This window comes from Pogoniulus pusillus, chromosome 33 (assembly GCF_015220805.1).
Source record: "Pogoniulus pusillus isolate bPogPus1 chromosome 33, bPogPus1.pri, whole genome shotgun sequence".
NCBI classification, from domain to species: Eukaryota; Metazoa; Chordata; class Aves; order Piciformes; family Lybiidae; genus Pogoniulus; species Pogoniulus pusillus.
In genome coordinates this window covers 3,789,606-3,892,500 of record NC_087296.1, presented here as the reverse complement: position 1 = coordinate 3,892,500, position 102,895 = coordinate 3,789,606, and the positions used below count along the sequence as shown (strand labels likewise).

Here is a 102,895-nt window from a genome sequence, read left to right as displayed (position 1 = left end):
AATTAGGACATAGCCTTCCCCTTCCCCGGCGCCTCCGGACATGCCCCGAGGCGGGCGACAGGCACCGGGGGCAGATGGAGTGTTGCTCCTGGCCCCCGCTTTCCGTGGAGAAAGCACTCGAATGGCTCGATCCTGGCCGGCCTCTCCCCAACCAAAGGAGCCAGAGACAGGGTGCAGGATCCGTCCCCATTTCCCGGATCCTCCAGACACACCCGCCAGGCACAAAAAGCCCCGCTGCCCGCCAGCGGTGACAGGGGATCAAAAACGAACCCGCAGCAGCCTAGATCGCCGTGGCCGAGACTTTCCCCCAGCCTCATCCGTGCAGTGCTAGCCGGGACCGAGCCCTGCTCTCCGCCGCCCCCGCTCCAACCCCCTCGGTCAGCACGGAAACCTCTTTTCTTGTCTGTCAGCAGCGATTAGCCACCCCCGGGTGACAGAGGGATGCACAGCACCGGCACTTTGTCTTGGGGGAAGCAACACCGGCTTTGCGCGCACAGACACGCACGGACACTGCCAATTTTACCTCTGTTTTTTTTTTTTCTTTGCCTTTTAAAATTTTTCTTTCTCCTTAACACTCCCCCCCCCTTTATCCCCCTTTATCCCCCCCCCCCCCCCCCCCCCCTTTATTCTCCTTTTTAACCCCCAGGAGCGGAACGGGGCGGGCCGAGCGGCTGTCCGTCGGTGCCGCTCCCCGGGCCCTGCGAAGGAATTCGGGCATTACCCAGTGGCTTCCCGCAACCGCTCCCGCTGTTCCGCCCCGCTTCGCTCCTTCCATCCGGGAGCCAGCTTGCTGTCAGTGCTGGAGATTTTAGCTAAACGGTTAGGTGGGTGCGAGGAGCGGTTTTTAGATGCAAATTTTCCAGGCTGCCGAAGAGAGAAGGATACATTTAGTTATCTGCATGAAAATGAAACCTCCCTTAAACGAATTTCTGGGGAAGAAGCACGTTGGCTGCAATAGCAGTGAGCTGGGGGCCGTCATTTCATGCCTCTAGGAGAGGCGAATTTCCCAGCATTTCCCAACCGCGGGGTTGGAGTTTCTTTCAAATCCCCTGATCTTTGCTATCACCCATGGCAGAAGCTCTCCCTATTTATTATTCCCTTTCCAAATCTTTAAACCTGTCCGTAGAATAACAACTCCTGCAGCAAATATTGTATTTTATTCTATTTTATCTCCCCCTCCAAGCAGTTTAATTACTTTTAATACTTTCACTATAAACCCGTGCTCGTCTCTCAGGGAGGCAATTAATCAGCGTAGAGAAACAGAAACAAAATCAAGATGACCTGGACGGCGAAAATAACGTTAGAAATCCACAAGGGACGAGATTATTTTCCCACCCTTTTATCGAACGCGCAGGGGTTTTATATATAGGGGCGACACACAGGCACATAAGATATGTAATTGGCGTATAATGGAGCAGCACACAGGGTAAGACTAACAAAGTAGTCGTAGGCATGAGAATTGAAGTTGTGCGCCACAAAGGCAGCCCCTTTCATGGGGGAAGGGCTGAACGTGGCAAAATCATGTAAAATCTCCCTTCTCAGTAGCATCTCGTTATTAGGAATGATGACTAAACCTCCAGGATTATTCTGGACTGTAAGTTATCAAGAGCCCACTAATTTCACATTAAAACCCATTGACTGCAACAGCGTGATTGAAGGGTTTTTAACAATTAACATAATCAGAAAATGAGCGGAGATAATTTTTATTCAACTCATTACTTTTTAATCATGTATTTCTTTTAATTAATATCTGCTCCGTGAAAATAACAAAAAGCCGAGTCCCAGAGAAGCCCCAGGCAGGGGAGGTGACCCCGACGCCCAGGCAGACCAAGCCTGGCTGGGGGGCCGTGGTGGGGGGAAGAGAGGGAGGGGGGCACATCTCCGGCATCGCTCCCAGAGCCACAGCCGGGGCTGCAAGCGCGGTCGCTCCTCAAACCCACTCCTTCCCCATGCCAAAGAAACCCACCATTACCCTCCCGCCAGCGCTGACCTGGTGGGACATAGCTTGTGTCCGGCTCTCAGCCCCCGAGTCTCTCCTAGCCCCTTCCCCAAGGGAAGTAGGACAGCTTGGGCACATCCAGTGCACCCAGAGAGCCTTCCCCAGCCTTTCTCTGCGGCCTTGCCTTGCCCAGGAGAAGGGAATGGCTTTTTTTTTGGGGGGGGAGGCTTGCCCTGGGAATGCTGCCTGGTGCAGCAGCATAGGTGCCAACAGGTTGCTGGTGCCTATTTTCTGGCCGCAGCCGCTCTGCCCTGCTCCTGGACCCGGGCAGCGCTCCCAGCTCCTGGCTCCCGGCTGTAGGATGCTCCGCGCTGCCCATCGGGTTTCACCACCTCCTCTTCTGAGTTGTTTAAATCTTTCTCTGGGGCAAGGTCAGGGCTTAGAGTCAGGGGGGCAACATCTGGCTTGGAAAAATCCCAAAGAACATCAAATCTGGTCTTCAGTTTTCTGTGCTCTGAGGTGAAAACCCAATCGCGACAGCTCCCCAGAGGTGTGCAGGGGAGTGAGGGCACACTTGAAATCTGCCCGCCCCTCTGTCTGGGCACTCACATACCCTCATCATCCTCACCTGCCTCCCATCTCGACTCCAGCTGAGGACTCCTCAGTCCTTCCTTTTAGCTTGCTTTTACCAGGAGTGAAGATGGGGAAAACCCTTTGGGAAATCCTCAGGATCACTTGTTCCTTGGGTTTGGCTTTGTTTTTTTTGGGGTGTGTGTTTTAATTTCTTTGCTTGTTGGGTTTTGTTGTTGTTGTTTTGTTTGTTTGGTTGGTTTTTTTTTTGTTCTTAGTTAGTTTTGAGGTGTGTTTTTTATTTTTGATTTTATATTTGTTGGATAAAGATTCACAGGTTTTGGATAGCTGGAAGATGGCAGGACATCTGTTCACATCAGGCAGTCCAAGACATTCATAAACCTGTTCCATTGCTACTGGGAAAGGTAAGAATTTAGAGGGTTGTTCTGAATGAGGAACTCCTCTCTTTCAAACACTCCACTTAATATAGTCTAGGAAGAGTAGGAAAATCCATTTTTGATAATTTTTCAGATTCTCAGATCTCTTAAAGGGATGATTTGCTTGGGGTCCTTCATGCCTGGAAGGAATCAGTGCAACTGTCCCCTTGAACGTGCAGCAGGGGAAAATCCTGCCAGCCACAGGTTGTGGGGCCATGCTGAAGCCAGGGCAGCTAAGTTGCCTGCTCTGTCTCTGCAGGTAGGCTCTCACTACTCCTCCCAACAAAGAAAGACCTAGCACCCAGCATCAGGTCAGTTTAAAGATGATACCACACCAGCACCAGAATTTGGCTTACTGGGTACTTCTGAGCATGGGCAGCCATCCACCCTTCAGTGAGCTAGGAAAAGAAGGTTTCTTTCATACAGTTTGTGTTGATCAAGAAGTTAGCTGTGGAAATTTGACTGTTATTCTCCTTTTAATGTTTCTGCTGTGCTTTAAACACCATTATCTTCAAAAGTAATATTTCCTCTCTTCTTACTTTCATTCTTTTGCTGTACATGAGCTGTCTCCTTGGTATGATCCTTTTTTTACTCTCATGAAGCATAGCCTAACAGCTCTTCTTTAATTTCCTAACACACAGCACAATTAAGACTTAATTAGATGCATATGAGTAAGGAAATGGCATGCCACCATCACCTTAAATGTGATATCATTCAGTTGCTCAAGTGCAACATCCTGAGAAAACCAAACCCAATCAAAACACACCACAATAAAACAACTTATCATAAGCTGTATCTTTTCAGACTGGTATGGTTCCTTACTGACAATTAATTGTTTTCTAGTCCTGATTCTAGAAAGACAATGTTTTCCTTTCCACAGCAAAAAATCTGACAGGTGCATGGAAAAGGCATTTCTCTGTGCTGTGGATTCATACAGAATATTGCATGCTGACGTTTAGGGTCTAGGCAAATATCATATGGCACTACCTCTGATTTCTCAAGCCCTATATATACTGCACTTACAGAAAATGAAAGCCTTCATATGGAGATATGGAGTTGCCTGCCCTCTTCACAATTGTGATGGAGCTAAGTAGGAAAGGAGGTTAGCTAATGGATAGCCTGTCCTGGTGTTGCCTCTGTATCTATCTGGAAGTGGGAAAATTACTTCTGGCTTTCTGGCTCACCATCACAGGTCACTTCAGTGCCTTCTGATACCTTAGCCTCAAGGCAAGATAGTCCCCAGGGCTCCTCTGCCCAGCTTGTTCTGAGTGAAGGTGGCCTGAGTGTCCACTGTGGCAGCCACAAGCTTCAGGAGCAGATAGCTATGGAAAAGACTTCAATATTCTTTGCTACTGTCGTGGTTTAATCACAGCTGGCAGCTAAGCCTCATACAGCTACTTGCTCACTCTCCTGCAGTGGGATGAGGGAGAGGATCAGAAGGGTGAAAGTGAGAAAACTCATGAGGTGAGGTAAAGACAGTTTAAGAGCTAAAGGTTTAAATGCTGTTCATGGTGTCATATGGTTTGGAATACCCCTCTGGTCAGATAGGATCACTTGTCCCAGTTATGTCCCCTCACAGCTTCTTGTGCATCCCCAGCCTACTCATTGGTGTGGGGTGTGAGAAGCAGCAGAGGCCTTGGCTCTGTGCAAGCACTGTTCATCAATAACCAAAACATCCTTGAGCTATCAACCCTATTTTCCACACAAATCCAAACCATAGCACCGTACCAGCTGCTACAACACAAAGTAACTCTCTCCCAGTCAAAACCAGCACAGCTATGCACACAGGAAAATAATGCTCCAGTGGGACACTGCTAACAAGCGTGGTAGCTCAGGCTGGGTCAGAAGCAGTTCAGCTAGACAAGAGTTTGTCTACCTGTTTTAAACAAAGCTCACAGTATCTTTTGGAAAGAATTGGCACACGAAGGCCCCAGCAGCTGCCTTGTGAATTAGCAGAGATATGAAGGTGTGCAATGGAGACGGGGAAGAAAATCTTCCTGTCACCAAAGGATGGCTGTGCAAGGAAGACATAAGACTCTCATGCTGAGCTTTGACACCTCTGCAATTAAATTAATCAAGATTAGTAAAAGAAGACCCCTGTTTCCACAATCCCAGAGGCACCTCTCTGTGGACACTTTCTTGCTTTTGCCAGTCACTCTTTCATATGAGGAGCAGTTTGCCTCCAGGGCAGCAGTTTTGGCTGTGGAGGCAGAGCTCTTCCTCTCTTTTCCTCCATCTCTCAAGCCACCGTTTGCCCTGCTCTCCCTTCCCAAGCACTCAGCCTCCCGGTCCTCCCTGACTCCTTCCCCTCTTTACTCCATATGTTGAGGTTGTCACTTAATATCCTGGCATTGTTTTATGGTCTGGCCTCACTTTTCTAGCTCTTTGGTGAAAAGGCTTGATCCAAGCCATCATTCTTTGAGGATAACAAGAAAACTTGAAAAAAAGCATCAGTTCTCAACTCACAGTGGCATGAAGCAGTAGAAAGAGCAGCAAAGGCAGCAGGGAGACAAAGCAAGGGGAAAAACAAGTTCACAGCTTCAAACTGCTCATTTCCCCTTGTTCACACTGCCAGCTCCACAGATCCAGTAGGATGGGATAGGAAATCAATATTCATTTGCTGTGTTCTGTTTCTACCCTGTTAAGGTGAGGCTCTTCCTCCTGCAGAATGACACACACTTTTTCCTGCAGCCAGGGTAGATTTTGAAGTACTTGGATGTGATTTTACGAATAATTTGGACTACATAACCAGGCAGGATTTCTAGTATCCTTACTTCTTTCTGAGATTTGGTGCTCAAGACCAAATCCTGCTTGCTTTAGTCATGAGTTCAAACCACTTTGATGTGGCTGAGCAGAAAGGCAGTGGCACCACTTGTAGAAGAGAACTAATCAGGTCTGCTTGGCAGCTGTGTTGTCAGTCAGGGTAAATGCCAGTTTCTGCCTGGTAACAAAATTCATCTAAGATCAGAGAAGTGTCTTATGCCTTCCCCAAGCCCCTTTTCTGAACCACAGATGAAAAATATCAGTGACTTTCTAATTTTGCTTCGTAATGTCACATTTATTACTGATAAAAAGGAGAATCACTTCATGATCTCATACCCTCCTTATGTGTCTGCAGCAATGCATTTATTAATGCCCCAAATGTTTATATTCCAGTTAAGGCTCAGAGATTTAACCTGAAACTCTTAAGCTTAAAAAAAACCCAAACAACCCGAAACAACAAAAAAACAAAACCAATTTTGTCCCTCTCTATTACTTTTAAAACTTTCCCCCCTCTCTTTCCCCCTCGAATCCCCTGCCCCACGACCAGTTTTCCACCAGTAAGAAGAACACGTTCTCCCGTAGAATATTTCAGTCGCTCAAGAGCTGGGAAAAGGCATCCCCCTGAGCCACGAAGAGGAACATGCAGCTCTGCCCCCCCTCAGCACGCCCTCCCCGGCGCTTGTGGAGACCCAAGTACGGGAGAGTCCCGGTAAGGACGGAGAGCAACTGGTCTGGTGCATCTTTCCATCGCTCCTCCCCGGGGATGCCGATGCTGTCGGGGTGCTGTGGGACGCCGAGGGTCTGCGGGAGCCCCCCGCCGCCTCTCGCTGGGGCGATGCGCGGGAGTGCTGCTGCCCTCTCCTGGGGGGATGCGGGCAGGCCGCCCACCCCTGCCCTCCTGCCTGCCCACCTGCTTGCCCTCCTGCCTGCCATCTTTCCTGCCTGTCCTCCTGCCTGCCTGTGCTCCTGCTTTCCCTCTCTCCTGCCTGCCTGCTTACCTGTCACCCCAACCACCGCTTGGCCCCGGGCTGCCCGGCCACCCTGTCCTCTGCACCAGCAAACCAGGCTGCCAGCTGGCTAAGGGAGGCTTAGGGGTGACAAGTGTCTCCCATCCCCAACTCAGGGTTGCAGCTGCTGGCTTGGTGTGGGCAGTGCCACTGCCCCAGGGTTTCTCGGTGCTTAGGATGCACTCCTGCTAGTGAATGAAGCAAGGAGGGGGCATTCCCTGGCTCTGGAGCTGTCTGCTAAGCAGTGTCAGGCTTTCAAATGTGGTGGCCTTGCCAGGCATGGTCCCCAGACCAGCTCCAGTCTGCAAGTACTGGCGATCTGGTACTTTATTCCCATGCAGTGTAATTTCTCTGTGCCATATCCATGGCATGGTTCTTGTTTGTTTCAATCCATTGCTTTGAAAGACTTTCCCTTAGAGCTGAGGTATTCAGTCCACTCAGAGAAAGATGCTCTCTACTACTATTAATAATGGCACCATTACCGTTATCTTTGCTGTCATATTTTTGCCTGACAGCACAAGTCCTGGACATTTCCCTGCTGTGACATTTCCTGCACAACTGGCACAAGTTAATATCAGGTGTGCCAGGTGACATGGAGTGCACAGTGAGCTAGTATAAGCTTGCAGTCAACTCCTGACAGCTGCCACAACTGTCACACCACCATCAGCCAACACTGTCTGCCATCACTGGTGCCATGTGTGCACTATTGAATCAGCTGCAAGAAATGGATGAGACCATTACTGCCCAGCTCTGTTATTTTCAGAAGGTGGCATGGAGTTGCAGGGCTCAGCTCCATCTTTAATGTGAATCTGACCTTCGAATCATAGAATCAGCCAGAGTTGGAAGGGACTGCAAGGATCATCTAGTTCCAATCCCCTGCCATGGGCAGGGACACCCTACCCTAGAGCAGGCTGCCCAGAGCCTCATCCAACCTGGCCTTAAACACCTCCAGGGATGGAGCCTCAACCACCTCCCTGGGCAGCCCATTCCAGGCTCTCAGCACTCTCATGGTGAAGAACTTCCTTCTTATGTCCAGTCTGAACCTCCCCATCTCCAGCTTTGCTCCATTCCCCCTAGTCCTGTCCACCTGCAGACTAGGACAAAAGCCCATTGAAACAGCTGGAAGGGGTTTTGGTCAGATGAAATGGGCATGGAAGGGGTCAAGGTTCTTCTAGGCAGCGGAGTTATGAGGTAACCTGGCACTGTAGCCCCTGGTGAGGGGGTTGCCTGCTGCTGCACTCACTCCTCTCTTGGAATTTTCCCTTAGATAACTGTGATTTCATTCAAAGTGGCCATGGGCCACCAACACAAGTATCCACTTGAGCCATAACTTGCAGAAAGTGCAGTCCCTCCCTCATGGACTTTTTTCTCTGGTTTGGGGAATATTTTGGATACGAGAAGAAACTTTTCAACTAAGATGGCTCTCAAACACAGGCACAGAACCAGCTCTGTGATACTGTGAAACACAAGGCACAGAAACTGCCCTCTCCGTAAAGCAGAAGGTATCTGGGGTCAAATAGACCCTCACACAAACCTGCCCACACCCGGCCCTGGGAGTGACATGGCCAAAGAGACTCGCCGAGCGCGGGCACTTGCCGTGCGCATGGGCACCTCCCGCTCTCGTTGTTGCACTCGGGCACCTCCCGCGCCCGTTCTTGCGCTCGGGCATCTCCTGCTCCCGTTTGTGCGCACGGGCATCTCCTGCTCTCGTTGTTGCACTCAGGCACTTCCCACACCCGTTCCAGCGCTTGGGCATCTCCTGCTCTCGTTGTTGCACTCAGGCACCTCCCGCACCCGTTCCAGCGCTTGGGCATCTCCCGCTCTCGTTGTTGCACTCAGGCACCTCCCGCACCCGTTCCAGCGCTTGGGCATCTCCCGCTCCCGTTGTTGCACTCAGGCACCTCCCGCACCCGTTCCAGCGCTTGGGCATCTCCCGCTCTCATTGTTGCACTCAGGTATCTCCCACACCCGTTCCAGCGCTCGGGCATCTCCTGCTCTCGTTGTTGCACTCAGGCACCTCCCACACCCGTTCCAGCGCTCGGGCATCTCCTGCTCTCGTTGTTGCACTCAGGCACCTCCCGCACCCGTTCCAGCGCTCGGGCATCTCCCGCTCTCGTTGTTGCACTCAGGCACCTCCCGCTCCCGTTCCAGCGCTCGGGCATCTCCCGCTCTCGTTGTTGCACTCAGGCACCTCCCGCTCCCGTTCCAGCGCTCGGGCATCTCCCGCTCCCGTTCCAGCGCTCGGGCATCTCCCGCTCTCGCTGTTGCACTCAGGCACCTCCCGAGCCCGTTTTTGCCTCACTCGCCCCCTGCCATCCTCTGCCCCGCCCCTTTCCCCGCCCCTCTCCCGGCGGTGGCCAATGAGCGGCGGCGCCCCGCGGCGTGGGAGGGTGGTTTGCCGGCGCGGCGCTTCCGGTTCCTCAGCGCGGCCGCGATGGCGCCGCTGCGCTGCTGCCTGCGGCTGCTCTGCGCTCTGGCGCTGACCCTCGGCCCCGCTGCCGGCGAGGTGCGCCGGCTCCTGGCGCTGGAGGCGCTGGGCGAGGCGGAGGAGCTGACGGAGGAGCTGTGGGGCGCGGGGCTGCCTGGCGACCTCCCCGAGCTGGAGCCCGAGTGCCGCCGCCTTCTCGTCGCCTTCGCGGAGCACAGCGCGGAGCTGACCGACTGCCTGGGCCGCCGCGCCCGCCCGGTGCGGCTCTGCCAGGCCTGCCACCGCTACTATCACCGTCTCCTCGCACAGTACGGCAACATCGCCCGTGCCGTCGGGGTGCGTCCGCGGGGCTGGGCGGGCGAGGGGGGCTGCGAGGCTGCCGGTGGGGGAGACCAGCGTGCGGCCCTTCGCGCAGCGGAGCAGGGTTCGGGGGCTGGGCTGCTCCCTTGAGGCTCTGAGCCATATAAGCTCAGTCTCAGAGTGCAGCCGCGCTGCGCGCAGGAGGATGTGGGTCACTGGGGAAGGCAGCCGAGACGCTGCTGTTTCACCTTCCCTGCGGCCTGACAGTCGCTGCCTAGCCCAGCTCTGCACCCTGGGCCGGCTCAGAGCCTGGACACAGCCTCTGGTGTGGTCTGTGACACTAATATGGTGAGTAGGGCACCCGTCTTCTGGATGAGCATATCTCCACCCTGTGAAGGTCAGTTTCCATGCACCCACCAGGTGCGTAAGGCAGATAAGCAGCGGCTGGGAGTGTGCTTGGGAAGCACCGCAGGTGGTGCTGGCTGCTGCGCGGTGGCATGGTCTGTGCAGGCAGCTCCCGGCATGGTTAAGGGCAAGCAGCTCCACCTGCAGAAAAAGGCTTTGCTCCTCTGTGCAAGTGGAAAAACTTGAGTTGCTCTTGCTGATGTTGCAATGGTTAAAGCAGTGCCCTGGCTTGCAGGTCGTTGTTTAGCACTAGTGAGGAACACTGCCAGAGCTCAGCTGCCAGGCACTTCTTGGAAAATTGGTGGTCTGTGTGACATGAGTGATGCACATCATCTGTGGGGAGCCATGTCACAGTGTTCTTGGCTTCAAAGCTGACGGGAGTGTGTGGCAACAAACTAGATGGCCTGAGTGCTGGCTGGAGTGACTAGACCCCACCTTGACCAAAGCAGGGCTTTCTGTTAACTTCCTCCAGACTCTTGGTCATCTTGGTTTTTTTTCATGTCTTAGTGTTGGAGGTGGTTCATGGCAAGTTTTGCTTGTTCTCATCCAGTTTATCCATTTGCAAAAGTTAGTTCCTGGGGTGCTTAGCCTGGAGAAGACTGAGAGTGTATCTTGTCAGTACTTCTGAAGTGTGAGTGTCGAGAGGATGAGCCCAGACTCTTCAGCAGTGTCCAGCAACAGGACAAGGGGCAATGTGCACAACAACACAGAAAGCTCTGTCTGAACATAAAGAAAAACTTCTTTACTTTGAGGTTGGTAGAGCACTGGACTAGGCTGCCTGGAGAGGTTGTGGAGTTGCCTCTGTTAAAGATAGCCAGAGCCCTCCTGGATGCAGTCCTGTGCAGCCTCCTGTACATTTACCAGGGTGGTTGGACTAAATGATCTACAGGTCCCTTTTCAACCCCCACCATTCTTTGGTTCTGTGAAACGTGTAGCCAGCAGTCTCTTGCTTTCATTTGCAAACCTGTAGTCTGTTTCTCATATGGAAGCTGTTTCATACCAGTGACTAGGTAAAGTGAAAGCAGGAGGCAGTGATTCTCTTTAGTACATCCAATGTGGTGTTTTGGCTAGGATTAGGTTGCCAACACATCCCAGTGCTTAGAGTAGGTGTGAACTCACTGCAACTGCTGTGCCTGAGTACTGGCAGCGTGGGAGGAGTATCCATTGTGTGGAGTGGGAGACATGTCTGTATTAGAGAGTCTTTGGCTTTGCTTCTGTGTGTGGATTAACTAACCAAATAAATAAAGGAAGTGACCTCTTGCAGCCTCAGTCCATGTATCAGGTCTTTTTATCTTTACAACAGTTCAAGTGCAGTCTGAAAGCAGCAGCTAAGTTTTGAACATGTCTGAAATGTAAAATCCTCCTCGTTGGGCTGATGAAAGAATAAATTAGGCAAACATACTTGTGGAATTATCTAGTTCTGCTTGATTCAGATTTGAATGTGAAGTGCTTTTTTCTCCCCACTTACAAGTCCAGCTGGTGGGGAAGTTGCACAGTTAAAAGGCCTTCATGAAGCAACCAGAGAGTTTCCTGGATCAATGGCTTTCTGTAACTCAGTAGAAGTGAAAGTGGGTGAATGCAGGAGTTGCCAGATGTGGCAATACTCAACTTCTGCAGTTGAGTCTCCAAGGGAAACTTATTAAAAAAACCCCAAAAACCCACCCCCAAAATCCTGCTCTAACAAAGAGAAGTGGAAACTGAATCTTTCATAAAGCTCTGCAAGGAACAAGTTTCTCGTTAAAGAGATTATTTTCTTGTGTGTCCCACATCACTTATCAAAGGGTTTTGGCAGCCTTTGCAACGTTGGGAAGTGCTTAAGTCAGTTTAGCAGCCAGAAACCAGGAGCTAGAAAACAGGAGTCAGCTGACTGGAGGTCATGGTTTCGTATCAGTGATTTGAGGGAGAAAATAAAGCTTGGAAGGAGAAAACCATGGCTCTGAATTCTGATAGGGATGCTTCCTGTTTATTCTGTAGCTGCTTTTAGGGCAGCTCTGCATTCTTTGGGAGCTTGGTCCAGAGAATAAGTTTCTGCAGGAGCTGTGCCAGTGCCTGCTTTAAGGATGGGATGTGTTGGGTGCCTGCTAAGACAGATCAACTTGGCAGCTAAGTCTAGAGAATACAAGAGCCCAGTCATGAGTTTGGAGGCAGCAGCCATGGGTGCTGCTTTGCTGTGGCTGCGTGGTGGGGGAAGTTTGCTGCTGATACAGTATGTTGGTACAGCTGTCTTGGAAGCTGTTTTCTATTGTTTGGGTTTGTTTTGAGGCCAGTCTGTTGATTCAACTCCTTCAGATATTCAGCCTAATGAGAGTGACCCTGTCCTCTCTGACTGCATTTGCCTTCAGCTGGTTCCTGGGGCAGCAGCCCAGAAGTGGATGAATATGAGGTACCTGACAGAGGAGGTCCTGTCTCCTTGCTCACTTTTATTCTTTGGCTGACTTGCATACAGCCCTAGTCCATCTTCCCAGGCCATGTGCAGTAGGATGTCTTCTTTGTAGTGTGAATTAGAGGATCAGAAGATTTTTGCTGTTCCATCAGTTCTGCTCTGCCTGTTCTAGAAGTACTGATGTGTTGTGTTGGTTCTTTATCTCTGCTTCCCTGAAATGCATTTCAGAGTGTTCCCTTTGCATTTTTAACAACTGATGGCAATTTTTTTGTTCTTGTTTTTGTTGTTTCCTTTTTTTTTCCCTTCCAGAATTCCTCTGAGAGCCACAACTGTGCCAAAAGCATCTTGACCTCAGACAGGCTGCAGATAGTTGTGACCCTTTCGGAGTTCTTTAATGAAACCTGGGAGACAGCCAACTGTGCAAGTATGTGACTCCCCCTGTAGCTTTTATGTTACTGCTGTAACTTATCTCCTCAAATTTGCACAGGTCAGGGCTGTGTGCATTTGTTTAAAGACAGTCAGGAGGTAGTACACAAATCCTAAACCAGAGCCACTCAAACAAAGGGTTCAAGAGCTTTTTATTCACTGAGGGATACTGCCAAAAATCTGAGGGCACTACTCTGTTGGAAAACTTGTTACATAAATACTTTTTTTCAGGCTGCTCTTTCAAAAGGTAGTCTTGCCAGTTTTCTTTGTGATCTACAGGCCTTGTTGAAGACTTCCCAGTGCTGTTTCTTCTGGTTTTCTCCTGTGTTCCTGTTGTTTTCTTTTAACTCACAACATTTTTTGTTTGTTAATAAAATCAGTAACTCTGGGATCCTTGCATGTTGAACAGTATCTGGCCCTACAGCCATGCTTCTGATTTTGTTTTGTGGGTGGAGGGTGTCCCAAGAGTGTTCCAGTGTCTCACTGGCCACGTGCTGATGGTGCTGTGCCATGCTTCCATCTGATACTACAGATTTTTGCCATGCCACTGGTGTGGGCAGTGGAAATGTACACTAGGAGATGCACTGGAAAGCTGAGGGAAGTAGAGAGTTGAGTGTTAAAGGTGCTGGGTTTGCTCCAGAGCTCCTTGACAGTCTATAAAGGTTTGCTCTCCTCTGTGAGTCTGGGCAGGTAAGGGCTGGAGAGGCAGCACAGCAGCTTTGTGCTCTGCAAGGTCCTGCTCTGCTTAGCTTGTGCCCTGTGTGCTGCCTACCCAGTATCCTGCTGAATGCTCACCCTCAGCACAGATGATGCTTCCTTTCAGGAGATTTTTCTAGACTGTTGGCTTACTCTCCTGGTGCTGTGCTTGAACATCTACATTCCTAAACCACTCTTGCCTTCAGGGGTCTGTCTGAAGTGGGGTGGATGGAAGCAGCAACGAGTTAGGGTTGAGGAAAGCACCAGAGCTCCCCTCAAGCTGATGAAATGGTCACCTCTTGATAATAACCTGCACTCCAAACCTGTTGTGGTCTAGATGTTCCCTGGATGCTTCCATTCCATCCCCAATGCCGTGCTGCTGCTTGCACGTGACGGCTGTTGTTGTGCAAAGCTAGATGTGCAGGGCAGAGAATAAAAGTGATGTCTTGTTTGATCTTAAAAGTCCAAAGATAATTCAGACCCCCTCTTCAGAAAGCTCTTGATGATAGTCTTCATCTTTCACTTAATCAAGGGCAATTAATTCTGAAATATGCTCTCGATGAAGAGTTGGGTCAGCGGGGCTGAGATATCAGTGGCAGGCAGCTAAGGAAATGGCAGCGTTGCCTAGACCTGTCTGTTAGAGTTGAGAGCTCTTTGTGGAGTGGAGTGTCTGGGGCTTGTTGGCTATGGAAATGTTAGAAATTAGAATATTCTGATTTTTTTTTTCTCTCTCTTTGACAGACTGTTTAAAGAACAGCAGTGAGGGATTATCAGATTCTACTGTAGAATTCCTGGATTTGTTCAATAAATCCCTGACGTGTTTTGAACATAACCTTCAGGTATTTATGCTGTGTATTTAAGCACTAAATCCTTTAATTGCTGCCAAAATCTTTCTTACACTGAATAAACTACAGATGCATGTTAGGCACATAAATGTCTGGTGAGCTGGTGAATTTTAGGCAGATTAAAAGAGTGATCTGCAAAGTGCAGATGTTGACAGGTGAAGAGATGAAGATTAGTTCTAATATTCACCTTGACTTCACTTGGTATATAATTGCAATGCTGCTTCACCCCAGAATATCTGAATCCACTGTAGTTGGTAATCCTGTAGTAAGAAACTTTCTATCTGCATGCTGTGTCTTTTTCTTCCTCTTTGGAGAAGTGTTGCCTTCTGCCTTAACAATTCCATCTTTAAATAGCCTTTTGATAGGACAGAATAGTTCAGACAGATCAGTACCTTGAATCACTCTAACAATTCCTCTCACTAGTGCACTACCCTGAATCACTCTAACGATTCCTCTCACTAGTGCAGTACCTTGAATCACTCTAACGATTCCTCTCACTAGTGTAGTACCTTGAATCACTCTAACAATTCTTTTCACTGGTGCAGTACCTTGAATCACTCTAACAATTCTTTTCACTGGTGCAGTACCTTGAATCACTCTAACAATTCTTTTCACTGGTGCAGTACCTTGAATCACTAACAATTCTTTTCACCAGTGAAGTTATAGGTGGGCAAAGTTTGCCCCTATCACAAAGGCAATATAATAGACTTGGTGAAGTAAATATCCTTGTCCTCAAAGAAAATACCCTAAATAGTTGAAGAAGCAGCTGGATGCATTCCATTTCAGTCAAACTGGCCAAGTTCTGGGGTCATTCAGTGGTAAAAATGAGAAGTGATGGGTGTGGGATAAACTCCTGAGGGAAGCGGTTTGGGATTTTTGGTTGTTGCTAGTGATTTCTAGGAAATGTGCATTTAGAGTCTTCACCAGGAGCAGTGTGGGCTGGCCCTACTGATCAGCTCAAGTGTCTGACCCAGAGGTTGGTGGGTAGCTGATACAACCATTCCTGGGCTCAAGTATCTCTAGAGATTCTAGTTTTGTTTTCAGGGGTGGTGAAGGCAAGGTCTGTCCCTGTCAGTACAGCTCTGCAGTAACCAGCAGTTACTTGTTGGGTATGGACAAATGAAAACCAAAACAAAGTCTGAAGGAGCCTGATCTCTGGCTGTAGAATAACGTTTAACAGCTAGGGGATTTTTTGTCTCCTTCTGGTAACTGGTACTTTTAAAATCAGCTTTAAAGAAAGAAAAGCTGCTAGTTCAGGCTACACTTAGAGATGCATAACGTGCAGGACATGGATCCTGTTCCTAGTGAATTAGAGCTGGTCACTTCTTGCACTCCCCTGCAAATTGTTTGGGCTTCTGCTCAATCTAAGATGCTAGAAATACAGATTTGGGTTCAAACTTCTTTCTAGTTCTTAAAGATAGATATATATATTAAAAAAGAATGCCTTAAAACTCTGTATAAATGCTCTTTTGTAACCCTAGGGACAGACTTCTTATCTGTCACCAAATAACTACACAGAGGTGTGTAGAAACTGCAACGAAACCTACAGGAAGTTGAATGATTTGTACAACAACTTGCAGAGGATGAACAGGCAAGGTGGTGAGTCTGGGCACTCTGCACACTTGTGTATCGACGTGGAAGATGCAGTAAGTATGGACTGACACTCAGCAGGGCAGGCTTTCATCTGAGCTATTTGTGCTTGCCTTGCTAGACATTGCCCTTTCCTGCTTGGTGTAGGTACAGGCAGCAGTGCCTTGGGCAGGTTGACATCTCGTGGGGAGCTTGCTAGGTCTTGCCTTCAGTCAGTGCAGCAGGAGTGTCACTGAAGCTCACCCAAATGCAGCCTGCTTTGTGTAGCTGCAGTTTAGTTTCTTGCAGTGGAGGGGCTGGATTTGAAAAATAATAATCTCTTAATCTTCTGGCTTTTAATGTGAAGCTTTACTGCTGTTGTTCCAGCCAGGGTAAGAACTGATTCCTTATTGCAGCAGTTGTTTCTAGGGGTCCTCAGCACTGGGGACATGTTTGGAAGAAGATTTGTTACCTTGTGTGGTTTTATGTGGTGCTTAAAGTGTGGAATTAGCCCTGTTCCTGCAGGCTGCCAGTGAGTTCTCTGGGAAAGAAGCATGTGGCAGAGTGCCTGAGTAGAGTCTAGTGTGAAGCTGATGGGAAATCTTGCCTCTGCTTAAGTTGTCTATTTAAATTGGAAGTGGTAGAAGCCCCATCCTTGGATGTCTTTAAGGCCAGGCTGGATGTGGCTTTGGGCAACCTGATCTAGTGGAAAGTAAGTGTCCCTGGCCATGGCAGGGGGGTTGGAACTCTATGATCCTTGAGATCCCTTCCAACCCTGCCGATTCTGTTTCTACATTTCCAGGGATTGGCTGCCTTTTGCAGGGAGATCTGTCAGAGTATTTGAACTCGATGGTCTTGATTGCTTTGCTGCACAGCAAAAAAGGCCTCTGCTTGCCTTGATGCCTGCTTGTGATTTTCTTGTAGATGAACATCACTCGGAAGCTTTGGAGCAGGACTTTCAACTGCTCCATGCCCTGCAGTGACACGGTCCCGGTGATTGCAGTCTCGTCCTTCATTCTTTTCCTACCTGTTGTTTTTTATCTCAGTAGCTTCCTTCACTCAAAGCAGAAGAAGAGGATACTCATTCTGCGTAAGTGCTGGTGCTGGCATTTCCCTGTTAGAGCTGGGTGGTGCCAGGGACTTGCTTGGCTCTGCTGGGAAACGGGGGCCCAGCCAGCTCTGCCTGCAGCTGTGCCGACAGCGCTAATAGCGACTATTAGTCTGCTGCCGTCCCCTGAAGAAGGGCAGAGAAGAGCTTCAGCCATATCTTTTCATTAAAGTTGCTGGACGTGAGCAGAAAGCTGTTTGCAAGTCTGTGTGGGATAAAGGGAGGGAGTGGAGAGACTACTTCTGTGGAATTCTTTGTGTTTAATTTTGATGTCATTTTTCCCTTCCCAGCCAAGCGCATCCAGTCAAATGCCAGTCTTGTGAACATCCAAGAAAAATACAGCTGAGCTGCAAAACAAAACCTGAGAGCTGCTGCTGCTGCTGTACAGTGGGTACAATTGTGCTGGAATGAGGCTGGCACAAAAGAGGAGTTAATTATGGTTTAGTGTAATGATATGGAGCAACACAAGTTAAACAAAATGCTGTCTGACTTCTAAGCGAGGATATTAACCAGGCAGGGCTGTGTGACACTGTATGGACTCTGTGGTTTCCTTCAGCCTTGGGCTGAACCTGGTGTTTTTCTCTTTCTAAGCTTTTGTACTTCTCACCAATAGCATAACTACACTTCTTGAGTGGTGTTTTTCCTTATTTATCATATTTGTTTCACAGAAGACTGAATTCCCAATCTTTTTGGAAGTGGTTTTCATAGGCAGGCAGAACTTGAAATGATAATTTGATGTCCTTGCCTGAAACAGTGTTTAATTCCAAAGAATATCCAGTCTTGCCAGAGTCAGAATTGACAGGAAACCTTAAAAAAAAGATAGAAGGAATAGCTTCTGGTTTTCTTATATTGGTCTGACCTCATGCTTCTGGTATCTGTTAAAGAAAAAGCAAGGCCATAAAACATGGAGAGAAGGTGGTAAACTACTGTGCCCAAAGCCAGCAACAGCACTGCCAATGCAGAGTGGTCTTTGACTGCAATGTTCAGCTGGCTCTGAAGCAGGCAACAGGTTTAGTCATTTGCACACTTTAACCACTAAAATAATCACTTGTCAAAGTGTTACATTTTCAGAGGCTTGTTTTGGATGGCTGCAGGGGAATGCTTCACTGTTTTTTCTGTTGTGTTATTTCCTTTTTTTAATTATAAAGGTGTTTGATGGGTTGGTTTGGTTGTGTTTGTTGTTGCTTTTGTGGAGAAGTGAGGTCAAATCACTGGAGATGCTCAATTCCCTGCTTTAGCATTTATGGCTTAATAAAGAGGAACTTGGCAGGGGAAAAGTTACCTTTTTATTTTAGCAATAAATGAACCAAAGGGTTCTCTAAAGCTGTCCTGAAAGACAATGAAGATACTCTGTTGAGGATTGCTGATTTCCCAGAACTAGTTTAAAATCATCTGGCTTGTGACATAGGTGATCATAAGCAAATCCAATCCAAGCTTGTAGGATTCCAAAGCTGATGGAGAAAATCCTGTAGGGCTGCTCAGCATTACTGACAGGCTGTGGGCTCCATTCAACCACTGCAGCAGTACCAGCAGTCCAGTTTGGTTGTGATAGTCCTGTTCTGGGAGAATAGTGGAGTTGAGATGATTTATAGCTATAACTGAGGTTAAGGAATGCCAAAGTCTTAGCTCTCATTTCAAATGTGTTGCCTGACTTTGAGGTGAAAATGCATGCCCACTACAGCTGAAAAATTACATTGATCTTAGAATCTCTGCCTGATGTCTGTCAAAACACCCCATGAAGTAGTCTGATGTTACTTGGACTGGCTTTGGAGCCTAGAATGTTATTTTCTTTCCCTTTGCACTAAGGCTCAAATGTATAACACTGTAAAAACAAAAAAACTAAACCCAGTCCTGAGGGTCTTCAACTCATTGTTTTTCTTGTTTGTTCTTTTTTTGTGGGTGGGTTGCTTTAAGTTAGGACAGAACTCAAAACTCGGATTTTAAAGCCAGCTTGAGAGTATGTTTAATATTACATAAAATGCTGTGTTAGTGATGGGTCCCACCCACAGGATTGCCTTTTTGTGCTTCATCAGTAAGAAGCATTTCCCTCCCTCTGTTCAACGTGTGAATTTCTAAGTCAGCAGTCAGCTTCCAGCAATAACATCAAACCTTTTGCTGATGACATAAAGTTACCTTCTCGTGGCTGGCAGAGGAAAAGGTTTCTTTTTTTTATATATATATATCTATTATTCTTAAACTTCAACTTTCTAGGACTTATTCAGCTGCCTGCTGCTAATAGCATTACATTGATTTGGGCCATCATATGATTGAGAGCTGCTGAAAGCAATCTTTCATTCGCGCCAGCTAAAGCCAGTTTGTATGTGCAGCCTTTCGGAGGGGAACAGCTTTTCTACTGTAAGCAGTGGCTTTTTGAGCACATTCATGTTAAGTAGGTCTGAAAGTCATTACTTTTGGATATGGTGGTTAAGCACTTTAAAAAAACCCCAACCCCAAACCCCAAGCAGATAATTGAAAAAGATCAGCTTTCCTTCTTTTCCTGGCTGCTGAGCCAAACGGAAATACTCATGTGACTTTAAAGCAGCAGTGAAGGTTTACACTTGAGGGTTTTTTAACTAGCTACTATTCTCTTTTCTTTTTCTTTCCTCTCCAACTTTGTACTACTAATTTTCCTTGCCATGAGTGTTATAGTTTTGGGAGGGTATTTAATATATAGATTGGAATTCTCTTTGTACTCTGGTTCCTAGAGAAATGTGGAGCGTGTGGATTATGTTGAAAGCAAACCTAGGATTCTTCTGGCTGCTGCTCTTTTCATCATGAGTTTCTCTTTCTTTTGGCCTTTTTTGTGTTTTTTATAGATATATTATATATATTTATATATATTATATATAATATATACACAACATATATATTATATATAATATATTTACATTATATATAATATATATTCTTATTAGTGATACTAAATAGGATGAACTTTGAAAGTAGTGGTTTGTATCTTTTTGTGCAAGTAAAAGTTTCTTACTGTGGGGGTAGCCTTTTGATTTGTATTTATACTTCCTAGGAAGCCTCTAAACATGGGAAGTCAGCTGGAATAAAGATTGTCAATAAACAAGGAGGTGTGTGGTTATTTAATTGCTTCATTTATAGCAGTTTAATGCTCCTGCTGTTCTGGGGTTGTGCTCAGGAGCACCTGCTTATTATTCCTCATTATGCCATTTGCTGGAGACCAGCATCAGAAAGATGTTTTCAAAGCGTGGCTGTGGTGAATTGCAGAACAAATGAAGTGCCAACTGCTGAGCAAGGGCTGGAGCTTCAGCTCAGCCGGAGCCTGCTCAAGTGCATGGAAAAGCTCCTGCTGCAACGGAGTTCCGTGGGTGGGTGGTGTGAGCGAGTAAGGCGAGTGGGTAGCACTTGCCGACTCTGGGGGGAGGCTTTTGGTTGCCTCCGCTGGCCACTTGCAGCTTTAGCGGGTGAGGTGTGGGACTGCTGTCGAGCTGGAAGGTTTAAAATGGCAGTGCAGTGCCTCACCATGGACAGAGCCTGGCATCTCACCGGCCGGCAGTAGCCTTGTGTGCTCCTGGTAGGGTATGGACACTCTCCAGCATTTCTAGCCTGATCTTTTAAGTTCGTGCAGGGTGCACCGTTTGTGATTTGCCAGCGTGAGAAAGCTACACCTTGGAAGAGCAGAAGCAATAAATCCTGCATTGCTTTCCCCAGCAGCGGGATCAGTGTCTTGCTGCTTGCAGGACTCAGGCAGAATGATTCACATGCAGCTACCAGCCCTGTGATGTGCCCAGATGTGGCTGTGTTCCTGTGTGACCTGAGATGGATTGTGTGGTCCTGCTCTGGCTGGGGGGTTGGACTGGATGATATCTTTGGGTCCCTTTCAACCCCTGTGTTCAGTTCTGGGCCCCCCAGTTTAGAAGGGATGTTGAGAAGCTTGAGCATGTCCAGAGAAGGGCGATGAGGCTGGTGAGAGGCCTTGAGCACAGCCCTATGAGGAGAGGCTGAGGGAGCTGGGATTGGTTAGCCTGGAGAAGAGGAGGCTCAGGGGTGACCTTATTGCTGTCTACAACTACCTGAGGGGAGGTTGTGGCCAGGAGGAGGCTGCTCTCTTCTCTCAGGTGGCCAGCACCAGAACGAGAGGACACAGCCTCAGGCTGCACCAGGGGAGATTTAGGCTGGAGGTGAGGAGAAAGTTCTTCCCTGAGAGAGTCATTGGACACTGGAATGGGCTGCCCGGGGAGGTGGTGGAGTCGCTGTCCCTGGAGCTGTTCAAGGCAGGACTGGACGTGGCACTTGGTGCCATGGTCTGGCCTTGAGCTCTGTGGTAAAGGGTTGGACTTGATGATCTGTGAGGTCTCTTCCAACCTTGGTGATACTGTGATACTGTGACACTGTGATACTGTGATCCCTTCTAAGCCAAACCGTTCCCTGAATCTTCCTCTGCTCCCATCCGAGGTGAAACTATTGGCAAGCTCTTGGAAATACTTAGTGTGAGAGAGACTGGCTGCTAGCTGGGTGGAACTGTTAACTTTCAACACTGAAAATCCCCCTCTGGTGTCAGCACTGTAAGTATCATGGACTGCTGCAATTAAACCAGTGCCTTAAGTTATTCATAATACTCTTTCTGGGCACCATTCCCACCTGCTTAATCTGTGCTCTGGAAGCGTTTATTAGAACTGACTGTTGAGAGATGCCAAACTAAACCAGACACTTAAAAGAAGTAATAATAAAAACCATCTATATGGTGCCCTAAACTGGTTTAATTTGTCTTTCCTCTTCAGTCATCCCACCTGTGACTGATTGATTTGCTGTACTGAAAGTGCCATTCAACTGAAACAAGATTAGCTGCTTAAACCACCGCATTAAGCATGGAGCAACTTTTAATGCTGCTTTACGTTTCACTGTGGTGCTCAGCACTTAGAGCCGTGTCTCCTGCTCTCCTCTGCCATGAGGATCACAAAAGGCTCTGGAGTGGGCATTGGGAGGCAGTAAATTCGAGTTGGGAGTTGAAATGCAGTGCCTCTGCCACCCAAACCTAAGTGGAGCTGAATTGGTGAGCAGGATTAATGCATGAATTTATATTCCCTGCAGGCTTTTTCCGGGGTTAACCATGAAGTAAATGGCTTATGTCAAATTGATCTAGGTTAAGACTGAGAGAACAGCCACTGGCAATCAGAATATTCCTCTGGATTTCATTCAATTCCACCCCCTCCCCACCACACACCCTCCCAAACAGTAGCAATTTACAGCGGGGAAAACAGCTTGTGAGGAGTAAACCTCTTGGCTTTAAAGGAAGGGTCCCAAGTGAGATGTGCTAAACACTGAAGATGTTCAAAGGAACCTGTGGCAGGGCAGGGAAAGATGAGTGCTACAGGTATTTTATACTGTCCAGTCTTGTACAACACAAAGTCTCTTTTATAGTAATGGCCTGGTCTGAAAAGGTTAAGCTCTTCAGTTTCCAGGTAAAACTTTTGTGTTCTTCTCTTTCTACTGCAGTGGAAAACCTCAGCTGGAAGTCTCAAAAGTCAGTGAATTTCCTCTAGTGTTTTGTTTATTCCCTCTGCCATGAAAAGACTGCTTTAGATAATTACCTTCCCCTTCTGTTGATTAAGGAGCAAATTGTATTTGTTAGAGCAACCATATATTCTCCCCAGTTCTGAAACTGACACCTTGCTCCCTGCAGCCCAATGTTGTATTTCACAGGAAGGCAGGGGTTGGAAACGACCCAAAGAGATCATCCCTCAACCCCCCTGCCAGAGCAGGACCATACAATCTAGCTCAGGTCACACAGGAACACATCCAGACAGGCCTTGAAAGGCTCCAGAGAAGGAGACTCCACAACCTCTCTGGGCAGCCTGTGCCAGGGCTCTGGGACCCTTCCAGTCAAGAAGTTGCCCCTTGTGTTGAGCTGGAACCTTCTATGCTGCAGCTTCCATCCATTGCTCCTGGTCCTATCCCAGGCAGCAGTGAGCAGAGCCTGTGCCCCCCCAGCCCTCAGGGATTTATAGACATTTATTAGATCCCCTCTCAGTCTTCTCCAGCCTAAGCAGCCCCAGGTCCCTCAGCTGCTCCTCATCAGGCAGTGCTCCAGTCCCCTCATCATCCTCACAGCCCTCCACTGGACCTTCTCCAGCAGATCTCTGTCCCTCTTCAACTGGGGAGCCCAAAACTGAAGGCAGTAGTCAAGATGAGGTCTCAGCAGGGCAGAGTAGAGGAGAAGGAGAACTCCCCTTGATCTGCTGGCCACTCTCTCTAATGCACCCCAGGATCCCATTGGCTTTCTTGGCCACAAGGGCACATTGCTGTGCCACGGATGACTTGTGTCACTTTTCCTTCAGAAGGCTGTGGTGAGTTGCCAGTGTCTGTTCCTGCAGCTTTTTAAGTTCTTGGGGATAAACTTAGCCTATTGAATCCAGAGGGAAATGAACTTCAAAGTATTGTACAAGTGTGCTGAGAGCAGTTACTCAAACACATAGGAATAAGGGAAAAAGAAGTCAAAAGGGGGGCTGTGCTGCAGCAGGTTTTCAGGTGGAGGTTGTAGTTCTGTGTGCTTCTTCTGATGATTGCTGCTTCTCTGCAGCTGATCAGAAGAGAGAATTGAAAGTCACCTGGCAAAGGGAGGGTTGAGGGCAGCTGTTTCTGCAGGGGAAAGTGGAAGGCTGCTAGGAGGAGCAGCCTTGGTTTGCTTTACTCCACGGGGGGGAAAAATAGCCTGAAGAAGATTGCAGAACATCTGTCTGAAGGCTGAGTGCTGGGATGCAAAGAGGGCTGGTGAGTCTTGACAAAGAGGTTTATTTGCCACTGTCTTCATGCAAAACCAGGTGAATGGGGTGGAGTGCCCCAGGAGGGTGGTGTATGCCCCACAGGCAAAATGCCTTCAGCAGCCTGTGTCGAGCTGGCCAAGGGGTGGGTGGCAGCAGTCGTGTTATTGCTATCAAACATGCATGTGGTGCCTTTCCCCACGTTATCAGGAGCTCCCTCAGCACCAGTCACTGCTGTCCAGACTGGACAGGCTCAAGTGATGACTGCATTTTGCTCCTGGGGTCTGATTGTTCTGGGTTCCTGTAGCTTGTATCTCTGCTTTGTGTTCCAGCAGCCTGGGTCCCTACTCTGGGTTCCTGTAGCTTATATCCATGCTCTGGGTTCCAGCAGCCTGTGTTCCTGTGCCCTATGTCCCTACTCTGGGTTTCTGTAGCCTGGGTTCCAGCAGCCTGGGTCCCTACCCTGAGTTCCTGTAGCTGGTATCCATGCCCTGGGTTCCTGTAGCCTGGGTTTCAGCAACTCTGGTTCCTGCAGCTTGTATTCCTGCTCTGTGTCCCAGCAGCCTGAGTTCCTGATGCATTCCATGCTTTTTTTTGCCTGCTACACAGACACACAGCATGTAAGGAGCTGCCTTTGTGGCAGCCACTCACTTGAATTGCTTTAGCCCCACTCATAAGCTCCCACACTCTTATTTAATGCCAGGTGATTTGAGTGGTCTAAATCACAGTGATGGAAGCACTTGGACCATCCTGTTTGATGTCCAACAAGCACCAGGAGAAGGGGCAGTGAGAAGGAAGGAATGAGGTAGCAATAACAAAACCAAGCAGGCTTGAGTAGCCCTGGGAAAGCCTCTGCCCTGCCCTGGCTTGTATAACGGAGGCTTATACAACACATAACCCAGTCTGACCCTGACCCTGCCAGTGCTCAGGACTATATTTTAACTAAGATTAAGCTTTCTTCTCTTTTTCCTGGAACAATTTTCTTGGCTTTTAGCTTGCCTGTTGGCTGGCATGGTGAAGGCAACCTCATCTCTTTATTTCTGTGATGTTTAGTCAGCTGCAGTCTGCCAAAGGGGTGCACTCAGCTCCCCCCCCACACCTCGTGGAGTCCTGCAGCAGCATCTCAGCAGGGAGGACACTGGCAGAAGCTTCACCACCCATCAGTCTCTGCTGGCAGCTGGGAGAAGGAAAGAAGAAGGTGTTGTTAAGTTATAGGCTGGACTTGGTGAGCTCAGAGGTCTTTTCCAGTCTCAGTGTGGTGCTGGTTCAGCCACTCCTTGAGTCCTGTGCTCAGTTCTGGGCCCAGCAATTTAGGAAAGATGTTGAGGCGCTGGAAGGTGTCCAGAGAAGGGCAGCAAGGCTGGGGAGGGTCCTGGAGCACAGCCCTGTGAGGAGAGGCTGAGGGAGCTGGGGGTGTGCAGCCTGCAGCAGAGGAGGCTCAGGGCAGACTTCATTGCTCTCTACAGCTACCTGAAAGGAGGTTGTAGCCAGGTGGGGTTGGGCTCTTCTCCCAGGCACCCAGGGACAGAACAAGAGGACACAGCCTCAAGCTGCACCAGGGCAGATTTAAGCTGAACATTAGGAGGAAGTTCTTCACAGCAAGAGTGATTGGCATTGGAATGGGATGCTTGGGGAGGTGGTGGAGTCCTCATCCCTGGGGGTGTTTAAAAGGAGGCTGGATGAGGCACTTAGTGCCGTGGTTTAGTTAATTAGAAGGGTTAGGTGATAGGCTGGACTTGATGATCCTAGAGGTCTTTTCCAACCTGGTTAATTCTGTGATTCTGGCTCTGAACTGCTGCAAATGTGATGGAGCAGCATTTGCCATCTCAGAATAGCTTCTGGACCCTGTGGTTGCTTCTGTGTCTTCAGCTATCACAATCCTGATGCAAGCAGAGTGGGTGTAACTTCTCCTAGTTTCAGCAGATGGGAGCTGGGCTGTCACTAGAATGCAGATGACTGTGGCAGCCACACCACAGAGATTTGGCTGTGCTGCAGGAGGATGCCACATGCTCCTCCTTTGAACTAACTGCTCTGAACCAGCTCCAAAATCTTGAAGGCAATTAAGATGGGCAAACCCTTATTTTTGGTTTGTATTTATGATGATTTCAATGCAATATCTGCACATTCCTCCCCCTCTCCCCCCAGATGTATGCTGCAATGCTGGGTAAGGGAGCAGCTCCACCTCTTGTGTGATTGGGGTAGAAATCAAAGTTGTGTCTTATCCTAATGGTCTGACACTATGAACCCTTTGGGCTCTGACACTATGAACCCTTTAGGGTCTGACACTATGAACACTTTGGGCTTTGACACTATGAACCCTTTGGGCTTTGACACTATGAACCCTTTGGGCTCTGATACTATGAACCCTTCAGGGTCTGACACTATGAACCCTTTGGGGTCTGACACTATCAACCTTTTGGGGTCTAACACTGTCAGTCCTTTGGGGTCTGACACTATGAACCCTTTAGGGTATTTCTGGTGGAAATTCAATTCAAGAGGACAAGAAGTGTGAGGTACCCTGGACAGGCATATCAGTGACAAATAAAAATGTCTAATGTAGATTGCTAAGGGAGGTTCAGGATGGATGTTAGGAAATATTTCTTCACTGAAAGGGTTCTCAAACCCTGGAATGGTCTCCCCAGGGCAGTGCTGGAGCCACCCTCACTGGGGGTGTTCAAGCAGCCTGTGGACCTGGCACTTAGGGACATGGTTTAGCATTGACCCTCCAGTGCTGGGTCAAGGGTTGGACTTGGATTACCTTTGAAGTCTCTTCCAACCAGACACATTCTGTATTTCTGTGGGGAAAAAAACCCCAACCAAACCACAGGAAAAGCATTTCTTTTTCTCCTAAGTGCATCTTCTTGGTTTCAGGGCACATTACTTCTTAGTTTCTGTGCCATGAGTCAGGCAATGTGTGAAATGGAAGTGCAGGGACTGTCTTGTGTCCTTGCTTCCAGGATCTGAGGAAGAAGATGAGAGAGGAAAAAAATCAACCCACTACAGAGACTGTTGGATGTAAGACTGAGAGACCCAATCTTACTCACTGGCAGGAAAAAAAAATGTATATGCTGCTAGAAGGGGATAAAAAGAGGATAAATTCCAGTCAGATGTGCTTCTTGTGAAAAATGACTAATTTAATGACATTGGTAGCTTAAAAATAGACCTTGCTTTAATAGGAAAATATTTTAGAGGTCATTTAGAAAGAAATCAAATGAACAGGAAAGATGAAGAGAGCAGGACTGGTTGCCTGGGTTTTGTTGTTTCCTAGAAGCAGATCTCATTCTGAGGGCAGCTTTCCAGAGCAGCAGTAAAGCCCAGCACACATACAGTGGTCATGCTCATACAAATAAGCCCCATCCGTGACTCACAAAGGGGTCACAGAGGTGAGGAAACAAGTGCTGAGTGGTGAGAAAATGAATTCAACCTCTCCTGACCCTGAGGCAAACTTTCCTGTGCCTACCAGTTTCAAAGTGACCCACCCAAGGTTTGACCCTGTGGAAGCTGGAGCCTTTCTGCCCTGGTTCCTACCAAGAGGGATGTTCCAGGAGGAAGAAAGCCACCAGCTCCCTGCACACACCAGCAAATCCCTGCCTGCCTGAACCTGGGAGCAGCCCAGCACAAATGTACACTGGTGAAACTGGGTTGCTTTGATCTGCTGCTTAGAATCCCAGAAGCATTAAGACTGGAAAAGACCTTTAAGACCATTAAGGCAAATCACCAACCCAACACCACTGTGCCCACTAAAGCATGTCCCCAAGTGCTATGTGTACACAAATTTTGAGCACCTCCAGGGATGGTGACTCCAGCAGCTCCCAGAGCAGCCTGTTCCAATGCCTGATCGCTCTTTCAGTAAAGAGATTTTTCCTAATGTTCAACCTAAAGCTCTCCTGGCACAGCTTGTGTCATTGAAACACATGCCCTGAGCATCTGTGGCTCCACAGGGAAGAGCTTTGGGGTGAAAGCTGTAAGGGCAGTGCTGACTGTAGAACATAGGAGCTGCCAAGTGCACCACCTCTAGTCAAGGAGCCTGTCTCCACTCTGCCTGACAGTCCTGGCATGATGGAAAGGACTCATAATTTTTGGTTCATATCATCCTTGATTTCCTCAACCTTTGCCATTTCTCTTCTGCAGCTCCTCCAGCAGCAGGGATGCCCCAAATAACTCTCTCTAAAATGCTGTGTCTGAACACCTGCCTCAATTTATACACCAAAGACATGAAAAGGATGAATGCAAAGGGGAAACCTTTGATCTCCTTGCCCAAATAACCATATCAAAAGCCCTTTTCAATGCCTTTTGCTGGAACACAGAGAAGTCATGAACTCCTTGGCTGCTGGCCAAACACATCAGAGAGTATGGACCAAAGTGTTGCTTGGTGCTCTGCTGATCTTCAGAGACATGAGCTGACTTTCCCTATGCCTGGGTTCAGCCTCTGGGGGTTAGGAAGGTGTTTGGCTGGCTGGACATGCTGCACTTTTGGCAGTGAAGTGGGATAAATGTGCCTGGAAACCTGTGAGTGTGTTTGGGAAAAACAGTTAGCTCCTGGAGTATCATAGAATCGTAGAATCAACCAGGTTGGAAGAGACCTCTAGGCTCATCCAGTCCAACCTAGAACCCAGCCCTGTCCAGTCAACTAGACAATGGCACTAAATGCCTCATCCAGTCTTTGCTTGAACACCTCCAGGGATGGTGACTCTGCCACCAGGATCCCACATGATGGAACCTGTGCAAGTCCCAGCTGCAGGGAAAGCAGAATTTGCATCTTCCCAGGCACTGCAATCAACTGACCACAGGGCACAAATGTGGCTTTGTTAGTTCCAGTCCTTGGAAGCTACCTAAGCCAGCCTCTTGGTTCTGCCTTATCCCTAGGTCCTTCTTTGCCATGCTGGCAGCACCATGCCTCCTGGCCCCGGTGCATTTGCCAGACTGGCGTGAGGGCAAAGCAGCCAGCCCAAGGCAGTGGTGGGACCACTTCAGGAGGACCTTGGAAAGATGTGGTGTGTCAGAAATGTGCCTGCAGTGCTGCCTGCTGCTGTGCTGCTCAAACACAAGAGGATTTTCTTTCCCCTTAGTACCAATGAGTTTTATGCTGAGTTGACTGAGTAAGACTTTCCAGCAGAATAGTTTCCCTGAAAGATTAGGAAAGTCAAATATTTCTTAGGCTCTCTGTCATGTCTGAAATCTCTTTATCTCACATATGAATGACTTCTTTTTCCCTCCCTTTTTAAACTGACACACAGGCACACACACACAAGCTGAACATAAAGCTTTCCCTTCCAGTTGTTGCTTTTTAGCTGCTTCATTTCCTACTTTAAAACTATTATTATTGTTGTTTTTATTGTTATTATTATTATTACATCACCATCATAATTAATATATCACCATAATATTAATCATCATTATGATATAATCATAGTTATGATATCATCATTATGATAAAAGACTGGATGGAGCACTTAGTGCCATGAGCTAGGGCTGGGTGCTAGGTTGGACTGGGTGATCTTGGAGGTCTCTTCCAACCTGGTTGATTCTATGATTATAATTATTAGCATTCTAATTATTAGCATTCTATTGTTATTAATTATTACTTTAGGTTATTTTTTATTCTTTTAAGTTCAATTTAATGCAATTGAATTTAAGGTGAGAGCCTGAGAGAGGTCAGCTGGAGCAGGAGCGCTCTGCTTTTCCCTTTCATTAGCACAAGCCACGACTGCCCACAGCCTTCACATTTGCTTCAGCTCTTCCCCAGAGCTCTTTGCAACCTGAAGCAGGACTTGATCGTCGGTGAAGAGGCTCTGAGCTAACAAAAGCAGAAGTCAGGCAGGGAAGGTCTGACATGTGAGCTGTCAGAGGTGGTGTCACCGCCAGCTGACCCATCATAAGACCTGCGGGGAAAGCCAACGGGCGCCCTGCTCAGGAGGTTCTAGTCCCTTGCTCCCTGCTAGCCTGTGCTTGGAAACAGATTGACTAACATAATAGAGTGATTTTGTAATCTGTCATAATACCATAAGCTACAGATCCACAGACTTTGACCCCTCGCAGGTATAATGAGCTCCTTTATTCAGCTGCACATGCTCTCTCGATGGGGGAGAGAGAGGGGGGCTTTTCCTAATTATATATCCAAAGCATATGTTTTGCCCAGAAACAAAGCATTATATTCATTAGTGAAATCCTCTAAGCCAGGCTCTTTTTATTAGCCAGTTAACTAATTGACAGTTAAGAACATGTATTAATATCACGGTGTAACCATGCAGTCACTTAATCTGACAGCTTTGTTCACATCATAGCACTGCTCCTCTAAGTTGCTGCAGTGCAAGGCTGCATTAGAAACCTGCTGGTGTTTGGAAATCTACAGCCCAGCTGGGGGAAATAAGGCATATCCATGTGGTCACAGAATCAGAATCAGAGAATCAGTCAGGGTTGGAAGGGACCACAAGGAGCAGCCAGTGCCAACCCCCCTGCCATGCCCAGGGACACTCTACCCTAGAGCAGGCTGCACACAGCCTCAGCCAGCCTGGCCTCAAACACCTCCAGCCATGGGGCCTCAGCCACCTCCCTGGGCAACCCATTCCAGTCCTGGCGCTCCCTGAGAGCCTCAAAAGTCCCTCCCCAGCTTTTTTGTAGGCCCCTTTCAGATCCTGGAGGGCCACAAGAAGGTCCCCTGGGAGCCTCCTCTTCTCCAGCCTGCACAGCCCCAACTCTTTTACTCTGTGCCCACAGCAGAGCTGCTGCAGCCCTCTGAGCATCCTCCTGACCCTGCTCTGGACACACTCCAGCATCTTCACATCCTTCTTGTAATGGAGGCTCCAGAACTGGATGCAGTACTCTAGGTGGGGTCCCACCAAAGTGGAGCAGAGGAGAAGAATCACCTCCCCGGCCCTGCTGGCCACACTTCTCCTGCTGCAGCCCAGGCTCTGCTTGGCTTTCTGGGCTGCAAGTGCACACTGCTGGCTCATGTTGAGTTTCTCATCCACCAGCACCCCTAAGTCCCTCTCCTCAGGGCTGCTCTCCAGCCTCGCACTGCCCAGCCTGGATTTGTGCTTGGCTTTGCTCTGACCCAGATGCAGGACACTGCACTTGGCCTTGTTGTACCTCATGAGGTTGCCTTGTGCCCACCTCTGCAGCCTGTCCAGGTCCCTCTGGATGGCATCACTGCCCTCCAGCCTATCTGTGCACCACACATCTTGGTGTCACAGCTTGGTCATACATACATAGTCTCAGCCTAGTGGTGGTCTCTGTTAATCCTTTGACGGAGCTGGAGAAGAGTGCTACAGGTCCTTGGCCTGGCCTGGCTGATCAGTTTTAATTAGGTTTTAGGAGCAGACAAAAATGTATGTTGGTGTATTTTCATTCCTCCTTTAGCAAGTCAGAAAATGATCTAATTGTAGTAAAAGGCAGAGCATTCCACATCTGGAAATGGTCATTGTGGTTGGGGAACAGGGGGGGTTGCTATGCTGGGGAGAAGGAGCAGCCCAAGGACAGTGGCACTGAGCACAGCCCTTCCTTTTCATAGAATCATAGAATGGTTTGGGGTGGAAGTGACTCTAAAGATCATAACCTCCCTGGGCAACTTGTGCCAGTCTCTCATCACCCTCACTGTGAAGAGTTTCCTCTTAATCTCCAGTCTAAATCTCTCCTCCTTAAGCTTCAATCTGTTCACAGAATCATGGAATGTCAGGGGCTGGAATGGACCTCGAAAGCATATCCAGTCCAACCCCCCTGCCAGAGCAGAATCTCCTGTACCAGATCACACAGGAACACATGCAGGTGGGTTTTGAATATCTCCAGAGAGGGAGACTCCACAACCCTCCTGGGCAATCTGTTCCAGGGCTCTGTCACCCTCACAGGGAAAAAAATCCTCCTCATGTTTAGATGAAACTTCCTTTGCCTCAGCTTGCACCCAGTGGCCCTAGTCCTGGCACCACCCAGCAGAGCCTGGCTCCAGCCTCCTGGCACTCACTCTTTACATATTCATAAACACTGATGAGGTCACCTCTCAGTCTCCTCTTCTCCCTTGTCCTATCATTACCAGCCCTCATAAAAATTCCCTCCCCAGCTTTCTTGCAGGCCCCCTTCAGATATTGGATGCTGTGGTGGTTTAGAAAGGTAAGTGACCTGTCTGTGGAAAAGCTCAGAAAATAAATACTGGTAATGGAATCAATGTTGGCAAGAGATGATGTCATTGTACCAATCAATCCTGCTTCCCAGCTCACCTGAGCAATAACTCTCTCTAGTAGCCCACGTTGAAAAGGTTGTGGCTGCAGATTTATGTCACAAAGTGACAGTGCTTTCATGAGGAATGGGAATGAAAGCTCTACAGAATCCCCCTAGTGCCGTCATTATGCTTGCACAGCCTCTGCATTTGCTTTACAGATCTTTATCACCTGCTGCCTGACACAGAAGATGTTGAATACAACACAGCTTTGGGCCAGCCTGGGTGTTAAAGTAGGGGTGGAGGGAAAGGGCAAACTGGAAGTCAGTGGAGGTAAAATAAATGTCGTGGTGTTCTTGTGGATCTTCATGCCACACAGGTTGGCAGTCAGCAAGGTAAGACAAGAGAAGCTTTACAGCACCACGGAGCTGCCCATTGCTGGGGCAGGTCACTCTCACTGCAGCAGGGAGAGCTGTGTTTGGCTGGTCTGAGGCTGTTGTGCATTTACTGGTCTGGTGTGAATCACTTAAGTGGTTAGGACCTGTGCCCACTGGGTTAGGCTAAATCCTAACTCAAACATTTACCTGCACTCCCTGTCTCCAGTGCCTGAATCTCTGGATAAAGGACATCTGTTTTAAACCAACCTCCTGCTAGTTTCCTCCAACTTCCCCCGTGCTGATGTTGCAATGCTTGCAAGCAGCTCTTCCTCTTGGCCACTGTTGCCTCAGATTTGTAAACCTCCAACACCTTTCTTGGCCACCTCCTCTGCAGAACCCCAGCCTGCCTTCTTGCTCCCTGTGAGGTAACCATATGATGATCTCCTTGACCCTTCCCTGTGCTTCCTCTACTTCCACCCTCTCTATCAAAGCATCCACAAGCATCTGCCTCAGCCACTCTAGATCAGTTCAGCCAGCAGGTACTGGTTTTAAAGCCCCTTTTATTTTTGCCACTGCTTCTCTTTGATATTTGCTTTTTAATCTTTATGAATATATTCTTATCCTTTGCCTTCTGACACTTTAATCTAAACCCAGATGCTCCTGGCCCTGAAAAATAAGCAGAGGATGAAGCAAAATGGGGAACTGTAGTTAATCATCAATTGTTAATGGAACTTGAACAGAGTTCTTATGAGGAATGGCTGAGGGAACTGGGGCTGTTTAGCCTCCAGAAGGGGAGGCGGAGGGAGACCTCATTGCCCTCTACAACTACCTCGAAGGAGGCTGAATTGAAGTGGGAGTTGGTCTCTTCTGATATGCAGCAAGTGACAGGACAAGAGGAAATGGCCTCAAGCTGTGCCAAGGAAAGATCAGGTTGGATATCAGGAAAAAATTATCTGCTATCTGCAGAGAGAGCGGCCAGGCACTGGAACAGGCTGCCCAGTGAGGTGGTGGAGTCACCACCCCTGGAGGTGTTTAAAAATGTGTGGCTGTGGTGCCGAGGGATGTGGTTTAGCAGTAGTGGTGGGATTGTGAACTCTAGGTGAGCAGCTGGACTTGATGATCTCAAAGGTCTCTTCCAACCTCAACAGTTCTATGATTCTATAAAAGCCAATAAAAAGGGGTCTGGGAGCCAGCCCCTGTGCACTGCACTCATCGCTCTGCAACCATTTCTTGGGTGAGCCTTGCATGGGTAGCAGCCAGGCAACGGCATCCATGGGAATTTCACCTGATCACTGGCAGCATGGGTGAGATTATTGAGGAATAAACAAGATGTCAGGGAAAGCCCTTCCCAAAGGTTCAAACAATATTTGTTACCAAAGCCCAGTCACGGTGACCAGACGGCAGCGTTGCGCCGTGCTAAGCTGCTGTACCTTGGGGCAGGCTCGTGGGGTGGGCCATAAGATCACACTTCTGGGCATTTTCTGAGCAGCAGAGGAGTAAACAACACCTCTAATGCGAAACCAGAGGCAAAGTGAATTAGGTGGTGTCAACCCTTTACAAAGAAAAGGCATTTTGTGAGTTTCTGTGCAAAGACCATTTGAGCTCTAAGCTTCGTAATCAGCTTGGAAAACAGTTTAACCCGCAGGAATCTTTGTGACTTGCTCCTGTCTTCCCCAGCTTGCAAGGTCAACTATCAAAACAGGTTGTTTGAAGAGCTCTGAGTGCCAAGGGGGGAGGGTAATTTATCAATTGCTTTCTGTTTCTAAAGGCAGTGCTACTGCAGCCTTTTTGAGGGGCAGTGGTCAAAAATACAGCATCACCCCAGTTAATTTAACCAAAAATGGGAAACTCGGAGGGAAAAGTAGGGGTGAGGACTTTGCAGATAATCCACTTACTGCATCTTTGTTGTGCCTATCCTCATAATACCCCTGAGTTCCAGTTGCTGGATTTAACTGCCATAATTACTGATTTCCAGAGAAGCAGCAGCAGCAGTGCTCCAGCTTTCCCTGTTAGCATTCCCAACATTAGTGCCCTCTTCTGATGCCTGTGAAGCTCCACAGCAAAGCCTGCACCTCCTCGAAGGCAAAACCTTCGTGGCTGCTCCCTGTGTGGGGCTGGGGTGAAGGTGGAGACAAGGAGACAGACAAAAAGGAGAAAGAGAGAAAGCAAAAGAGGAAGAAAGAATAATGAGAAAGGAGAAAGAAGAAAGAGGAGAGAGCTCAGTGTTTTGGACCTAGGTTAGAGGAAACCCTCAACCACTAACCAAGTGCTCAGCTCCAGTGTTTCATGCCCACAATCATTCCCTTGCACCTAGCAGCAAAGAAGGAAGTAGGTCACAAAGCCAACCAAACTGGTTCCTGATGTAATTCAATTGTTGGATCTTCTGCTAAGGGTAAAACTCCAGGGAATCAGAGCCCAAACCTCAGAGATGAGCTTAGGAGACCCATAGGGTCTTGTCTTCTCACCCTTCTGGCACTGCACTTTGCTCGGAAGCACTGTGGGGTTGAGGCTGTCCTTAACCTCCACACAACTGAGATAGGAGCTGCCAGCAACTTGCTCGAACTCCTCCCTGAACTTGTCCTCCCAAATCCAGCTGCCATGCAGCCTGGAGCAGGTGGACAACTACACTTAGCACCCAAAGCTACTCAATCAACAGTCGCAGCGGTATGTGTAATACCTGAAGTCCAGGATCCCGACCTAGAGATACTAAAAACCCTGGAAGTGATGCCCAAGGAGTTGTGGAGCAAAGAGGGAGCGAGGTGAGCCTGCCGCAAACGGCACAGGCGGCGCAGGCAAAAGCAAAGGGAGGGACGCCCTCTGCTGTAAAGCGGGACCCTGGCCCCGGGAAGCCGAGAGAGCGCCTCAAACCCACCGCGATCCTTGCCCAGGGCATCTTAAAGTGTGCCAATCCCTTCATGCTACCAGCAAGCACGAACCAGACTGGCTGAAGATGGAGATCCTCAGTGCGTTATGGTGATGGATGTGACTGCAGCATCCTTCAGTATTCTCATGGGAGAATCAGAGAATTATAGAATCATTTGGGTTGGAAAAGACCCCTGGGATCAAACAGTTCTACAAGTTCACCCCTAAACTGTGTCCCTAAGCACCACATCTAAATGTCCTTTACCCACATAAGGAGAGGAGAAAGGCAGTCCTTGTCTGCTCTCACTTGAAAGGGATGACAGTTGATGTGGACTCGCCTTCCACAGGGATTTAGTGCATCTCTCACCTTATTTCCTTGGATACTGAAAGATTGAAGGGATGCTGAGTTGCAGAGTGAATTAGTTTGAGTGCAAGAAGTCGATGATTCACTAACAGCTATTAGAAATTGTGCTGTTTAGAAGACACTATAAATCTATGCACTGCCTTAGCAACCGAGGGACACGGTTGGTGCACCTCCAACCAAGCTCCAGCTGTGTCAGAAGGAAGTGAAATATGCTACAGGAAGGACAGCAGGTAATAGATTCCAGAAAGAGTAAAATCTATAACTGCAACTCCTTGGGCAGCTCAGGAAACAAGGGATTTTAGGTGCAGTTGGGCTTTTCTGAGTGTGGATGCTAGGATGGGGTGAACTAACCAAACCTCTGACAGGGACAACAAAAAGATGAAGAAATAGAACCCATTGGGAAAAAGCTTTCAGAGGGTTGTCAGGCTTTCAGGGAGGGCCTTGGCTTCAGCTCCAGCTTTAGGACTTCCAGATTACACAAACCCTTTTGATCTGTGTATACATGAACAAAACCAGAGCGGCCAGTGGAGCATTGATGCAGAAAGCAGGACCTCAGTTTTACCTGTGGCACACTACTCTGTTCAACCACATCTGGTGGCAGCTGGAGCTCCAACACTGCCACCAGTGCCAGTGGCAACACCAGCTACCAGAGTGAGAAAAAGTCAGCCTTCAGCACTGGAGCACCCAGTTATGACTTACATACACCTGACAGCCCCACACTCAGTGCAAGCTGCCGCCACTCCTGCACGGCAGCCCAGCTTCAGCCTCACTGGGCTGAGATCAGCACTGACCCCTCAAGCTCCTGGGCACACTGCAAAATGCCAGTTGCCTCTTTTCCCAGCCCCAGGGCTCCAGCAGTGACTGGGGGCAGCAGTTCTGTTGGGTGCTGAGGGCAGGCACTCCAGGAGATGGCTGGGGTGCTACCTCGGGGCAGGGGCAACATCTTACTGTGAAGAGGCAGTGGCCAGGGGCAGAGCAGAGGTCAGCAACCAGCTCCTCACAGGCTTCCACTTTTGGCCACCTGCCTGCAGGAGCTGGGTGAGGTCATGGTGACTCTCGGGACTGCAATGGAGCTGAACATGGGGAGGTTGTCTTTTAAGTCTGGATTCTCTACCTGGTGTGCAAAGACCAATCAACACAGTCAGAACATTTTATTCCAGCTGCAGGAAAAGGTGCTAGGAGGTGGCAATCCCACAGTGCTAGCACACCAAGTGGAACCTGTGGCAGGGGTTTACACAGTGAAATGCATTAGCTATGCCCCACATTAACAGGGAAGACTTAAGCGTTGGTCAATCCCTAAACACTCAGCTGAAATCACTGCACATGCTCTAAGAGGCTTGTAGGCAGCAGCTTCTCCAGCTAGGAGCTGTGGGTTTTCGTAGAGCACTGAGGAATGGCCTCAAGATGCACCAGGAGAGGTTTAGCCTGGATACTGGAAGCAACTTCTTCACTGCTGTGCTGGTTTGAAGCAAGCTACAATGTTTGGGTGGGAAGAACTAGATCATAGGCTGCAAAAGGAAAAGAGTGGGGATGTGAAATTCCAGTTCTTCTCACCCAAACATTCTAGCCTGCTTCAAACTAGCACAACTGCAAGGGCTCTTTAGAAGCCTCCCAGGGAGGTGGTTCAATCTCCATCCCTGAACCGTTTAAAACAGGCAGAGATGCGGTGCTGAGGGCCACAGGTTAGCAGCGGACTTGGTGAAGTTAGACCTTGGCTGGACTTAATGATCTTTTCCAACTGAAACGATTCTGTGACCCTGTGGTAACAAGCTGAAGGGACCTAAAGGTTACACCTGGCGCTGCCAAGCACCCATACATCCGCGTCCCTACCCCCGTTAACTTAGGCACTTGGCTCTGAGGGACGCCGGCGCCGAGGCGCACCCACCCCCAGCGCCTCACGGGCAGGCGGCAGAGCGCGGGAGCCGCCCGGCGCCGGAAGCCGAGGGGCGGAGGCGTTGGGCAGCCAGTCAGCGCGGGGGGCGGGGCCGCGGGCCGCCGTGACGCCCGAGTGCCTATGGTGGCTGCACAGTGACACGTCTGCTTCCGCGGCGGCGCCCCGGGGGCGGGGGAGGGCCAGCGCCCGTTCTCGCGGGATCCCGGAGCGGCTGCTGCGGCCCCGCGTAAAGCCGGGACGGCGAGACCGGGCCGCCGGCGGAGGGGACGCCAGCGGCGGGGGCTAGGCGAGCGAGCGGCGCGGCGCTGAGCTGCCATGGCGGGGCAGCAGTTCCAGTACGACGACAGCGGCAACACCTTCTTCTACTTCCTCACCAGCTTCGTGGGGCTCATCGTCATCCCCGCCACCTACTACCTGTGGCCACGGGACCAGCACGCCGGTGAGCCGTCCTGCCCCGGGCCTGCGCCTGCCGCCTACCCGCGTCCCTTTTCCCTCTGACTGCCCTCCCCCCACTGCCGCCTCCACACCGCGGTAGAGCGGGGCCGAACCGGGCCGTGCAGGACCGGGCCCGAAGCGGGGCCGCTCCGCCCCGCCTGGAGCGCCCGAGCAGCGCTGCGGGAAGCACGGCGGGGCGCGACTTGGGCGGCTGCCCCTTCTAGGGTGCGCGGGGCTAGTGTTTTAGTGGCTGTCAGCCATTTAGCGGTACCCGGGGAGAGACGGCCGGCGGCAGCGTCCGAGCCCGCCTCCCCGAAAGCACGCTGCGATCCGCGCCGCCGCTCCTGCAGAGTCATCGCTGCGCTGGGGGCTCGGGCTTTGTTTTGGCTTTCGCCGGGTTTGTTTTTGCGGTGGCTTTGTTTTCTGTTTTGGTGTGGCTTTTTCTCTTGTCTTCCCGGGGTGTTTCAGGGCAGATGACCTGAATTTTCACCGTGGGAAAAGAATAAACTAGAGAGTTGAGGCCAAAGACGAAAAGTTACCAGGCTCTGGATTTTGTTTTAAAGCTGTAAGGTCACAGCGAGTGTGAAAATGGAGCTTTAATTTTTCCCCACTGCAAGTCATGGTTTAATGTCCAACGATTTGTGTTCCTCCCTTCGGGAATACGTTTTGTGGCCCTCTAAATGTCAGAAAGTTTCTCTGAATACTTCTGCATTCCCTTTCCACAGTCCTTTCCCTCTTGGTCTTTTTTTGCATCCCCTCTGTTCTTGGAAGGAGAAGGCATTTTGCTATGTAGGTTGCACAGGAATACGTTTTCGGCTGCAGTTTTGAGATGGGAAAAGAGGTAGGAACTGTGTTTAGGGGCAGGGTATTAAATGGTTAGTGGATTAGGGATGCTCGATGCTGATTCCCATAGCTGAAGCTGCTGACCTTTTAGAGTACTTCTGCTTTGCGATCTGAGATGAATCCCTTCTGTTTGCTGCATCTTTTCACGCTCCCTATCTGGGGGTGATTTAGTGTTTCCCTGTGCCGTTCTAAATGGCTTGCATGATGCTGTTTAACCTAGTTTTGAATCTGACAAATGCTCAGCAGCGAAATTGCATTCCTACAGCCTTCTGGTAGGGAGTAAGTAGGAAAAAGAAAAGGTTGAATAAATGCCGATTAGATGCTCAATCATCACCTTTTACAGTCCTAGGTGCTGGTGAACATGTCTGTGGCTTCTTTGGGGGCACTAGCTAGAGAACTTCTTCAGAAGGCTAATCTCTGGCCCCCAGATGCTACCTGTGGTGTGGTCGAGGTGTCCATTCTGTTGGAAAGAAATGTTTCTCTGCCTTGCCTCTTGAGTCCTGACTGTTGCAAAAGGGAGGTGGTGTTGCTGAAGACATTTTGTAATCTTGGCATTGTTTTTAAGGAGCAGGGGATCAGAGAGAGAGAAGAGAACTTCAGTGACCTTTCTCCAAGACTCAATATTTTGGTTTTGTTCTTGGGAAGGATGGGAGGCAGTCAGGGAGAAAATTACTGTTTCTCATAAATGTTTTGATTCCTCCGTGGTTCAAGGCTTCTTCTTAGGAAAATGAATGTGACTTAACTGAGATTCTGGTACAGGCAGTAGTGGCAGTCAGTGCTGTGAACTTCAGTTTCAGGGGGCTGACAGAGCTGTAGAAATGCAGCTGAATTCAGTAGCCTGACAGTTGATCTTCAGATATCTTTATGGACTAGCAGAAAAGGAAAACTTCACTTTGGAGTCTGACTATCTGGATTGCACCCAAACAGACCTGCCTTTAAACATTACTCAGTTCTTTTAGTCAGTGTGGTCTAGTGCGTGGCAGGTCTGCTGCACATCAGTCCTGCAGTTAGAGCTAGCTTCTTACACAGCTGTATCAAACCATGCTTTCTAAAACACAAGGTAAGTTTTGTTACACTGTTGGTACAAAAATGAGTCAACTAAGTGAAAATGGCCAGGCATGGCAGTGAATGGAAGGGAAAGAATGATTTCTGCCTCGTAATTGTCTTAATGGATTTTAAAGTGTGACTGTACTGCCAGTTCTTAGCATACAGTTTAATAGCCTGCCTACAGTCTCCTGGTTGAGTTGTGTTCTGCAGGCTTGCTTTGTCTGAGGAGCTGAGATGCTGTACAGATCACATTGAAGGCTAATGGAGCACCCCCGAGCTTCATTGTGCTGCTTTGCTCCTCGAAGTGTCTGGCTGCCATGCCTCTCCTTTTCAGCACAGCCCTCCTAAAATCTTCACACAACTTCAGATGCATTCAGCAGTACCTGAGCCAGCGTTTAAGCTGGCTTTCAGTAAGAATTTAACACCTTGTGTTGATGCAAAGTAGCAGTTGTTTAGCCGTGAGTTTGGGGCACTAAAAACAAGCAGCCAAAACTGAACACATACATATATGGTTTTGGAAGCTAAGAGAAGATTTGTGTCTTCAGAAGAGAAATTTGCCAGCCCTGCCAGCCTCTGATTCCTGCAGTAAGCAGGGGTATCTAGACTTTGATAAGAAGTGTTTATTCTGATACTAATTTAGAGCAGATTTTCCAAACAGTGAGGCACAGTACAGGGCCAAACTGAAGCAGCTCTGCCAAGATCCCTGCTTGCTGGTGGACTGCTTCAGCCTGCTGGGAGGGAGGAGAGTGAATTGGAGTGAGCAGTGTGATGCAAATCATATACCTGCCCTTCTCACTTCAAGACCCTTTTGCAGTGTGAAGCAGAGCACCCATAAGACAGTGAAGATTCTTTTTTAGGTGGAAACTGGTTTGGAAGATGACCTTCAGCCATATTGTGTAGTGAGAGCAGGCTAGAGCTTGTCTGAAGCAAAAATGAAGTGCTTATAGTGGAGAGGTCAAGCCTTTGGTGCCCTTCTACAAATGCCCTGCCAGGAGTTTCTGGTTCTTGATACAGTGTGGGGAGAGAAATGAGAGTGCAGAATATTTGCTGTTCCCTTCAAGTAAGGGCTAGCACCAAAAATTTGGGAGTTGCTGATGGTTTCTAACATTTCAGGTTTTGTTCTGTGCTGTAGCTTTATAGCAAATAATAAAAAGTAATCACTGTGTGGGTTTGCCATAACAATAATAATCAGTGTTTGCTTTTGCCATGGTGAAGACTGGAAAGTAGGACTACACCTATACTGCTTTACTACTTTTGAATAAAACACAAAATGTATTACCTAATGTCACATTTCTAGCAGATATTTTTTTTTGCAAGCCATTAAGTTTTTGCTCTTGGTTCTTTCTAAAATACCCTGATTTATCCAGGCTTTCAGAGAGAGTCCATAGGAAATGCTGCTGCAGCCTGCAGCAGGGATCAATAGATTTCTATTTGGGAGGGTTTTGCTGTGCTGTGGTAGTCACTCTGTGAGCCTCAGCTTTGATAAAGCAAACAAACAGGTAATTGACTTTGTAAAACGGATTTGGCCCGGTGACTTTATCCCCTCGGTGTTCATTGGAGAGCTCATAATGCTTTTTGCAAAAGGTTAATTGTTCAGCTTTGTCTTGGGCTGCAGTTTCATAACTGCTTTGAGGTGGCAGTGCTCTAACAGAGAAAGTCTTTATTTCTCCGCATTCCTTGTGCCAAATGGAGCACCTGAGCAGTGTGAGGACCTGAAGTTAACTTGAGCTAAAAACTAATTGTGGGTGCATTTTTGTGTGTGTTTTATTTTAAATGTTTCTTAGTTTCTCCCTAAAGTTCACTTTGTGGGTGTGTGGGATGGTGCAGGATGAGAAAATGAGCGGGTGGGGGAAGAAGACTTGATGCTTTTGGTGGAGGTGATGGGGAGATTGCCATGTGGTTTACCCTTAACTTGTGTCTTTAAAACATGTGTGTGTTTTGTTAGGGGGAAAAAAAGCAACCCACAACAGTTCATACTTTTTGTGGATTATTTGTGATTTGGGTAAATATTGATTTAACTTCAACATAAATTAACGGTGAGATAAAGAGCCTGCAAGAAGGTTGCAGAGGGACTGTTTGCAAAGGCCTGCAGTGATAGGATGAGAGGCAATGGTTTGAAATGAGAGAAGAGCAGATTTAGACTGGATGTGAGGAAGAAGTTCTGCACGGTGAGGATAGTGCAACACTGCAACAGGTTGCCCAGGGAGGTGCTTGAAGCTCCATCCCTGGAGATATTGAAGATTAAGCTGGTCAAGGCTCTAAGCAATACCTTCCAGTGTGGGGATGTTCCTGCTGACTGCAGACAGCTTGGACAAGATGACCTTTGGAAGCCACTTCCAACCCAAACCATTCTGTGATTCTATGACTAGTCATGATTTGAAACAACAAATATGGTTGCTAAAATGTTACTCTGGCATAGATTTTTTTTTTTAACTAAGAATTATTTTCTTAAATGAGAATTTTCAAGTTGCTTTTCAAAAAGCTAATGGTGAGAGCTGAAGATGCTTTTGTTTTCTCAGCAGTTAGGGATGGATAAGTGCCCATCACAGTATCTTTGTGTTGCTGACCTTGCTGTGAACCAGTTCTGCTGCAGGCTTGTGTGGATTAAACATCAGCATCCAGAAAGGAAATGAAGAGTAAGAGCAGAGTGGCTGTAGTTGGATAACACACAGTGGTTGTTGCACAATGCTGATGTTTGCTGAACTTGGTGTACTTTTTGACTTAAACCTGTGCTGCTGAAGTGAGATAGGCAATTACAAAGGTGTGCTGAAAGAGGTTGTCATAGATTGTGATGTTCCTTGTAGTTAAGTACATATATCTCTGAAAGCTTGTGATTTCAGTCTTTTGAGTTGCTTCAGGTCTGGGTTTAGTAAGTGATCCTGTTTTGGGACACTGCATATCCATAACATGTTACAAAGCTGCTGGAAAGAATAAAAAGTCTCCAGGGCAGGCTTTCAGCTGAATTCATTGCCCTCAGTTTTGACAGGGTAGCTGTGCTACCCTTGGGTCATCATCTTTATGCAAGGCTTGCATGCTGGGTGTGTGGCTTGCATCTCTTGATGCATTTCACAGGTACAAGTTTCCAAGGCGAGGTAGGGAGATGATGGCATGCTGCAAATAAGTTTTGTGAAAGTCTGTCTTGAAAGTGATCCTGGCAATTCCTAAGCTGCAGGACTCTGACACTTTGTGTTCTTTGCTAGAAGAAATCCTTTTCTGTTGAAACTAAGCAGCGTTCTTTGGGTGAATTGTCCACATCTGGTGGGTGGAATGGTTCAGATCATAGAACCAACCAGTTTGGAAGAGACCTTCAAGCTCATCCAGTCCAACCTAGCACCCAGCCCTAGCCAGTCAACCAGACCATGGCACTAAGTGCCCCAGCCAGTCTTTGCTTGGACACCTCCAGGGATGGTGACTTCACCACCTCCCTGGGCAGCCCATTCCAATGCCAATCATTCTCTTTGTGAAGAACTTCCTCCTAACATCCAGCCTAGACCTCCCCTGGCACACCTTGAGACTGTGTCCCCTTGTTCAATTGCTGGTTGCCTGGGAGAAGAGACCAACCTCACCTGGCTACAGCCTCCCTTCAGGTAGTTGTAGATGTACCTCCTCATTTTTCTATCGGAGTCCACTGGAGCTGTGTTTTAAACTTGCTGCCTTGGCTTTTCTGAGTAGCTTGAAAGCAGAAAGGACACAGGAGGCTAGGATGTGTTCCTGTTCTTTCCTGCTGCTTGGAAAACCTGGCTGCCATTTATTCTGGAAATGAGGAGGGGTTGTTGGATTTTTTTGGTTGCTCTAAAAATTGACTGAGTGATCTTTTAAAACTTCTGTATGCAACAGGACAAGGGGACACAGCCTCGAGTTGTGCTGGGGGAGCTGTAGGCATGATACTAGGAGGGAGTTGTTGGCAGAGAGAGTGATTGGCATTGGAATGGGCTGCCCAGGGAGGTGGTGGGGTTGCCGTCCCTGGAAGTGTTCAAGACAAGCCTGGTTGAGGCACTTAGTGCCATGGTTTGGTTGCTTGTTTAGGGCTGGGTGCTAGGTTGGACTGGATCATCTTGGAGGTCTCTTCCAACATGAAAAAAAGGAGGAAAAAATCATCATAGAATGGCTTCACTTGGAAGGGACCTTAGAGATCATCCACTCTGACCTTCCTGCCGTGGGCAGGGATGCCTCTCTACTAGACTTAGCTGCTCAAGGCCTCATCCAGCCTGCCCCCAGGGAAGAGGCATCCACAACCTCTCTGGTCAAACCTATTCCAGAGCCTCACCACCTTTTGTACTGAAGAACTTCTTCCTAAGGTCTAACCATGCTCTCCCTTCACTTCAAACCGTTCTCCCTTGTTCTGTCTCTAGATACCCTTATGCAGCCTCCCTGTATGATTTCAAAAGCCCAGGGATGCATCACACCTTTGCTTTTCAAGGCTTTCTAATGCCAATACCTATGTTAAAAACTGCAGGAGGGGTTCACTATTGTTAAGGGTTTTACCCATCAGATGAGAAGTCATTTTGACTAGAGGATCAGCATTCGCCCCCCACACTTGTCTCTGTAATCCCATATCAAAGGACAGTGCTTGAAGTGCTCTTGGGCTTTAATGAGGATCCATGATCTGGAGCTAGAAGAAACAGATAACTTTTACCTGCTTTTTCGTGCTTGGAACCTGTCCCCTGACAGATGAAGGATTCCAGGACTAAACCCCAAAGAAGATACAATCCCTGTTTGACTGCAGAGCTTTATCATGAGCAGCATGTAGTGCATTTCTCCTTGTCTGCTCAGGGTCTGCAGGATATTGCCAGTTCTGTGAGATGGCAAATCCACTTGTGTGAAAAGGAAGCTCCTTGTGAGAGGAAGGCAAAGCTGAAAAAGGACTTGATTTATCCACAGCTTGCTCATTAGGAACACCTTGCTGCTTTTAAGTACAGTAATTATCTGGGATTCTGGCTCTTGCTGGCTTGCCAGCTCCTTTTTCTTTCCTTTATTATTGTTGGTGGTGTGTGTTTCTTTTTCCCCCCTTGGAGCTAGTCTCTTCCTACTACATTTTTTCTTTTGATCCAGTTGCATAGGTTGTCTGTAAATACCCAGGCAACCTGTTTTTCCTGGATACAGATTTCTTACTCAGTGGTGTGCTTCCAGTGGCTTTCTGCTGTCTGCACCTCTCCTCTCTCCCAAGTAGCTGCCTGTTCTTGAATTCCACAAGCCAATGTGTGTTAATGATGATATGTGACAGAGGAAGTGCCTCAGGATAACTCTGAATAATTTGAATAATTTAGCCTCAATTTGGGGAGGATTTGATTCTCTCTTTATGTTCTGGACAGATAACTATAAACAATCATTCATCTTTTTAGTGCCCTGTTTCCTTTTGGGGTTGTTAATCAAATAAGGCCATTACCATCCTAAGCTGGGAAAGAAATTAATGAGGTGCTTTTTTGCTTTGATATGGTTTAATCAGCTGTAATTAGATTTGATCCAGAGTTGTTCAGATGCATGTATTACCAAAAGAAAAGGGGGAAAAAAAGAGTGAAAAAATAAAAGTGAGAGCTTCTTAGCATCATGTCTTAAATCAGTGTTTGTCACAAGAGGTCCCCCTCTGCAGCATAGCTATTCCAGAGCATCATTGCTGAAGACTCAACTGATGATGCTGTGTGCTGCTTAACTACCCAAAAGGCTTAATTTTTGCTCACACCACTTTTTTTCCCCCTTTCCTTTTGTTTTATTTTTTCCTCCCTCTTTATTTGTATTTTTCCTTTCCTTTTATTTTTTTTCTTTCTATTTTTTATTTTAAAGCATTATTTTTCTCCTTGGTACTCTGGTCAGGTTGGTCACAAAATGTGACTCCTGCAGCTGTTAGTGGAAGGCTGAAGGGAGTTCCAAACCCTCAGTTCTTTGATTGTTACAAACCACCTAGCTGCAGTTATTGATATTTCATAGAGTTGTCAGGGCTGGAAGGGACCTCAAGGATCATTTAGTTCCAACCCCCCTGCCATCAGTATGGACACCTCCTGCTAGGTCAGGTTGCTCAGAGCCACATTGAGCCTGGCCTTGAAGACCTCTAGGGAGCTTCCACCACCTCTCTCAGTCAGTTTTCTACCACAGTCAGTTTTTATCTGAGAGTGATTTCCCATTGGAATGGGCTGCCCAGGGAGGTGGTGGAGTCATCATCCCTGGAGGTGTTAAAGACTGGATGAGGCACTTGGTGCCATGGTCTGGTTGACTGGATAGGGCTGGGTGCTAGGTTGGACTGGCTGATCTTGGAGGTCTCTTCCAACCTGGTTGATTCTATGAAATTATGCCAGCTCTTTAGTTCACCTTGCACAGCTCTTTTTCTTTTCTCCATAGTGCCTTCCTCTAAGGGCCTTTTGGAAGGTTTTTGGCACGCTAAGATGAAGGGCATTAGCTGTTCTTGCAGAGAGAATGCAGGTGAGGTAAGAGAAGGTCATCTGATAGCTGTGAGGCTGGACAAAGGCAGGTTTGAGAACTGGGGCACTGTGGCACAGCGCTTTGAAGAAAGGTACAACAGCTTGTTAAAAACATCCTGGGCAAGACACTAGAAGGACTCATATCCTGTTAGGCTTAGTTTTACAGGGTTAAGTAAACAGCATTCTCTTAGTCACCTTCCTTCTCCAGGAGTGTTGGTAATCCCTTTTCAGGTGTTGGCTGTTCCTGAAGGCAGTGTAGTCAGGTAGGACAGTGCCATGCAGCCCCTTGGTTGTGCTGGAGAAGTGCCTGTGGGGCTGTGGTGCAGATTGGATCAGGTAGCTGAGCTGGGTCAGTGTGGCTGAACCGAGCAGTTGGCTTCATCTTTCTTCAACATTGCACGGCTGAATTTGTTGGCACTGTTTGAAATGAACATTTTATGCTTAACTTCAAGGCCCAGCTTCACAGGATGCTGGATTGTGTGTCCAGTTCTGGGCCCCTGAGTTCAAGAGAGATGTTGAGATACTGAATGTGTCCAGAGAAGGGCGACAAAGCCAGTGAGGGACCTGGAGCACAGCCCTGTGAGGGAGCTGGGGGTGTGCAGCCTGCAGAAGAAGAGGCTCAGGGCAGACCTCATTGATCTCTTCAACTACCTGAAGAAAGGCTGTAGCAAGGTGGGGTTGGTTTCCTCTCCCAGGCAAGCAACAACAGAACAAGGGGACACAGTCTCAAGTTGTGCCAGGGGAGGTCTATGCTGGATGTTAGGAGGAAGTTGTTGGCAGAGAGAGTGATTGGCATTGGAATGGGCTGCCCAGGGAGGTGGTGGAGTCACTGTCCCTGGAGGTGTTGAAGCCAAGCCTAGCCGGGGCACTTAGTGCCATGGTCTGGTTGATTGGCTAGGGCTGGGTGCTAGGTTGGTCTGGATGAGCTTGGAGGTCTCTTCCAACCTGCTCGATTCTATGATCTCATTTAAACTCTATTCTTACCCTGAAAGGTTGCACTGGATGATCCTGGAGATCACTTCCAACCTGGTATCCTATGAACCTGTGAAACTTAAGCACCTTTGTCTTCTGTGAAGCTTGTGTTGTCTGATTGTTCAAGTCTCATCAGTGTCTTTATCATAGTTGGCTGTTTAAAACCCACAGAGCATTTTCTTCCCTCATTTCTCTGGCAGAGCTTTTTAGTCCTCATAACTTAATCTGTCTAGTTTTTAATGCCACCAGCTCTTTATTTTTGTTTGAAATGCCACTTCTTTCTGCCAGTTATGTCTCTTCAGTTTCACATTAACAATTGTGGTTTAATTTTGAGTAACAATTAGCTCACTTCTAGTTGTGCTGGATCCAGTTCTGAATCACTGGAGATCTCCCACGATTTTTGTCTTAAAAGGGGGAACAACAGAAAAAAAGTGCAAAGAGAGAATGCCAAATGAATTTGCATTCTGCTAGCAGGGAGTTAGTGTTGCCCCTTTAACCCTGGGTTTATTGTCTCCTGAGTTTTTCCTTCACAGTGCTTTCTAAAGCCTTAAACAAGCAAAACTAAGTGGGCAATTGCTTAACCAACTATTAGTCATATTCTTTTTGTGGAGAAGGGTTCATGTTCAGTACCTGTTTTAAGTATGTGAACAGTCTTTGCCCAGCAGAACAACTGCAAAATCCTCGTGTGGTTCTGTCTTGCACAAAACTGAGAAACAACTTTGGAAGCTTATTTTGAAGCCCAGCAAGAGTTGGATCAAATGCCAGGGAAGGAATTGTCTTCTGTTATCTTGCTTTCTCCCTCTCTGGGGGTGATGGGGCTACTAATCTTCTCAAGGAACCCCATCAAGCTGTTTAATGCCATGCTGTGTTGGGGGGAAAATACACTACATAGATTCAAGTAGTTCAGAATAAGCCACTCTACTTTTCCTGGTCCCAGTCCCTTGTCTCTGCCAGCTTTAATATTTCTCTTCTTGTACTAGTCAGTGGGTGGCTGAGTGTCATCTCTGTTTCTACTCTGCCAAATCAACCAGAGTTTAAAATATCCTACTCTGCTCCCAGTATTGGCATTTATGGTCACGTTTCCCTGGCCCCTGACTGCAGATTGCTGCTCTGAATGTTTAATCTGAGTGGCATGCTGGCTTAGAAATTCCAGCAGGTCACTGAGCACTGCATTCCACCTCCCAGTGTCTTCAGGATAACTAAAGAGAAGTTGTCTTCCACAACCACCTTTGGGATATTTGCCAGAGAAAAATGTTTCTGTGTACCATAACTGCTGTTAAGGTTAAGATGAAGGCATCACTTTGTTCCAAGTTGAGATTTAAGGCTTTTTAGGATGTGATTGACATGTGCTTTGCATCAAAGCTGTTAATGTAATTCCTTCATTTAGATAATTCACAGACTTCTGAATTAGCAGATTTAGTCACTTGGTTCACCTGCAATGTCCAAATGTGCTGAGACAGGAAGAGCTTTTTTCTCTCAATCCTTTCTCATTTAGTCTGAAAAGGGCCAAGTGGTCTGTCTTTTCTGCAGGTGAGCTGGTTAGTGACCTACTCACTTGAAGTGTTGCAGATCAGACTCTGTAATCAGACAGCTGAGTTACTTAATCAGGATTGGAATCACTTTCTAACACAGTTTTGGTGCACACAGAATTTCTGTGCAAGCAATTTGCTTTTTGCCATACTTTTCTTAGCATAAAAGACTTGGACTGAAACTAAGTTGGTCTGAAATACAACTAATAACTCTTTTAGGAGGGAGAGCTTCCATGCCTTGTCTTGGTGATGCTCACAGTGTAAATACAGTTTCTTCCCTGAAAGGATGTGGGAGGAAATCTCCTTGGCTAGTTTAGTGTTAATGTGTCTCCTCTCTTGCCAAGGGCCCTTATTACTGAGCTTACATGGCTTACAAGCAACCATTATCTTATTCTTCCTTCCTTTCCCCTCCCTTCAACAGGAAAAAAACCTAAATGGGAGCAAATTATGAAAAGCAGATGTTGCAAGGAGGAGGCAAAAGCATCATGTTTTGAATTGAGGAAGTAGCTGCAGCTCTGGCTGTGCTCTTCAGTTCTGTACAAACACTGTTTTGCATATGGGTGAGGGGTTTGGGGCTTTGTTTTTAATGCACACAGGAGCTGGCATGCTGAAATGGGAGACTTTGTAGAATGGCAGAAATAAAACTTAAAGGTGCATATAGAGTCATGGAATTGTTTCAGTGGCAAAAGACCAAGGTCATCAAGCTGTTAACCTGGCACCACTATGGCCATTAAGCTGTGTCCTGGAGTGCTGTGGCCACACGTTTCTTGAACACCTCCAGGGATGGTGACTCCACTGCCTCCCTGAGCAGCTTGTTCCAATGCCTGCCACTCTTTCAATGAAGAAATTTTTCCAACTAACCAGTTTCAGGCACAATTTCAGACTCTTTCCTATCTTTCTGTCACCTGATGCTAGAGAGAACAGACCAACCCCAACCTGGCTTCAGCCTCCTTTCAGGGAGTTGTAGAAAGCAGTGAGATCTCCCCTCAGCCTTCTCCAGGCTCAAAAATCCCAATTCCCTTAGGTGCTCCTCATAAGACCTACTCTCTAGACCCTTCACCAGCTTCTCTGCCCTTCTCTGGATATGCTCCAGCACCTAAAGGTCCTTGGAGTAAGAGGCCCAAACCTGAACCCAGTATTCTTCACAGAGGGAGTGATTTGCCATTGGAATGGGCTGCCCAGGACAGTGGTTGAGTTGCTGTCCCTGGAGGTGTTCAAGCAAAGCCTGGCTGGGGCACTTAGTGCCATGGTCTGGTTGATTGTCTAGGGCTGGGTGCTAGGTTGGACTGGATGAGCTTGGAAGTCTTTTCCAACCTGGTTGATTCTATGATTGAAGGTGTGGCCTCACCAGTGCCCAACACAGGGACATGAACAATTCTGTACTGGCCACGAGCCAGACGAAGTGATGACTGACATGTGGCATGGGGAAAACAGAAAGGATTCCTTTTAGGTAGCAGAGAATAATCTGACCAACTCCTTCTTTATGGATGTGCAGTGACACTCAGATGGATAAAAATATTTATTTTCTCTAATACTACTGAACCTGAGCTCTGTGCTAAAGGGTTGGACTTGATGATCTATGAGATCTCTTCCAACCTTGGTGATACTGTGATACTTTTGTTAGTCCTCCAACTGACCTTGCACTACCTCCTGTATTAAAGCCAGGGTGAAATGAGCACGTTTGTTTGTTCTGCTTTTTGTCAGGTTGGTTAATCACAATCTCTCTCTTGTTTCCTGTGTTTCTTTGACAGAGCAAATCCGATTAAAGAATATAAGAAACGTGTATGGAAGATGCTTGTGGTACCGTTTGCGACTGTTAAAACCACAGCAAAACATAATACCTACAGTCAAGTAAGTGCATTGCAGTTGCATGGCATTCCAGGAGAGCAATTCCTTAGGGGCTTTTTTATCCTTCTAAACCTCTGTATTTTGTAATCAAAGCAGCTGCAGTTATTTGGGCAATGATAGCTTTTGTGTCACAGAAGAAACGTTTGCAATCAGCTTCATTCGAATAATTAATAGTTAAGCATTAGTATCTCAGTGGAGCTTGATGTCAAGATGGATCCTGTTTGTCCTTTATGAAATATCTGCTAAATGAAACCAGTGATCCTCAGCACTGATAAATAAGTAAACAATGCATTCACTTGTTCCCAAAAAATAACCCTGCCTCGCTGAAATGAATGGTGCTAGGATGTCTTGTGGCTTCCCTGTTTAATCTGCAAACATCTATATGTTCGGATACACAACAGCAGTAATTTGTGTATTCAAAGCTGGTGGGTTTATGTCCTTCATTTATTTGGTTATTGCTCTTATCCTCAAGATATTAGGAGAGGCTGTGGAAGCTGGGGTTGTTTAGCCTGGAGAAGAGGAGGCTCAGGGGTGATCTCATTACTGTCTACAGCTACCTGAAGGGAGGCTGTAGCCAGGTGGGATTGTGTGGGAATGCAAAGTGAAGAAGGATGTGGGAACGGAGTGAAGAAGGATAATAACAGGTGGATGCTGACCTTGGTTCCCACCAGCTGCTGGCTACCTTATCTCAGAAAAGATAGCTAATGGACAGCTCGTTAATGAGAAAAACAAGGCCTGGTTTATGCTGATGGAGTAGGTTGTCCTTGACTAATTATGCTAATATGTAAGCATGTGCCTTGTGGCCCTGAGGGTATTTATTGAGAGCTGAGTGATCAGTAAAGGTCTCTGGCATAATTCACATTGAATCGTTTGGAGTCCATGTGCCTTTGCCTTTGATCACACTGACCTGTGAGAGCCTTGACCACATTTCCTGTGGCAAGCTAATCAGGGTTCTGCAACACCTGAGTTAAAACAGGTATTTTGCAACAGGGTTGGGCTCTTCTCCTAGGCAAGCAGCAGCAGAATGAAGGGGACATGGTCTCAAGTTGTGGCAGGGGATATCTAGGCTGGATGTGAGGAGGAAGTTGTTGTCAGAGAGAGTGACTGGCATTGGAATGGGCTGCCCAGGGAGGTGGTGGAGTTGCTGTGCCTGGAGGTGTTCAAAGAAAGACTGAATGCAGCACTTAGTGCCATGGTCTGGTTGATTGGCTGTGGCTGGGTGCTAGGTTGGACTGGGTGATGTTGGAGGTGTCTTCCAACCTGGTTGGTTCTGTGATTCTATGAGATGATTCTATTCTGCTGTCTGATACACCTCTGTTTCACCTTTTTTTCCTTTATAAGCATTGACTTTGTCTAGGATCAAGTTAAAGTCACCCTTTTAAAAGAGGAGGTATTATGTAGCTGCTGAGGTCAGAGATTGAAAGAATGAGAAAAGTCTTTGCTGGTAGCAAGTTGCCTTTGTTTGAAAAAAGAAGTGGAAGACAAATGAATTAGATGTCAGGAGCAGTCTCATCTGTGTCAGAAGTGGTGTTAAAACTGAAATACTTAAACCTGCTTTAAAGTGCCTTTAACGTTTCTCACTATTGTAATACTGTTTCTTCAAGACTGAGATCTAATGGCATCCCATGTTGTTTTTGGAGTCATGCTGGAGCCAGTGGATTTGTACATGTGAAATGCTTTTATTAATTTTTTTTTCTCCCCAAACAGGAAAATAGTCCTCCTTGCTGGCTGGGCATTGTTTTTGTTTCTTGCATACAAAGTTTCCAAAACGGACCGAGAGTATCAAGAATACAACCCCTATGAGGTTTTACATTTGGATCCTGTAAGTAGCAGCACCTTGCACTAGTATGGACTGTTCTAAGTGTGATTTTATCTCTAGAGGTGTTTTGAAACCAAATCAGTTAACTTTTTGGTGAATGTTGGCTTAGTGGTTTTGTTCTTTGGCATCTACTGCCTGTTGTAAAGTCAGTGCTAGTGGGAGGTGTCCCTGCCTATGGCAGGAGGTTGGAACTAGATGATCTTTGAGATCCTTTCCAACCTAAACCATTCTATGAATCCATGATTCTATATGCTTTGCCCACACCTATACTGATTTATGACTTCAGTATCTGTCTCCTTCAAAATTCCAATGGCTTTCTTAAGGTAGTGAGATGAGTTTTTAAATATCTATTCTGCATCTTACTCTGATGTTGTTTTCCTTGCTTGGTGCAAGCAAATATGATGCTTTCTATGCCCTCTGCAGATCTTCTCATGGCCATTTTTAGGGATGCTGCTGAATAAACTGTGTAAAGAAGAATGGGGATTCCTTTGATTTACAGTCGTTGTGCAGCAGTATTTCTCTTGCAGATGAAAGGTTTTGCTGAAGGGTGTTGGTGATGCACATTTTGATGTAGTAAAGGTTACTTTGTGTCTGTGAAGTAATTAGCCAGCCAGTTTCATTAAGGTGGACAAAAAAAATGCTGTAATGTTTATCTAGAAAGCAGATGCAGTGCTTCATTTGTATTGAAAGCCTGGTTACAAAAAGTTATGTTTCCTGAGGAGACAAACAGACTTTCTGGGTATCTCTTGAGCTCTTATTTAGTCCTGTCACGGTCTTTTTTTCATCTTAACCTCAATACCTTAAGCAAATTCTCTGTCTGTGATAATTATTTCCTGAGATAAAGCTCCTCTTTTGAATAACAGTGAAGTCATCTTTTCAGGGCATTTTTTACTCTCCAGTCCAAGGAAGTACACTGTAGATAGAGCTCAGCACAATCACGTGTTGACTGGACCAGTTTTGACTAAACTTGATGTTATTGTTAGTGTGGGAGAGCTTAACATCTATATGGAACATTAACAAGTCTATTTCTTGCCATTAGTGATGTGGCTTGTCAGGATGAGGGTGGGCATCGTTGCTAGCCTGATTCTAGCTAGACAGGTAAAACAAGCCCTTCCTGTTGTGTTGTTTAAATTCTGCTCAGTCCCTCTGTGAATGACTGTTTGCTGACCTCTTCTCCCTGACACACAGGAACAAGATAAATTGTTATTATTGAATGGTATCTGCTGGAACCATGCAGCTGAAACCTTCATTTATCTGGGTTAACTTGGGTTAAACAAACCAGGCTGGGCATTAGATCATCCCAGGGTTTTCTTTTGTCATCTTTGGCAGATTTCTGCAACTAACAACACCAAGGAGGGGGGAAAAAAAAAAGGGTGTAGTGAATTGTAACTTAATATTTATTAATGAAAACTTGTGTACGTGCTCAAGACTCATGGAACTAAGCCAGACAAAGAAACCACTACTGGAATGCTCCAAGAACTGAGAGAGGGATAAAGCATATTGTCATAAGGACGAGCAGAATTAAAGCCAGAGATGTTATAAGGGGAGTGAAGAGAAATCAGTTGAAATAGGGATCAAAATAGAGTCAAAGATCCCAGAACTTGTTTGGTTTTGTGTCTTTCTGTGCTGTCAGATGATACCTTCAAAAACTTGCAGTTTAGACTATGTGGGAATTAACAGCTTTCTGCTGTTCCATTGAGTGGAACTTTTAGAGTCACTGCCAGCCTCACTGGTGTTGAAGGGATACAGCATCATAGAATGTTAGGGGCTGGAAGGGACCTCCAGAGATCATCTAGTCCAACCCCCTGCCAAAGCAAGATCACCTAGGGCAGGCTGCACAGGAATGTGTCCAGGTGGGTTTTGAAAGTCTTCAGGGAAGGAGACTCCACAGCCTTTCTGGGCAGCCTGGTCGAGTGCTTTGTCACCCCCACTGCAAAGAAGTGTCTCCTTGTGTTAAGGTGGGACATCCTTTGTTCTAGTTTGTATCCATTGTTCCTTGTCCTACCAATGGGCACCACCAAAAAGAGACTACCACCTTCATCTTGATACCCACCCCTCAGGTATTTGTAGGTGTTGATAAGATCCCCTCTCAGCCTTCTCATCTCAAGACTAAATGGGCCCAGTTCTCTCAGTCTTCCTCAGAGGAGAGATGTGCAAGTCCTGTGATCACCATCATAGGTGTTTGTTGGAGTCTCCAGCAGATCCCTGTCTCTCTTGAGAGAGCAATACCACTCTAACCCTGACGTCATGCTTCCTATTTACTGAGTAACCTTAGTCTAGAGTTGCTGCATCTCTCAATTCCTTCCCTATTCAAAGCATTGTACTGTAAGAATTATAACTGCTGGGATCAGCAGATAGAGCCTGATACAAAACCTTATATTTCAGATACAGATGTTAGTTTTGTTAGATAATGGAACTGTTGTTGCTGTTATAAAAACCCCAAACTTCAAAAAAAGAAAAGAAAAGAAGGGAAAAAGCTTGCAGGTGTCAGCACTTGAAAGTTGGAATACACAAAGATGCCTTTGCTTCTTTACAGTCACACTGTGGCCAGGCTTACTTTGCTATCTTCTGTTAGCATATCAGCTTATGGCAAGAGGCTTTTTGCCTCCAGAAGAGGAGCACAGCCTGGACAAAGTCCAGATAACACACATGCACCTTACTTTGTGTCAGCATTTCATTTGGAACATAGAACAGCTAATTTTGGAGCACATCACTTGAATTCACTGGTACATAAAGCACTCCTATTACTGCTGATTTATTGGATAAGTATACTTACTGCCATTTGACAAGTGGGATCCAAATGTAATCATGAAGCTCAAAACTGATTTTAGTTTTTGATGTTTAAGGTACTCAGGGCCTTTAAGTAGTTAACAGAAGGAAGCTCTGTGTTCATAGCAGAGTGGTGACTGACACCAGCTCACCTGCTAAGCATTTCTGTAAGCTTAGGCTCTGAAGCATCATTTTAAAGACTGAGTAGTAAGCAAGTAGTGACATACAGCATTTTATCATCACCTTATCAGGGATGATGTGCACCCTCTGAGGCAGGGGGAGAAAAATATGATGGTTTTCTTTTTCATGTGAGCCATTAAACCCCATCTCTTCTTCTACAGCAACCTTTCTCTTTTCCTCCCACTTTTCATCTTCTGCTACTTGTCTGGCATTCTTCATCTAGTCTTAAAATGACTGTTTTTACTTGGAGTCTAAGTTTATTGTGAAGTCAATTAATCCTGTGCATTAAACGAGGCAGACATTCTGTTGGAGAATGATAGACATGTTGTGTATTTATATAGAGAGATAGAAAGTAACAGCAAATGAATCATCAGGGTAGTTTAATTTGTGGATAAATTTATTGGAACAGTGCCATCATGGATCTGTGATTGAGAGAGGTGATTCTGCCACTTTACTCTGGTACGACCTCACCTGGAGCAGTGCATCCAGCTCTGGAGCCCTCAACACAGGAAGGACATGGACCTGATGGAGAAGGTCCAGAGGAGGGCCACGAAAATGATCAGGGATTTGGAACATCTCTGCTACAAAGACAGGCTGAGGGAGCTGGGGTTGTTCAGTCTGGATAATAGAAGGCTCCAGAGGGACCCAATAGAAGCTTGCCAGTGCCTGAAGTGGGCTACAAGAAGGCTGCAGAGGGACTGTTTGCAAAGCCCTGCAGGGACAGGGCAAGGGGCAATGGTTTGAAATTAGAGCAGGGCAGATTTAGATTGGATATTAGGAATGAGTTCCATCCTGTGAGGATTGTGGAACACTGCAACAGGTTTCCCAGGAATGTGTTTGAGGCCCCAGCCCTGAAGATATTCAAGGTCAGGCTGGCCAAGGCTGTGAGCAATCTGCTCTAATGAAGGACGTCCCTACTCAGTGCAGCAGGGATGGACTGGATGACCTTTGGAGCTCCCATCCAACCCAAACCATTTTGTGAGCATCTTTCAGTACCTTCTGTGGTTAATATGCAGTTAAGGTCAGTGTGCCAGACTTCTTGGAAAGATCCTCATGGTTCTCTGAAAGTTAGTAGGTAGGTTACTAGAAAAACTTTACCTTCACTTACTAGAAAGCTGTGTGGGTTCTCTGGAGCAGTGATGTTCACAGTCCAATCTGAAAATGCATACACAGGGGATTATGTTGAGTTGTTGAACGATGTGCTGTAGTAGAATAAAAAGCAGTCTCTCTCTCTCAGATGTAGGTAATGTATTCCCTTTGTTCAAGAAGTTTGAAATAATTTATGGGTAGGCTGATTCCAGTCAAAGGCATTGTTAAGTGGCAGGGCAATCCACTGTTCCTGGTGACTGACAGATTTATTTCTGCCTACGAGCTGCAAGTGAGCCATCAGTCTTGATCTATGAACTCTTCGCTTAAATAGAATATTGCAAGTGAGAATTCCTTCTAGTTATGAATGTGTTTAGGAAAAGATTTGTCACACAGACAGGGAGGATGAATGGCTGAACAAAAAAAATCAATACCCAGTCGTCTGAATGTCTTTTTTTATCAGGCTGCAGCTCCTAACATGATGTAAAAATGCGATGGTTACAAAAATGTTGGGAGAAAAATAATACAATCACGTTTCCCTGCAGTGCTTCTGTAGTTTCATGGTCATCTATCAGAAGGTCATCCTGTGGTTCATTGAATGCTTTAGACTAGAGATGTAGAAGAAGGGATTGAAATGATTTATTAACGAGCTCACCATTTTGCTTTCCAAGGGAGCAAGTATATCGGAAATTAAGAAGCAGTACCGTGCGCTGTCGTTAAAGTTCCATCCAGATAAAGGTGGAGATGAAGTGATGTTCATGAGGATTGCCAAGGCCTATGCAGCGTAAGTGTGGGGGGTTGTTTTGCCTTTAAACAGTGGGAATTTGCTATCACGGGGAGGGGAAACCTTTCAGGCAGTAGCAGGGATGATCTAAGCAGCCGGGAAGAAATGTTTTCAGATAGGTAATGAAAGTCAAAACATGTCTCAGTTGGGCGCGTGTTTGTTCTGTACAAGTCAGGAAGGAGAAGTTAATTGTTTAGCAACTGTCAGAGTGCTGTAAGGTGTTAGGTCTTTGTATTAAGCTTCCATGTCAGCTAAGGGAAGGGTTGCCAGAGTAGGATGCACATTAAGTCTTAAAGATGACAAAGAACAAAATGAGTGTTGTGGGTTTTTAAGCGAGCAGCCCTGTCACAGCAGTTCTGAAGCGCTGCTTAAATAAATAGGCTGTTCGTTTCACCTGCTGACAAAGCTAAAGAGACAGCATTCAGAGGCTCTTCCCATCTAGTGACAAAGATGTTTCGTTCTGACTCTGTTTTCTCTCAGCTTCCCCATGTCCCCTTTCATTTGTGCCTGCTTTGCAGCCCTGATTCTTCACTCGGCAACTGTTTCATGTTACTTGTGTAGTTCTTTTTCCCTTTTTCTCCAGAGTATTTTTGACCTCATCTCTGTTCAGAGCAGCTTTTTTTTTCCCTTTTAATCTGAGAGGTGATGTCCAATAGTAGAATTCTGTCTAAAGGAAATCCCTTTTTATTGAATTGCTCCACAATCAAGATGTGAGTTTGGGTTTCTGATGCCATTCATACGTGGAACGTAGATACGGCTTTTTATTCTTCTCTATACTAAATGATTCTTAGAATGGTTTGGCTTGGAAGAGACCTCGAAGATCATCCAGTTCCAACCTCCCTACCATGGGCAGGGACACCTTATACTAGATCATAGAATCAGTCAGGGTTGGAAGGGGCCACAAGGACCATTTTGTTCCAATCCCTCTGCCATGGGCAGGAGCACCCTACTCTAGATCAGGCTGCCCAGAGCCCCATCCAGCCTGGCCTTAAACATCTCCAGGGATGGGGCTCCAACCACCTCGTGGCAGAAGCTGTGAGGAGTCACTGATACCAGTCTGAGCTTGTGGCAATATGGTCTTTGCCCTTCTTTTCTCAGCCTTCTTCCATTTATAGGGCTTTATTGGATCAGTCACATCATAGAATGAGTAGGGATTGGAAGTGGTCTCTGATGATTGAGTCCAAACCCCCTCCAAACCAGAATCACCTAGGGCAGGCCACATGGGAATGCATCTAGACAGGTCTTGAAAGTCTCCAGAGGGGTTGACTCCACAACCTTCTGTTACAAGCCTCCATCACCCTTACAGTAAAGTGTTTCCTCATGTTGAGGTGGAACTTGCTGTGTTCCAGTTTGTATCCCTTGCCCCTTGTCCTGTCACAGGACACCGTTGAAGAGAGACTAGTACCAGATCATAGAAGCAACCATGCTGGAAGAGACCTCCAACATCATCCAGTCCAACCTAGCACCCAGCCCTAGCCAAGCAACTCATCCAGTCTTTTCTTGAACACCTCAAGGGATGGTGACTCCACCACCTCCCTGGGCAGCCCATTCCAATGCCAATCACTCTCTCTGACAACAACTTCCTCCTAACATCCAGCCTAGACCTCCCCTGGCACAACTTGAGACTGTGTCCCCTTGTTCTGTTGCTGCTTGCCTGGCAGAAGAGACCAACCCCACCTGGCTACAGCCTCCCTTCAGGTAGTAGTTGTAGAGAGCAATGAGCTCTGCCCTGAGCCTCCTCTTCTGCAGGCTGCACACCCCCAGCTCCCTCAGCCTCTCCTCACAGGACTGTACTCCAGGCCTCTCACCAGCTTTGTCGCCCTCTTCTGGACACCTTCCAGCACCTCAACATCTCTCCTGAATTGAGGAGCCCAGAACTGGACACAGCACTCAAGGTGTGACCTGAGCAGTGCTGAGTAGAGGGGATGCTGTGCTTTCTGCTTTTGTGGTTTCTGCTTCTAAGTCAGTCATCTGTGTGTTTGACCTTGAGGATCCTCTTTGGGGTGAGGTGAGAAGAGCCAACACCAGGCTCACTTGAGCACTTTTGAAATGATATTTTCTGCTTAACCACATCTGTGTTCCTATGGAAGGCTCTTCAGTAGGAATTGCAGCACGATTCTGGCATTGCTTTCTGAGCTCCTGGACCATCTCACTGCTTCAGTTTGCAAGCCAGCACTCAAAGCCTTGGTGATACAGTTTTGGGAGTGCAAGAGCTGTGGCAGAGGCAAATCTTGATGTAGATGGCTGTGTGAAGTTCCTTAGCCATGCTATCTTGAAAGCTGTAAAAGCTGCCCATTGAATGAGTCTGCTTGCTGACAAATGTGAGACTTGGAAGCAATCAGGAGATGTCTGCCTGGTTCGCTGGGTTTCTTCCACGAGACAAAATCTTTCTTGTAGTGAAGAAGCAAATGCCTGGTATTCTGTTCCCTAAAGCAGTGCTCTCCCTTCTAGTAGCAGGGAAACTGTTTGAGGTGTTATGTTATTGCCAAGAAATTGTCATTTCACAGCAGGCATTGAAGCTGTAAGCTTTAGGAGGTGGTGTCTTAATTTAATTCTCTCTTCTTCAATATGAAACTGGGGAGTTCCAGGGGGGAAAAACCCCAACCAGATAAATACATGCCTACTAAAAGTCTGGTATAAGAGAATTAAAAGCTCATATGGACAACTTCTGTATCAAATCATCCTGTATATTTTGTTTTCAGCCTTTTTTGTCTTCCAAAATTTGCAGCACTGTAACCTGGCACTGAAATGTGCTCTTTGCTGATGGAAAGTAAAGAGCACTTTTCCTCACTCTGAGGAAAGGGAGGTAATGATTGTTCCAGCTCCTGTACCAAGGATGCACCTTCTGTGTCTGATTTCTTTTGGTGTCAGAGCACTAAAAGAATTTGCCTGTGTCTCAAGGAGCAACACAGCAGTACTGTTTTATGTCAGAGTCCGTACAGACAGTAGCAGAAGCTGTTCAGCTTGCCAAGCCCATCTCTGAAGGACAGTCTTAAGCACCATGTTTTAAAGCTGCTGCATGTTAATGATTGAGGATTTTGTTTTCATTTCTGTGTTAACTGAATCTCTCTTCTTCAAACTAGCTTAACTGATGAGGAATCGCGAAAAAATTGGGAAGAATTTGGTAATCCAGATGGACCACAAGGTAACAACTGTGAATGACAGCAGTCCTGTCATTCCTGTGCATTGAGCTCTCTGATATCTGATCATTTCAGAAGCACTCAGATGTTAATTTATCTATAGAATTACTTTTCCCTGTGATATGAAGCTATGTATCGGATTGACTTGCTTGTGAAAGTGGCTCTGGGGTGGTGGTGGGAGTGAAAGACTGGAAAGAGTTTGTTCAAAAAAAACTCTGGAGAGAGTTGCCAGTGTTAAAACATCTCTCTTGAATTGAGGAGCCCACAACTGGACACAGCACTCGAGGTGTGGCCTGAACAGTGTTGAGCACAGGGGCAGAAGAACCTCCCTTGTCCTGCTGGCCACACTGTTCCATGATCCAGCCCAGGATGCCATTGGCTGTGCTGCCCACCTGGGCACACTGCTGGCTCATGCTCAGCTACTCTCTACCATCACCCCCAGGTCCCTCTCTGCCTGGCTGCTCTCAGCCACTCTGTCCCCAGCCTGTAGCACTGCTTGGAGTCATTGTGGCCAAAGTGTAGAACCCTGCACTTGGCCTTGTTAAATCTCATCCCATTGGCCTCTGCCCACCCATCCAGCCTGTCCAGATCCCTCTGCAGGGCTCTCCTACCCTCCAGTAGCTCCACAGCTGCTCCTAGCTTGGTGTCATCTGCAAACTTACTGATGCTGGACTCAATCCCCTCATCCAGATCATCCGTAAAGATACTGAGCAGGACTGGGCCCAGCACTGATCCTTGAGGAACACCACTAGTGACTGGTGGTATTTAGGAGGTATAACACCACTAGTGACTGGTGGTATTTGGGAGGTATAACACCACTAGTGACTGGTGGTATTTAGGAGGTATAACACCACTAGTGACTGGTGGTATTTAGGAGGTATAACACCACTAGTGACTGGTGGTATTTAGGAGGTATAACACCACTAGTGACTGGTGGTATTTAGGAGGTATAACACCACTAGTGACTGGTGGTATTTAGGAGGTATAACACCACTAGTGACTGGTGGTATTTAGGAGGTATAACACCACTAGTGACTGGTGGTATTTAGGAGGTATATAAAAGCAGGCATAAGTAACAAATAGAAGAATGCTTACCAGAAACATGACAGTTTTAGACATTTCCTTGCTCAGATGCTCTAAATGTGTATTACCAACTGAAGAACAAGCCATAGTGCAATAAACACACTTTAAAGGGATGTAGGTGAGGCTGTGTTTGCACTGAAGTAAATGCTCTATACACATCTGCCTTCTACTTGCTGGCAGCAGTACTGACTGAGTGCAGCTCTATGCCACCTTCATCCTCTATACACATCTGCCTTCTACTTGCTGGCAGCAGTACTGACTGAGTGCAGCTCTATGCCACCTTCATCCCGAGGAGTCCTGATGGTTATCCCTGTGCTGGTTGATTGTTCCTGGGCAGGTAGCTACAAGAAAGTAATCCTGATCATCATGTGTTAGAAAGTTTTACAGCAGATGTTCCAAACTAAAACAATTTATCACTGAAACCAAATAGATTTCCCCCCCCCCACACCCCCTTTTTGCAGTGAGTCACTCTTAAAACATCTCTGTGACTGTTGCTTAAGCTGGCTAGCTTTGAGGAAGAATATTGTATATTTCAGGCTGCTTCTGATACTGACTACAAGCAGTCATCTGCTATCTTGTTAGGTCAGGCCTTCACAGGTCTCTGCTTGTTGATGCCTTGCAGTTTGTGGGAAGAAGTCAGGCTGCAGAGCCACATGGAATGAGTTAAGGCTTGGAAGTGATAAATGGGATTTGTAGCTTAATTGTGAGGTTACAGGATGACAAAAGGGAACTCTGTGCTGGAAATTCTTCTTTTGAACTGTATCCATCCAACATAGGAAATGAAGTTTAAAAGGGAAGAAGAACCTCAGCTCTTGAAGTAGTGTTTCAAAGAAACAGTCTTCCCTCTTTCAGAAACAGCCAGCTCTCTCCACTAAGTCATAGCCTGACAAAGGCATTTCTGCCTACAGAAGCAAAAGGCAGAGCTACTACTACCAATATAGCTAAGCTGGAAGCTGCTGTTGAAGTCACTTTAGGCTTGTGCATATCAGCTGTCTGTCTGAACTGATGGCTGTCACAGTTTGTTTGGGACAGTATTAGAACAGCATCTATGTACACAGGGGATCCTAATCTGTCCTTATTTAAGGCATTAGTCCTCACTGGTATCTGCTAGAGCTGAGAAAAGCAAGGTTTGGTTGGTGGCTTGTTATGGTTGGTTTATTTTTACCCAGCCCCTAGGAATGTGTAGAGTCTTTTCCCCACCCCCCTCTCTTCTTGATTTCCTAGGACTTAGTGTTGGAATACTGACTGTGTTGGAATAGGTAGCCTTGGTGAAGTTCACTTCATTGCCACTGAAGTGTCTGAAGACAAGCTCAAGCTCTGTGATGCTGTACTCTATTCTGATCTCTCTGCTGTAGATCTTGCTGTTAAAGAACCCTGTCTCTTATTTTGTCTCTTGGAACTGAACAGTGATCCTTTATTACCAGTAGCACCAAAATAAAAAGAAATGGCAGAGGATTGGTTTTACTATTTACAGTTACAGTTTAGAACACTTTCTTAAAGTTAAAAACTAATAAAACCCTTCCACCTCCTTCTCACCCCTCTGCCTTATCTCAGACTTTGCCTTGCATGCAAGGTGAGTTTGGAGGATTGGCCAGGAGGGGTTAGAAAGCAGAAGGATTAGTTACACAGAAAGCAGGCCAGGGGGAGAAGTCCAGGCACACAGAAACACACAGCAACTGTGTTATCTATGTTGTTTTTATCCTTCTCAGCCAGCCTATGAGTGAAGCAGACATCACCACTGTTTCCTTTTCACAGCCTAGCATCTAATTTCTCTCACTAAACTATTCCAATTAGCCTCAAACTAGCACAATCTTTGAAGCTTTTTTAAAATACATGTTAATAAATCCTGTTTATCTCTTTCACTGCACTACATGAAGCTAAAGTCTTTGGTGTTTGAGATGTTGCATTGAAGTCTTACTATAGTAGAGTGAATTCCTAATTGGCTTTTTTTTATTTCACTTAGAATTTTCCTTGCTGGAATGCTAAGCCTGAAGATTTTTGTGTGGGATGGTGGTTTAGGGTTGGGTTTTTATTTTGGTGGTCCTTTTATTTTGGAAATGAAACTTTAAAACCATTATTTTAAAGCAGATGTCTTTTCTTTCTTCCTACAGCTACAAGCTTTGGTATAGCTCTGCCAGCTTGGATTGTGGATCAGAAGAATTCAATCTTGGTGAGTCAAGTTCATTAGCTCAAGATTTGAAAGGGATCTTTCAGATGTTAGCCTTCAAAATCTTCAAATGCATTGGGTTGGAAAGGACCTTTAAAGGTCATCTAGTCCAACACCCCTGCAGCAAGCAGGGGTGTCTTTAACCAGATCAGGTTGCTCAGACCTCTGTCAGGCCTGAATGACACCAGGGATGGGTTCTCTACTACCTCCCTGGGCAACCTGTTGCAGTGTCCCACTACTTTTTTTCCTCCCCGCTGGTGCCCAGAGACCCTTTTTTTCCCCTCCCCACCCTGGTGCCCAGAGACCCTTTTTTTTCCCCTCCCCACCCTGGTGCCCAGAGACCCTTTTTTTCCTCCCCCCTTGCATAACTGATTGTAAAGATGACATACACTAAAGTGATGCTCCTTATTTGTCCCCTCCCCAACTGCTGATACCACTTCTGAGTTGTTCTTCTGAACTAATGATAGCTCTTTTGCAATAAGCTTGCATTAATTTGTAGTGGGCTGGTGGTAATAAAAAAGTATTTGGCTGTATTTTTGGACAAAGATTAAACAAGAGGAGTATGAAGTAACAGAAGTAACTAAGACACTGTTTCATCATTTGTCTCTAGGTTTTGCTTGTATATGGACTAGCATTTATGGTTATTCTTCCAGTTGTTGTGGTAAGTGTCATCTAATTAATCTTCTCCCCTCTAACCAAAGCTGAGACATAACTGGAGTTGCTTGTGCTTGCCTTTCATGGAGAGACTGAGCAAACTATCTCTTTGATATGTTTTTTTTTAATGTGGGTGTTCTCTTTTGCTATGGGGAAAAAAAGTGCAGCTGCTGTGGAGTTTCCAGCAAAAGATGCAGTGCCACGACAGCCAGATAGGGTTGGTCTCTTCTGCCAGGCACCCAGGGACAGAGCAAGAGGACACAGCCTCAAGCTGCACTGGGGCAGGTTCAGGCTGGATGATAAGAAGAAGTTCTTCACAGCAAGAGTGATTGGCATTGGAATGGGCTGCTCGGGGAGGTGGTGGAGTCCCCATCCCTGGAGGTGTTTAAGAGGAGGTTGGATGAAGCACTTAGTGCCATGGGTTAATTGGAAGGGTTAGATGATAGGTTTGACTTGATTGATGATCCTAGAGGTCTTTTCCGACCTGATTGTGATTCTGTGACAGAGAGAGGGCTGCAGGGAAAATATTTGCTATTACAAGAATTAGACTGAGTTGTGCCTTGCACCTTCTGTCATTCATCACATGAAAATTAATGCAGAGTGATGAACTCAGGAGTATTTTCAGTGGTGTTACTGTAGAGCCAAGACTCAGCTGTGTGTAGTTTATGATGCTGGAATGATCACTCATGTGGAACAGGTTGTTGATTTGGTTTCTCCTGGCTGCCTTTGTTTTCATACCTTCAGTTTTTATTGATCTTCTGTACACCATGAGATGCCTGCCCTTGAGATTTCTTTGTCTGAGGGATCAATTGCTAGGTGAGTGGAGTTTCAGGGCTGAGGTTTGCCCTACAGTATTGCTTTTGGACAATGTGCCTTATTCAGTGCTTGTGAGTTTGGGGCATGGCATGAGGAAAGAACCAGAAATTTGACACCCAGAAACCTTCATGTTTTGGCAAAAAAGAGTTTAATTTGAGAAAGTGTCCTGGAGGCTTGGCAGCTGCTTCTATCTCTGTGTGCAGAGGCTCAGCCAGGCATTATTCCTTCTCTCTGAGAGTCTTTCTGCATAATTGAGGATTTAGTATAGAAAATTAGCTGTGGTGGCTTCAACAAGTTGTTGAATAAAGATTCTGAAATCCAGAGTAGAATGTCTACATATTTTTCCATCTTCCCTTTTACTGTGATGCCTGATGCTCTTTTGTACACATGTGCTTGCAGTGATTTATACCAAGTTTATCACAGCTCAAGTGAAAGTAAACATCCTTCCTCTTGTTACCAAGGCATGTCCCATGCAGAGAAAAACACAGTCTGCCTTTTCGTACCCCTATGCCAGATGTGGACTTTTGCATTCAGACTTGCCACTGTAAATTTCTTTTACAGCCAGTGAAGAGGAGTAGTCATTTTTATGGAGCAAGTCATTTTATCATTTCATTCTAGAGTAGCTGTACAGGATGATTCATGCCTTTAATGGGCCTGTTTCTCTTTTATGAATCAATAAAGAAGCCGAAGTTACCCACAGTGTAGTCATCCTGTATCTGAGTTTGGCATCTAAAATAAGGTGAGGCTGGTTCCCTCCTTTGAATCCTGATCAACACCAAAGGAATACACTGAGATGTATTTCTTCATAGACCTCCACTGACCTAAATAATGTTCTCTACATGAAGCAAGAGAGGCAGGATGTGTCTGCAGAAGTGCTTGGGGCAGCCCCTTTTATGGACTGACTGTAGTCATATATGTTCAGGCACTGAAATGAGCTGCCCAGGGAGGTAGTGGAGTTACCAGCCCTGGATGTGTTTAAGGGTCATTTAGATGTGGCACTTGGGGATATGGTTTAAGGTGAATCTTGTAGAGTAGGGTTGTAGGTTGGACTTGGTGATCCTGAGGGGCTTTGCCAACCTGCATGTTTGGTTGTGATTCTTCCAGCTCCTACACTTAGACAAACATTTGATAGCTGTGGGATTAGAATCTACTTTTCTCTGCAGAAAGAAAAAAAAACAACCTTTTTGAAACAAAAGTTTGCTGCTTTGTGTCAGGGGTCATTTCTTCGTTGAAGAACCAGATCTAATTTATTAAGGGGTGGGGGGGGAAGAGCAATGTTGTGAGGAGCCAGTCCTAGAGCATTTCCCAGATGTGATGGTTTGGGTGCCACGTTGGTGCCAAAATTAACATATGATGGTTTGGGTGTTACCTGCCCCCTTCCCTCCTTTGAAATCACCCAGACTAGCCTCAGCTGAGCTGGAAATGAAGAATGAAGCTCTATTTACAGCTTAGCACAATATACAGGCATATATACAGTTATATAAGAATTAAAAGTAACACAGAAACACAACACCCCTCCCCTGGCACACCTTGAGACTGTGTCCCCTTGTTCTGTTGCTGCTTGCCTGGCAGAAGAGCCCAACCCCACCTGGCTACAGCCTCCCTTCAGGTAATTGTAGACAGCAATGAGGTCTGCCCTGAGCCTTCTCTTCCCCAGGCTGAACACCCCCAGGTGTCCTTTTAAAATGTGGCAGCAAATAGCTTTTGTCTCCCTTTCCTTTTTGAAATTCAGATGAACTTAGCATAGGTAAAATCAGTTCAAGTATTCACAGACTGCTTCAGGTTGGACTGGACCCTCAAAGGCCATCTTGTCCACCCTCCTGCAGTCAGCAGGGACATCTCCAACTAGAACAAGCTGTCCAGAGCCTCATCAAGTCTGATCTTGAATGTCTTCAGGTGCCCCAACCATGTCCCTGGGCAACTGCTATCTGACTGAGGTGCTCCAGTAGAGCTGTTTGAGTGCTTCATCACAGCTAATGGTGTTTTGTCCTCAGGGTTCCTGGTGGTACCGATCGATACGGTACAGCGGAGATCAGATCCTCATTCGGACCACTCAGATATATACCTACTTTGTCTACAAAACAAGGAACATGGACATGAAACGTAAGTAAAAGACATCTTCAAGTGGTGATCTCTTCATCTGGCAATGACCATCTGCTGATGTTAAGATGCTTCTGCTTTATAAGCTTTTGTTAGCTTCAAATAACATTTCTGGGTCTTTGGGAGTGTTTTTAACAACTTCATTTTTTCAACAGGAGGTTTGAGTATTTGGGAGAGAGATTTATAGATCTGTATTTATGTTTGTCTTATGCTGACCTGCCTGTAGTCCTGAATGACTGTGTGGCTCCTAGGAGTACAGCCTCTGTCTGTGTGTTTTCTTCTCTTAGTGAAACAAAATAGGCTTTGGGGATTTTCTAGGGGCTGCCATAAAGTTTTTATATCACCAGGGAGTGAGCTGACATTTCTGTACTTATTGTATAGCTAAATTTCTCTTCAACAATTTACTATCAAGTTCATGTTACTTTGTTCCTTGTGTATAGTTTCTGATAGGTTTTCTTTTTTCCTTCTCTGCTCACTTCTAAAGGAAGAGCTCCATCTCAATTCAGGGAAAAAATCTGTAGCTGTACTATATGGCTGCAGAATTGGATCTTTCAGTTTGGAGGCTGGCATGGGCCTGAAGAATTAGCATGATCCTAGTTATTTGTGGATTGGATTTTACTAGATGGAATGCTCAGAGCAATTGAAAAGCAGAGTTAAAAAGTCCCTCAAAGCATCTGAAAAGGGTTCATAAATATATTCTCTTTTAGATTTGCTGGAAACATCTTCTCTTGATATACCCTTTTTTTGCTTCACAGATAATCCAAGAGGCATAGGAGGTAGTTGGGTGGAAATGTGTTTGCTTTCCAGTTGTAACATGCATGGATTTCTGTGTGTGGGATTCAGTCCAGTTTATTCTCTCCACCTTGCTGTCTTCTCCTGCTTTTCCCCCTCTCCAAACAGTTAAGTGAGAAAGAAGAAGTTTAGGGTGATTACTTCAAACCCATTCCTTACTCTCTCCAAACTTGTTGTCAAGAGCAGATTACTGAACCTTGCTTTGAGGCTTGCCTTGTTGCTCCTACAAGGCCTTATTTAAGGATTTGATCCCAGGACTCTCTGGAAATGTTAAGGGCAGGGCAGGTGTTTTCACTGATCTCTGTTGGACTGTCTGAATGAAAAATGAGGCACAGCTAAGACAAACTACATAGTGACCAGGTGAGGCTTTTGCTTGGTTATGAGCTCCATACTGGTGAGGCACCAGTGACAAAACTCAAGGCTTCAGCCTGGGCAAGTGTTATCAACCCGGGCAGGAGTGGAACAAATCTGCATGACTTGCCTTGTGTTAGGTACTTTATTTTAGGCTTCAAGACAAATGAGTTTATTATAAAGCTTCCTTTCTTGATGCTGCACAATTGTGGCTCTTAAATAATAGGGAAGTATTTATAGCTCTTTGAAACTCTTCAATATGCTCTGCTCGGGAAGTAAACAGATACTTGAGAACAGGAGTGAAAATTGATGCTCAGGGAACTTGACTAATTGTTAGTAGGTGGAATTCACTGAGCACTGCGAGTGGGCAAAAATAACTTGGACTTGCTCAAAATGTAAGAACAAAGCTTGAGTAATTGCTGAAAAGGTCATTTTAACTGGAGCAAATGATGAGGTGAGCTTTCTCTTGTCTGTGGCTGAGGGGGTCTGATGTGTTCATGAGCAGAACAGCTCATAGTACCCCACTGTGTCCTCCTTTCATCTTAATTACGTAACCGAATCTTTGGAGGTAGTGTGGCTTTTCCTAATCGCATTAGGAGAAGAGCAGTCCTTCATCTTCATGGAATTTGTTTGCAGGGTTATTTGTTTGAGCTGCTTTTCTGAGCATTAAAAGGCTTTTTTTTTGGGTGACTCTTCAATGCTGGCTGAAGAGAAAATTTGAGTTGAAATTTTATCTTTCTCTCCTGCCCCTCCAGTCCACACATCACTGTGCTGCCACAGGCACATGAATTGGTGAGAGGAATGATGCTGTGGGCATGCAGATGCAAACTGCTGTGCAGTGATGTCTGCCAGTCCTGAAGAAGCCTGGCTGTGTTTTTGTGAAGGCATTCAGAGGCAAAGGCTGGACTTGATGCCATGCAAAATGGAGCCTTGAGTGATCTCTTTTGTCTTGTGCCAGGCATTGGTTCTTGCCTCCTTTGCCTGCTGGCAGTAGTGACTGATCCGTTAACTAGAGAGCATGGAGATTCAGGGTGGGTGGGGGAAGAGTTGGGAATAAGTTGTAAAACTGAGGGTTCTGAAGAAATAACTGGGTGGCATAGGATGTTGCTGACATTTTCTCTGTCTGCCTTCAATTATTTTTGCAGGGCTTATCATGGTTTTAGCAGGGGCCTCCGAATTTGATCCTCAGTACAATAAAGATGCTACAAGCAGACCAGCAGACAACATTCAGATCCCACAGGTTAGTTACACCAGGAGATGTTTTCTAAAGAACTGACCCCTCCAAGGGAAGAGGGAGGTGGTGTTTGAGATAATTCAGGTTCTTCAAAGGCAGTCATTTTGTTGAGGTGCAACTGTGTCTCTTCAGAAGTAGAAAGGTAGACTTGTGTGGGTTAGTGGGGTTTGGGTTTTCTTACTGAAAGAGAAGGCAACGTTAATTGATGATAATGCTTAGCTTGAAGGGAGTCAGCTTACTTGTAGACTGCTGGGTTGGGGTTTTGGGGAGTAGTGAACTAATCAGGGAACTTAGTCTGATAAATGCTCAAGATTGATCTAAGGTGGTGACTACTTCCATTGAAGTCCTTTTATCTCATTAATGCAGGTCTGGTTAAACATGTTCTTACTGAAATAAAATTATCTGATCTCTGAGTTAGTATCTTTAAATATTCTAAAGATTCCTTCCTGAATGTCAGCTCCCTTCTGGTTGCCTTTTTTCATTTCCACTCTTCCCAACAGTTCAATTTCCCCATTTAATTTCCAGTCTTCCCCAACAGCTTCCCTAATGCATACTGTGGCAAGTAATTATCACTAACAGAGCTTTAGGAAATCTTATTGATGAGAAACATTTTGGCTTGAAGAAATTCAAAGCACACTTATTACAAAAATACTCCAATGAAAGTGTTCTGTGTTTTGCAGAATGAGAGAGGGTGGTCCCACAGGTTGAACCTGTTCATAGGATCAGCCAGGAAGAGACCTCCAACATCATCCAGTCCAACCTGGCCAGTCAACCAAACCATGGCACTAAGTGATGAGGATCCAGTCTTTTCTTGAACACCTCCAGGGGTAGCAACTCCACCACCTCCCTGGGCAGCCCATTCCAATGCCAATCACTCTCTTTGCCAACAACTTCCTAACATCCAGCCTAGACCTCCCCTGGCACAACTTGAGACTGTGTCCCCTTGTTCTGTTGCTGGTTGCCCAGGAGAGGAGCCCAACCCCACCTGGCTACAACCTCCCTTCAGGTAGTTGGAGACAGCAATGAGCTCTGCCCTGAGCCTCCTCTTCTGCAGGCTGCACACCCCCAGCTCCCTCAGCCTCTCCGCATAGGGCTGTGCTCCAGGCCTCTCACCAGCTTCATTGCCCTTCTCTGGACATCTTCCAGAACCTCAACATCTCTTTTGAATGGAGGAGCCCAGAACTGGACACAGCACTCAAGGTGTGGCCTGAGCAGTGCTGAGCACAGGGGCAGAATAACCTCCCTTGTCCTCCTGGCCACACTGCTCCTGATCCGGGCCAAGATGCCATTGGCTCTCCTGGCCACCTGGGCACACTGCTGGCTCTTGTTCAGGTGCTATCTACCAGTACCCTCAGCTCCCTTTGTCTCTGCCTAGTTTCTCTCAGCCGCTCTGTCCCCAGCCTGTAGCACTGCCTGGGGTTTTGGCCAAAGTGTAGAACCCTGCACTTGGCCTTGTTAAATCTCACAGAGTTAATTTTCAAGTCATAAACATACTTTCTTGTCCTAAACATAAAATAGGCTGAGATACCTCTTTACTAAATTGCCTCTTTACCTTCTTGTGGACTTTTTAGTGTGGTTAGATGAGGCTTTTCAGCAGGATTGTGCTTGGGAGCACAAAGCCTGGGAAAGTTCACCTTGATCATCAGTTGTGAGCTGTTGCAAGCACTGGCATTGTGCAAGCCCTTTACATTTAATAATTCTGTGTTTAAAAGGCAGCCAAGCCTCCTGTAACTGTATCCCACTGAGAAGCTGTTCCAGAACTCACTGTTCCAGTGCTTAGGAGTCGTGTTGGTGATCAGTTTATATCTATGGTTTGTCATCATTATTCTTGAGCCTAAATGATTCTTGCTGTATGGATCCTTAATGCATGTACAGACAGAAGCAGCAGCCTGTTTGTTTTCTTTTTGTCTTCAGTTTGTTTCCCTCATCCTGCTACATGCTGAACTTGTTCTTCAGCCCACCAGGGAGGTCCAGCTTGTAACCCTCCTTCCTGTGACACTTGGTTCATAGATTCATAGAATGGTTTGGGTTGGAAGAGACACCTTAAAGATCATTTAGTTCCAGCCCCGCTGTCATGGCCAGGAACACCTCCCACTACCCCAAGTTGCTCAAGGCCTCATCCAACCTGGCCTAAAACACCTCCAGGGAGGGAGCATCCACAACCTCCCTCAGCAACTTCTTCCAGTGTCTCACCACTCTCACTGTCAAGAATTTCTTTCTGATCTCCAGTCTCTTCCCATCTTCCAGATTCAGTCCATTCCCTTTAGTCCCAGCCCTATAAGCCTTTGTAGAAAGTCCCTTCCTGGCTTTCTTGTAGCCTCCTTCAGGGTCTGGAAGGCTGCTTTAAAGTCTCCCTGGAGCCTTCTCTTCTCCATGCTGAACAGCCCCAACTCTCTCAGCCTCTTCCCCTAGGGAAGGTTCTCCAGCCCTCTGATCACCTTCATGACTTTCTCTGGACCCACTCCAGCAGCTCCACGTCCCTGTTAAGTTTGGGGCAGCAGAACTGGGTGCAGTACTGCAGGTGGGGATCTCACCAGAGCAGAGGGGCAGAATCACCTCCCTCATCCTGCTGGTCACACTGCCTTTGATACATCCCAGGACTACTTCTAAGACCTAGACAACTTTGTCAGATGAGTGAAAGGTCTCAAGATGATTTTTTTTCCTAGTGCCTATTGAATTGAAGTACCTTAGAAATAGGATTGAATCTGGTAAACCATGGCAGTAAATTCAGGTTCTAAACATATGTATCTATCAATACAAATTTACACAGTGCTATTTAAGGTTAGTTTCTTGTGTGAAAATCTTTGCTTCCTTCCTCACCCACACGTTGGAGCAAGGCATTTCAAGTTACTTTTCAGAGCTGTGTTATGAATAAAAGTGGTAAATGTTCACCTCTCCAGGGAAAAGTTACTTAAAGGCTCGCTTTTGTGAATAGCTTTTTCTCCTTCCAAACTGCTCTCCTCCTGTCTTTGTTTCTCTTTAGCACCCAAACAGCTATTTGCCTTTATCCTTTCTTTTAGCTAATCAGAGAAATTGGAGGCATAAATTTGAAGAAGAATGAGCCTCCACTCACCTGCCCTTACAGCCTGAAAGCCAGGGTTCTGCTGTTGACTCATCTTGCCAGGATGAAAGTTCCTGAGGTGCTTGAAGAAGGTAGTGACTTCTCTCCTGACTGGAGAGGATTTTCTTGTTCTCTTGATAGCCCTGTAATATCCTAGTTTAACACATGGGTTGTTTTGGCTGCAAATGTGACTTAGTGATTAAGCTTGGGGGTTTATTTTGGTTGGTTTGGGGTTTTGAATTTTGTATTTCTTTGGTTTGTGTTGTATTTTCTCGGTGCTTTAGGTGGTGTTGTTTTCCTTGTAACAAAGAGTTATGCATATGAAGTGTATTTGCTTTTCAGAGTAAAGAAATCCAAGATAAGCATAATACTTCTTTCTAACATTTCCAGTCGTGGTTGGTTTTGGAGTTTTCCCCTTCTGTCTGTGTAAAGCAGGGGTGAGAAGGTTAGGACTTTTAGGTATCAGTTACATCTCTCTGCTTTGCTTTTGTGTTTTGCAACTTTCTTACTAGGGAATACACAAACTGAAATGTTTCTCAGGGCAGTACTTAAGTTTCAGCCATAGAATCATGGGATTTGTTTTGGTTGGAAATGATCTTTAAGTCTGAGCCAAGCCATTCTCCAACTCTACCAAGGCTAGTGCTTAAACTATGCCCCTCAGGACCACCTCTGTGTCTCTCAAACGCCTCCAGGGATGGAGATCCAACCACCTCCCTGGGCAGCCTGTTCCAGACTAGCAGACTTGGGATGTTCTGTATTGCAAAGGAATAAACCTCAAATCACATGAACAGTGAAGAAGCTTTGATTCCAATTTTCCAGACTCTTTAAAAAGGAAAAAGGTCAATTTTAGATAGCCACTGAAAATACCTCCTCTTCCTTGCTACTGTGTACTTAGAACTTCACAGATCTGTGGTCAGAAGTGGTTAGCACTTTACAAAGAAAAGTTTGCCCCCAAATTGGTGTTTCACTTCAAAATGCTCTTTAAAAATCTGTGATCACCAAAAGAATTAATGCTGTAAGTAGTCTGTGCCATCCTGTTGCTTTTTCAGGTGGATCTAATAAGTACTTCTTCATGGGATTGTGTAGCCTGGAGAAGAGGAGGTTCGGGGGGGACCTTTGTTGCTGTCTACAACTACCTGAAAGGAGGTTGTAGCCAGGAGGCGGTTGCAGGCAACCAGTGACAGAAGGAGGGGACAGTCTCAAGCTGTGCCAGGGCAGGTTTAGGCTGGGTATTAGGAAGAAGTTCTTCTCAGAAAGAGTGATTGGAGATTGGAATAGGCTGCCCAAGGAGGTGGTGGAGTCACTGTCCCTGGAAGTGTTTAAAAGAGCTTGGATGATGTGGCATGGTTTAGTTGATTAGATAATGTTGGGTGATAGGTTGGACTTGATGATCTTGAAGATCTTTTCCAACCTGACTGATTCTGTGTGTGGTTTGGTGTGGAAGCTGCTTGCCTGGTACACAAAATGTTGTGTTCCTTTTTAGTAGTGCTCTTCCCTGTTTTGTCAGGGAACGTTCTGGATGGATGTGTCAGTTTTCACTGATGCAAGAACTGTTAAATGTCCAGTATATGGAAACTGTCCCTCTTTTCCCCTGCTTGTGAGTGCAGCATAATTGCAGCCAGTTATGTCTTGCAGATCAGCAGTTTATCCTGAAAAAGAGTCCTGCGCTGCTTCAGGAAATGATTAATGTGATCTGCCAGCTAATCATAATGGCTCGGAGCAGGGAAGGTAAGAAAAACTCTGTAATTAAAGCTAGTAAATAGGAGTCTTCACTGCAGTGTTTCATGAAGTCTGTGCTCCTCTTAGGGAAGCTTAACCTGTGATATTTAGAAATGCCTCAGTGTGCTTCTGCTCTTCTCCCTGTAATGAGAGAGCTCTCCCAGTCTGAAGATTGAAATGCCGCTGCCGCCACCAAGCCCTGCTCTGAAATCTTGAGCATCTCTCTTCACCTTGTGGGGGTTTTTTTTTGGCAATTAAAAGTTGATGTTGGTGTTTTATTCCCCCCCTCCTTAAACGCAGTTGAAAACCTTTTCTTAAAGATCTGGTCCATTTTTGGTAGCAAAACACTCAGTGTGAGACATGTTGAACCTTATGTTCATCTGTCTTTTAATTTGCGCTTTCACAGTTCTTCCTCCTCTCCTAAGTGTGTCACTCGTGTTTTGGCTCATTTCTTTGCTGCCATTTCTTTGTGTGTCTTGCCTTTATTTCTCCATTTCTGGTTCCTGTGCTGGTGAGCAAGCTATGTAGGTTGCTTTTTTCTTATCTTCACTTTCTTTCCCTGAACTCATAGTGGCAGGTGCTTAGCAGTAATTGCTGTAGAAATTACAGTTTGATTGAAAAAGTAATATTTAAACTTTTCTTTTTACTGTAAAAGAGGCAATTATGCTGGAGATGCTTGCACTGTAAAGAAACTGAGACTGGGATCTCAATCTGTTGTTGCAACAAAAATAGGCAAGGCATTTCCTAAATGTCAAGCTGGGGACCGTTTTGCTTGCCATCAAATAATGCATTGATGGCCTCCTAACAGGGTTGGTTTGGGGGAAGATTGTTCCCAGCACTGTTGCTGGTGATGCTGGAAATTGTGTTCCTCAGAAAAGATTGTTCAAGTATAGGGAAAGATGCAGAAAGACTCTTAAATAAAATGACAGGCATCATAACAATGATAAAATAATAAACCAAAGTGACAGGCATGCCCTGGAGATACTCAGAGTGAGCCTCAACAGGGCTCTGGGCAGCCTGATCTAGTTGAAGATACCTCTGCTTACTGCAGAGGGGGTTGGATTGCCTGGGCAGAGAGAGAGATTAGCATTGGAATGGGCTGCCCAGGGAGGTGGTGGAGTCACCATCCCTGGAGGTGTTCAAGCAAAGCCTGGATGAGGCGCTTAGTGCCATGGTCTAGTTGACTGGACAGGGCTGGGTGCTAGGTTGGACTGGATGATGTTGGAGGTCTCTTCCAGCCTGGTTGATTCTATAATTCTATAATTTACAGAAGCCTTCTGTCATACAGCTTTAAAATTGCCTTCAGTCCTTTCACATAGAATCATTTTGGTTGGAAAAGACCTTTAAGGTCAAGTCCAACAGGACTTAACCTGTTATCTTATTTTGAGTGTGTGCTTCACATAGCAGTTCAGTGAAAGATTTCAGAAGCTTAAACTCCTCTTGGCTATTAGATGAGGATCTGACTTCTTTTTCTGTTTCATTGTAAAGCCTTTCATAGAGCAACCTGAAAACTGCCTGTTCCTTGAGGCAGCTCTTGAACTTGTGAGGAAATTCTGACAGGAGCTTTCTAAGCAGAGTTTTGAGAAGTTTTATTTATGAATGGATGGTTCTCCAACAAAGTTCAGTAGCAGTTTGTGGAAGCCTGACCATGGTAGATGGAAGTCTTTCCCTCTCTTTATTTTCAGCTGAGATAGCCTAAATAGAAGGAAGAAAACATTGTTGGAGCTGTGTGACTGCAGTGAGAGTTAAAAGGCTGCCTGGTTAATTATGCTGAACATTTTAAGCTGCTTCATTCTTTTGGTTCACTGGGAGCTTGGTTTCCTGTAGTGTCCCATAGAAGAATACATTGGGAGAATGTAAGAGGAAAAACAAAGTTAAAAATGATCTGGTCTGTTTCATTCTCCTCAAGAAAGGGAGTTCCGTGCTCCATCTTTGGGATCTTTGGAAAATTGCATGAAGCTTTCCCAGATGACTGTCCAGGGACTTCAGCAGTTCAAGTCTCCCCTTTTGCAGCTGCCTCACATTGAAGAAGACAATCTCAGGCGAGTCTCCAATCATAAAAAGGTACAAAACTACTTGGTAACTTGTTGCAGATCAACAGCTTGGCTCATAATGCCATCTCTCATTCCTCCTGGATGAGGGAGGAGACCGATTGATTAGACCTGTTCAGGCAGAATTCCCCTGCATTGAACTGCTCAAAAGCAGAGTCCCCAGGAGCTGTCAGCAGGCTGAGTGGATGTCTGAAGTTGTTCTTACTAAAAGACATTTACAATGGTGAGGTAATCAAATGTTCAGACATTGGTTGGTTCAGTGTTGGTTTTGTCCTTTTTGCTCTGCTCTGCAAATCTTAAAAGAAGAGGTTCTAGATTTGTTTGCAGTTCTGGGAGGGGGAGAACCAAACAGGTACTTTGTGCTTCCTTGCTCCTGCTAATAGAGATCTCAAAGCACCAAAGTGCTCTAAAGATCTCAGATAGTAATGTTTCTTGGCTCAGCTTTCTGAAAAAGCTGGCTAAAGTAAGAGGTTTTTTTAAGGAACTTAGCCAGTTTCTAAGGGATTCTAAGGAATACCTCAGTGCTCAAACCTGTGAGATCCAGCAAGGTTGAATGCAGCCTTTCTGTTTTGTTGCTCAAAACATGAGTGCTTGTTTCCTAAAGTATGTTTTGGTTTGGTTTTTTTGAATTAGAGCAGATCTGATCTTAGCCTTCCAGTATCTGAAGGGGGCTACAGGAGGGCTGGGGAGGGACTATTGGTAGGGTTTTGTGATGACAGGACGAGGAGTAAGGGGTTTAAACTGGCAGAGGAGAGATTTAGGCTGGATGTTGGGAGGAAATTCTTTCCAGTGAGGGTGGTGAAACACTGAAGCAGGTTGCCCAAAGAGGTTGGGGATTCTCCCTCCCTGGAAGTGTTCAAGGCCAGGTTGGATGAGGCCTTGAGCAACCTGTTCTAGTGGGAGGTGTCCCTGCCTATGGCAGGGGGGTTGAAACTGGATGAGCTTCGAGGTCCCTTCCAACTTAAGCTGTTCTATGGTCCTCTTGCTTGGCACCACTGGCAAGAGACTTGCTCTGTCTTTACACCCTTCCTTCAGCTGGGCTTGGGAGAGTGGGGTTGAAGGTTGGACTCAATGATCTTGCAGGTCTTTTCCAACCTAAATGACTGATTCTGAAAACTGTGATTGTGGAAATGGTGTGTGTGTGTCAGTAACAGAGGGACACCAGCAATGCATTACCAGGAGTTAGTGGACTGCATTCTCTGCTACCATCTGACTTGACTTTCTTTTCCCCCCCTCACCACTTCTTTTTTCCTGCATCCAGTATAAGATCAAAAGTATTCAGGATTTGGTGAGCCTGAAAGGTTCTGATCGCCGCAATTTACTGCACTTCCTAGAAGACAAGAAATATGATGAAGTTATGGCTGTCCTTGGCAGCTTTCCATATGTCACTATGGATATAAAACCACAGGGTGAGTAGGAGGTCCTTTTGCTCTCTCTGTGTTGCTCTCCTGATAATTTGATAGTCTGTTGTCAGCAACCTGTTGGAGGACACCGAAACACAGCTCACAGTTAAGTCATGTGGCCTGGAAACTGCTTAACCATTTTGAGTATGAGGTGTAGATATCCTGACAAGATAAGGTACATAGACACATTCCACAGATTCTCAGGCCAGTAGTAGTTTCTCTGAGAGAGGCTTATCTGATATTTCATCTGCTGGTTTAATATTTCAGGAGCAATATGAAATTCTGGTTGAAACACCACTTCTATTAGCTGTCCTAAAAACGTGTCCTTACTGCAGAATTGATTGCTCAGCTTATTCCAGCATGGAGAGACCTTTGTGAGATTTGGAGCTCTTGATGACTAAATATTCATGGGTTCCTTTGTGATAATCCTGATCTGGCAGGATTTATCCATGTTAGCTACCTTTTGTGTGCAGTTTCCACTGAGTGTCTGATGCTCTTCCTCTCAGAAGATGAGGTATATGATGTTTTGAGGTCCCTTTCCCTTGAGTACTGTGTCCAATTCAGGGCCCCTCAATTCAAGAGATGTTGAGGTGCTGGAATGTCTCCAGAGAAGGGTGACAAAGCTGGTGAAAGGCCTGGAACACAAAAACTATGAAGGGAAGCTGAGGGAGCTGGGGTTGTTTAGCCTGGAGAAGAGGAGGCTCAGGGGTGACCTCATTGCTGTCTACAGCTACCTGAAGGGAGGCTGTAGCCAGGTGGGGTTGGGCTCTGCTGCCAGACAACCAGCAACAGAACAAGTGGACACAGTCTCAAGTTGTGCCAGGGGAAGTCTAGGGTGGATGTTAGGAGGAAGTTGTTGTCAGAGAGAGTGATTGGCATTGGAATGGGCTGCCCAGGGAGGTGGTGGAGTCGCTGTCCCTGGAGGTGGTGAAGAAAAGCCTGGATGAGGCACTTAGTGCCATGGTCGGGTTGATTGTACAGAGCTGGGTGCTAGGTTGGACTGGATGAGCTTGGAGGTCTCTTCCAACCTGATTGATTCTATGATTCCATCCCCTGACATTCCATGATTGTATATGGTTGAAGATTTTCTGCTAGACAGCCTTAGAGTGGAAAGTGGATTGGTTCTGCAGGCTGCCTGCCTTTGTAGAGCGTAAAATCATAGAATGATTTGGGTTAAAACAGACCTTAAAGATCATCTGCAGTTGCTACACTGGGATAGAATTCCCTAACATGGGACATTCTTCATAGATTGGAGATATGAATTTCCTCAGTGGATTTCCTGCTGGTGTTATGTTTTAGTTCAAATCTCGGAATGGGCTGGATTGGAAGGAACCTCCAAAGGTCATCCAGTCCAACCCTCTCTGCAGTCAGCAGGAACATCTTCAACTAGATCAGATTGCCCAGAGCCTTGTTGAGCCTCACCTTGAATATCCTCAGTGATATGGCCCCAACCACTCCCCTGTTCCTGTGTTCCACTACCTTCATGGTAAAGAATTATTACTGCTCTTGCTGTTATTGTCCTTTGCCTTCTATTTTAACAATCATGCATTTAATTGTGTTTTGTTTTCTAATGTGGCATTGTAACTGAGCTGTTAATCCTAGGGAAGTCAGGAATATCAAAGTTATAATTCTCACAACAAATATAAATGGATCCCTTTGGCTATGTGCAGTATTTCATCTTTCTGAAGTGTTATGCTTAAAATATATCATGCACAATGTCAGAAGAGTTATGGTTCCCCCAGCAGCTGTAACTTTGAATTTCCAAACTTTTCATACCAATTAAAATCTCAGAGTCCAAGTTGGCTGGTTAGTAGTTTGCTGATTTGCCAGCCCTCATCCTGATAGTCATTAAATCATGTTTGGAAATATGATTTTCTTTAAAAGTCTGGAATTTGTAAGCAGAAACAGTGTTTAATGGAGGGGGGGAGGGAGGAGGAGAGGAAAGGAGGCTTTTAAAGATATTTAATAGATGTGTTGCTTTTCTTTTTTACACTTAGTTTTGGATGATGAAGACAGCAACAATATTACAGTAGGCTCTCTTGTCACTGTTCTGGTCACGCTGACAAGACAGACCATGGCAGTAAGTATTAAGAATGTTTGTTCTTTCAGAGTAGCTGCAAGTATATGCTAATGAACAGGCATTTCTTCTTTGTAAGCCAGCAGAGTGTTCTGTAGCTGTAACTGTAAAATTCAGATCTGAAATGGGGAATTTGTGCTCTTCATCTTCTCAGGTTTTGTTTCTGAATGAGAAAGTTTTCCTGGAATCAAACCAAAGTCCAGTCTGACCTGTTGCAGTTGTCTAGGGAACAGTAAAAGAATATGGCAAGTGATGCTGCCCCTGAGGTTTGTGAATAACAGGAAAAGAGACTTTCAGAAACTCAGTTCTTGAACTAGAATCAAATGTTCACTCGAGTCCTTCAGAAGGTGTTTGAGGCTCAGTGTAACAAAACTCTTGGGTTTTTTATGTGCTTTTGTGAAAGAAACTCAGTCCAGCAGAATGTACATGGTTGAAAGGAGGCACACCAGTGCCATGTGAAGGAAGTGATCTGCTCAATGGGTAGCAATCACAGAATGTTAGGGATTGGATGGAACCTCCAGAGATCAAGTCCAAGCCCCTGCCAGAGCAGAATCACTTAGGGCAGGTCACACAGGAACACATTCAGGCATGTTCAGAACGTCTTCAGAGAAGACGACTCCACTGCCTCTCTGGGCAGCCTGCTCCAGGGCTCCATCACCCTCACTATAAAGAAGTTTCTCCTCTTATTGGAATGGGCTGCCCAGGGAGGTGGTGGTGTCACTGTTCCTGGAGTTGATGAAGAAGAGTCTGGGTGAGACACTTAGTGCCATGGTCTGGTTGCTTGTTTAGGGCTGGGTGCTAGGTTGGACTGGATGAGCTTGGAGGTCTCTTCCAACCTGATTGATTCTATGATTCTGTATTGAGATGGAACCTCTTGTGTTCTAGCTTGTACCTGTTATGTCTTGTCCTATCACTGGGCACCACCAAAAGCAGCCTGGTACCACTTTTGTGACACCTACCCCTCAGATATTTGCATACACTGATAAGATCCCATCTCAGCCTTCTCTTCTCCAGACTATAATAGTCCCAATTCTCTCAGTCCTTCTTTGTAGGAGAGATGTTCAAATCCTGCAGTCATCCTCCTGGCATAACCAAAATAATACTACAGCCTAGCAGTTAAACTTCTAACTTGTGCTTATTTTTTAGCTTCTAACACAGTACTGACTTTCTCTGAACAAGAACCTAACCAAGTGTCAATGTTTGCATTATATAATTGTCTAAGTAAACAGAAAGTCTGAGTTATGCCTCTAAGGTGAGGCACAGGAGTGTGGGTGTTAGAGCTGAGTTGAAGCCAGTCCAGCACAAAGCAGCCTCTGTGTTCATCCTATGGAATTTCTGAGTGCATCACCTCTGACAACTGAGGATGCAGTGGGTAGGAAGGAAAAGCACTGGATCACTGTGCTGGATCTTAGAAATGAAGGAAAGTGAAAGTTGTAAGCAAGCTGAACTGTTCTTAGAAATTCATTACAACGTCTGTCAGCATATAGAAAACTCATTTAGATGTTTTCCATCTGAACTTCACTGTTCTGGCACTGAGATAGATGAGCCAAGATCTAGAGCTAGCCATTGATGTGATGCTCATGTTTGTCATGATGATGCTCATATTTGGCATATTTATATAAGACAGCTCCTTAGGACTGATGGATTGTTTCTTTTCATGGTATATAATATCTTGGAGAGAGAAATGCATGCTAAAAATCCATTTCCAAAGAGAAGTTTTAGTCTACATAATACTAACTCTGTGTTTTGTCTTCACACTTTGTGTTTCTGGTTTGATTTGTTCTGTGTCCCTGAGCAACAGTACAGCTGTTGAAAGTTTTTAATGCTTTGGCAACTGGAGCAGAATTTGCATTTTACTGCTGCTTGCTTTTGTGATGGAGGAGTTCTGTGCTTTATAGAACAAATAGGTTCTTTGGAAGGAGCTGACATGTTGTGCTAAAATTCTTTATGATGCCAATGATGGGAAAACCCCAAACCAAGCGCTGGAAATGGCCTTTCAGTTTTGATCTGGTTAATCCCCTTTTGTGTGCGTCACTGCTAAAAGAGTTTGCCATAATGATTAAAACCTTCAGACCTGATTAAAGTGATTTTAATTTTAAGTTCAAATGTAAAATGAAAAAAAAAAGGTCTTTTGGTATACAGAGAGACATTGATGGTTTCTTTTCACATCTTTCTCTAACCAGGAAGTGTTTGAAAAGGAGCAGTCGATCTGTGCAGCGGAAGAGCAGCCAACAGAAGATGGGGTAAGTGGAGAGTCATCTGCCATTGGAAGGGGCTGCCCAGAGAGATGGTGGAGTCAATGTCCCTGGAGGTGTTCAAGCAAAGCCTGGATGAGGCACTTAGTGCCATGGTCTGGCTGATTGGCCAGGGCTGGGTGCTAGGTTGGACTGGATGAGCTTGGAGGTCTCTTCCAACCTGTTTGATTCTATGAGAATGAATGTTCATCTTGCTAGCCAAAGAGGACTTTTCTTTCAGTTCCTGAGTTGCTAATTGTGTGCTTCTTGAGCTTTTTTTTCCCCATCCCTTTTCTCTTCAGAAATGCCTACTGAAGTCTCAGGCTATCATAGAATCACAGAATGGTTTGGGTTGGAAGGGACCTCAAGGATCATGCAGTTCCAACCCCCCTGCCATAGGCAGGGACACCTCTCACTAGAACAGATTGTTCAAGGCCTCATCCAACCTGGCCTTGAACCCCTCCAGGGAGGCTGGGAATGACAGAATCACAGAATGTGATTGAAGATCACATTCTCTGATTTTTAACATCCCCAGCCTCCTTGGGCAACTTGTGCCAGTGTCTCACCACCCTCACTGTAAAGAACCCTCTCCTAACATCTAGTCTGAATCTCCCCTCTGCCAGTTTAAGCCCATTACCCCGTGTCCTGTCATTACAAGACCTATGCCTTTTGACTTTTGGCTCTCTGCTTAAAATGCTTAGAGTGAACACCTAAAATTTAATGAACAGAATAAATATTCAAGTGTTTCTTTCTTACAGCAAGGAGATGTCAACAAAGTTAAGAGCAAAGGATGGCAGCAGAAGAATAAAGGAACCAAGAAGGCTTCAAAATCAAAGAAAAAGAAGCCATTGAAAAAGAAACCTGTGCCACCTTCATTGCAGCCACCCAAACAGCAGAAGCAAAAACAAGCTAATGGGGTAGCTCATGAATTCATTGATGCCCTGGGGTTTTGTTCACTTTAGCACTCCTGATCCAATCAGTGCTTTCTGTCTGTTAAATTCTATTCTGTGCTATTGTAAAGTAAATCTGCTTCGTAGTCCCTTCTTGTAGTTATGCTGTCTTCTGGAAGATGGAGTGTTCTGTACCTTCTGCTTCTCCTTTAAAGGAAAAAAAATTGAATTTAGTCTTTTTTCTGGTAAGCCAAATGGCTTTAGTGTCTTTATGCTCCCACTGTATGATGTTTTCTGTACCTCATGGGCTGTGCTGTTGGTACTTTCTTCTATACTCTAATTTTCTTCCAGCTCCCTGAAATGTGACCCTAGAGTTAAATATTGTCTTCTCCTATTTGTCTTGTGGGTGCCATATGGAGAAGGAAAATTATTTCCCTGCTCTTCTTAGCACATGAGGATTGATCTTCACCACAGGCATGTTCTGTGACACAGGATAGTGTAGATGAAAATAGGAAATAAAGACCTTAAGAGAGGTGCTGTGAATGCTATGCACTACAGTAATGCAGACCAACTAATGAGATGTGGTTTGTTTTCTTTTTCCCATTAGGAAGTAGTGGCAAAGGAAGAAGAGGAGGAGCTTTCTGATAAAGGGAGTGAATCTGAAGAAGAGGAAACAAACAGGGACTCTCAAAGTGAAAAAGATGATGGAAGTGACAGAGACTCTGACAGAGAACAAGATGAGAAGCAAAACAAAGATGATGAAGCTGTAAGCCTTTCCTTTTTTCTCCAAGGGTGATGTTGCCTGTGGGGTTGAGAGAAAATGCATTTTAATCCTCTAGCATCCCCTCAGGCTAGGCAACACTAAGATGAAGGAGTAACACTAGAGATTTTCAGACCTCATTCTGGCCTGAGAGTTTTGTTACTGGAAGTCTATTTCAGAGAAAACAGTGAAGAGTCTTTGCAGCATAGACAACTTCAGAATGAGATGTGAAAAGCAGTTCTTAACTTCAGGGAGAGACTCTGGTGTTTCTTTGAGCTTCATCTGCTTATTTGCTGCTGTAGATCTGGAGATAGAGTCTTCTTTGAATATTGTTCTTTATGTGCAGTGACTGTTACTGCATAATGCATACTATAAATGTGCTGAACTTGTACACAAGTCACTGTCCCTGGAGGTGTTCAAGCAAAGCCCGGATGAGGCACTTAGTGCCATGGTCTAGTTGACTGGATAGGGCTGGGTGCTGGGTTGGACTGGGTGAGCTTGGAGGTCTGTTCCAACCTGCTAGATTCTATGATTCTGTGTTTCTAAACTGTTAATTATTTAGACATTTAAAACTGTTACTGAGAATGAGGCATTGTGGTGGTAGAGGAGTTCTGCACCACAGGTCATAAAGTGAAGGTCCCAGTGACAGCTGGAAGTCCCATGCAAGGTGAGAATGAGCTTCTGATGAAAAAAGAATCATCGAGCTCATACTCAGCCCTCTTGCAGCTCAGGTAGTGAATGCTCATAGGCAGTGCTGTAAAACTGTGTGTTGAAGAATCTCTACGAGCCCTGCAGATCTGTTTGGGGTTGTTTTTTTAACACTGATGTGAATGGTCTCTAGTTTTACTGTTGCTTGGTTATTGTTTTTTGCCTTTCATGGTACTGTATAACTTAATCTCTGCGTGGCATTCTCCTTTATGATGTGCAGTGTGGCACAAGAGCTTGTCATATGTTATTTTCCTGGGCTAAAATGTCTTCCTCTCCTGTTTTGTTTTAATGCAGAATTTGGCTCGAGCACAGTAACTCTTTAACCTTGTCTTTGACAGGAGTGGCAAGAATTACAACAAAGTATACAGAGAAAGGAGCGAGCCCTTCTTGAAACCAAGTCAAAGATAACACATCCAGTTTACAGTCTTTTTTTTCCTGAGGTAATAGAAAACATTAGAGTTGTGGAATGGGAATGAATGTGATAGAAAGGTTTTTGGTTGCTAACATAAACATTGGGCTTTAAAAACAAAATATAAACCTTGAAAAATTGCTTATGTTAAAAAAAAGTCTCAACTTGTAAACTCCTCTTAAGCTCTTCAGATGCTTTCCTAAAAGCTTTTGATGTGGTTTTCTTTCTGCCCAGAGACTTGCAAACCCTTATAGAATGTAAGGTTCTTTTGGATGCTATTTTTTTTCTCTGCTGATCTGCTACCTGTGGCTAGATTCAGAATGAAACTTTTCAGAGATACAAGGATCTGATTTATAGTCTCTTTCTGCTTGTTTTTCCTTTGTCTATGGAAATGAAAGCACAGCAGTGGCTCTGATAGAATTAAGGGTAGAATATTTGCTTTTTATGTAAATGCAAGTGCCTGTTAGATGAAGTCCTGATCCTTCCTGTGTTAACAGTGATGACAGGAGAGTTTGGGGGTCGTTTGGATCAGCAGATTGTTTTGGCTTGGTGCTTGACTTGAAGTCTCATCACTGCAGCATGTGCAGCTGTGGGAGAAGGAGGTGGTTGACAAAGCAGACTTTTGCCACAGCATAGTTTGGAAGTGGTGGAAGGCAGTTATGGAACAGTCTCTCCCCTGGAGCTCAAAAGTACTGGGGTTCCTCTAGAGCTCCAGAGTGCAGGGTGGATGAGTGTTAGGGAAAGGGATGTGTCTGAGAGTGGTGACTCAGTACAGCAGGTAGGCAGAGGTGCCTTCACAGCAGGCACCTTGCTGTGGGAAGGATGTTCTGATAGATCAGCTGCTGCTTAAACAAAACTCTCAGTAGGTGTCTGGAAAGGCAGCAGTGAAACTCTGAAGAACTGGGATTTTTCTCAAAGCATGTGTTCTGAGCAGCTAAGTTGGGTCTTTTGGAGGTGGATAGGTTGGAACCAGAAGGAAGAAGTATTTGGCCACACTTAACTTTCCAGGCCAGTGGTTCAGAGGGTTTCCTTTGCTTCCCTGCTGGTTGACTAGGAAAGGAATCTAGGATTTCACCTTTCCATTAACAGGGAGGTGGGATACAAGGTTTTTGATTCCTCTTGTGGTTTAAAGGAGACTGCTGAGATGGGGAAGAAGAGTTAAACACGAGCATAAAAGGAAGGCACTGTGTATATTTGCTCCTTCCTTTCATTTCCTAAGGTTCTTTGTGTCTGTATTCTGCACAGCTGCTTGCATGTGCAGAACATCCTCTGTGGGCCCCATGCTTGTGGTCATACTGTTCCTGCTGCTTTTACCTAGGTCTGCCATCACTGGAAAGCCAAGTGTGGGAAGCAAGAAGTGTTGCTAAGGAGCCAGACAAGATACACAAATAAAGCAAAGGAGGTGTTTTCCCAGAGGCCTTAGCTGAGTGTTGTGTGGCCTCGTGGCATCTAGTTTTATAAGGGCTGATCTTCACAGTGCCAGGAAAGCAGAACATAAGATACTCTCCCATCACTCAATAGAGCTTCCAGCAGCAATCCAAAGTAAGGTGTGCTGGCATTCTGCTCTCCTGGCTGCCTTAGATCATGTCAGATATGCAGCAGAGTCTTAATGGCTGCTTGCTGCCAAGGCAGCTGGCTTTGGGCATCAGTCTGAGCTCAGTCAGTGACTATCTGCTTTGCCCAGTGCCACAGGGGTGCTAACTATTCATATTTCTTTTTTACTGCACTTGAGGGTTCCTTCAGAGATGTCACTCCTTACAAAGCTGTTTCATCTGTGTGTAACCAAGCTGCTGCTGGGTTCTGTGATAAAACCTAAGTACTGTGCTAAAAAAGTAAATAATCTAGGGTTGAACTGAGTGCTGGAACCTGCAAGAGACACACACGGCACTGCAGCTGTCAATTTTACCACCTCTGCTCACTGACTTCCTGAAAGCTGAATGTAGCTGCAGTTGGAGCATGTTCAGGTAGAACTGATTTGCAGCCTCTGGTCTAGAGTAGTGTGTGTGGTGTGGTCATGGCTAGGTCACAGATGCAGAGTGACAGATAAACTACCCTGGATCTAGGAATCAGTGTGTCCAGGATTGATGGGTGTTTGACTGTAGCTGAGCCTGATTTATTTGTTTTCAAGAGGAAGCCTTTGCACTGTGTCATCTAAGCTTTTAGGCAGTTCATTACTTTGCCAGAGATGCATCTTTAATCTGTGCAGATTGCCAAATAATTCTTTCCTGCATCCATGGATCCAGAAACTGCACAGATTGTAGTTTTGACATTATTTTTTTTTTAGGTAGAAACTGGCCCTGGTGTTCCAATTTTATGAACATACTGGTTCCCTGGCATGCCAAACCTTGCACCCATCTGTTGAAGGGCATTTTGCCCACTTGCTTGTTAGCTTGCCAAATTCTCACAGGCAGCAACTTTAAATTCCACCCAATAAGAGGCAGGAAAGTGACACTCCTGCACTGTTGTCCTTTCAGTCAAAAATGCAGTGGCACTTGGGGGTCAGGAGCTTCACTTCCAAAGAGTTTATAGAGAAGTAGATCAATGAGTGCAGTTTGTTCTGCTGTTTCTTCCCCCTCCTTGCTCCGTGGCTGTTATGTTTTCACCATTTTTGGGTGAAAATCCAGTTGCCACTTTGGATCTTTTGTTCTGAAGTAACCCAAAACCTCTCCTTGCCGTTTAGAGCACTGAAAATACACACAATGTGTAGCAGAGTCAGCGCAGCGCTTTGCTAGCATCAGAAGTACTGTGTTGATACAAAGGGAGATCCTTTTTCTTCTATAGTCAAGAGTCCTTAGAGAGGCCCAAAATGGCAAGTAGCCATTTCTGTGATGGATCCAGCTTCTGTAGCTCTTGTTCATCTGTACTGTTTATCCTCTTATTCCTAGAGGCCCCCCGGCTAGGAAATAAACACTTCAGCTTCCTAAGATTCTTCTTTGTTACAGCTGTCAAGCAGATTGACAACATGTTTATTGTTGAAGCTGAAGGGATAAAATAACTTCTGCCTTGTAATCACAGGAGATGGGTTTTCAGCAAGGAAAATCACTTGGAACTGTTGTGAAAAGGACTTGTTCTGTTATAACTCAGCAAGTTTTGGTCTTCGTGGGCCATGCCCATGAAGACAGGTTGGAATTAGATGATCTTTAAGGATGTTTCCAACCCAATCTGTGATTTTATTCTGAGGCCCAGTGGGTCACAATGAACTGCATGATAATGAACTGTGTCTTCCAAGCTGGTTAGAAAGTGCTGTAATGCTTTCTGAGCTTACACATTTTGTTAGTGTCAGTCCCAGATTTTACTGTGCTAATGAAGTGCTTAGGTGTGGGTGTGATCACCTTGCAGTTTCAGTTCAGCGTTTGTTGATGTCACCACTGAGATCCTTTGCCACCACAGAGATCTATGCTTTAATTAAACAAAATGAAACTGGCAGATCTGAAATATTCTATCTGCATTTTAAAGTATTTTTAATACTTCATGAGGGGAAATTGAAGTGTGTGGCTGTAGGTTGTCACTGAGCAGGGTAATGGTTCCTTACTATGAAGGTAGTGGAACACAGGAACAGGTTACCCAGGGAGGCAGCTAAGACCCTATCCCTGAAGATATTCAGGGTGAGGCTTGATAAGGCTCTGGGCAACCTGATCTAGTTGAGTATATCCCTACTGACTGCAGAAGGGGGTTGAACTGAATGACCTTTGCAGGGGGGTCCCTTCCAACCCAGATGATTCTTTGATTCTATGATTGATTCCATGTTTAGCCTGGAGAAGAGGAGGCTCAGGCAGACCTCATTGCTGTCTACAGCTACCTGAAGGGAGGTTGTAGCCAGGTGGGGTTGGGCTCTTCTGCCAGGCAAGCAGCAACAGAACAAGGAGACACAGTCTCAAGTTGTGGCAGGGGAGGTCTAGGCTGGATGTTAGGAGGAAGTTGTTGGCAGAGAGAGTGATTGGCATTGGAATGGGCTGCCCAAGGAGGTGGTGGAGTCACTGTGCCTGGCGGTGTAGAAGCCAAGCCTGGCTGGGGCACTTAGTGCCATGGTCTGGTTGATTGTCTGGGGCTGGGTGCTAGGTTGGACTGGCTGAGCTTGGAGCTCTCTTCCAACCTGTCTGATTCTATGATTTTATGACTGATTCTGATTGATTCTACGATTCTGTGACTGATTGTGATTGATTCTATGATTCTATCCTGATGGTTTGAGTGGTTTTTTGTTTGTTTTTTTTCTTTTCTGCAAGGAAAAACAAGAGTGGTGGTGGCTGTATATTGCAGACCGGAAGGAGCAGATGCTAATATGTATGCCATATCATGTTTGTACACTAAAAGATAAAGAAGAGGTAAAGTGCTTGGGTTTTCTTTTGGGGGCTACTCCAAAACTGTACTGGGCTTGATGATCTCAGAGGTCTTTTTCCATCCCTAGTGATTCTGTGAAGTGTCCTTATGGTATGCAGATAGATGTGGATTGTACTTTTTTTCTTGCTTATCTCAAGATGGGAAAACAAATTTTAGTCTCCTGAGAAAAGCAGAGAGAAGCCTTTTAACTGAAAACTGATAACAGGGGGGAGGGAGAAAACAAACCAAAAGATGGCTTCTAAGTTTCTCTGCAGAACAGAGATTTTGGGGGTTGTTAAACCTGATGAAAACCATTATTGGTCCCCACTGATAATCCTTAAAGATAGTTATTCAAATCCATGAGGAAGACTCAGTGTTCTCTTTTTGTCTGTGACAAATTCATTAGCCTTGGCTCATATGAAGCTTTCTGAGCCTGTAACCTTTGGCTGTGTGCTTTGCTTTGCTGAGAAAGGGAGATTTTATGTATCTTGTTCTTTCAATCTAGATTGGATCTTCAGTTTCAAACCACATTAGGGCTAAGCTTAATACTATCAGCAGACTAAATATTTTGACCTGTTTTGGTTGTTGGAAGCAAAGAGTGGTGTGGAACTTTGTGCTTTATGTAAAACTACCTGAGGAAAAAAGGTGACTTGATCTGTACTCCACTTTCATGGGCAGAATTATGCTTGGCTTTTCTCTCTTGTGCAGGTATTTTGTCAGGCAGAGATTTTCAAAGGAGTCTGAAACTTTACAAAGTAGTCCTCTCTACTGTTGTTTACTGCTCATTAGATTGCTCAGGTGCTTGTTGCAATGTGTCAGTTGAAAGCAGCAAGAATTTAGGGTGTGAATTCTCTTTTGTAGGTAGAGCTGAAGTTCCCAGCACCAGGCAAGCCTGGAAACTATCAGTACACAGTTTATTTAAGATCGGATTCGTACATGGGATTGGACCAGATTAAGCCACTGAAGGTGATGTTCAGCTGTTTAATGGGCTTCTGTTACATTGAAGGCTGCTCCCTATAGCTATTAAAGCTCCCTGCTAGCTTTAAGAATTCAAGCTCTCCTGATTTTAAGAGCGGCAAGGAGGAACTCAGAAGCAGTTTTAGTCTGATGCCAGTAGTGGTGATGCTATGATTAGTGGGACTGGAGTTTGTGCTGCTTTCCAGTGCCTGCATAACTGAATTCACCTTTTCTCACATATATTCCACTCCTGTGGTGTGATTGGCTCTGGCTTTATGCCCTAAGCTTTGCCATGCCATTTCCATGCCCTTAATCCTAGATACATCCACGTAATGAGAAAAATCTAGCATGCCTTATTCCCAGAGGCAGTGGTTGGGTTGCGTTGGGTTTAGTTTGTTTTGTTAGTTTTTGGGTTGTGGGTTTGGTTTTATGGATTGTTTGTATTGGTTTGGCTTGTTTGGGGTTTTTTTTTGCCTTTTTCTTGTTTGTTTTGACTTTTCTTTTGGGGATGTCTTGGGGTTTTTTGGGGGTTGTGATTTGGAGGTTTTTTGGGGATGTGATTTGGAGGGGTTTTGGGGATGTGATTTGGAGGGGTTTTGGGGATGTGATTTGGAGGGGTTTTGGGGATGTGATTTGGAGGGGTTTTGGGGATGTGATTTGGAGGGGTTTTGGGGATGTGATTTGGAGGGGTTTTGGGGATGTGATTTGGAGGGGTTTTGGGGATGTGATTTGGAGGGGTTTTGGGGATGTGATTTGGAGGGGTTTTGGGGATGTGATTTGGAGGGGTTTTGGGGATGTGATTTGGGGTTTTTTGCTGGACTTTTGTTGTTTGCTTGGTGGTTTGTTTGGTTTATTTTTTAAACAATCTGTCAGCTTACTGTGGGGTAGAACTTTTGGGGTTTGGTTTTCATTGCTTGAGATTTTTTTGTGTGTGTTGGTTTGAATTTTGGTTTGATTTTGTTTTCTTCTTGTTGTTTGGTTTTGTTTCTCCCCAAATCGGTCGTCTGTTGTCTGTAACCTTTTCCCTCCCCTGCCTTGCCTTTCTTTATCCAATTACAGCTGGAAGTTCATGAAGCAAAACCAGTGCCAGAAAATCATCCACAGTGGGATACAGCAATAGAAGGTGATGAGGACCAGGAAGACAGTGAGGGCTTTGAAGACAGTTTTGAGGAGGAAGAGGAAGAGGAGGAAGATGATGATTAAAACAGTGCTATTGATTGACTACAAGATCTACACAGAGTGCAAACTCTTGGTCTGACTGTGGGAACTGTACAATAATCAAGAAACTCAGTACAGAAGCTTTGAGAAGGCTGAATTTAATTTTTCTTCCCCTTACCAATTAAAGAGTGCATTATGTAACTTCTCAGTGGAGGTGAAACAAATCCTGTTGCCATTGATACAACTTGGAATATGCTTATGGCTCATCATAGCCTTCCAGTGCAGGATGGTGCATTTGTTTCAACTGAAAATAAAAGCTTTTTTTATTATACATGTCTGAAAGTGTGGGCTATGTATTGTCTGAACAAGTCTAGGGCCCAGTGGAAGGGACTAGGAGCAAACTTTAGATCAGTTTTTTTTTTTTTGGTTGTGGTTTGTTTTGTTTTGTTTTGTTTTTTCCCTGCATTAGGAATTAATTTTAGAAGCTGTCTTTTGGTCTGTTTGGCATTACAGGTCTCTTGTTGATTGAAACAACATCTGCTCAACTTTCAGACTTGATTGACTCTGTGGTATTCATTAAATATTCTGCTGTGCTGCTGCTCACTTCATTCATAGCTTTAAAAAAATCTGGTTTACTTCACTTGGTCATTCTAAGTTGGCATCATCCCCACTGCCACATTCCATATTATTCTGGAGGGCTGCTTTTTAATGACTTTTTGCCTTTTTATGCCCAAGGTGAGAATGGAAATCATGAACTTTCTTGACTCTGCCATAAGGGTACTTACTTAAATGGCTTAAAACATTTTTAAGCCTTTATTTCATCAGATCAGCAGAAGATCTGAGTCTTTTGATAAACAAAATGCCTGAAAACGATTCTGGGACCATGTGTGGCATTAAGTTGGTGGCTTTTGTGTAATGCCTTTATAAAAGGTACCTGCTGAAAGCTGCAGCATTATTCATTCTGAGTCTACCTGAGGCTGTCAGAAACGTTGGAAGGGTGAAGTGCAACATGCAGAGAGGGCATGTTTTGTATCAGTTTTGGATTCCCATCAATAAACTGGACAATTTGATGGCTGTTTGCATTTGTAATACTGTGCATCTCTTTGAGTTGTTGTTTTTATTTACTTCAAGAATTCAAGAAGATGTTGAGCTACTGGAATGTGTCCAGAGAAGGTCAACGAAGGTGGTGAGGGGCCTGGAGCACAGCCCTGTGAGGAGAGGCTGAGAGAGCTGGGGGTGTGCAGCCTGCAGAAGAGGAGGCTCAGGGCAGAGCTCACTGCTGTCTGCAACTACCTGAAGGGAGGCTGTAGCCAGGTGGGGTTGGGCTCTGCTGCCAGGCAACCAGCAACAGAACAAGGGGACACAGTCTCAAGTTGTGCCAGGGGAGGTCTAGGCTGGATGTTAGGAGGAGGTTCTTGGCAGAGAGAGTGATTGGCATTGGAATGGGCTGCCCAGGGAGATGGTGGTGTCACTGTGCCTGGAGGTGTTCAAGCAAAGCCTGGCTGGGGCACTTAGTGCCATGGTCTGGTTGACTGGACAGGGCTGGGTGTTAGGTTGGACTGGCTGAGCTTGGAGGTCTCTTCCAACCTGGTTTATTCTCTTCTCAGTCTGATGCAGGGCTGTAAGCAAGGCAGCACTCTGAAAAACAATGAAGTCTAATTAGAGAATAAATTCAAGGTGGAAGACAATCAGGGCTGTTGGTGCATTGTACGGCTTGAGGAAAGCCAGGGCTGACTTCTCCCTTCTCCTCTCAGTGAAACAAATGGAAGTGATTTAATTTGAAGTTGTATCTCTGCTTTTCAGAAATACACATTGAGTGTTCTGCAAGCAGGAAGAGATGCACTTCTGAACTGTGAATATGCAGTGCTGTAAAACATGACACATTGGCAGGCAGGAAAATTTGTCCTCTGAAAACTGCCTGGAGCCAGAATAGTTGCACACTTAATTTGTGACCTTGTTTATTAGAAAGGGTTGTCACTTGAAATGCAAATTTACTTTGTTACATTCCTTTGTAATTGCAAGAGTTGCAAATAAAAATGGGAAATGTTTTACCTGAGGTGATATAGTTATCTTGCAAAGTACTTTTTGAAGAGCAGGAGGGAAAAACAAACCAAAAGCCACAACCTCTTGGAAAGCAGAAGCAGTAGCAGGTGTTCAGGCTGAAAAAATTAGCTTTAAACTCAAGGACTTGCACACTTGATGCCTTTTAACTCCAGTTTTTGTGTGCAAAAAGCAGTGGAGAAATAACAGTGGTTGCATTCTGTGTTCTTTCAAGCCAAACACTGCACTGATGGGAGAGCTGCTTTTGAGGAAGAGTCACCAGAGTAGTTGTTAGGTAGGCAAAGTGAATGCTGAACTTGCAGGCTTCTGCCTGAGCAAAACATGGTGAATGTCTGTGGGTGTTAAAAGTTGGGAAGTGATCCAGTTCTGGAGCCCCCATTACAAGAAGGATGTGGATGTGCTGGAGTGTGGCCAGGTAAGGATCACGAGGACGATCAGAGGGCTGCAGCAGCTCTGCTGTGAGGACAGACTGAAAGAGTTGGGGCTGTGCAGTCTGCAGAAGAGGAGGCTCCCAGGTGACCTTGTGGCTTTTCAGTATCTGAAGGGGGCTACAAAAAAAAAAGCTGGGGAGGAACTTTTTAGGCTCTTAGGGAGTGACAGGACTGGGAGAAATGGAGCAAAGCTGGAGGTGGGGAGGTTCAGGCTGGACGTGAGGAAGAAGTTCTTCAGCATGAGAGTGGTGAGAGGCTGGAATGGGTTGCCCAGGGAGGTGGTTGAGGCCCTATCCTTGGAGGTGTTTAAGGCCAGGCTGGCTGAGGCTGTGGGCAGCCTGCTCTAGGGTAAGATCTTCCTGCCCATGGCAGGGGGTTTGGAACTAAATGATCCTTGTGGTGCCTTCCAACCCTGACTGATTCTGTGATTCTGTGGTCATAGGAGATGATAATAAGAGCATGAGGGATGGAGAGGAGTGCTCTGACTACTGCTGTCTACATTTGCTGCTGATAGTCGAGGTGTGAGTGCAGTGAAGTGAATTAACAAACAAAACCCCATGGAAGAAGAACGTCTCTGGTCTGAACACTTGAAGTCTTTCCTCCTTAAAAACTGAAGCTGACAGCTGGGATTGCACTGAAAGTTTTGCAAACTGAGGAGAACTCTGTCGAGCTCATAAAGGCTCCATCTAATACTACTTCAGCTGTGGGTCTCCTGTGTAGCCAAGATAACCTGCCAGAAGATGTGAGGAGAAGAACTGCAGTGATACTGGAAGTCTCTGTGGTGTGCAGAAGGTGATGCTGACACTTTCTCTCCTAACACTGGCTGTGCAGTTGTGCATTGTTTTACATCACCTCCCGAGATGGGTGCAAAAAAATGGGGTCAAGAAGGTGTTGGAGGAGCTTGACACAATTAAAACCACCAACTGCAGATGTGCAACTCTCAACTCTGCATTGTTGAATTGATTGGTCTCATGTGTGGTGTGTCCATTAATAACCATTGTTTTAAAGTGAGAATTTGAATTCAAAGGTTTACTCATTCTCTCTTGAGTAACTGTTACCAGGATGGGATAGATTTTGCAGGGGAAAGCAGCATTTTGCCTTCACTGCTGTGTCTGCCTTCTGCTTCTTGAGAGGATTTAGAAATGAATTCAGGCAATATTCATAGCATCAGCCAGGTTGGAAGAGATACAGATCATCCAGCCCACCCTATCACCCAGCTGTCCCATCAACTCCACCACAGCACTAAGTGGCTCAAGTTTTACACTGAACTCTTCTGTAACTCTGAACTAGTAACTGAAAAATGTGTGTGGGGGGGGAAACAAGGTCTAGATAAAAACCTGCTTTGCTTCTGCATCCTCTGTGCAACAGTGGTCCAAGCAGAATTTGGAAGCATCTAGTGTGAACAGTTTTATTCCTGCCTTTTTGCTGTCAATTGTTGCTTTTCATATCCTTTTGTTCCAGGTCGTAGCAGCACATATGCACAGGTGGACTGTCCAGCTAAGCAGAGATGCTGCACCTGCCTTCAGGGCTTGTAGACATCACTTCCAAGAAGGAAAAAACTGAGTGCTGGCCAGAACAGACAGGAGCACAACTGGCCCTGCTTCTTCTGGCCCGGCTTCTGTATGTAAATCACAGCTAGAGGGAAACACCATGGTTTAGACCTAGGGCAGACAAGCGCTGCTTGTTGAAACGTGGGATAAACTGGGAGTTAGATGTGTGTAGGGAAAAGGAACAGCACCAAAATGGGATTTTATTTTTTAGATATGAAATGATTTAACCTTCTGTTTTGCACCACCCCCACCCCCCGCCCACCAGTGCTGACAGTGGATAATTAATGTGGAAGGAAACTTTGCTTTTGTTCTAGGTGACAAAAAGTTACATTGATGAACCTCTTCTAAACCAAAAGGTCTCAGGAGTTTGGGTTTGCTGTGGTGTGTCCTGAGGGACAGTTTACAGTTGGAATGCATGGTGTGGAAGGGCTGCAGATTTATGTTCAACACTTAATGCAAATATTCTGGACTAACTACTGGAAATCATATTCATTCATTAGAGCTACCAGTGCAGTGTACTAAATGACTCAAAAACTTCCCTGAGGAGGTGTTTTGCTGCTAATTTTGCTTTGCTCATCGTCAAGTTTTCTCGTTTTGTCGTTGCTGAGCTGGAGGATGGTCAAGGCTGGACGTTAGGAAGCAGTTCTTCACCAGAAAGAGTGACTGGCTTTGGCATGGGGTGCCCGGGGGGGTGGTGGAGTCAGCGCCGCTGGAGCTGGTTACAGCCGCGCAGGAAGCAGCTTCTCCAAGCGGCAGGGTGCAGTTCCGCCAGGCTCCAGCAGGGGGAGACAGTCTCCAAGCTGGGAGAGACTCAGCGCTGCTGGCACCAGCGAGACCTGCCCGGGCACTGCTCTTGGCTTTACTGGGGCACAGCTCTTAGACGATCCAAAGACAAGGCTGCTGTGAGGCCGCCTTTAAGTTAAGGTGGCTGAGAAGGAGCTGCTGTCCCTGCTGTGGAAGGCTGCCTTGGCTTTTCAGCGCTGTTGATGTGTGTGCCGTGGACACGGCATCTTTCGTAGCCCGTACCCTTGCATCCCAGGATCCCACCCTGCTCCCTCTGATGGATTCACGCCCCAGATGTATGCAGGGAGCAGAATAAGGCGATGCTCACTCACACACCAGCCTGATGCTTCCCGCAGCTGGGAAATGGGATAGCAGTGACAGCAGAGACTTTGCCTTTGCACCTCCAAGCGTCTGCACTGGAGTGCTTGGATTTATTTGTGTGCCATCCTCCTATCGAGGAGACGCTTCAGCAGCAGGAGGTGTGGAAAGCCAGAAGCCTGTGGTTTGTTGGGTGTTTGGTTTTTTTCCCCCTTCCCAGTGCACAACCCTTTCTCCAAGCCCAGGTAGTGCCAGCTATGGGCTCTCTGCTTCCTGATACATGTGTGAGTAGTAAATTAAACTCAGATTGAAGGACCAATTTCCTTATAGCTGAAGCTCCATTAATTACTGGCTGTAAATCACATTAGCTGAGATTATCTTGTAATGGCTGCAAAGTAGACATTGTCCATGAGAGGGTGGCAAGATTTGGAGACTCAGCTGACTATCCCTTCAGTTGCTTGAACAGGTTCTTGCTTTGTTTTGCTCCCAGCTGTTGGTCCCCTCACACTGCCTAGCCCATGAAGGTCTCTCCAAATCATCTGAGCCCCAGGAAAGCTCTTTTGAGGACCAAGGTCCCACAAGGCAATCTAGGCAACTTCATTTAGGTCATTAGCTCCTCTTAAACATCCTGTGGTAGAAGGGACTGCTGTATACAGGTGCTTCTCCCTAAAGTTAGTAGGATTTATTTGTGGCAGTTTGCTTCCTCACATTAGGTTTTATCTTGGCTGTATCTTTTTATGGCTCCCTCCTGATGTAGATTTGTTAGGTGTATTTGATCCCTTATTTTTTGCCTCTTTCATTGCACTAGAAGCTGAATAGTTCATTCTGTGACTGTGGAGTGCTGCACTCCAGTACCTGAAGTGCCCTTTTCCACCCAGACCCCCTGTTCTGTGGTGTTTGAAGCCTTGGATCACCACCACCATACAACAGGCTTAAAACTGTGGTACCAGAGAGGGTCTGCCCCTCCTCGGCTGTGCAAAGCAGATGCTGTGTGTGGAAGTTTCTCAGCTGAGTTTGTATGCAAACAACATACAGCTCCTGACTGCTGATGGCTATCCAACTCCCCAGCTAATTAAAATCTATAAACTGCACTGGCATATGTAATTTAAAAGGGAAAAAAAGCTGTGCTATAGCATGACTCTGCATGCATATTGGCTGGAAGCAGCCCTTGCCAAGAGGGGGAAAAAAGATGATGATTACAGTGAATTTGGATTAGTGAGTGCTTTTCTTCTGTTAAGGGAAAGGAGCATGCAAACACTTCTTGCCCAGAGCCGTCTATCTGCACTGCTCTTTTAGCTGTGGAGGCAAATCAGAGCTGCTGGACCTGGGAATTTGTGTGCAGTGTTAGGGTGTGAGGCTGCTGTTTGTGGCTTTCTCCCTGACAAACTTTGCTGGAGGGCGGCAGATAAGCCTGCCCCAGCTGGTGAGCTGCTGTGCTTCCCTGGCAGCAGTCAGGAGATGGCATCGTTGCTCTTCATCTTCCTCCTCTTCCTGCTGTGCGAGCGAGTGGTCAGCCTGGGGAAGAGGCTCCCTGCGTGACATGAAACATAGACTCAACCAGGTTGGAAGAGACCTCCAAGCTCAGCCAGCCCAACCTAGCACCCAGCCCTAGCCAATCAACCAGACCATGGCACTAAGTGCCCCAGCCAGGCTTGGCTTGAGCACCCCCAGGGGCAGCAACTCCACCAGTTCCCTGGGCAGCCCATTCCAAAGCCAATCACTCTGTCTGTAGTTGTGCAATGGCTGCTGGGGACAGCCTGTAGTGGAAGCAGAGTTTCCTCCTGGATGTAGACAGTAATGTTTGGAGAACTAATAATAGTTTGGAACTGCATCCCTGGCTGGGAGTGGCTTTCATCCCCATCAGGTGTGACCAGCAGAATCACAGCATGGAAAGAGCCCTCAGGGATTGTCTTGTCCACCCCCTCTGCAGCAAGCAGGGACATCCTTAATGTGTCAAGCACCCTAACCACAGGGCAAGAACGAGGTTGCTCAGTTTCTTTGCTGCAGCATGTTGCTTTGGTGCTGTGGGGTTTTGCCTGCTGCTTACTGCACCTTTTCCTACCTGCCTGCTTTGAGCACAGGGAGTTCCCCCAGGCACTCAACCTTTTGCGTGCAAGCACCTGGAGGTTTTGTCTTTGCTTGGAAGAAGCTCAGTTGGGAAGGCAAAAGGCACAGTCTCAGCCCCTCAGAGGCTTGTTTCTTTTATCACCAGGGATGCTGTGTGACTTTATTGCCTTCCTGAGCTCTTTAACACAGCAATAAATGAGCCGTTAAAATATTTTAAAATCAATAAACACAATAAAGAACCAAGCAAACGACAAAGCCCCCCCTGATGCTTAGTGAGTTGAGAAACAATCACAGCCTCGAGTGAGCAGTGAGGCAGGGTGGGCAGGTGCCTGCCTGACCTTGCAGCCGCTGCTGTGCCAGGGGATGGGAGAGGCAGAACCAGTCTGGGTCCCACCCTGGGGGCAAGGCAGGTTATAAGGTGGCCAGTGGGGCTGGGCTGGAAGCCCTGCCCTACCACCCCTTGCCCAGATAGATTGCTGCCAGGCTTTTATTTCCCTTTGCCTCAGGAAGAGGCTCAGCAGTGACCTCATTGCTGTCTACAACTACCTGAAGGGAGGCTGTAGCCAGGTAGGGTTGGGCTCTTCTGCCAGGCAACCAGCAACTGAACAAGGGGATACAGCCTCAAGTTGTGCCAGGGGAAGTACAGGCTGGATGTTAGGAAGAAGTTGTTGGCAGAGAGAGTGATTGGCATTGGAATGGGCTGCCCAGGGAGGTGGTGGAGTCACTGTCCCTGGAGGTGTTCAAGAAAAGACTGGCTGAGGCACCTAGTGCCATGGTTTAGTTGACTGGATAGGACTGGGTTCTAGGTTGGACTGGATGATCTTGGAGGTCTCTTCCAACCTGGTTGATTCTATGGTTCTAGGATGAATTTTCTGCTCAGGCTCCTGAGGAAATTGCTGAAGTGCACTGCTGAGACTCTGTGGCTTTACCCAAACTCAGCAACGAGCATAAAGAGGTGGGGAAGAGCAGAGTGAGGGGGGATCTTCTCAGTGCATGTACATATCTAAATAGAGCTTGTGAGGCTGGCCAGCGATAGGATGAGGGGCAGTGGGTACAAACTAGAACACAGGAGGCATCACTGGAGCTGAAGGAGAAACTTCTTCATCTTGCGGGTGTCAGAGCACTGGGACAGGCTGCCCAGAGAGGCTGTGGAGCCTCATTCTCTGGAGACATTTAAGCCCCATTTGGTTGTGGTCTGTGTCATTTACTCTGGATGCTGCTGCTCTCACAGAGGGGATTGGACTTGATGATCTCCAGAGGTCCCTTCCAACTCCTCCATCTGTGATTCTGTGATAAACTCAAGGTGACCTGCAGGGATGAACTGGGCAGGGATTACCGGTGGCTGGTGTGGAGCCTTGGCAGCCTGAGGTTTCCTCCCTTACCCAGGCACTGCTAACTCATTTCTCCTCCACCAGGTGAGTGAGAAGGAGCCAAAGTGTGAGCAGGGAGCAGTGGTGGCTGGGGCTGGAGTCACAGCCCCCTCCTCCCCCCTGCTTTCATGTGTCTAAAAGACTTCTCAGCAGCTGTCCTCCCTGGAGACCAGCTTTCTTGAAAGATGATACCACTCTTCTAATTAAGCTAATTGCTTAAATTCATTCCCTTAAACTGGACCCCATCATAACTTAACCAACTCTATCTACACAAGACTGGGGGGGGGGGATAGGGGTGGCTGAAGAGGGTCAAAGTGGGTGTCACAAAATGAATTCATCACCCAGAAAGATTTATAGGGGTAAAGAAAAAATCCTGTTCCAACTGAAATGCCTAAGAAAGATGCAGCAAAAAAGAATTGCCTACAGGGCATAACCCAGCCTAGCAGCTGCCCCCAGAGCCCTGCTGCTGCCTTTTGTGCAGCACTGACTGGTGGGGTGAATGTCACCCTGGCAGCCAGGTGTTTGCTGCTGGCAAAGAGAAGTGCTCCCAGCCTCCCTGGCATGCTCTGCCCAAATGGCAGTAAGGCTGAACCCATCTAAGCTGTTTTGGGGTATTTCAGTTCCTTTCTCCCTTAACCTGACTGCTTTCTGCTTTGGTGGAAGTCTGAAGGCAATTGAATGTATTTGCTTAAAGAGTTGAATTATTTGCACTACAGCATAAAGCTGGACATAAAGTGGCAATCTGTGGGAACTGCTTAACGTTGGTGGTGGGTGAAGGGGGCTGTGGAATGCTGTGTGCCATCCTGCCTGCCTGGTGCAGGCTCAGAGAGCTGGGATTGCTCAGCCTGGAGGAGAGAAGGCTCCAGGGAGACCTAATAGTGGCCTTACAAGAATGCTGGAGAGGGACTCTTTACAAAAGCCTACAGTGATAGGATGAGGAGCAATGTTTTGAAATGAGAGGAGACATAGACTGGATGTTAGGAACAAGTTCTGCACCATGAGGATGGAGGAAATTCTTCACAGAGAGAGTGATTGGCATTGGAATGAGCTGCCCAAGGAGGTGGTGGAGTCACCGTGCCTGGAGGTGTTGAAGCCAAGCCTGGCTGGGGCACTTAGTGCCATGGTCTGGTTGATTGGACAGGGCTGGTGACAGGTTGGCCTGGATGAGCTTGGAGGTCTCTTCTAACCTGGTTGATTCTATGAACACTGGAACAGGTTGCCCAGGGAGGTGGTTGAAACCTCATCCCTGGAGATACTCAAGGTGAGGCTGCCCGAGGCTCTGAGCAGCCTGCTCTAGTGGAGGATGTCCCTGCTGACTGCAGAGGGTTGAACTGGATGCCTTTGGAGGTTCCTGGAATGCCCTGCTGAGTCTCTGTGGCTTTACCCAAATTCAGCAAGGAGCATAAAGAGCTGGGCTGAGGAGCACTGGGTACTTCCCTACCTAGTGTGTTTGAGTAGCATGAATTTCATGTACCAGCAGCAGAAGACAGAAAGCAAAAGAGATGTTCATAATCTGGGCTGCTCATAATCTCCCCCCCACACCCCTGCAGTGTGTGTGAAGTGTACAGAAATGCAAGTACAAAAGGCCCCTTGTTTCTTCTGGATCTACCCAACTTCATTTTTTGGTTCTTCTCTAAAGGCACAGCCACGATTTGAAGGAACAAATAAACCCATGGGCTGTCCTCCCACCCTGATTTACAGAATCACAGAGTTGCCTAGATTGGAAAAGATCTTTTAAGATCATCAGTCCAGGCAATTATTCATCTTGCAAGTAGTAGATGCAGAAGGAAGAAGCTAGCACCGTAAGTGTTCATACCAGTAAGAGGCAGGGCTTTGCTGGTGCCCATGCCTGGGAGCAGGGAAAAGGACAAGCACCTGGCACCAGTGACTGCAAGCAAGCTGAGATGCCTGGGCTCAGCTCACTGCTGGTGAACAGGTGCTTGTCCTTCTCCCTACACCCAGGGATGGGCACCAGCAAAACCCTGGCTCTTACTGGTATGAATGGGCCAGGATCTAGGGTTTCTTGCTTTTCCTCTTCTTCCTTGGTAAATGTAACAGGCTTAATGCTCATTTCATCTTCTGTGGTGACAAGCTGGAAGTACCTCCCTTAAAAACCTGTGAAGCCAGGCTAGCAGAGAGCCAGCGTGCAGGGAGCAGGAGGGAGCAGACCCAGGAGAACCAGCGGCTGCAGCTGCAAGCCTGTCTGCTGAGGCACTGGTGAGGCTGAAGAGAAAGGTGGGGAGCACGTTGTGGCTTGTGATAAAACCCGAGCAGCAGGGTATGTGAGCATGAGAAGTGGGCAGCAGGGAGCTGTGCCAAACCCCTTTGCTGGGACAATTCGATGCAGCGCAGTCGCTGGAGCACGGCAGGATTGTGAGGATTGTTATTTACTGGATGCTTTGCAGGTTTATTTATTGGTTTGGGTGGTAGCTGCTGCTGGTGCTGTACTAAATGAGGGCAGACCTGGTGCCTTCTGTGCTGAGGCACTGGAAGCACAGTGAAAAGCTGCTCCTGCATCCTGCACCAATGCCAGTGCTGTGTCTTGCTGGATGAGTGACATGTTCTAGAGAGAGGTGTTATGGCAGGGGGTTGGAACTGGATGATCCTTGAGGTCACTTCCAACCTAAACCATTCTATGATGCTATAGATGTGGTGCTGAGTGATGTGGTTTAGTGGTGAGCTGGCAGTGCTGGGTTAATGGTTGGACCTGACAATCTGTGAGGGCTCCTCCAGCCAAAATGACTCTGTGATTCCTTGATACCATTTGGCCATTCCTGCCAAATTATCCACATGGCCTGCTCCGTGTGTTTGTGTACAGGGAAGGGGGAGGGGAGCCTGGGTGTGAGAGCTGCATTGTGCACACACACCTGGCAAAAAGATCCCAAACTCTCTTCCCTTTGATTTCCATCTAAATTATCCAAAACGAAGTGCTTGCTCCTTTCCACCCTGCCGGCATCACATCAGCTCAGCATCGGGCCAGGCTGCTGCAGGAGCGGGACAAAGGGCTGATGCTACAGCCTGGTTTCCATGGCAACAGAGGAGGGGTAGCGAAACCAGAAATGTTGCAAACACCCCTTCTGCTCAGCACAGCCCAGAGCACCGTGCTGCAAAGGATGCTGCTAGGTTGTTTTGGGGTTATTTTTTGGGGAGGTGGGGGGGGGAGTCCAAACAGCTTCACCTTTCAGCCTGTGGAGTTTCTGAAATAAAGAAAAGGGGGAAAAAAAACCCAAATAAAAGGCAAAAGTGGTTCTGGGTGTAG

At 46.3% G+C, this 102,895-nt stretch overlaps 2 protein-coding genes across 2 annotated transcripts; both read left to right on the top strand.

Annotated features, from left to right (window-relative positions):
- Nucleotides 1-9,136: 9,136 nt before the first annotated feature.
- Nucleotides 9,137-19,949, top strand: OSTM1 (osteoclastogenesis associated transmembrane protein 1). The gene is made up of 6 exons (XM_064170179.1): nt 9,137-9,480; nt 12,542-12,656; nt 14,096-14,193; nt 15,681-15,845; nt 16,693-16,858; nt 17,167-19,949. The coding sequence occupies exons 1-6, from the start codon at nt 9,151-9,153 to the stop codon at nt 17,220-17,222; spliced, it is 930 nt and encodes a 309-aa protein (XP_064026249.1). The 5' UTR covers nt 9,137-9,150; the 3' UTR covers nt 17,223-19,949.
- Nucleotides 19,950-37,400: 17,451 nt separating this feature from the next.
- On the top strand, nt 37,401-92,126 carry SEC63 (SEC63 homolog, protein translocation regulator). Its single transcript, XM_064170148.1, has 21 exons — nt 37,401-37,689; nt 50,241-50,340; nt 52,045-52,159; nt 56,863-56,975; nt 60,059-60,120; nt 63,310-63,368; nt 63,976-64,026; nt 66,830-66,938; nt 69,224-69,318; nt 72,333-72,465; nt 74,009-74,101; nt 76,002-76,156; nt 77,405-77,552; nt 79,544-79,626; nt 81,807-81,866; nt 82,616-82,774; nt 83,355-83,513; nt 84,554-84,655; nt 88,848-88,946; nt 89,803-89,907; nt 90,958-92,126. The coding sequence occupies exons 1-21, from the start codon at nt 37,566-37,568 to the stop codon at nt 91,099-91,101; spliced, it is 2,268 nt and encodes a 755-aa protein (XP_064026218.1). The 5' UTR covers nt 37,401-37,565; the 3' UTR covers nt 91,102-92,126.
- The last annotated feature ends 10,769 nt before the right edge of the window (nt 92,127-102,895 follow it).

Coding starts and splice junctions, on each gene's coding strand:
- OSTM1 (XM_064170179.1), top strand. CDS start 9,151: ATGGCGCCGCTGCGCTGCTGCCTGCGGCTGCTCTGCGCTCTGGCGCTG. Junction 9,481..12,541: donor ACATCGCCCGTGCCGTCGGG/GTGCGTCCGCGG, acceptor TTTCCCTTCCAG/AATTCCTCTGAGAGCCACAA. Junction 15,846..16,692: donor GTATCGACGTGGAAGATGCA/GTAAGTATGGAC, acceptor ATTTTCTTGTAG/ATGAACATCACTCGGAAGCT.
- SEC63 (XM_064170148.1), top strand. CDS start 37,566: ATGGCGGGGCAGCAGTTCCAGTACGACGACAGCGGCAACACCTTCTTC. Junction 72,466..74,008: donor TCCTGAGGTGCTTGAAGAAG/GTAGTGACTTCT, acceptor TATGTCTTGCAG/ATCAGCAGTTTATCCTGAAA. Junction 77,553..79,543: donor TATGGATATAAAACCACAGG/GTGAGTAGGAGG, acceptor TTTTACACTTAG/TTTTGGATGATGAAGACAGC.